This window comes from Microtus oregoni, unplaced genomic scaffold, assembly GCF_018167655.1.
Source record: "Microtus oregoni isolate MIOR12 unplaced genomic scaffold, Mior012 000002F_ref0000024, whole genome shotgun sequence".
Classification (NCBI taxonomy): Eukaryota; Metazoa; Chordata; class Mammalia; order Rodentia; family Cricetidae; genus Microtus; species Microtus oregoni.
The window spans coordinates 81410262-81554440 of record NW_024543061.1 but is presented as its reverse complement, the minus strand read 5'-3'; the positions used below and the strand labels follow the sequence as shown (position 1 = coordinate 81554440).

General features: G+C 37.3%; 1 protein-coding gene and 1 pseudogene across 1 annotated transcript; both read left to right on the top strand.

Annotated features, from left to right (window-relative positions):
- Positions 1-35104, top strand: part of LOC121437141 — a 53369-nt pseudogene extending 18265 nt beyond the window's left edge.
- A 52879-nt stretch (positions 35105-87983) lies between these two features.
- On the top strand, positions 87984-143718 carry LOC121434032 (solute carrier organic anion transporter family member 1A5-like). The gene is made up of 15 exons (XM_041632792.1): positions 87984-88062; positions 89425-89530; positions 93228-93369; positions 96426-96558; positions 102217-102323; positions 106203-106349; positions 110214-110312; positions 113105-113326; positions 119796-119960; positions 123907-124108; positions 130981-131146; positions 135939-136111; positions 139068-139132; positions 140170-140287; positions 143231-143718. Exons 2-15 carry the CDS (start codon positions 89471-89473, stop codon positions 143448-143450), a joined length of 2019 nt encoding a protein of 672 aa, XP_041488726.1. The 5' UTR covers positions 87984-88062; positions 89425-89470; the 3' UTR covers positions 143451-143718.
- Positions 143719-144179: the final 461 nt, after the last annotated feature.

Sequence of the window (144179 nt, the reverse complement as noted above, 5' to 3'; positions counted from 1 at the left end):
AAACTGAAGGCTAGTAACAAGCAAATTAAGGTATCCCCATAATCATATAAACCTTGTATGATGTAATTCATTGTATTAGTAAATATAAATTTACTATTCCATTGTATTAGTGAAAACAAAGCAGTAAAATTTGCGTTAGAAACAAAAACTGCAATATTACCTATTATCCAGCAGGTGGCGCTGTTGCAGAGTCGCGGTGAAAACATGGTCCTGTTTCAGTGCCTTAGTAGATGTTAAAAACTGGAAAATGCAAGTTTCTCAACAAAGTAAATGTAATTAAATCAATTCCTGAGACGGAACCAGAAACCCAGAATCCAGGGGTAGAGAAGAGCAATCTGGAAGCCGCTTATGCCTCCACGTGACAGAGTCACCCTGAGGGGTTGCAGCTTTCAGCAACCACGTGCTCTGGTTCGTGCCACTTAAGAGCCGTACTTGCAAGGGAGATTTAAAAATTACTCAGAAAAGAGCAAACCACGCGGCCAGAGACTATGCGGGCCTGTGGGGTTTAAATCCACGTGGGGAGTCCAAGGCCGCTGGCGGCTGAGGAAGGGGAGGGCTCCCGCCAAGCCGAACTAGAGCCTGCCAAGCCCGCGGCCGCCAAGCTGAACTTGCGCCCGCCAAGCCCGCAGCCGCCAAGCGGAACTTGGGGCCGCCAAGCCGAACTCCTGGCTGCGAGTGGGGAAAGGAGAGGTTCTAAAACCAAACGTTGGGCGCCAAAATGAAGGTGTAAGTCACAAACAATGCCACACCAATTCGGGGTTATGATTATTAGGGTGGTATTTATTTAAAGGGGAAAAAACTTACAGATCACTGTCCCAGGCAACAGCCCTCTTCGCAACCAGGAAAGGAGTCTAGTCGCAGGCGGAGCAGGAAGTGAAGAGAGCGAGGAGAGGGAAGTGGCCGCTTTTTTAAAGGGAGAGAAACCACGCCCCAGTGGGCTGGTACCTCAGCGGTGATAGGCTGGAGGAGTGGGAGGACCTCCCGCAACATTAGTCTATAACTTTGTATATAGAGATATTTTTCAATTAGTATACACAATTACTTAAAATAAATGAACAAAAAAGTGCATAAGAGAAGACAGGAATGAGGTTAGAATTAATCAAGATTAATTCAATTAAAAATAGCATCACTCTTTGGAGACTTATTAATTTGGCAATAATCTTTTCTTGTAAAAGTAGTTATTCTTTTTAGAGACCTTCACAGCTATTTAAGGAAAATAATACAGGAACTTTCATGCAATAAATTTTTAGAGTTTGGATCTCTTTCTCAAAATTCTAGAGACAAATTACATATAAATATGTAAAATATATTTATATAATAACTCTATTGATGTGACTAAGAGTCATGACTCATGTACCTTGGAACACATATATCCTAGTTCTATAAATCAATGTCTATTTAAGTATATAAATATTATATATGAATGCTTAAATATAATCAATTAAGTATAAACAAAAATTATAAATATAGATGCATTGTGACTCTGTAGCAAGATATATGGAGGCCAAATGTTAAAATTGAGAGTTGTCTATGGCAGATAATAAGTTAAATCAAGAATAAATGGCATTGCCTTAGGAAGACATGTATGTACTGAGAATTCATAGAGCAGCCACACTGGCAGATTCTTCTCCCTAGTGGGTAGAGTGAGAGGAAGAAAAAAGTCAAACAGTTTCTCCATGGGAGTTAAGTGAACAATAAAAAAGTTTGGAGAAGGTGTTAGGAGGAAGCAGACAGATGACGAGTTGGCCAACAATGTCAAATAAGTTATGAGAATAAAATCAAAACTGGAAAAAGTGATCCATGATGGAGGTCACTGATGCCAAGAAAGTATCTTAGAATCAGGAAACACCTGAGCACAATTAGAGTTGAGGAGTCGAGGAGCACGGTGAAAGGTAGGAAGGAAGAATGGAGTTTGGAGATCTTATAAAAATCATTAGCTCTAGGGCATCAAGTAGCAGGGAGTGTTTGACAGAACATAAAAAGGCAGAAGAGTTTGGTATTGAGAGGTCAGTCAAACATAGGAGGACTAACATTTAGAACCTCAAAAAAAGAAGAAAACCAAAGTGTAAAGTATGGAAATGTAGAGAAGCTAAAGTTCATATCTGTTTTTTTTTTAATTTATTTTAAATTATTAATTTATCTATTTTTAATTAAAAATTTCCACCTCCTCACCCCTCCCATTTCCCTCCTCCTCCGCCAACCCCCTCCCCCTCCCCCTCCAGTCCAAAGGGCAGTCAGGGTTCCCTGCCCTGTGGGAAGTCCAAGGTCAATACCCAGTGCCATTGTCCTTGGCTTCTCAGCCAGCCCTCCTTGCCAGCCAAGTTCAGAGTCGGGTTTGATCAAATGCTCCATCAGTCCCAGTCCAGCTGGCTTGGTGAGCTCCCATTAGATTAGCCCCACCATCTCAGTGGGTGGGCGCACCCCTCATGGTCCTGACTTCCTTGCTCATGTTCTCCCTCCTTCTGCTCCTCAATGGACCTTAGGAGCTTAGTCCAGTGTTTCAATGTGGGTCTCTGTCTCTAGCTTCATTTATTGCCAGATGAAGTTCTATGGTGATAGGCAAGATATTCATCAGTATGGCTATAGGATAGGGCCATTTCAACTCCCTCTCAAGAATCTAGCTGGGGACATCTCCATGGACACCTAAAAACACCTCTAGAGTCAAGTCTCTCGCCAACCCTAAAATGGCTCCCTTAATTAAGATATGTACTTCCCTACTCCCATATCCACCCTTCCTCCATCCCAACCATCCCATTTCCCCAAGCTCTCCCCATCTTCCCCTTCTCACTTTTTACTCCCCATCTCCCCTTACCCCCACCCTACCCCAACCCCCAAGTTTCCAATTTTTGGCTGGAAATCTTGTCTCCTTCCAATATCCAAGAGGATAACTACATGTTTTTCTTTGGGTTCACCTTCTTATTTAGCTTCTCTAGGAACATGAATTATAGGCTCAATGTCCTTTATTTATGGCTAGAATTTACTTATGAGTAAGCACATACCATATTCATCTTTTGGGGTCTGGGTTACCTCACTCAGGATAGTGTTTTCTATTTCCATCCATTTGCATGCAAAATTCAAGATGTCATTGTTTTTACCACCGAGAAGTACCCTAATGCATACATATTCAACACTTTCTTTATCCATTCTTCCATTGAGGGGCATCTAGTTTGTTTCCAGGTTCTGTCTATTACAAATAATGCTGCTTTGTACATAGTTGAACAAATGCTTTTGTAGTATGATAGAGCATCTCTTGGGTATATTCCCAAAAGTGGTATTGCTGGATCCTGGGGTAGGTTATCCCGAATTTCTAAGAAACCACCACACTGATTTTCAAAGTGGTTGCACAAGTTTGCATTCCCACCAGCAATCGATGAGTGTTCCCCGTACTCCACATCCTCTCCAGCAAAGGCTATCATTGGTGTTTTTGATTTTAGCCATTCTGACAGGTGTAAGATGGTATCTCAGAGTTGTTTTGATTTGCATTTCCCTGATAGCTAAGGAGGATGAGCATGACCTTAAGTGTCTTTTGGCCATTTGAATTTCTTCTATTGAGAACTCTCTGTTCAGTTCAGTGCCCCATTTTTTAATTGGGTTAATTAGCATTTTAAAGTCTAGTTTCTTGAGTTCTTTATATATTTTGAAGATCAGACCTTTGTCTGTGGTAGGGTTGGTGAAGATCTTCTCCCATTCAGTGGGTTGCCTTTTTGTCTTAATGACAGTGTTCTTTGCTTTACAAAAGCTTCTCAGTTTTAGGAGGTCCCATTTATTCAATGTTGCCCTTATTGTCTGTGCTACTGGGGTTATAGGTAGGAAGTGGGCTCCTGTGCCCATGTGTTGAAGACTACTTCCCACTTTCTCTTCTATCAGGTTCTGTGTATTCAGATTGATATTGAGGTCTTTAATCCATTTAGACTTGAATTTTGTACATGGTGATAAACGTGGATCTATTTTCATTCTTCTACAGGTTGACATCCAGTTATACCAGCACCATTTGTTGAAGATGCTTTCTTTCTTCCATTGTATACTTTTAGTTCCATTGTCAAAAATCAGGTGTTCATAGGTTTGTGGGTTAATATCTGGGTCATCTACTCAATTCCATTGGTCAACATCTCTGTTTTTATGCCAATTCCAAGCTGTTTTCATTACTGTAGCTCTGTAATAGAGTTTGAAGTCAGGGATGGTAATGCCTCCAGAAATTCTTTTATTGTATAAGATTGTTTTGGCGCTCCTGGGTTTTTTGTTTTTCCATATAAAGTTGATTATTGTTCTCTCAATGTCTGTGAAGAATTTCGTTGGAATTTTGATGGGGATTGCATTGGATCTATAGATTGCTTTTGGAAGAATTGCCATTTTACTATGTTGATCCTCCCAATCCAAGAGCATGGGAGATCCTTCCATTTTCTGTTATCCTCCTCAATTTCTTTCTTCAAAGACTTAAAGTTCTTGTCAAATAGATCTTTCACTTCCATGGTTAGAGTTACTCCAAGATATTTTATGCTATTTGTGGCTATCGTGAAAGGTGATGTTTCTCTAATTTCTCTATCTGCTTCTTTATCCTTTATGTATAGTAGGGCAACTAATTTTTTGGAGTTGATCTTGTATCCTTTTCCTTTAATTTATTTTTTTTGTTGAAAAAATTTCTGCCTCCTCCCCACCTCCCATTTCTTTCCCCCTCCTCTTTCTCCTCTCCCCCTCCCCCCTCTCATCTTCCCCTCTCCCCACTCCTCTTCCCCTTCCCCGATTCCATTTCCCCTCCATCTCTAGTGTGAAGAGAAGTTAGGATTCCTGCCCTGTGGGAAGTCCATCCTGCCATGTTACTAAAGGTGTTTATCAGCTGTAGGAGTTCTTTGGTAGAGTTTTTGGGGACGCTTATGTATACTATCATATCATCTACTAATAACGAAAGTTTGACTTCTTCCTTTCCAATTTGAATCCCCTTGATCTTCTTATGCTTTCTTATTGTTATTGCTAGAAAATCAAGCACTATATTGAAGAGGTATGGAGAGAGTGGACAACCTAGTCTTGTTCCTGATTTTAGTGGGATGGCTTTGAGTTTCTCTCCATTTATTTTAATGTTAGCTGTCGGTTTGCTGTTATATTGCTTTTATTTATTATATTTAGGAATGAAACTTGTATCCTTAATCTCACCAAGACCTTTATCATAAAGGGGTGTTGAATTTGTCAAATGCTTTTTCAGTGTCTAATGAAATGATCATATGGTTTTTTTCTTTCAGTTTATTTATATGATGGATTACATTATAGATTTTCATATGTTGAACTACCTCTGCCTCTCTGGGATAAAGCCTACTTTATCATAATGTATAATATTTTGGATGTGTTTTTTGATTCGGTTTGCCAGTATTTTATTGAGAATTTTTGCATCAATGTTCATGAGTGAGATTGGTCTGTATTCTCTTTCTTTGTTAAGTCTTTGTGTGGTTTTGGTATCAGGGTGGACTGTAGCTTCAAAATATGAGTTGGCAATGACTCTTCTGTAGTAATATGGGGCGGCAGGGCTGCGTCCCCCACACCCGGCCGCGCACATGGCTAGCTTATGCTCCGAAATAACAACACACAAACTGTATTCTTTTAATCACTGCTTGGCCCTTCTGCCCTAGCCCTTACTGGCTAATTCTGATATCCCGATCAACCCATCTCTAATAATCAGTGAGCACCGGTCTTACTGGGAAGATTCTAGCCTAGTCCATCCTGGGTCGAGCTTCATGGCGTGTGTCTGCCTGGGAGCTGGGAGTATGGCATCTCCCTGAGGCGCCTGCTCCCGAGAGCAGAGCGGTGGAGTCTCTGACCTCACTTCCTCTTCCTCCCAGCGTCCTGTTCTGTTTACTCCTCCCACCTATCCTCTAACCAATAAAATGGGCCAGGGCAGTGCCTTTATTAGCCAATGACCTTCCTCCATCATTTCCCCTTTTTTGGTTTAAACAAAAACAAAGGCTTAAACATAGCAAAATTACATATAACAAAACAGTTATCAAGTAAAAGTTACAATAATCTTTATCATAACTAAGGAAAACTATACCTACCTATTCATTCTTCAACTCCATCAAAGACTCCAGAAGGATATAATACTACCTAAGTAAACAAGAAATAAGAAAACTCTAGAAATGACAGAGACATCTTGCTGCCTGGACAGTCACCCAAAGTTCTTTTGTATGGTTGGGGCATCCATCTTTAGCCTTCAGGCCCATAGTATCCAGCAGACATTTTCATGAAGCAGGAAATTTCAAAGACAGTTCAGTCACTATCTGCTGTGTCCTGCAGAATGTCTCGCAGACTCTTTCATGAGTCATGAACCCCAAAAGACCGTCTCACCTTTAGGCAAGTTCAGCAGTCCTCTCTCTGAGGGTTCTCTGTGTCCATTTTATGCAACAGTCCAGGCAAGAGCAGTTTCTTGCCCAAATGGCTATCCAACTCCATAAGGATCCTCTTCGATGCCCATCTTCCTCTCGAAGTAGATTGGTGCCACCAGGAGCAGATATGTCTCATTGTCATGAAAAGTCCTAAGTTATTAAAACATTAAATGCCATATTCTGCAGTCTTTGAAAGATATGAAGAATGTCTATCTAACTGAAATGTATCTCTATATATCTAGAAAATCTAACTAACATGACTACAAGCTTGACTATTATTGATGATTAACCATTAACCTATATTTCTTAATTATACATTACATTTTAAATGAACTACACAATCACAATACCTTAATCAAGATCAGAAATACATATACATATAACAAAATTGACTGTAAAATCCACACCAATGTAAATTACTCATACCTATATCATTTCCCCCTTTAAATGTAAAAGAACATTTACAAACAATATTTTGGGAACATGGGCGCAGTTTTTTCTCTCCAAACTGCTTCCTGCTGAATGGGGGCGCTGTTAATCAGATCATTTAGGGTGTAACCTGTGTGCCAGGTTTATCTCAGTTGCCAGTTGAGTGAAGTAATTTTTTGAGGGTGTTCACAGGAACTTTTCGGGAGGTCGTGGTCTATCATACCATATCAGGATAGATGCAATCCATAGGGTCTGGTCCTCTGTGAAAACAAAAGAAGACCCTTTCCAAAGCATCATATCCTTAGACCCAAATTCTGAAGTCATACCCTCATGATATCCGTTCTGGTTACACTTGGCAGTCCATAGAATGAAATGTCTCTCTGTACTTAGCTCCTTTACAGTCAAAAATTTTAAAGAAAACACAATGTACATAATCCAGACTCTCTGTGAATTTTCCATTTTTACGTGGCTTATTTTTCTTTATTTCTTTTAATCTCTTAACTATCTGTACTCTGTCTCTTTAAAGACTTTACCTTTTTTTTTTTTAAACCATTAACTTTATTCTCTATATTCTTTTCTTCTCTCTCTCAAGCCTACGTACACTCATCCAATACCGTGGTCTTTTATGTCTGAATCTGTTTTATTGTGAATCTGTAACATTTTTTTACTATCCAGGAGCATTTCTTAAAATGTTAAGCAGTTCTTAAAAACTTAAGTTGCATCATGTACAACTGTGTCCTGCCCAGTTGAAACCTTAAATGCTCTGTTTTTATGGTAATTACGGTAGTTTCTGCCTGAGACCAGCACAGTTCAGCATGGCAGAGCTGAGCCAAGCCGCTCCTGCCTCAGAGCCATTTGGTGCCCCTGAGCCACACACAGTTCCAGGCACACAGCAGTCCACATTGCCATCAAGCAAGCCGTAGAGCTTTACTCCAAATGTTCCATTTAAAAGCTCTGTCTCCCACAGGAGCCAGATAGAGATCGTAATGGCGGCACAGCCCAGAAAGCCGGCATTTTAAAACAGCCAGTTTTTTCCTGCTGCTGAGTCAGGACAATTTCTCTCTGTGGCACGCCACCCACAAACAGCAAAAAGCTATCTCTTCCTTATTTTTAAGCCTTCTCAGGTTTTTAAGTGGATTTAGCCCATCACGTCGGGCGCCATTCTGTTGTATTACGGAGTGGCGGGCTGTGTCCCGCCACCCGGCTAGCTTTACCCAAAATAATTACACGGAAACTGTATTCTTTTAATCACTGCTTGGCCCTTCTGCCCTAGCCCTTACTGGCTAATTCTGATATCCCGATCAACCCATCTCTAATAATCAGTGAGCACCGGTCTTACCGGGAAGATTCTAGCCTAGTCCATCCTGGGTCGAGCTTCATGGCCTGTGTCTGCCTGGGAGCTGGGAGTAGGGCATCTCCCTGAGGCGCCTGCTCCCGAGAGCAGAGCGGTGGAGTCTCTGACCTCACTTCCTCTTCCTCCCAGCGTCCTGTTCTGTTTACTCCTCCCACCTATCCTCTAACCAATAAAATGGGCCAGGGCAGTGCCTTTATTAGCCAATGACCTTCCTCCATCACTCTTCTGTTTCTATTTTGTGAAACATATTAAGGAGTATAAATATCAGCTCTTCTCAGAAGTTCTGGTAGAATTCTGCACTAAAACTGTCAGGTCCAGGACTTTTTTTGGTAGGGAGGTTTCTGATGACAGCTTCTAATTCCTTGCAACTTACAGGTCTATTTAAACTTTTCACCTGTCTTGATTTAATTTTGGTATATGGTACTTATCTAAAAAAGTGTCCAATTCTTTCACATTTTCCAATTTTGTGGCATACAGGCTTTTGTAATAAGATCTAATGATTCTCTGAATTTCCTCTGTGTCTGTGGTTATGTCCCCCTTTTCATTTCTGATCTTGTTAATTTGCACGTCCTCTCTCTGCCATTTGATTAGTTTGGATAGGGGTTTTTCAATCTTGTTGATTTTCTCCAGGAACCAGCTTTTTGTTTCATTGATTCTTTGGATTGTTTTATGTGTTTTCATTTTTTGATTTCATCTCTCAGTTTTATTATTATCAGTCTTCTACTCCCCCTGGGCAAATCTGCTTCTTTTTTTTCTAGAGCTTTCAGATGTGCTGTTTAGTCTCTAATGTGTTCTTTCTCCATTTTCTTTATGTGGGCACATAGTGCTATAAACTTTCCTCTTAAAACTGCATTCATAGTGTCCCATAGGTTTGGGTATGATGTGTCTTTATTTTTATTGAATTCAAGGAAGACTTTAATTTTTTCTTTATTTCTTCCTTGACCCTGAGGTGGTTCCGTAGTTGACTGTTCAATCTCCATGAGTTTGAAGCTTTCTGGGGTTAGAATTGTTGTTGAATTCTAACTTTATTCCATGATGATCCGATAGTATACCAGTGGTTACTACAATTTCTTTGTATCTATGGATGTTTGCTTTGCTACCAATTATGAGATCAATATTTTAGAAGGTTCCATGTGATGCTGAGAAGAAGGTGTACTCTTTTCTCTTTGGGTGAAATGTTCTGTAGATGTCTATTAAGTCCATTTGGTTCATTACATCTGATAGTTCTCTTATTTTTCTGTTAAGTTTCTGTCTGGTTGACCTGTCCATTGGCGAGAGAGGAGTGTTGAAATCTCCTACTATTACAGTGTGGGGTTTGATGTATGCTTCGAGTTCTAGTAATGTTCTTTTACATATGAGGGTGCTTTTATATTAAGGCCATAGATATTCAGGATAGAGACTTCCTCCTCATGAGTATAAAGTGTTCATCTCTATCTCTTTGGATTGATTTTAATTTGAAATCAATCTTGTTAGATATTAGTATAGCCACACCCACTTGTTTCTTTTGTCCATTTGATTGGAAACCTTTTCCCATCCTTTTACTCTGAGGTAGTGTCTGTCTTTGAGTTTGAGTTGTGTTTCTTGTAAAGAACAGAATGTTGGATCCTGATTTCATATCCATTCTCTTAACCTGTGCCTTTTTATAGGTGAATTGAGTCCATTGATATTAAGTGATATTAATGACCAGTGGTTGTTAACTCCAGTTATTATTATTATTTGTTTTTTGGTGGTAGAGTTTGTGTGTTTCTCCTCTTTGAGCTGTGCTGGTGGTGCGATGTCAGATGCTTGTGTCATTATGGGTGTTGTTGGCTTCCTTGGTTTGTGATTTTCCTTCTAGTATTTTCTGTAAGGCTGGGTTTGTGGCAACGTATTGTTTAAATCTGTTTTTGTCCAGGAATATCTTGTTTTCTCCATTGATGGTGAATACAAGCTTTGCTGGGAATAGTAGTCTGGGCATGCATCCATGGTCTCTTAGTGTCTGCAGCACATCTATCCAAGACCTTCTGGCTTTCATGGTTTCCATTGAGAAGACAGGTATAATTCTGATAGGTTTCCCTTTATATGTTACTTGACCCTTTTCCTTTGCAGCTCTTAATATTTGTTCTTTATTCTGTATGTCTTGTGTTTTGATTATTATATGGTGAGGGGATGCTTTTTTTTATCCAGTCTATTTGGTGTTCTATATCCTTCTTGTACCTTCATAGGAATATCCTTTTTTAGGTACGGAAAGTTTTCTTCTATAATTTTGTTGAATATATTTTCTAGGCATTTGAGCTGTAATTCTTCTCCTTTTGCTACCCCTATTATTCTTAGGTTTTGTTTTTTCACGGTGCCCCAGATTTCCTGGATGTTTTGTGTTAAGAATTTATTGGATTTGTTTTGTTCTTTAATTAGTGAATTTATTTCCTCTTTAGTATCTTCAGTGTCTGAGATTCTTTCTTCTATCTCTTGTATTCTGTTGGTAATACTTGTCTCTGCAGTTCCTGTTTGTTTATCCAGATTTTCCATATCCAGCCTCCCTTGGTTTGTGTTTTCTTCATTACCTCCATTTCAGTTTTCAAGTCTTGAACTGTTTCCCTTACCTGTTTGATTGCTTTTTCTTGTTTTTCTTGGTTATCTTTGAGAGACTTATTCATTTCCTCTACCTTTTTGTTTGTCATCTCTATTTCTTTATGGCAGTTTTCACCTCCAGTTTAAGGTCCTCTATTATTTTCATACAGTTCCATTTAAAGTCAATTTCTTCTATTTCTTCTGGAGTAGGGTGTTCAATTCTTCTTGTTTCAGGATCCCTGGATTCTGGTGATGCCATGTTATCTTTCAGGTTGTTGAAGGAATTCTTGCATTGGCGCCTGTCCATCTCTTTCTTCAAATGGAGCTAGGAGAGTCTTGGTGTCTTGGTCCAATCTTTGCTGTGACTGACTCTCTGGGTGGATATCCTCAGTGCAGGAGCAGGAACTGTTCCTGTCTGGATGGAACTCCTCAGAACTGAAACAGGGATGCCTGGTAGCCTCCTCTGAATGGATAGCCTGAGTGCAAGAGCAGGATGCTTGCTGTTCCTGAGCCAAGGACCTTGCAGACAGTAGGGAAGGCTTGGGGGAGGCAGGGTCCTGTGTAACAAAGAAACCCCTGCAACAGGAGCTGTGGGAGGGGGCTGTGCTCTCTTCAGGGACAGGTTGCCCCGGGAGAGTACACACCTGTCTGGATGGAACTCCTCAGCACTGAAACAGGGATGCCTGGTAGCCCAAGGACACTGCACGCACTAAAGGGAGAACGTGGGGGCAGGGCAGGGTCGAGTAGAACACAGAAGACCCTGAAGCACAAGATGAAGGTGCCTGAACTCTCTTGAGGGGACCTACAGGCCTACCTGGCAGGCAGACACTCACCCTTTTGGATGGATAGCCTTAGTCCATATTTGGTTTTTCTGTGAGTTGGAATGGTTCAGAAAAGTTGGAAGATACTGTTAGTGGAATCAAAGAAACCAGGTGAAGTTGAAAGAGACAAAGAAAATGAAAATAATAATAAGAAAAGAAAGATGATCAGGAAAGCATCAAAGAGAAGTTCCATTATGAGAACACATTCTTTCTTTGGAAAGAAGTATTGAGTGAAGGTCTGTGGTGAAGACACTTTACAAGAACTCCATCACAGCACACACTGTTTTTGAGATGGTGCTAGTTTTATTCCTGTTTCTGTGAGGAAATACAACTTTGGAGAGAGGACTTGTAATATATTTGACTTATAATTCCATCTCAACAGAAAAGTCACAGTAGCAGGATTTTGAATCCACTGGTCACACCCAGAAGAGCAGAGATATTAAATCTATGCATGCTTATGTCTTTGCTTATATGGTTGTGCTCATCTCTTTTTCAACTCTTACACAGCTGTTGACTTCCTGCCTAGGGAATGCTGGTGCCCCATAGTGGGCTGGGTGTTCTCACATCAATTAACTTAATTAAGAGAGTCTTCTATGGACATGTCCACAGGTAAACCCAGTATAGACAATATCTCATTAAGACTCTCTTCTTGGGAGTTCTAAGTTGTATCAAGTTGACAATCAAAGATAACTATCAGAGTCCCTTTGAAAACAAGGCTATGGAAGCACCAAAAGGCACCTGCTAATGCCATGGCTTTGATGGGACTGTGTGTGATAGTGCAGGATTTGATCTAAACTCAGAATAAAAGAGAATTTGAAATGTGGCTTTAAGTAATAAAACTTTTGTGTCAGTCTGTTTTTATAACTTTAATAAACCCCTGATATAATTGTCGATAAATAGAAAGGATTAGTTTGTGTCTCTGGAAGTTTTTTTCTTTTTTTCTGTGCTGCTGGATTATGTGCTTTAGAAGCCTGGCATGAGGCAGCTCATTGTGACGGAAGGATGGGTGGAGTGAAACCATTCATCTTGAGGCTGAGAAACAAAAGAGAATGAAGAAAAGGTGATGATAATACTCCAGATGACCTGAAGACCCAGATCCATGCCCTGCCTCAGTAGGGTCCCATCAGACTCCAGTGCTGCGCCCTGAGAAAAAAAGTCTGTCACTCACGAGCTTCTGGGAAACATTCTATATTGAAACAATGGGAGTTTCCTTCTTAATATTATAGAAACCAGTGCATGTACATGTAACATATATGTACATATACATACAAAGCTTAATTTTTCATATGTTGAATATAAAAGAATATCTGAAGTAGTAGGGTATAACTCAGTTGTAGTACACTTATCTGTTGACAGAGGCGTCTGTCCTGCCTAGTTCTGCAGCCATTTGGTCCCAAAGAAACACACAAAGATTACATTAATTATAAACTGGTTGGCCTATTAACTCAGGCTTTTTATTAACTAACTCATACATCCTAAATTGCCCCATAATAATTCTTGTCTGTGTTAGCTATGAGGCTTGGTAAATTTTATCAGTGAGGCATTCTCATCTTGCTTCATCTTTGTTTGGGTGATTACTGCAGTCTGAACTTTTCGTCTTCTCCTATTCTGGTCAACCTACCTATATATCCTTCCTGGTCAATTCACCTTCTTGCCTAGCTACTGGCCAATCAGTGTTTTACTAAAGCAATGCAAGCGACAAATCTTTACAGGGTATAAGACCATTGTCCCACAGCACTTACAATTTTGCCAGATTTGATACCAAGCTCTAAAAAGGAAGGAAAAACATCTAATGTTAAAAATAATTCATTCTCAAGGCTTCTTTTATTGTACAAGCAAACTCTTTGTGTGGTTGTGTAACCTCCTATTTTTGTTTACTTCCAGGGATTTTAGAAGCAGAAAAGATTGTTGGCCCTTTTATTGGACTGTTGTTGGCTTCTTTTTGTGCAAACATCTATGTAGACATTTGGTCTGTGAATACAGGTAAAAATACATTTTATTTATATAGTATAGTCTGTATAGTGTAGGAGACTGCTCCAGGTTGCTATACTGCTGCCTCCTTTGATCCTTAGTTAGGCATATTATCACTGCTCACAGTCTGAAGATCTGAGAGGAGAAGAGGTAAGGATAAAATGTTACCTTCTAATCAAGAATCCACCATCCTCCCACCACATTGCAGCCACACCTTTGGTATCAGAGGATTTACTCACATAGATTTTTCTCAATGAGGCAGTCACTATGGATAATGAAAGAGATTTTCTGCTATGTCATAAGCACCAATTTAAAAGGTTTTATGTAGCAGATTCATTAACTGCTAGAAAATATATTTTACAGGGGGCCTAGCCTCCAGAAGGTTAGAGAAACTGCAGGGGAGCTATAGAGAAGGTGAACTATGGGACATATGCACAGACACCCATGGGCACTTTATATGAGGGCCAAAGCTTAGTTTTTTGTTTTTCTATCTGCTGGTTGCTCTGACTCAGTTCATGTCTGTTCAGTTCTTTTACCCTGTTTTTTACTCTTTTTTCAGTTGTTCTCCTGTTGTATCTTTCTTCCTGTTACACTTTTATTTATTCGATGATGTTTTCCTTCTCTTTCCTGATGCTTTTCCTTCTACGTGTCCCTTTCTCCTATGCCTTATGTTTTTGTTATCCATCTTATACCTCATAATAAAAAGGATATCCATGCAAGTAAAGATTACCTCACTAACCACATGTCACATATTTTCTAAAACCTAATCAAATTATTTACAGAAGAATAAATTACATTAAGATCACAAGTTACATGTTTTCATCAGAAGCACACAACTAAACAATTTCCTTTGTATTAATTTTTCTATCAGAACATGTTTGCCCCAAAGCAATGACATTTTTATTAAGGAATAACTAACATTTAAGTATGTTAAGCATATTTCAGCTAGTTCCTTTTATACTGTAAGGCTGCTGTTTGTGGTTTCAGGGTAGTGAATTTCTATTTTTAACTCTACTCTGGAGAAATTTTAAATGAGATGTCAGCTAACCGTGTGTGTGTGTGTGTGTGTGTGTGTGTGTGTGTGTGTGTATTCAAAAATCCCATCTGGCTCCCCCACTCACCTCCTCCCTCCCCCTCAAGTCTTAAGAGATGGCAGGTTACCCTGCCCTGTGGGAAGTCCAAGGCCCTCCCCGTTCCATCCAGGCCTAGGAAGGTGAGCATCCAAATAGACTGGGGTCCCAAAAAGCCAGTACATACAGTAGAAACAAGGCCTGGTGCCATTATCAATGACTTCTCAGTCAGCCCCCTGTCAACCATATTCAGATTGTCCAGTTTGATCACATACTCGTTCAGTTCCAGTCCAGCTGGATTTGGTGAGCTACCATTAGATCAGGCACACTGTCTCTGTGGGTGGACCAACCCTGTGTGGTCCTGACTTCATTGCTCATCTTCTCCCTCCTTCTGCTCTTCAACTGGACCTTGGAAGCTCAGTCCAGTGCTCTGTTGTGGGTTTCTGTCTCTATCTCCATCCATCACTGAACGAAGGTTCTATGGTGACATTTGAGATATTCATCAGTGTGACTATAGGACAAGGCCAGTTCAGACACCCTCTCCACTGTTGTCCAAGGACCTAGTCAGGGTGGACTGTAGCCATAAACAAAGGAAATTGAGCCTATAGCTCATAAGCCTAGAGAAACCAAATAATAAGGTGAACCCAAAGAAAAACATACATATATCCTCCTGGAAATTGGAAGCAGACAAGATCGCCAGGCAAAAGTCGGGAGCATGGGGGTGGGGTGGGGTGGGGTGGGGAGAAGGGGAGATAGAGAGAAGAGGGAGAATATAAGTATTGGGGAGAGGTTGGGAGAGTAGGAGGGTTGAGATGGAGGAAGGGCAGATATAGGAGCAGGGAGGAAGAAATCTTCATTAAGGAAACCATTTTAGGGTTGGCAAGAGACTTGGCTCTAGAGGGGATCCCAGGTGACCACCTATTTCTCTTTATACACAATTGGGTCAATTGATTTCTTTTCACAACTTTGTTTTTTCAATGTGCATATGGGCCATTTGATTAATTCTGTAACATATATTACCAAGAAACTCAGGCCTAACATTGGGTGCAGGGACATAATTATTTTCTTTAATTATCTGTTTTTATACAGGAGAATTCATGGGTCTATAATGCATGAAGCTTTCCTGCTCTTATTTTCCTTCTTCTGAAAATCTCTTATCTAGCAAAAAGCAAGGTAACTCCTTGACTATATTTGCTCTTTTTGTATGTTTTATTGGAGCAACTGGCAGAAAACTTAAATCATGTCCCTAATCATCTTTACTAATAGTCCTAACTAACTGCATCTTTTATGCTAACTCAGAAAGTCAATCAAATCATTGCTCCAACTAAACCATTACTCTTATGAAAATCATCTTTATTATTATCTACAAATAAATTGCCCAGTGAGGAGTGGGATTTTTTTCAATAAAGAATCACAGTATACTAGAAACTGTGAAGTCCCTTCATAACAGCAGAAACATGGCAGCAGCAAACATAATGAGGCACAGAAAATAAAATTGGCATTCTGCAAACAATCCTTAGGGGTTCTGTCTCTCCAGTATGTACCCAGGTAGCTTTGTCATCCTCTGGGCTGTATTCCATAAGATTCATTTCTGTCTGCTGCTCCTATGATGTGGCCTCTAGCAATATATCACCACGTATGTTTAGATCAAACTGGTTAAGTTTCTTAATGAATACATAATGCAAAAATAATGTATGTCATGTGATGTTTTACATTAACTTTTGTACATGTGTATATCTGTGCACTATGTGTATGGGTGCCTACTGAGTTTGGAAGAGGGTTTCTGATGTTGTAAAATGAGACTTACAGACAGTAGTAAGTTTTCATAATTGTGCTGGGAATAGAACCCTGGGCTTCTGCAAGAGCAGCACTAACTCTTAGTCACAGAACTGTCTCTCCACTTCCCTTTCTCATTCAATGTGATGCTTTGAGAGATGAACACATCAGGTTAAAACTGTTTTATAAATGTCTCAAATCATTTTTATGTCATTTTGCAGTAAAGTTTAACTACTATGCTTTATAGAAATCCAGAAACTTTCTTTCTCAGATAATTTTTGTCTCCACCCAATTGATCAAACTCAGACAGTTTTTCTACAGGTCTGAATTTGCCCAAAGAAATGTAATCATAGCATTTAGGAGTAGAGGCAGGTTTTGCAGTAAATAAACGTGAATAATTTACAAACAATACACAAATTTTGTGTTTAGATGAGATTGTGATTCTTAACAATTTTCTACAATTCGGAAAGAATGAATCAAGCTAACAAAATATCTGTGTTTCTCCACAGATGACCTGACCATAACTCCCACTGATACGCACTGGGTCGGTGCTTGGTGGCTCGGCTTTTTGATCTGTGCAGGAGTGAATGTTCTGATCTGCATCCCCTTTTTCTTTCTTCCCAAAACACTTCCAAAGGAAGGACTAGAAGATAATGCAGATGTGACTAACAGCAACAAAGAAGAGAAACATCAAGGAAAAGCCAAAAAGGAAAAACGTGGAATCACTAAAGGCAAACAGACAAACCTTAACCCCTGTATTTGGTTTAGATGGGTCTGCAGGGAGTGGAGCATGTGTCTGCTGTGCTGAGTTAAGATGGTTTGTCACTATGGGTCCCTACTCAGATGGCTTAAACTTCTTCCCAAGTTACTGCTTGAATTACAACTCACATAATTTGTAAACTTTATGGAAAATTCATCCGTCTGGACACTCAAAGAGCAAATATATTTTCTCACCTGTTTTTAAAAGTCTATTATATAGAAAATATTATTCCAAGTTAAAAAATAATCAGAAACTCAAGTTAAAGCCAATGGAAAATAATTATCTGTATTAAGGTAACTGTACAGATTGATAAGAAAAATGACAGTTTAGCTGTGAGCATGCTTGAAGTTAATGTTGGAGGAGAAATCCTGAGAGGTGGTAAAATCTTCGGTATTTGAAGGTGTGTGATAGTTTACAGGAGAACTTTTCCCTAAGGAGTTCTGTAAAACAATCAGGAATGTTAACCTCTGGTGCAGAGCAGTGGTGCATCTGTGAGAAGCTGAGTGGTCAACACTTCCCATTCCTGTATGTATGTATGTATGTATGTATGTATGTATTATGTATGTTTGCATGTATGTATGAATCAATCCATTTTTTATTTTACATACCAATCCCAGTTCCCAATCCCTCCTCTCTTCCGCCCCTGACCTCTATTCTACTCTACCCTAACCTCAATTCACTCATCAGAGAGGGTAAGGCTCCCTATGCATGACTATCATGCCTTATATTGGAAAAGTTCAACAATCATTTTCCTGTCTGTTCTGCAGAATGTCTGGCAGACATTTCTATAAAGCAGGAATCTTAAAAGACTGTCCTGCCTTGTTTTGGTCAATTTCAGTAATCTTTTCCTATGGGTCTGGCATGTCCAGTATATAGAGCATACAATCAAGGTTCAAGGCAAAAGTAGTTTCTTGCCAAAATGACTAATTTTGCCAAAAGATAACAAATACCTCAAATACCTACAGAGTTGAATTGATGCCTATTATCTTCTATGAAGTAAATTGGTGCTACCAGGAGATGTGTCTCAATGTCATGAAAAATCTTAAGTTATCAAAATATTTCATATGTCGTATTCTGTAGCTCTTTGAAGTGCTTGAAAATCATTGATCTATCTAAAATATTTCTCTACATGATCTTGAAAACATACCTAATATATCTACAAGTATGATTGTTGTAAGTGACTAACTACTAACTTATATTTGTTGATTGCCCTAAATATTTTATAATAATTTTCAAAAACTAGAACTTTAGCTTTTATTTTTTAATGAACTGCAAAGGTATAACAACTTAAACAACAGTAGAAACATATATGCCATGACACAATATTAACTTTAAATTTACATCAATATACGATATTCCCCTAATTGATAACAAACATCCATAGACCATCAAATAACAAATAGCATCCCCCACATCTCTTATTAATATAGGCATTATGTTCCTCAAATTGCTTTTTGTTGCCTGTTGGTGAAGGCATCTTTAGGGTGCCCGAGAAAATTTGAGAAAATGACCAAGTGCTAGGAAAATAAGCAGTAAACTTATAGATATCACCTGCAAGATTCATGAGGTCTCCCATGATCAAACCCGATAAATATTATTCCTGAAAGAATGCACAGATTAGTTTCCTGTGGGAACAAAGCAAATACTCTTCTCCAAAGCATTTTTGGTTTTTATTTGACAAGTATATTTTTATTTCATTTTTAAATTTAAGATAACCCTAAAGTTAAAATTTGCAGTCCTGTTCACAATTCCATGTCCCCTGGCAACTGTCTTCTGCTCATGAGCATTCAAAAAAATTCAAAATCAAAACAATAACATTCCTTATGCAGACTCCCTATGTATTCCCCATATCTTCATGGCTTATTATTTCTCATTATTGTACATCTCTCTTTAAAGACTTCATTATTTTAAACTATTCTTTCCCAGTTTATTTTTTTTCTCAAGATTGTATGTATTTTTAAACACCATAGCACATTTAGACATTATTTTTCAATCTGATTCTTTTTTTTGTGTGTGACGACACAAGTCAAACCTTAAAGTGCTAAGTGGATTTTCACTGGCAGCTCTTGTGCCTGACTCCACCTGCTTGATTCCCTGGTGATGGAGGTGGGTCTTGTATCTTATCTATTGCTTTCATTGGTTAACTAATAAAGAAAACTGCTTGGCCTAATAAGATAGAAAATTAGGTAGGCGGAGTAAACAGAACAGAATGCTGGGAGAAAGAAGCTAAGTCAGGCAGTAGCCATGATTCTCCTACTCCAGAAAGACGCAGGTTAAGATCTTTCCTGGTAATCCAGCTCGTGGTGCTACACAGAATATTAGAAATGGGTTAGATCAATATGTAAGAGCTAGCCAATAAGAGGTTAAAACTAATGGGCCAAGCAGTGTTCAAAAGAATACAGTTTCTGTGTAATTATTTCGGGTATAAAGCTAGCTGCCAGGAACGTAGCCCGCCCCACATATTACTACACCCTGGGACCTGAATCTCATGGCTGAGGTCTGTTTATCACTAGTTCTGAAAGCTATGCTACCCCCATAACTCTGGGAAGTTTCTGGGTTTACATAGCCACCAAGTAGCTCTCATCTACCATTCATATCACAACTTAAGAGTTTAGTAGCAGCTCCTTTCAAGAGAACTGCCGATTTTTTGCCATGCCAGGATGCTGTCTCCTAAAGTAGTTGACCTCTGCTTACAAGCAGAATATACCGGAGAAAAGGCAGTTACCAATAAGTTGCTCTGGAACACATTTTTGTGCTCTTAAATAAACTCAGTGAGACTTATATTAATTGTAATAGTTCAGGTTTATTACTCCCTTTTAAATTAACCTATATTCTTTATTTATGCTTTGACACATGAGGGTACCTTTATTAGCATGGCACATTCATCTCTTGCTCCCTCAGAATATTCAGGCTACTCTCCTGAGTCCACCCTTCTTCTTCCCTTCATTCCCAGTTTGGCTTTTCTGCCTATTTCTATCCTGTTCAGCTATTGGCCAGTTGACTTTTTTATTAGACCAATGAGAGTAATATATATTCACAGTGGATTATTTACAGTACGTTTAGTCCTGAAAATTTTCAATCATCGGCTTGCAGCATCCACATTATCTAGAGTTCTCTAAAAGTCCAAATTCCAATGCCTACCCTCAGATGTATAAAATTAAATGCAATGGTATGGCGTTGAAAAGGAAGCATAAATTCATCTGAGTATGATGTTACATGAATGCAACCTAGACAGGATTTTGTCTTCCTTCTCTTATTTTTCTTTGATTTTTTTAAAAAATAGTGGAATTAGAGTCAGAAAGAAAGATTTCTGGGCAACATAAGCAGTGCACAGAATGTTCTATATGTGATAAGCATGGGTTCAGTGGTGACCTTCAAAATTACAGAGTGGAAAGAAGTACCTAAAATACATAAATGTTTATATGTGTCTGTGTGTGTGAGGGTTACAATGTGTTTATAACTTGTTTCAAATAATTAGACAAATGCCAATTGTCTTTTTAAAGTGACATAATGGGGCATTTGAAATATGTGAATGAGTAGGGGGTTAGGATTACTGTATATTAGAATTAAATAATTTCCTAAGTAAGATGTTTTTTAAAATTGATAACATTTATTTTTCTGCTGTGTTTTATAAATACTATTTTATTTTCATTTGTAGGTATTTATAACATACCTCCAGCATTTTTTGGATATTTAATTGGTGGCTTTGTTATGAAAAAGTTTAAGTTTACTGTCAAGAAAGCTGCATACATAGCTTTCTGTTTATCACTGATTGAGTGGCTTCTATTTTTATTAAACTTTCTGTTGACCTGTGATAATTTCCCAGTTGCTGGCTTAACTACATCTTATGAGCATGAACAGTATGTTATTTCATAAGTAAGATCATAATATTTTCACTAATATTAATCCATTTTTCTTCAAGCACTGTATATGACCAGGTCATTTTATTAAGACAATCATCCATAATTATTCTATATTTTTCTTTCATCCATAAATCATATACAACTGAGCCTACTAAAGAGGCCTAGGGACTACCAAAGAGTAAATTTATAATTCTATGTACATATGAGTAGTTGCCATAATGATATCCTAGTCTGCTTTAAAATATAATGAAGGAAATAACTAGATATTTGTAGCCTAAATTATCCATGTATTTTATGCTCCAGATTACTTTAAAAGTTGACTATATAACAACAGATAGCTTTAAAACTCAACTGTACAGGCCAAGAAACCTTCATAGATTTCTACAATGGGTACAAATTTATCATAATTGAGTCTAATACATGCTAAGTCAATATATGTGCATATTTATTTATGTCACTAGTATGATTATATCTCATATACTTTGTAGTCTTAGACTTTGTATTTTAAGGATTACCTGGTCATATTCTGTATTAGCATAGGAATTGTAAAGCTTAGTGTAGGATAGAGTCATATAATCATCCAATCAGTTAAAATGAAATAATCATATACATGAGTATTCCTTTCAAGGTTCTAGGGAGACAACTCATTTGTAATATTTACCGAACAGGCAAAAGGACCTGAGTTCAGATCCCCAGAATGCATGTATAGCTTGACATGCTATCTGTAATCCCAGAATCCCTTCTGTGAGCTGAGAGGCATGGTGAGGAAAACCTGAAAGTCCATAGGCCTGCTAGTTTGGCATATGCATCAATGAACAACAGGTGACTCTATATCTAACAAGGTGGAAGTTTATCTTCTGCTCTTTACATGCATGGTGTTGTATGTGTGCTTATTTACACACACACACACACACACACACACACACACACACACACACACACGCACGAACCCCCCAAGAGAGAGAAGGAGAGAGAGAGAGCGACTCAGGAAGGGAGGAGAGAGAAATGGTGTGGAGGGAAAGAAACACAATTCATCTCCTCATCAAGAACAAAAAAAAAGAAAACACCCAAATATCAATTTGTGTCTCTTGACTATGTCATTGGCACACAAGTCATCTACATTGCTATTTTTTCAATTACTTTAAAAATAAACATTAATTATATACCATGTAAGAAAATGCTGTACTATTAGAGCTAAAATGAGGAGTCTAATCTCTTATTAATTTACACAATGGGAAAAATGAAAAAGGACTAGCTTGAGAAAAATCAGCAATTTACATTTATAAAATTGATGCTTTATTTAATCACTCAAAACAGTGGTTTGAGTAATCAGACATGTTCTTCTGCATAAGAAAGCCCATGTCCCAAATTTAATAATCGGTTTGAAAGAGGGTAACAAGGTCAAATTCAAAACCTGTCAGTCAAATCCAGTGTGAAGTCATCATGACTGGAGATGGAGTTATATGTATAATTCTACTTTGGTATTATTGAGAACATTTTTTGAAAATTTACTGATTCATCCTGTTTTATTTCCTATGTTTGCACACAGACAGGCTGAGATGACGAGCTTGGTGGTTCTTCACTATCTGTAACATTATCTTAAATCATTTCAGAATTCAGCAGCCATTATATGTGGAGAATAAGATTCTTGCTAACTGCAACACAAGGTGTAACTAACTGTTTAACCAACACATGGGATCCAGTGTGTGGAGACAATGGAATTGCATATATGTCAGCCTGCCTTGCAGGCTGTGAGAAATCTGTTGGAACAGGAATTAGCATGGTAAAAATCTTTTCAGTGTTGTAGGCTGATGTTTTGTTCACTGAATTAATATGTGCTATGATCTAAGCCTACATCTTTTAAAAGGAAATATTAGTTCATGCTTAATATAGATATGAATATTTTTGTGAACTGACTTTACTTTATATATGCATATTTGATCTTACGGTTCCAGATGTTATGTAAAGCCCTGACAGAGTCTGGGAATTATTTTGTAATTTAAAAGCAATTGAGAGCATTTTTCAAATTATTAGAGTTAAAATCCTCAGAATGAGAGGTAGCGCTAGCTTAGCAGTAAGACCAGTTGCTGTTCTGTCAGTGAACTTTTTTGATCCCCAGCACCAAGATAAGCTCACAAATCCATCTCCAGGAAATCTGACACTCAATCCGACCTTTCTCAGGCATCACATGCACCTGCTTTTATACACACAGATACAGAAGCACACACATAAACATTAAAACTAAAACTGTAAAATGCTTTGGACAAAGTCTGACATTTTTTTCTGATAGAGACTCATGAAGTTGAACCAAACCCAAACAAGTTGTGCAGTTGAGACAGGCAGAAATCTTATGTTTTCATACGACAAACTTATTTTATTTATTTATTTATTTATTTATTTATTTATTTATTTATTGCAGTTGTGTGTGTGTGTGTGTGTGTGTTGGATGAGTGAGGTCGTTTGTTTGTCCTGGCCATTCAGAACTAAAATAACCACACAGAAACTATATTAATTAAAATACTGCTTGGCCTATTAGGTCTAGCTTCTTATTGGCTAACACTTATATTAATTTAACCTATTTCTATTAATCTGTATATTGTTATGAGGTCGTTGCCTACCAGCAAAGTTTTTGCACGTCTATATCTGGTGGCGGCGTCATCGTGTCTCTCTCTTCACTTTCCTTCCCCCAGCACTGAGTCTAGTTTTCCTCCACCAATCTAAGTTCATCCCTATTCACAGGCCAAGGCAGTTTCTTTACTCATTTACCAATAAAAACAACACATAGGCCGGGCGGTGGTGGCGCACGCCTTTAATCCCAGCACTCGGGAGGCAGAGGCAGGCGGATCTCTGTGAGTTCGAGACCAGCCTGGTCTACAAGAGCTAGTTCCAGGACAGGCTCCAAAACCACAGAGAAACCCTGTCTCGAAAAACCAAAAAAAAAAAAAAAAAACATAAACAGAAGGACATCCCACACCATTTCTGAACAAGAAAGTCGGCTTTAACATAGTAAAATTACATATAACAAAAAAGTTATAAAGCAAGAATTACAGTTAAAATATTTATATCTATTTTCTTTTATCATGACTAAGGAAAACTATATCTATTCTTTAACCCCATCAAAGACTCCACAAAGATATATTATTACCTAAGTGAACAGGAAGTGCATTGCAAGCAACTTTTAAAACTCAAGAATTGACAGAGACATCTTGCAATCTGGACAATCACCCAAAGTTCTTTTGTATCATTGGGGCATCCATCTCCAGCCTACTGGGCCATAGTATCCAGCAGACTTTTCCATAAAGCAGAAAATTTCAAAGATTCTTCCACCTTAATAACAGTTTGTCAGTAACTTTTTTCTGTGTACTACAGAAAGTCTAGCAGATTTTTTTAATGTAGCAGGAACACCAAAGGACCATCTCACCTTTAGGCAAGTTCAGCAATCATTTCTCTGTGGGTCCTGCATAGCCAGTTCATCATTCCAGGTAGGAGTAGTTTCTTGGCCAAAAGGCTAGCCAACTCCGTAAAAAGCCTCTTTGACATCCATCATCCTATTGAAGGAGCTGGTCTTGTCAGGAGCAGATGTCTTGCACTGTCACAAAAAGTCTTAAGTTCTTAAACATTTTAAATGCCACATTCTGAAGGTCTCTGAAAGATTTGAAGAATACCTAGATAACTGAAATATACCTCATTCCATCTAGAAAATCTAACTTCCATGACTACAAGTTTGACTATTATAGATGAATACCAATTAAGTTATATTTCTTAATTTTACACTACATTTTTAAAGGAGTTACACAAATATAATACCTTAATCAAGATCAGAAATACATATACATATAACAAAATTGACATTAAACTTGTATCAATAAACCAAGACCCATACCAATGCAAATTATTCATCTCTATATCATATTCTGCTTTAAATGTAAACAAACAATTAGAAACAATATTTGGAAATATAGGTATAGTTGTGTCCATACTGCTTATAGCTGTTTCTGGTTATTCTTATTCAGGTCTTTCATAGTGCATCCTGTGTGCTAGGTTCATCTCAGTCAGCAGTTGGGGGAAGTAATTTTTTGAGGGTGTTCACTGTGGCCTTTCAGACGTTCATGCTCTTTCAAGCCATATTGATCTGGAAGCGTTCCACAGGTTCTCATCTTCTGTGACAACAGAAAAAGAACCTCATTTCCAAAATAACATATTCTTAGACTCAACTTTTGGAATCAAGATACCTTTATGTTGGTTTAACTTAGCAGGCCATACAATAAAATATCTCTCTGTACTTAGCTATTTCACAGTCAAAAATTCAAAGAAAACACAATATACATAATCCAGACTCTGTGAATTTTTCATCTTTACATGGCTTATTTTTTTTACTTCTTTTAATCTATGACTATCTGTACTCTGCCTTTTTAAAGACTATACTTTTTAAAACATTAACTTTGTTTTATGAGTCTTTATACTCTTTTTCTTCTCTCTTCCAAGCCTGCATACATTTATACAACACTATGACTTATCTGAATTTGGCTTTATTGCATATTTATAATTATTTTCTGACCAGAAGTGCTTCTAAAATTGCTAAACACTTAATATAAGCTGTGACATTACTAGGCTACATAGGGTACTTCTTGCTTGCTGTGCCTATTCCACGATGGGCACTGCTCGCTGCTTCCACCAGCCATACACACAGCCCCACTTCCAGGCACATAGCCAATCTACATTGCCATTAAGCATGCCGTACCATGTTTCTCACAAACCACACCAAATACTTGGTCTTCTGAAAGAGCCAGAGGTCATGCTGGCAGCAGGTCTCAGAAAGCCTGCACTTCAAATCAGCTTGGCCTTTCTTCTTTTGCTACTGCTGAATCAGGAAATCCTCTCTCAAAGGAGCCATGCATCTGCTTGCGTCTATCAAACAGATCCCACCCAAGAAAATGCTGCTACCAAACTATGCTTAACTCTGTTCTTCTGTGTCTATAATTCCTTTTTATGCTTTCTCAGGTTTTGCATGGATGAAGTTACCCATGTTGGTGCCAGTCTGTTGGAAAAGTGAGGCTGCTTGTTTTTCTTGGCCACACAGAACCAAAATAGGCACACAGAAACTATATTAATTAAAACACTGCTTGGCCCATTGGCTCTCACTTCTTCTTGCCTAACTCTTATATTAACTTAACCTATTTCTATTAGTCTGTATGTTATCATGAAGCCGTGGCCTGCCAGCAAAGTTTTAGCACATCTGTCTCTCGCAGCAGCTCCATGCCTTCTCTCTCTCTCCTTCTTTCTCCCAGCATCCAGTACAGTTTTCCCCACCTACCTATTTAAGTTCTTCCCTATCAACAGGCCAAGGCAGTTTCATTATTCATCAACCAATGAAAGAAACAGATAGACATAAGGACCTCCCTCATTGTGTGTGTGTGTGTGTGTGTGTGTGTGTGTGTGTGTGAGTGTGCGCGCGCGCGCGCTCAGGTGCATGTGCATATGGAGGTCAGAAGACAACCTCTGCTGTGGACTCTCAGGTCCCATTAACTTGGACTGGAATTTGCTGATTCTGTTAGGCTGCCTGGCAAGTGAGCCCCAGGGAGTCACCTCTTTTGTCCTTTAGAGCACCAGTGTTGTGAGCACTTTCTCTACACATGCATCTTTCACATGTGTGCTGGGGATCTGAACTCAGGTCCTCATGCCTGTGCAGGACTTTACAAGCTGTGCCATCTCCCCAACCCACATCATTATATCTCAGCAGATGAAGAGATAAGCATTTTCCCTTGTCTTTTACATGTTATAATTCTTACAGAGTTGGTTGGTAGTCAAAATAAAATATAAATTTTGATTCTTTTTCATACACAGAAACATAATTCAAAAAAGAATCAAGTTTATTTTTAAAATAAAATTGTTTTCTTGGGGGCTTTATTAGTAAGCATGTAACTTGCTAGTATTCTATCACCATTCTGAAACACATTTTGTTTTTGTACTTAGTACTGGTCCAAAACAAAATAAAGCAATATTTGTTTACTTTCTTAAAAAAAGTATGTGTAGGTTAGAAAGTTGGCTCAGTGGGTAAAGACATTTGTCTCCAAACAGTACCATTAGAGCTACATCTTGGGGCCCCATATGAAAGAAGAAAAGAACTAACTCCCATAACTTATCCCTGATTTCTATATGGATTCCATGGCATATTCATGTTCACCCATAAACATACACATACATGTATATATATATATATATATATATATATATATATATATACATTCATTCATACATACATACATACATACATAAAAAAACAAAGAAACAAGCAAATAGATACAAAATATTTCTTTGCATTTGGGATAATTGAATTTTTGCAAATGTACTTCATGCATTTAGAAAAAAGTTCAATACTTTTTAAAAAACTTCCCCCTTTATATTTTAAGATAAAATTCTCAGATGTAAAAAACAGAGATGGAAATAAGGGGGAAAACCCCTCCATTTTAATTATTTAGTATTTTTTTAGTGGTGCTTGTGTTCTAACACATTCATGTTAGATCAGTGCTCCTCCTCTGAGTGGTACCTTTGTCCTCAACACTTTCCAGTTTTCTCTAATTAGCTATGTAGCAAATACTGAAGATTTATATCCAGTAGTTTTCTTCTGCAAATAGGACATTGTTTTTTTTTGTTTGTTTATTTGTTTGTTTCATTTTGATTGTTTTAACAGGTGTTTCAAAATTGCAGCTGCATTCAGTCTTCAGGAAACTCATCTGCAGTTCTTGGGATGTGTAAAAAAGGCCCAGATTGTACTATAAAGCTGCAGTACTTTTTCATCAGGGCAGTATTTGGCATTTTTGCCCAGTCAATATCATCAATACCTGGGCATATGGTTCTTCTGAGGTAAAAAATAACTTGTTCATTTATGTTTGTCTCTCTTCCTCATAGCAGTGTGTGCATACATCAGTGTATGATTGTGTTTGCGTGTGTGTCTGTGTGTGGCTGGCTGGCTGGCTGGCTCCTGTGTGCCACTGAGAGCAGGGGAAGATCAAAAGACAATGTTGGGGATCAGTTCTCTCCATTTATCTTGCTTCTGAGGCAGGGTCTTTTTTTTTATTTCCGCTGCCATGCTGCCTGAGTACTCCAGCTTACCTGGCCTTCAGGTTCTAAATAATTCTGTTTTCTCCTGTTTCACTACAGGAATACTGGGTTTCCAGATGCTTATCACTGAATTGGGCTTTTGTATTTCTATTTCTTTACATACGTCTCTGGGTTCTGGTTGTTAAACTCAGGTCATCTAGCCTTGTGGCAAGCACCTTTACACAAAGAATACCCTACCAATGCCATTTAGATTTTTTTGGTCACTTATTAAAATTCCTTTTCCCAAGAAAGACCCTTGGAGTAATGGGTCCCAGAACCTAAATGTTCTGGAGTTATCTTTATCAAGACTCTTAATGCAAAAGTAACATTGTTATTTTTAAGAGTAATGTAAAGTTTGCTGGAATTTTTTCTGGTTCTTTTTATTTTCTCCCTTTATGTCTTAAGCCTAAATTAAGGGACAGCTTGTTTTGGAGGGAGATAGTATTTGTCTACAGCCATTTCCTATGCTCAGCTAAGTGACTGGCAAAATGTGAAAATCTATGTGTAAAAGTGACCAGGATCCCTTGTCATCCTGAGCTCAGTCTGTCTTTATCAAAAAGCATAAATTCAATAATGTTATCTGACCAAGAGGCACATGAATGCAGTAGTCGATACTCTCTAATGAGAAGGTATAAAAATACAATAGCAGATACTCTAATCTCTAGTAATGTGAGGAAGTTACAAAGCCAAGTTTCAAGTTATTTTCTTTTTCCACATGTTCTTTCTAGTCTTGCAAACTAAACAGACACCAACAATGGGGAGACTGTTCAACCTTTTATTGTCTAAATGGAATTCAGACGAAAAGTTGTTAATTATGTGTCATTCAAAATATTTTATCCAAAAAGACTGGACCAATGTTCTCAGTTCTCTTTTATGGGCAACTGTGCTTTTCTGTTTGCTTGTCCACATTCGCTTTTCATCCCTCCCCTTCTCTTCTTCCTTTTCAAAATCCCTTTCCCATTACTTTTCCCTCATTTCATTCCTCTCCTCTCCTCTCCTCTCCTCTCCTCTCCTCTCCTCTCCTCTCCTCTCCTCTGGTCTTCTCCTCTTCCCTGATTTTGTCCCTTGCCCCTCTTCCCTATCTTTCCATTTCTTGACCTTTGTCCTTCTTTCCTTCTACTTCTACCCACCACAGCACTCTCTGAAATGGGCTAGACATGTTCTTATATTTTCATTTTCCATGGTAAGATGTGATATTTTTATTTTCACACAAGTGAAGATGTGGTATATGCCTTGTTTTAGTTCATAGATTCACAGATGGATAAAGACACCAAATACTACTAGTTCTGCAGACTTATTTTTGCTAGTGAGTGAGATTTGGCTGTGGCATCTGTCACCCCATAATGTTTCAGGCTGATTTGGCTGATGTGGCTACACAGTGTCTCCTTTCTTCCTCAGTACTCCAGGTGCCTCTGTTCCAAAGCAGCATGCTCAGTTGATAAGGATAAATACTTCTCGTTGAGGAGGATGGTCCTAGGTAAAGGGAATATGAGTAGCTGAACTATGCTGTTGGATCCCCTAAACAATTCCATGTTCCCACTTCCATGTCCCACTCATTTTTTTCAATCACCCTAATTTCTGAATTTGACTCTTCATCTAGATGTAAAAACTGTGGCCCATTGATGTTTTAATGTGTGATTAAAAAAAAATTAGTCTCGCTCTCTCTCTGCATGTGTGTGTGTGTATGTATATATTAGTGCATGTATGTGTTTGCATACAATGGCATGCATGTTGAAATGAGAGGACACCTTGAAGGAATTGGTTCTCTTGCCACTATGTCGATTCCCATTATTGAACTGAGTTTTACAATCTTGATGGCAAGCAACTGTACCCACTGAGCTATCTTGTACACCCTAATGTGGTGGCTTCTTCATGTAATGGGGTTAAGGTCTATTCAAATAAATTTTTCATACTTCTTTGTTCTATTTTGCAATGTAAATAATAGATGGCACAGTACTAATGTTTGCACACTATTGTTATTCTTCTGTTATGTTTTCTTGAATTCTTCCATGAAACTACTTACCAAATGAAATCCAAACAGCTGCATTTCTTACACAGGGGTGTATTTGATAGGGAAAGACCACATTTTGAAAAGACTTCTGTGTTCCTAATTTATAAGAATATTTTTCATATTTTATCCTGATTGCTTTATAACCCTCCTCTTTGTATGTAATTCTCAAAACCATGTTATCTAATTTTGTGGGTGGTACAGGAGAGACAAATATCTAATGTGTTTACCTCCATATAACAAAAACCTGATCTTAATATCATAGCCTACATGATGCAGTCTTTCTCTGTTTATGTGGATCGCTCTTACTATAACTTGAAATCTTTTATAACATGTGTTAGATTTTTTTATCATCAGGACAAAATGCTACCAAACAACTTAAGAGATAAAAAGATTTATTTGGTTTGTGGTTTCAAAGGTTTGGGTCCATTGTTTTGGATATGAGGGTACTGTAAGCTAGACACCATGGTAACCTAGGTTATCTAGGTTAGCAGTCAGTGTCCAACTGTTAAAGGGTTTCACCCTGAATCAGATGTGTGGATGTCACAGGAGAGCTATCAGAAGTCATTACTCTCCTCCCTTTGTGTATCTTTAACAGAGATAGAGCTGCATTGTCTTCTCTTCATGTGTAAAAGCTTAACAATTAGGTTCATGAACTAAGACTGTCTTTGGGAGGATGCTAGGACAGATATTTGTTTGCATGATGTACTTTTATTTATGTGAGTATTGTTTTTCAGGTCTATCAAGTCTGAAGAGAAGTCACTTGGAGTTGGATTACATGCATTTTTCATGAGAGTATTTGGTATGAACGATTTTCCCAACATATCAGATCAATATCAAATGCTTAGTAAACCAATTAAATTTTTTTCTGAAGAAAAAGATGGCAACTATATTTTTAAGTCAAAACACAATACTACCCTAAAGTGAATAAAAGGCTTTAATTTGAAATTAAATAAGCATCACAATGAAGGCAACAGAGATTTAGAGCATCCAAGTACCAAGTTTCAATATGATGACTGTTAGTGATGTTTATAGTTGGCGAATAGCAGGAATCATGATTAAGGAGCTTCTCAAACATATCTACGGGGATGTCCAGTAAGTTGGTGACAGCATAGAATAGAATTTGCTGCTGAAGGCTCAGATGCTGTTTGACAGCATCCTTAGTGTTTGGGTGCATGGAGGATGGCATCCTGTTAACTCAATACATCCACAAAGGCTTCATGTGATAGATACATGGATATATGGTCAGACAAAGGGATGGGGCAATGAATGACAAAAAAACAGAGAAAATGTAATTTGTCTCAGGATCTGTACTATCCCAGCTGTCCTCATCCAGGAAGGTCCAATGATCTCATGGTATTTTTAACATAGGTGTGCTCTGCCCATGTTATTCTGAATTTCATTTTGAAGCCCCTGTGGTTAGAAATGGCTGCTGTTAATTAGTCTGAGAATGAAGTATCTTCAGAGATGAAAAATGTTTCCCCTTGTCTTTAAAGAACTTATCTGACCTTAATTACATTTTTCATCTTTTAGTAGATTCAATAATAATATGACAAGGAAACAATTTTGTTTTTTAGATGTATGTACAGAAAACTAAACAAGACATTCACAAAATAAATGAGGTTCATAATTATGAATTCAGTACATTCTTCTTTAGCATTTTATACATAATTTTAATTTGTTTTGATCTAGAAATTTTACTTAACTGATAACTCCTTAATGTAAGCATAGAGACATTTATTCATTATTTTTATAATCTTTTTAAATAGAGAAGCAGAAAAACTTCAAAATAACATTTCTCTTTGCTTTCTTCTTTTTAACGGGCTGTTTTCTTTTTCATTTTATTGCAGCGGGCATTCCAGCACCTATATACTTTGGTGCCTTGATAGACAGAACCTGTTTACACTGGGGAACTCGGAAATGTGGGAAGCCAGGGGCTTGCAGAATGTATGATATAAATAACTTCAGATAATAATAATTTTGTGACCTATGATATTAGTACAAAAAAGTTCCTATTTATATGTAACATTTGAGAGGTAAGATGTTACTTGTTTCACTTTTAGAATGCACATTTATGGTATAACTTCCTTATTTATGTATTTTAACGTATTCCAATTGTTTTTAAAGTAGTTGATACATATAAATGTGAGTGGGCTTCTTAACCTAACCCTTCTAAATACTTTCAAAAGGGAGCAGGGTGTCTACGTGAATACTGTGAAACAGTAGGGGGAGAGCTGTGTTCTGAGCTGAAAAAAAAAACAACAGTGATAAACAGGAGAGCAAGATTCAGAGACCACAGACAATTGTGCAGTAGGTGGGAACAAATCTCTCAGCTCTTACCACCCCATACCTATGGACAAAGAGGAGAACTCTTTTCTTCTGCAAGGACCAGGTTAACAGTCCCAGCACATTCAAGCAGCATGGATCCTGACATTCTAGCATTTAAAAAGTTCACAACCCTCTCATGCTTGCACCCTGATATGCTAAGAACCCCAATTCTGTGTGCTTCCTTTGGAGTTTAATAGAACATATCAGGTGCCTTAGCCAGGGGCTACCTTGAGAAGGGACCTACCTGCTACCTGAATTTGACTGATGGTCTTATCTCCGATGCACCATTGCACTTAGTTTTTGGCTCTCTCGTGAACAAAATGTGGCTCAGTAGAAGAGTGTGGTTCAAACCAGCTCTGACTGTCACAAAGTGGGAGGACGTTGCCACACATAGAAATACCTGAAACCATTACCATCAAGATCCAGCAGACCAAGAAGCCTGGCCTCTGAGAGAGATCCAGGTGCATCCAGTTGTGCTCTTTCATGCTGTGGCTTCAATCAAAAGCAATACCTGTGTGGTTCTCTTCACTCTCAGTGCTATGCAGACACCTGCCACTAACAGTATAGTGAAATAGTTGTGGGTTCACTGCTCACCTCCAGAGGTCATTCTGCGCTCATCTTAAACTAGATTTAGTTTGTTACCCTGCTGGTCCTCTAGGGCAGCAGGTCAAAGACAGCCCACAGAGAAGTTTTGCTTGCTACAGACTGCACTGGGCTCCTTCTTGCTCCAAAAATTAGCAAAAAAAAAAAAAAAAAAAAAAAAAAAAAAAAAGCTGTAGATAATATCCATTCATTTGTTTCTGGATGATAAATATACTGAAAAATCCTGGGAGAGAAAAGTGCTGGCCTGTCCTCAAAAATGCAAAAATGTCTGCTGTGATCAGCTGACATGCCATTCCAGGCTTGTGTATCCATAGTTAACAGTGTGGAAGATCTCAATTACTTCTGTCAGTTTATCTCTGTGGATTAAATTTTCACATGCCTTGATATCCCATAATACTGGCATGTAGCCTAGATTTGTGAACTAAATTGACCCCTTCTTTCTTTAATTTGATTTTTATTGGGGTCTTTTATAAAAATGAAAGAAACATAAACTGATACTTTTTAATCTATTATCCCTTTAGAAAAATATATCTGAATTGTTATATCTGAAGTCTTGGGCATTTACACATATATACTATTTTTATGTTTTAACACTTTAGAAGTAGGTAAGATTGATTTTTCTATCCTTTTGTGGTCCCGGGTATCCTGTCTAAGAAATGATCCTGTCCCATGACTCTATTCACAGGTCAGCAAAATCCATGCAGGCTTTCACTGAAACTTCCTTCTCAGGAGATTCTAGATTGTGTTAAGTTGACAACATAGTTATTTAGAAATGTACATATAAAAATACCTATTTTTTCACACACATGAAGTCCATAAATCTTAAGTCATATTTTATCAAATTTATAAAGAAAGATGTTAATGATAGTATAAAAGATATTTTCAGAAATGGTGACAAGAAAAATTACCTAATTCATTTTAGGAAGCATCCATAGTCTTCATGCTTAAACTGGACAAGTTCAGCAAATGAAAAGAATTTGTGGCTAAACTTATAGCACAGGGTTCAAGAGCACATATTGCTTTTACAGAGAACATGAGTTCAATTCCCATAACCCACATTAGCAGCTCAAAACTTGCTGTGACTCTTACTGCAAAGCATCCAGGATTCCTGGACAAATGCACAGAGAGAGACCCAAGACATACACATAGTAAAACAATAAAAAGTAAGTTGATCTTTATACATGCAAAATTATGAATAGTATTTAACAATTTAAAGCTATTAATATATAAAATGACTAATAGGTTTTATTTTAGATATACAAAAATTTGCATGGTATAACACACATACAAATCCTTAGTAGGAGAGAAATCTTGGAAAGTGACTTTATCATGTTTTATTCATGTGTGATCAAACTCTGAGCAAACAAGACAGAAGATCTCCCTTAATCTGACAGAGATATTATTCTCTCAATATTTAAGAAAAGAGGCAATAAGGGCAGGGGAAGCATAGTGACTTAGTGCGACGTAATTGCAGACAGGGTTTGGCTAGGAGGCTGGTCATGTTACTTGCTCTGACAGGAAGTGTTGAGAGCGACAAGCCCAGTGCATGGTATAAGGGACTTCATCCTCAGCTAAACATTTATGAAAACATTCTCATAATACATCAAGAAATTTCTTTCTATAGTGATCCTATATTCAGTCAATTTGGCAAAGGAAGCTAGGCATCACCAAACTTAAGAAATACATTCAAACTTTTATGCTGGATTTCATTTGATATTTTAACAAAAAGTATTAATAACTTAGCAAAGTAACTTATTTAAAGTACATGGACAAAATAGTCACCTGATGTTTTTATTTGAAGAATAAATGACCGGAAAGAGTATACAAAATTAGATTTCACTGATCATGTTAAGATTTAATGCAGATTAGTTGTTTTCTATAGGAACATTTTCTTTGGGTTCCCAGCAGCACTAAGAGGATCAAGCTTCCTCCCAGCAATCTGCATTCTGATACTTTTGAGGAAGTTCCAACTCCCTGGGAAAACTGACTCTTCAAGGACTGAATTTGCAGAGATGAAGCTCACAGAGAAGGAAAGCGAGTGCATGGACGTGCACAGGCGTCCTGAGTTTGAGAACGACAGAGAACTGAAAACAAGGCTGTAATGAGATTTCTATTGACCTACACAAGTGCATGGACAGTGTGCATTTGGTTTTTTGAAATATGGGAAGTATTATGGGAGTTCTTTTCTTATCTTTGACCCCAAAAGTTATTTTTAAACATGATAAAAATATTTACTGATATATCAGAAGCGTTAGAGTGGCACTTAAGGTTTTCCCAGGAAAGACTATGGTGACCCCACCACAATAAACTTTAGAGCCGCCTTCATTGTCAAACAGCATTTTTTCTTTTAACTCAATCAAAGCAAGTGCACCTTTCTTACATGTCTGCAAAAAGCTTTAAGACCTTTCCATGATGAAACACTATTCAATTTCATGGAATTATGCTTTGATGTTACATTTATTTAGAGTGAAACATTTTCATCTTGGTTGTGTTACATTGAAATAATTTGTTTAAATTTATCTTTTCTATATGCAAGATATTGCCATACTTCTTTGACTAGTTAGGAGTTCTTAATTCTCTTTTTTATTCTAAGTATGATGCTTCAAAATTAGACTTCTTATTAAATGTCATCTGTTGCTTTCAATCCCCTGTTTTATTACTCATGTCACACATTTCATTACTTAGAGCACTGAAAATTTTAACCATGTTTTTAAAAATCATGAATCATAGATCTTTGGACCTTTCTTTCCTTAGGAATTCAAAGCTGGCCATAAAACTCACTCTTAAAAAGAAGAATTTGAGGAAGCCTGTACTTTCATAGGCCTTCATAGAGAAGAAGTTGTATGTCATTGGTACAATGATTGTCTAGTACATGTGAGGTTCTGGATTCCACATCAAAGTAGAGCAAATGACTGAAAATAAAATCAATAAAGACTGGATGCAGTATCAGATGTTCTCAAAAGACTAGTATCTCATATTCACTTGGCCTCTTTGACCCAGAATTCATTTTACTCATGTGCCCTTAGACGCACTGCTATCTATTAGTTTTCAAAATAGTCTTAGAGTAAAACGTTTAAATAGAGATCAGTTTGATGGCTCAGTGGAAAGGAAATTTTCCACCAAACCTAAAAAGATGGGTTTGACCCCAGAGATCCACATGGTAGAAGGAGAGATCACTGTCTTGCAAGTTGTCCCTTGTCATCTACTCCTATACTGTGGTGTACATGCCCCACCTGTAAATAAATAAATTAACAAAAAGATGAAAAAATATAAATGTTTAAAGAGTGACTTATTGTATGAAACTGAAATCAATAATATTGAAAGCACACATTAAAAACAAAATCATGTTGTGGTAGTTTGAGTGAGAAATATCTGTCCTAGGCTCAAACAATTAGACATCTGCACTCCAGTTGGTAACTGTTGTGAATAATTAGGGGTCCAATTTTACTGAAGGAAGTGCAACATTGAGCTGAATGTTAAGAGTTAAAAGCATTGCCTACTTTCAGTTAAATCTCTGCTTTGTGCTTTGGTTGAGGAAGTGAGATATCAGCTTCCTGCTCCACTTATCATGTCTGTTGCTCCCTGTCATGCCTCTTTGATTTGACTGGCTTTCATCCCTCTAGAATCATAAGAACAAACATTCTCTTTCTTCTATCGTTTGTTTTATGGTATTTTATTTTAGCAGCGAAAAGTAATAAATACAGATATCATCTTATTTTGTGTTTCGTAAAAAATGAAAAGACTTTAAGGAACAACAAACCTGTCTCTCATTTTAGAAGTGAACAATTTGTTTCTGCTCATCAGATTTCTTCCCTTGGTAATGAAAATCATTAATATAAAAATCTCATAAATCCCTAAAGATAAGGAAGATGAAGGAAGGTAATATGTGAAACAATCCCATACCAGATTGGACTTATTATTAAAATTGTTATTTATTTGAGTGAAAAAAACTTACAGAAAACTGTCCTACACAACCAGGAAAGGAGTCTAGTCTTTCCGCGGTTGCCCACTGAAAGCCTGAATAAGTGTCAATGGCGTGATGTACATATTAATTTTCTAAATTCTGCAGAGTGGAACACATCCATCTTCCAGATTCCATTCCTTTGAGTACCCTTCGGGTTATTCCCTGCAGGTAGTTGTGATTGGTTATATAAAAAGCAAATAGGACACCTCTTTATAATCTCCTTAGCTTGTTGCCATGTAATGGAAAACTCTTTTTGTAAACCTTTGCTATTGATGTGATGTTTTTTATGAAATTTTGAGGCTTGTAACATGCCTTCAATCAAAAATTGATCAATTTCTGCATTCCCTTGTGCTAGAGGATCAGGCAGACCCGTATGGGATCGGATGTGTGTTAAGTACATAGGACAAATCTATTCCTGATTACATCTTGAACCTGGATAAACAATGAAGTCAATTCTGTATCATTTGGTATAAATTCAGCAGTTTCAATATGCAAGATTACTCTTTCTGCATATTGTGAATCAGTAACTGTATTAAGAGTTTCTTTAAAATCCCGTAGCTTCATAAGAATGGCATATAATTCTGCCTTCTAGACAGAATTATAAGAGCTTTGTTTCACCTTCCTCAATTTGTCTGATTTGTAACCTGCCTTCCCTGATTTATTAGCATCAGTATAAAATGTACAGGCTCCATTTATTGGAGCATCATGTACAATTCAAGGAAGAATCCAAGAGGTTCTCTTTATAAGATTAAGTCTACTGCTTTTGGGATAGTTGCTATTAATTTCTCCCCCCAAAAATAGCACAAGCCCTTTGCCATGGTTCATTGTCTCCCATAACCTTTTTATTTTATCAGTAGTGAAAGGCACTACAATTTCTGCTGGGTCTATACTTGCTAGTTGAAGAAGTCTCAGTTTACATTTTATGATTAATTCAGAGACCTTTTCTACACAAGTTTTTAATTTTTTACTTGGTTTGTGTGGTAAAAAGATCCATTCTAAAATAATATCTTTCCTCTGCATTAAAATTCTCGCAGGAGAATTCTGGAAGGAATTATGACTAGGATGCAGCTAAGATTTGGGTTCACCCTATCCACATGTGCCTCCTGTAATTTTTCTTCAAACATTAACAGTTTCTTTTCTGCTTCAGCTGTTAATTCTCTGAGACAATTCAAATATTTGTCACCAAGGTTTTCTTTAAATGAATTATTAGATCAGGTGTTATCCCAACAGCTCGTCATAGACTGGAAATGCCTCCTAACATTCTTTGAAAGTCATTAAGAGTCCATAAACCAGTCTCTCCAAATTTGTGCCTTTTGTGTCCTAATTTTCTGTAAACATATTCTGTAGCCTAAGTAATTAACAGAATCTCCTCTTTTTTTTTTTTAATTGAGAAAAGGAAAAAAAGTTTCCGCCTCCTCCCAGCCTCCCATTTCCCTCCCCCTCCTCCCACCCTTCTCCCCCTCCCCCCACTCCTCTCCCCCTCCCTCTCCAGTCCAAAGAGAAGTCAGGATCCTCTTTGAATCATTTTAGGAACAATTTGTAATCACCATTTAGGCAAAACTTTACTTTCTCAAACATTCTTTCTAAAGTATCTATGTTAGAATCAGATAGAAAAATGTCATCCATTTAATGGTAAATTATAGACTTAGGGAATTGTTTACATAATATTTCCAATTGCTGACTTACAGAGTATTTACACAGGCTGGGGCTATTGAGCATTCCCTGTGGGGTAGAACAGTCTACTGGTATCTCCTAGTAGGCTGAGAATTATTATAAGTAGGCACTGTGAAAGAAAATTTTTCTCTTTTTCTTGTAAAGGTATAATGAAGAAGCAATCCTTCAAATCAATAACTATAAGAGGCCATCCTTTTGGTAACAGAGAAGGCAGAGGAATTCCAGATTGTAGAGGGCCCATAGGTTGAATTACCTTGTTGATAGCCCTTAGATCTGTCACCATTCTCCATTTACCAGATTTCTTTTTTACAACAAACACAGGAGAATTCCAAGGGCTAGTTGACTCCCCAATATGTTGAGCATCTAATTGCTCATGTACCAATTGTTCTAAAGCCTGGAATTGATCTTCAGCTAGAGGCCATTGCTTAACCCATATTATTTTCTCAGTTATCCATGTAGGGCTGTTGATACCTCTAAAGTTTTGTTAGTTGCTTTATGTTCTTGTACAGCCTGAATGGCTGGTGATTTTTGTGCATAGTACCTTATTGCATCCTTCCCAGAATTATGAGCTCCTTGGACTGCAGGAATCTTAATCTGGGTATTTCATTGCTGTAGCAGGTCACGGCCCCACATCTTTATTGAAATATCAGCTACATATGGCCTTAGCTTTCCTCTTTGACCTTCTGGCCCAATACAGTTAAACCATCTCACGCTTTGTTTAACTTGAGGTATTGTTCCAGTTCCTAGTAACTGAACATCTGCCTCTTGACACGGCCAATTTGGATGCTAACATTCTGGAGTGATAATACTCACATCTGCTCTTGTGTCTATCAAGCCAACAGTCACAGTTCCATTTGTATACATTCTCAGCTTTGGTTTCTTATCATTTATAGAAGTTGCTTCTTATTTCCTATATGAATTTCTGACTTATCCTCCAAATCTGCATCATTTGGAACCTTATGATCTTGTACAGAAGCATCTAGAGTTTTTAATTTTCCTGGTGCAACACATCCTTCATTGTTGCTGGAAATGATTGGGCCACTTTTGGCTTAGGGGCCTGCGAGAGGCACCACAGGGAATTTCCCAATGGTGTCAGGTTGCCTTGTCTGTCTGTCGTTGATCTGCATTAATTGGTTCAATGTTGTCCTTTACCACACCTTCTACATATACCTGAGGGCTGAGGTTTCCTATTCCTGCCATTTCCAGATTAAGTGTTATACCTAGAAATTCTTTGCCTGCAATCCGTTTTCAGGTTTCCTAATTTACCACAATTAAAACATTTGACAAATTGATGTTCCCTCTTCGCTTTGGAAATCACTTCTCCTACCCAAGATTCATCATTGTAGTTAAAGGTCTGAAAACTCATGGTATGCGGAACCCACTCATCCATAAGTTCTGATCTAGACCCTAAAGGCCCAATTATCTTTTTGCAGTCTAAGTTTGCATTTTCAAAAGCCAGCAATTCAAGAATTAGTCATCTAGCTTCTGGGTCTCTTATACCTGTGTTCAGAGCCTTAATTAATCTTTGCAAAATGTCAGTATAGGGTTCTCCCTGTCCCTGCCTAACCCTGGTATATGACTCTAACTTTTTCCTTGATTCTGATATTTTAATCTAGACATTCAAGACTGCTTTGTGGCATAGGGACAATACTTCATCATAAAGAGCTTGGACCTGTGGATCAGCATATGCTCCCATACCAACAATTTGATCCTGCAAAACCTCCACACACCTTTTGCTCTTCCTTGCTGTTCCATATGTTTGGATTCTTAGTTCCGTCAAGTTGACCAAGCATTCAAATATGAGCCAGTGGGGGACATTCTCACACAAACTAGCACAGGTTAAAATGTTATCAATATATGAAGTGCCTTTTATTCTAACAAAAGCTGTTGATCACTCTTTCCTCTTTTTGATTCATCTTTTTTTCTTTCATTCCAAAGCTACATCAAAAAGCTTTGCTCTAATATTAAAATGTGACCACATTATGGAATATGAGTTTGTGTCTCCCCAAATCACCATGTTGTATCCTTAGTCATACATACTTTTGGGGCAATTAGGAGGTTGTTGGTTCTTGAGAGTTAAACTTTCACATTGGGATGACTGACTTTATAAAAAGAGAAAACAGAGTGCTTGCTTCCCTTGCTCGGTCATGCAAGGATGCTGTATGAAGTCTACCTGCACATTCAGAAACAAAGTTTTTACTACCTGGCTCTGAAGGAAGCTTGGCTTCAGTCTCCCAGCTTACAGTGAAATGAAAAATGAATTTCTGTTGTTGAAATTGCATACGCTTCCCTTTTCTCAGTTGAACATTCAGTTTAAAAAGAGGTAGAGTGATGCATTCACAGTGCTGGGGTGGGGGAAAGAAATAGAACATCTCAACTAAAATCTGTAGTTAGAAAAAATGTCCTTAAGAATTCAAAGAAAAATAATTATCTTCCTCAGATTAATAAAATATATGGGAGCTTATTTGAAACTTTTCACAGTGAGAGAGAATGGAGAGAAAGTGAAATCTGATGTTTATTCTCTTGTTTCCATTCATCATTTTCATTTTTCTTTCCCCTGCTACAAACTAGCCCCAAGGTCTATTCATTTATTTGGCCTCTGACTCATTCCTGAGACAAAGCACCAAGGTCCCACAATCAGAATTCACTAATTGGCTAATAATTTATCAACTCACCCTAGTACAGACTCCCCTCCTTTCCCTTAAAAGCCCTCTCCTGCAGAAATAACCTCTCTTTCCCATTGCTTTTCTTGCTTACTTGCTGCTGCTACTACATTTGCAGCCTCCCAATTACAACCCTACTTTTCTGCCAGGTTATAAATCCCTTTTGTGATAAGAATTCAGTGTTCGGTATCTTCTGTACTGATTACACCGTGGCAGATGACCTCCCTTCCAAGAGATTTGTTATTTGGTAATTTCTGAGAAATATTTTGAAACATATTATCTAGATTTATGACAGGACTTGTGACTACGTCTATTCCACTTAGATGATACCAACTCTAACCAACTAATTAGTTGGGTATGTCCAATGTGTAACTTCCCTGTTCCCTAAGAAGCCAAAAGAAGGTATATTTATTTCTGTAAACTTATTTTTTAAACCTGGAAGACTCTGAGATGCTTCAACACAGATTCAAGATTAAATAAATACAGGTTTGGGATATTTTTGTATCAAGATTAATGAGACATTTTCTTTTTTCCTTTAAAATTTTTGTCATTATTTTTCCCATTTATTTATTCATTGTTAATTAAAAATTTCTACCTCCTCCCCTCCCCTTCTCCCATCCCCTTCCTTCTCCAGTCCAAAGAGCAGTCAGGGTTCCCTGCCCTGTGGGAAGGCCAAGGTCCTCCCTCCTCCATCCAGGTCTAGAAAGGTGAGCATCCAAACAGACTAGGCTCCCACAAAGCCAGTACATGCAGTAGGATCAAAACCCAGTGCCATTGTCTTTGGATTCTCAGTCAGCACTCCTTGTCCAACTCGTTCAGGTAGTCCGGTTTGATCACATCCTCCATCAGTCCCAGTCCAGCTGGCCTTGGTGAGCTCCCATTAGATCAGCCCCACCGACTCAGTGGGTGGGCACACCCCTCGCAGTCCTGACTTTTTTGTTCATGTTCTCCCTCCCTCCTTCTGCTCTTCATTTGCATCTTAGGAGCTCAGTCCAGTGCTCCAATGTGGGTCTCTGTCTCTAGCTTCATCCATCGCCAGGTGAAGGATCTATGGTGATATGTAAGATATTCATCAGTATGGCTATAGGATAGGGCCATTTCAGGCTCCCTCTCCTCAGCTGCCCAAGGATCTAGCTGGGGACATCTCCAAGGACACCTGGGAACCCCTCTAGAGTGAAGTCTCTGGCCAACCCTAAAATTGCTCCCTAAATTAAGATTTAAACTTCCCTTCTATCATATCCACCCTTCCTCCATCCCAACCGTCCCATTCCCGCAAGCTCTCCCCGTCCTCCCCTTCTCACCTTTTTCCCCCTATCTCCTCTTACCACCACTCTATCCCCACCCCAAAGTTTCCAATTTTTGCCGGGCAATATTGTCTCCTTCCAATATCCAGGAGGATAACTATATGCTTTTCTTTGGGTTCACCTTTTTACTTAGCATCTCAAGGATCATGAATTATAGGCTCGATGTCATTTATTTATGGGTAGAATACACTTATGAGTGAGTACATACCATATTCATCTTTTTCGGTTTGGGTTACCTCACTCAGGATAGTGTTTTCTATTTCCATCCATGTCATTGTTTTTTACCATTGAGTAGTACTCTAATGCGTACATATTCCATACTTTCCATATCCATTCTTCCATTGAGGGGCATCTAGGTTGTTTCCAAGTTCTGGCTATTACAAATAAAGCTGCTATAAACACAATTGAACAAATACTTTTGTAGTATGATAGGACATCTCTTGGGTATATTCCCAAGAGTGGTATTGCTGGATCCTGGGGTATGTTGATCCCGAATTTCCTGAGAAACCACCACACTGCTTTCCAAAGTGGTTGCACAAGTTTGCATTCCCACCAGCAATGGAGTGTACCCCTTACTCCACAACCTTTCCAGCAAAGCCTATCATTGGTGTTTTTGATTTTAGCCATTCTGACAGGTGTAAGATGGTATCTCAAAGTTGTTTTGATTTGCATTTCCCTGATCGCTAAGGAGGTTGAGCATGACCTTAAGTGTCTTTTGGCCATTTGAATTTCTTCTATTGAGAATTCTCTGTTCAGTTCAGTGCCCCATTTTTTAATTGGGTTAATTAGCATTTTAAAGTCTGGTTTCTTGAGTTCTTTATATATTTTGAAGATCAGACCTTTGTCTGTGGTAGGGTTGGTGAAGAACTTCTCCCAGTCAGTAGGTTGCCTTTTTGTCTTAGTGACAGTGTCCTTTGCTTTACAAAAGCTTCTCAGTTTTAGGAGGTCCCATTTATTCAATGTTGCCCTTATTGTCTGTGCTACTGGGGTTATACATAGGAAGTGGTCTCCTGTGCCCATGTGTTGTAGACTACTTCCCACTTTCTCTTCTATCAGGTTCAGTGTGTTCAGATTGATATTGAGGTCTTTAATCCATTTGGACTTGAGTTTTGTGCATGGTGATAGATATGGATCTATTTTCAATCTTCTACAGGTTGACATCCAGTAATGCTAGCACCATTTGTTGAAGATGCTTTCTTTCTTCCATTGTATACTTTTAGCTCCTTTGTCAAAAATCAGGTGTTCATAGGTTTGTGGGTTAAAATCCGGGTCTTCTATTCTATTCCATTGGTCAACCTCTCTGTTTTGGTGCCAATACCAAGCTGTTTTCATTACTGTAGCTCTGTAATAGAGTTTGAAGTCAGGGATGGTAATACCTCCTGAAGTTCCTTTATTGTATAATATTGCTTTGGCTCTCCTGGGTTTTTTTTATTTTTCCATATAAAGTTGATTAATGTCTTCTCAAGGTCTGTGAAGAATTTTGTTGGGATTTTGATGGGGATTGCATTCAATCGATAGATTGTTTTTGGTAGAATTGCCATTTTTACTGTGTTGATCCTCCCAATCCAAGAGCATGGGAGATGCTTCCATTTTCTGGTATCCTCTTCAATTTCTTTCTACAAAGACTTAAAGTTCTTGTCAAATAGAACTTTCACTTCCTTGGTTAGAGTTACCCCAAGATATTTTATGCTATTTGTGGCTATCGTGAATGGTGATGCTTCTCTGATTTTCCTTTCCGCTTCTTTATCCTTTGTGTATAGTGGGCAACTGATTCTTTGGAGTTGATCTTGTATCCTGCCACATTACTAAAGCTGTTTATCAGCTGTAGCAGTTCTATGGTTGTGTGGCCAGTGAGGGTCCAACATAAATTCCCTAATTCCTCAAACCGGCTGGAACGGAGTCGCGAGGAAAAGAACTGACACAACTTACACAGTCATCATGGAAATGGCCAGCTCGCCGTTTATTCTCCAAACATTTTATATACCCACACCAAATTGAGCAGGGAGGGGGAAAACCAATTACGCCATCACCTAGGCAACCAGGTGCCTGGGCTCCAGTCACATCCACATCTAGCAGTCAGGTAGGCCCTGAATTAGCATCTCTATAAGACATCCTTCCAAATTACAAAAGGAAGGAAGCACCAAATAGCTGAGCTCTTAAGTCATCAGCTTCAGTCAAACATCTCTTCTCAGGTAATCCACATCTTAACAAAAGAAGCTAGGAGCAGGCATCCTGGCCTTTGTTAAGGGCAGAGACAGCTTGTCTGCAGAGCTAAGTGGTCAGCTCGGACCGGGCTAATGGCTTTTGTGCCATATCGAAATATGGGCCCACCTATGGTAGAGTTTTTGAGGTCTCTAATGTACACAATCATATCATCTACCAATAACAAAAGTTTGACTTCTTTCTTTCCAATTTGAATCCCCTTGATCTCCTTATGCTGTCTTATTGCTATTGTTAGAACTTCAAGCACTATATTGAAGAGGTATGGAGAGAGTGCAAGGGTTAGTGACTACATTTATTCCACTTAGATGATACCAGCTCTAATCAAATAATTAGTTGGGTATGTCTAATGTGGAACTTCCCTACTTCCTAAGAAGTCAAAAGAAGATATATTCACTTCTGTAAACTGCTAACTTTTTTTAAACCTGGAAGACTCTGAGATGCTTTAACACAGATTCAAGATTAAATAAAAATAGGTTTGGGAGAATTTTGTATCAAGATTGATGAGACATTTTCTTCATGATTCATTTGTGTTTAAAAAAGTTGGAGACCAATATCCTGTGAGCAGGAGTATCCATCTTAAACAAAGGAAACAGCTTTGTAAATAAGGTTTAAGGGTGTTGCCACTTCAATGGCCTTGTACAAGATTTGTCTTCCTTCTATAAACAAGTAGGTATTATGCTGTTTAAGAATGTAATAAAATCCCCTGTAGGAAAATTAACTACAGAGTTAAAGTATGTGGCTCCTACTACATTCTGGCCTCTTGAGATATTCACTGGGGAAGAGGCAGGGCAAATTCTTTGATAAAGGGAAAGGAAGGAATGAACATTGAAGAAAGTGAGAAATAAGCCTTTCATCTGAAATGTGGGACAAGAAATTATGCAAGAGGAGAGTAGAAAGACAGACACACATGCTGTCTAAACTGTGGGCACATTTCAGTTTGTTTTATAAGTATTTTTATTTAAAGGACACTGAAAATAATTTTTCTTAAACTTATTAATGTCCATGTAGAAAGCATTGTGGTAGTAAATATTCACCTATTTTTTTAGAACACAGGTTTTTAGACTATCAGTGGACCTACAGAGGAAATGGACAAAATGTGTTTTACGGAACTAGTAAGGTGGCTCACTGGAAAACACATTTGCTGTCAAGCTTGAAGAACAGAGTTTTAGCCTTGATGTAAAGAATCAACTGATTCCTGCAAGTTGTCTTTGGATCTCTACCTAGAAACATAAACAATGAAGGAAGAAGGGAAGGAAGGGAGGGAGGGAAGAAAGGAGGGAGGGAGGGAGAAAAGAAGGAAGGAAGGAATTTTAAAAGATCTTTGTTTATTAAAGAGATGGGAATTTTCAGTGAGAATTGAACTTTTTTGTTTTCCTTGCTCCATGTGGCAATGACAGTGTTCTTTCTCCTGAACTCAAGCCCAGTAAGCAGGACTTTAAGAAGCTTTCTCTAAGTGCCTATTTGTGTCTCATACAGTTTGAAAGACACTGGGAACTGATGTCAGACTCATGCTTAAGGAACCCTTACCAAAGCTTGGGTCTGGACACTAGCTTTGTTGGGAGAATACTTGCCTAGCATGCAGGGAGCCCTGAATTGGAATCCCAACACTGCAAAAAAGTGCTCACCTATACATAAAATAAAAATAATCAGTAAATCTTGGTTAAAGAAGTTCAAAGTCATTCTTAGCTAATGAGTTTTAAGCCATCTTATCATTAAGAAATGGATATGACTGATGCAGTCATCAGGCGAAACGAAGAGGAATAGTTTCAGTTTTAAGATTTTAATTTTTTATGTATGCATTATTTATTTATTGTTTATTTGTTTATTTTGTGACAACAAGTGTTTTACCCACATGCCATGTGTGTGCCAAAATGTTTGCATATAAAGGTCAGAAGAGAATGTTGGATCCTTTAAGACTGATGTAGGCACATGTTTCCTGTCTCAGAGCCACTTGATCCCAAATTACCACAAAGAGTCTTAATATAAATTCTAAATTCTCTACCAATAGCTCATGTTGATTATTAACTAACTCTTACATTTTAATTTAACCCACATTCTTTATTTGTACTCTACCATATGGCAGTATGGCGTGTTCATCTTTGATGACAGCCCACGTTGGGCATCATTTTCTGTAATCCATGTCAACTGTCTGGTTTATTCGCTCATGCTTGGTGAGAAGCATGAGGATTGAGAAAGAAATAGAAAGAGGCAACTGATAGAGTCAGGAGAGAATCTAGTAAATACTGAGATTCACCTTGTGTTTACTTTTCATAGGCTTTCTATACCCCAATCCAGAAAGGAGGGGGAAGGCAAAAGGCTTCTTTACCAAGATACAAAGAACAAATGAAGTATTTGCCTTCTTAATAACCAAAAGCTCAAGTAACCACACTATGTAAAAGCACCCTGTTAGTTGCCATACTATATATCAAACCTCCTGTCATATAACCTTGAGGGAGCAAGAAGAGTTCTGAAGTCTCTGACTATAGTCAAAGTGAAATGGATCCACTTCTGTGAGTTCTAACACATCTTGCTCTCTCTGGCTCCATCTGTCCAGAGTTTTCTGACTCCACCCTTCTTCTTCCCATCATCCTTAGTTTGGTTGGCCCACCTATACAGTTGATCAGTCACTCAAGTTTCCTCTGTAATGTTGGGGCACCAATATTTAGTTTGCATTCTTAAAATATCTGACAGACTTTTCTGTGAAGCAGGAACTTTGTAGTTATATTTTATTTGCATTTTAATAAATAACGCTATCCAGAAGTTCAGAGAGTAAATCAGCTACAGTTATCAGCCTTCCAGATCAGGCAGGCAGTGGTGACACACACCTTTCACACTGTTTTTCCATATCATATATTCTGGGTGGAAGTGGTTCAAGCCTTTAATCCCAGCACTAGAGAGAAATATAAGATGGAAGGAGACAGATATCACATACAGTCTTATTCTGAGATTCCTTGATGCAGGACCATCATTTTGGACTGAGGTAGAGGTAAGTGCCAGTGATTGGTTGTTTTGCTTTTCTGATCATCAGGTTGAGACCCAATTTCGATGTTTTTATTAATCATGCCACATATTGTACCTTGTCATGTCAAATTTCTGCAATCATGTTTTTGTGTGTCGTGCTTGTCCAATTTGGACAGCACATTTTCAGTCACATGGCAAGGGAAGCTTCTTACCTAGTGGCTAACTTTTGCCACCAAGAAAGTAAATTCCATAAGGAGTTTCTTCGATGCCCATCATCTACTCTGAGGAATATTGGTTCTGCCAGGATGAGACATTTCTCACTCTCATAATAAAACCTTATATTTTTAAAACATCTTAAATGTTTCTGTAGATCTCTGAAGTGTTTGAAAACCATCTCTCTCTTGAAAATATAGCTCTATTTGACCTTGAAAACATTCATAATATGACTACAAATTTGATTGTAAAAGGTAACTTTTAACTTGCATTACTATATTATCATAAATAGTTTGTAATAATAACATTTAAGGTCTAGAAATTTACATTACAATGTCAATTGAGCTGTATAGGTATAATGCCTTGAAAAAGAGTAAAAACATATGTACAGTATATTCTAACAGAAATAGTCTTCAATATTCATGAATATACAGAAATATCTTAAATAAGAGTAAAAGTATATATACACTATAACAAAATAACTTCAATGATATATACAAAAATATATATCATTGTAAAATATTTAAAACTAGTAGTTGCTTTATTGATTTAAAAACAGATTCAATAATCTACTTCTTTGTCCTATTATTTTTATAGCCCCCTTTTCTTTTTTGAACCAGAACTCTGACTCTAATCTTCTTTTTTCCTATTTTTTCTTACCCTTATCAACAATAAACTGTAACCAATCCCTCTAAAAAATAACAAATATCCATAACCTACTGAACAACCTAAAACTGCCCACCACATCTCTTGTTAGTATGGGTGTTATATTCTTTAAACTATTTCATGTTGCTTGGGTGTGATGCCCACTTTAATGAACCCTGAAAAAAAAATGGGATAATTGTCAAGTCTTGGGAGAGATACCTGTATCATTTGTTGTCTATTCTCTGTGTAATAGGAAAGTGCAGGGCTTATCTCAAGTCCTGGATAAAGTAGTCTGTGAGGTTGGACCACAACTAGCTACCTTGAAATCATCCTGAGCAATTTAAAATCTTAAGCTGATATGTGAGTGTTGTTTTTCTGCTTAGTGACAATACTGCATCCAGATGAAACTGTAGTTGTGGGGCTCCATTCTTCTTTCAGATACTTCAAAAAAGTCTCTGTTAGGAATGGTCATGGTTTGCTGCAGAAAACCTATACATTTTAAATGTCATATACAGCAGATATCAAAGAAGTTAAAGGGCCATAATATGGTATGTTCATCTAGAGTACAAAAACTTTAATTCTAGTACACAATAGACATTAAAACCCAAAATTATGTACAGGATGGGAGATGAAGCCTTTTTCTAGAATTAGTATTCTCTATGACCATTAATATGACAAAAGTTTTATATATATATATATATATATATTTACAAATAATATTCATACCTAAGAAAAATTGTAAGGAGTCTAAATAAAACCAAGGGCTTATGATATTAGTGGCAATAAAATAGCCTTTAATTTTGTTTTTTCTTCAGTCTCATATCAGGTGGCTCTTATGATATGAAACAGAGATTTTGGATTTTCTTTAACAAGCATGCTTGGCTTTAGAGAAGGAGACAGCCATGCTCCAACTTCAGTGTCAGCTTTAATTCTAATTGAACTGGAACTACAATAAAATGCATTTTATGTCTGTAAAGAACAACAGAAACAAACTCTTGGATTTTTATATAAAAAAATATCAGTGGGTTATGTGAGAAGTTCACATGTCAATCTGTTGATTTCATTGTACAATTAAGAAACTGCCTTGGCCCATTTGATAGGCCAGCCCTTAGGTGGGTGGAGTAGACAGAACAGGATGCTGGGTAGAATGAAGTGAGGTCAGAGGCTATAGCTCTGCCCTCTGAGGCAGATGCGATGAAGCTCCGACCCAGGATGGACATAGGCTAGAATCTTCCTGGTAAGTGCACCTTGTGGTGCTACACATATTAATAGAAATGGGCCAAGCAGTGTTTTTTTGAATTCAGTTTGTGTATCATTATTTTGGGGCATAAGCTAGCTAGACAGCCAGGAGCTGGGTGGCAGGAACACAGCCCGAACCTCCTTTCAACAAGTGGGTGGGTACCCCCTTCGCAGTCTTGACATCCTTGCTCATGTTCTCCTTCCTTCTGTTCCTCATTTGGACCTTGGGAGCTCAGTCCATTGCTCCAATGTGGGTCTCTGTCTCTATCTCCATCCATTGCCAGATGAAGGTTCTATGGTGATATGCAAGATATTCATTAGTATGGCTATAGGATTGGGCCATTTCAGGCTCTCTCTCCTCAGCTGCCCAAGGACCTATTACACACATCTTTTAATGTTTGATTAGATATTTCTATAATTCTTTGCCCTGTAGGATAGTGTGGTGTACCTATAATATGCTTTGATGGAGGAAGGTCATTGGTTAATTAATAAAGAAACTGCTTGGTCCTGATAGGTTAGAACATAGGAGGGTGGAGTAAACAGAACAGAATGCTGGGAGGAAGAGGAAGTGAGGTAAGATGCCTCAGAGAGACGTGATGCCTCGCTCTCCAGGGAGATGCGATGCAGCCAGCCGCCAGGTCAGACATGCTGAATCTTTCCTGGTAAGACTGGTGCTACACAGATTATTAAATATGGGTTAGGCAAGATTTTGAGAATTAGCCATTAAGAGGATAGAACTAATGGGCCAAGCAGTGTTTATATGAATACAGTTTGCGTGTCGTTATTTTGGGGCATAAGCTAGCCAGGCGGCCGGGAGCTGGGTGGCAGGAACACAGCCCACAGCTCCTTCAACAATGCTTTACATTGTAATATGCAAAAACCTGTTTCACTTTACTTCAAACATGCATTGTCAGTCTTAGTTTTTATAGGTATCCCATGATGGACATAAATGCTAATGTATGTATAATTAGAAAATCAGCCATTTTAGAACTCAAAGCATCTGACCTTTGAAATCCTGAATGTGTATCTATGGTATGTTGTATACTAATTTTCCAAACTTTACCAAATAAAACACTCCCATTTGCCAAATTTCATTTCTTTGAGTAGCCTTTGGGTTACTTCTTCCAGGGAGACGTGCTTGATTATAAAAAGAACAGTAAGACATTACCTTCTAAATTTCTTGACTTGTTTCCAAGTGATGGGAAAAGTATTTTTTAAAACCCTTGCTTCATTATCTTGCATAATTATCAGGCCCCTCAAAGGCCTGGTAGACCTGTATGGGACCTGATATGCATTATACACAAGGGTTTGTGAAAGGAAAACTGTTCATTCATTTCCCAGACACACAGACTTGAATAATCACACAGAAACTGTTGAAATAAGGAGCGGCGGGCTGCTTCCCGGCACCTCGGCTGCCCACATGGCTAGCTTAGCTTATGCCCCGAAATAATTACACGGAAACTGTATTCTTTTACACACCGCTTGGCCCATTTCTATCTAGCCTCTTCTAGGCTAGCTCTCGCACCTGGACTAGCCCATTTCTAATAATCTGCTGTAGCCCACGAGCTGGCTTACCAGGAATGATCTTAACCTGCATCTGTCTGGAGTGTGAGAATCATGGTGACTCACTGACTCAGCTTCTTTCTCCCAGCCTTCTGTGATGTTTACTCCACCTACCTAAGGGTGGGCCTATCAAATGGGCCTAGCAATTTCTTTATTGCTTAACCAATGAAATCAACAGATTGATATATGACACTCCCACATCAAGAAACTATATTAGTTACAACCTGGCTAATGGTTCAGAAGTATGTCTTAGCTAGTTATTATATCTTAACCCATTTCTATTAATCTGTGTATCGCCATGAGGCCATGGGTTTGCCTCATTTTCTACATGGCTTGTTTCCTTGGTGGTTGGTTGGCATCTTTCTCCTTTGGCAACTACATGGTGTCCTCAAGTGAATATAATTAATATTAAGCCTCAGACTTGTTATTTCATAAGTGACTTTGGGAATGGGTGGGCAGAGCAAACCTGGTCTAGGGGAAGAGTGGAATGGAGAATATTTGTAGCTACAAGGATGATTTCTATTTCTTGTAAGTAAATAAATAACAAAGTCAATTCTGAATTATACAGAATAAATTCAGCAGTTTCAATATGTAAAACAACTCTTTTTGCCTATTGAGAGTCAGTATCTATATTAAAAGGTTCTGAAAAAATCCAATTATCTTGAAAACAGGATATGATTCTGACTTTTGAGTAGAATCATAAAGATTTGAGCCACTCTGCTTAAATTTTCTGACTTGTAAATTGTCTTTCCTGATTTTTTTGTAGTGGTTCCAGAAATTGTCTTCCCATACATTGTAAAGAAGGGTCCAATTATATCTTTTTTTAAACTGAGTTCTCCTGCTTTTGTAATACTTGTTACTAATCTCTACCAAAAATCACTGCAAGCTCTTTGTCAAGGTCTATTTTCTACTCCCAAAGAGGAAATTTCTGCATTAGTAAAAGATCCTACAATTTCTGTTTGGTCTATTCCTGCTAATTGACAAAGCCTTAATTTTCCCTTCAGAATCAACTCAGAAGCATTTTCTATACAGTTCTTTAATTCTTTGGCTCTTTTGTGTGGTTAAATATCCATTCTAAGATATGACCTTCTCTCTGAATTAAAATTCCCAAAGGACAAAACATAGAAGGTAAAATAATCAGAATACAATCAAGCTCCAGATCCAAATGATCCACATGAGCATCTTTTAATTTCTTTTCTACCAGAGCTAATTATCCCTCAGCTTCATCTGATAATTTTCTTAGACTATTTAAGTCCTTGTCGCATTGGAAAGTTTAAAATAAATTACTTAATTACTTAATATATACCAATTGTTGATCACAACTAGTTGATGTCTCCTAACAAATTTAAAAGTTATTAAGAATTTACAATTGATCCTTCCTAATTTGTACCTTTTGGGGTTGAATTTTTTTTGCAAACCTATCTTATGTCCTGCTAATAGAATACCATTTTTTTTTTATTTTTATGGACCAATTTGTAATACCCCAATAAGGCAAAATTTTCTTTACTTATTCAAACATATACCCTAAGTTATTTTTATTGAATCATGTAGTTAGATAATGTCCATATAATGGAAAATTATAGATTGAGTAAACCGTTTACAAATTGTTTCCAATGGTTGTTGTGCAAAATGCTGGCACAGGGTTTGGCAGTTTAATATCTCTTGTGGGAGAACATTCTCCTGACATCTTTTAACAGGGTGCAGATTATTTTAAGTAGGCACTGTAATGACAGACTTTTGTTTTTCATGTTCTTGTAAAGAAATAATGAAGAAACAGTTTTTTAAATTAATCACTCTAATAGACCATCCTTTCAGTAACAGAGAAGGCAGGAGAAGTTCCAGGCTAGAGAGAGCTCATTAGCTGAATTATGTTATTTATGGCTCTCAAATCTGTTAATATTCTTCATTTCCCCAGATTTCATTTTAGTGACAAATATAGGAGAATTCCAAGGGTGAGTCAATTCTTTAATATGTCGAGCCTTTAGTTGTACTTGTACCCAATGCTCTAAAGCCTGTAATTTTTCTGATGTCAAAGTCCATTGTTCCAGCTAGAGATGGTTGTCAGTTAACCATTTTAAAGGAAGGGATGTTGGTACATTTGATAAATCAATAACTTTGTTTTATGTACAATCTGAATGGCCAGTTGAAGGACAATTAATAAAAACTCAGAGACAGAAATTAGGGTTCAACCTGAAGGTCAGAAAAGCAAAACAGTCAACCACGGTCTCTTACCTCTACCCCAGTCCTGGAATCCTCAGAATGAGACTGTGTCTGAGAACTTTCTCCTCCAGTTTATAATCATCTAGTGCTGGGATTAAAGTCATGAACCACTGAGATTACAAACTGCAACATTATACAGTAATTGCTCAACCATCTTTTCATGAGTGACTTATCAAGGCCAAGGGTTTTGATAAAGATTTTTTTAAACCAAAAGGCAAGACTTTGATCGCTATTGCTTTGTAAATCAATAACTGTCTTATGCTATAAATTTTTCTTTGTAGCTGACTTCCATTTTTATTACATATTTGGGAAATAGTTACCTAGTTCAGAACAGTTTCCCACTGCCAGGCCTTGTTCCTCTCTTCTAGGTAAATTCAGAGATCTGCCTTTCTGAAATTATCTTTATCAGTAGGTATTTGGTCAGTGTTTATGGTCCAGTCATAGAGCACTTCATTAAAGATATTCACAGATCTCCAAAGACACAGAATTACTACCTGTCCTAGTTGATATTACCCTACTTAAAAGATTCTTAACTCCTTACACTCACTTTCATCTCAGTTTACTGACAATTTTACTTCAGGAAATTTATGGAATGTGTTTTACTCTCAAGGACAGCAGAGTAGACCTGGGCCACAGACCCACAACATGGACACTCAGCATGGCTAATAATAATGTACCCCAGAACTGATAATTTAGAGGCCTAAGTACCCTTTTTGTTTATACCACCTAGAGCAAAACTCTAGACCTAGGCCAGTAGAACCTGTAACATCTGTGTGTGCTATCTGATCAAGAACAGGCAGCTTTTCTCTCTGTTTACATAGGTTGCTTCTATGTTTGCTGGGAGAAAAGAAGCATCACACCCATTTCAACAATCCATGTCCTATTCATAATTGTACTAAAAATAAACATATTAGTTCTTTTATCTACCACCTAAAGATATAGTCTAGTGCACTAACTTTCCTCTCTAGAATTCCATGCTGATTTATTTATTTCCTTTCTTAACTAACTTTCCCAATTAAGGAGTTCACTAGGCATGTACTAGCCACTCCCATGGTTCTCTCTCTCTCTCTCTCTCTCTCTCTCTCTCTCTCTCTCTCTCTGTGTGTGTGTGTGTGTGTGTGAAAACCCTTATCTGATTTCCTATGGGGCAACAAGAATCCCAGCCCTGGAACCTGATAGTGTTGGGGAATTGCTGATTTAAGGGTATATATGACTGGGAATATTCGTAATAAGTAGGACAAGGAAGAACAGGAAGGGACAATGAGAAATGATGAAGAGAGAAGAATAAAGAAACATGGCTAGACAGAACCTGTTGTGAGTAGACTTCTTTATCCTCAGATTTCCCCCCACCCAGCTCATCATGGTGCCTTCAATTGGGTTCTGAAAGATTAAAGGCATGAACTGTCTGGTTTCTATGGCAGACTTGTGTGGCTGCTTGTATGTGTTATCACTCTCTGATCTGTAACACTGATCAGTAGGTCTGTCTTACTGTCTGATCTTCAGGCAAGATTTATTTGTTGAAATGCAGATGAAATGCCACTACATTTCTCCTTTCTGTCTAAAATAAAGATGAAGGCAATAACAAATATAAGAAAAACTATATACAATAAGTAAATAACTATATACAATAGGCAACAAATACATCAACAATGCCAAGCCCACATGCCTTTGACAAATTCAGTTAAAATTCATATCTATCCTATCTTGGTGAGTAAAAGTCTTGTACCTAATTTACTTTATATCATAACATGTTTTCTGTGTCACGTAAACAAGGAAAACTATAACTATAACTAACTAGTCTTTAACTCCCTCAATGATCCAAAAAGAAAATAGTATTAACTGAGTAAGCAGGAAGTGCAAGCAAGCGATTTCAAAAAATTATGAGTAATGACAGAAACAACTGGATGCCTGGACAATCACCCAAAGTTCCTCTGCAACATTGGGGCACCCATCTTTGGCCTACAGGCACAGCATACCCATGAGATTTTTCTGTGAAGCAGGACATTCTGAAGAGTTGTCCCTACTTGTCTTGACAATATTTGACAGTTACTTTCTTTAGTGTCCAGCTTGTCCAATTAGGACAACATATTTTCAGTAGTCAAGGCAAGGGCATTTTCTTGTCCAGTGGATTTCTTTTGCCATAAAGAAAGTAAACTACATTTGGTATTTCTTTGATGCCCATTATCTTCTCTGAAGCAGATTGGTACTGACAGGAGCAAATGTGTCTCATTGCCATAAATATTTTATTAAGGCATCTTAAATGTCATATTCTGTAGCTCTCAGACATCTTTGAAGATGGCATCTCTATCAAAAATATATCTGTTTGACCTTGAAAGCATACCTAATGTGACTCTAAATTCAATTATAATATGTGACTAATTACTAAAATACATTTCCTTATTATGCTTAGCAGTTGATAATAATAATTTTCAAAGACAAGTAATTTGTATTACATTGTTAGATGACCTGTAGAGGTACAAGCTCATTTGAACAAGATAGAAACATAAATACAATATGTTTTAACAAAATTTATCTCAAATATGTATCAATATACAAAGTTTGCATACAATATACAAAAGTCCGATTCAATGTAAAACATTTAAAACCAGCCACTGCTTTTTAAATATAAATTCGTTAATCTACCTTTTTATCTTATCATATTATCCTCCCCTTTTTCTTTTTTCTTTTTTTTTTTTGATGCACTTGCTATTTATTTTCTTGCAAAATTAAATGTATTTCTATCAGGATCATTGGTGCTATTGGGTTTAAAGTATGAAGTGGAAGATCTAAAATCATACAGAAATTTTAAGTGAAGATCCTTCCTCATTTGCCATAGTCTTTCTTAGCATTGTGTGGAAGCGTCGAGGAAAGATGAACAATCATGATTGATGGGAAAGCCAAAAAGAAGTAATTCGATAGCATCCTCTTACAAATTTTCTTACATAGTAAATTCAGTAATCTACCCATTTATCCTATCATACCTATGTCCCCCCTTTTTGTTTTCAAAACAAGAACCTTGAATCTAATTTTTTTCTTTAGTTTGTTTTCTGACCATTATCCATAACAACTTGTAACCAACACTCTAAATAAAGACAAACACCCATAATCCATTTTTTTTTTGAATGTGGGCATAGTTTTCTAGACTATTTCCTCCTCCTGATTGGGGATGTTGATAATCATATGGGGACTCAAAGAAAATTCAGGATTATGGTCAAGTTCTGACTAGAGTATTCAGTGAGCCTGGGTCATCTCAGCTAGAAGTCTTAAAGTTGTTCTGAATGTAGACCTCAGAGGAAACTGCACCAGGGGTGCTCTAAAATGGATCACCTGTGCCATCTAGTCCTATTGAAAATTAATCAGGGGGGTCTTCCTCAATCAAGCTTTATTTTTCTTACTCCAGAGTGAGTCCACAACCTCTCACTTCCTGTGGAAGGAAAAGCAATCCCTCTCCTACAAAGTAACATATCTTTTGACTTAAATTATGAAGTCAGGGCATTTTAAAAAATACATTTGGATTTATCCAGCAGCATTTATAATCAAATGCCTGTTAGCAGCTGCTGCTCCTTCTTCAGCCATCAAAAAGTTTAAAGGCAACACAATATTATTCAGCATCCAGATTCTCTGTGTGGTTTTTATCTTTACATGTAAGCTAAACTGGGGCAGATAGGAACTGGGAGTGCGAGTTTTCTTCCCAAACACAGGTGACTAGGTTTGGATTCAGATCTGGCCTGTGTCAATGCCTAAATGACTCAGACATACAAGGGATTATGAATTGTAGGCTTGTTTTTCTTTGTTTTATGTGTTAACGCCACTTATGAGTGAGTACATATTATACTTGTCTTTCTGGACATGGGTTAACTCACTGAGAATAAAGTTTTTAGATCCATCCATTTTCCTACAAATTTCAATATATCATTATATATTTTTTTTCTGCTATGTAGTACTCAAGAATGTAAATGTACTACATTTTCTTTATTCATTTTTAACTGAGGGTCATTTAGATTGTTTTCAGTTTCTGGCTATTACAAACAATGCTGGTATGAACATAGTTGAACACATGTCCTACAGAATGGGTAAAGATCTTCACCAATCTCACATTAAAGAAAGGGCTTATCTTCAAAATATAAAAAGAACTCAAGGAACTGAGCATTAAAATCCAAATAATTCAATAAAAATGGGGTACAGAGAACTCTCAACAGATGAATGAAAAATAACTATAAGACACTTAAGAAAATGCTCAACATCCTTAGCCATCAGAGAAATGAAAATCAAAACAACTCTGAGATTCCATCTTACACCTGTAAGAATGGCCAAGACCAAAAACACTAATATCAACTAATGCTGGAGAGGTTGTGGGGTAGAGGGAACACTCCTACATTGTTGGTGAGGGTACAAGCTGATACAGCTTCTTTGGAAATCAGTATGGTGATTTCTCAGAAAATTAGGCAACAATCTACCTCAAGACAGAGCAAAACTACTTTTGGGTAAGGATGCTCAATCATTCTACAAAGACATGTGCTCAACTATGTTCATAGCAGCATTGTTTGTTTCCCATTTTTAACGTGGGAAGAAACTCTCACCTTTTACTTTTTAAAGTAATTCTCCCCTTTCAGAATTCCCTGTTGTCTCACAATAAATGCTGATAATGATGGTAAGTATGAGGCTGGGTGTAGACAGATAACACAGTTGGTGTACAGCTTGGCTGAGAGCAGCTGCAGCTGTTCAAGTGTAACTTAGCTGAGAGAGGGTTGCAACAATAACCCTGAACAGCTGTCAATGCTGCTACCTAGTATGGCAGCATCCTGTGCATGGGGCCCAGGGGAAGCCCACAATCCACAGGGAGAATGAGTTATTTATTTGAAAAAATGGACACAAAGGATAGTAGGGAAATAGCACATGTGGTGGGAGATTCCTTAAGGCACTGTCAGCTAATCATGGGCAGGTAAATCTGGAGACATTTGTAGCCCAGGTGCCTCTGGAAACTGTGGAGTTTGGGAAGCAGCTAAGCATTGTTGTTGAGAGGCTGTAACTGGAGGTTTCTAAACTTCTTCAGAGGGCTTTGAGAAAGAAAGGAAAAAAAAAAAAAACAGCCAGTTTTATGATGACCAGGTGTAACTCCTATGTGTAGCTCTAATGGGTGCCTGTGACTGCAAAATCATGGACAAGCAGTTATCTTGTGAATTCATGCCCTAAAAGATAGATGTCAGATGAAGTGTTTATCGGATTTATCTTTATTAATAAAAATTCAAAAGTCAAATATCTGCGTAAGAGCCTGAAAGATGAGAAAAGCTGGATGTAGCCACCAGAGACCTCCTACTTCTTTCATTCGTCCACCCCAAAGAACTGAGATCCTGTCTTAGCTCCACCTTACTACTTCCTATCTCCTACTGCATTGCCTAAAGTCCTCCAAAATTCTATTGTTAATTTTAGACAATTAGTGGCTGGATCTGTCCTCTGACTTGAAGTCAAAAATATTTGTCTGTTAGTGGAGGTCAGTTTTCATTCCGAGCTGCCCAGAACTGAAATAACCACAGAGGAACTATGTTATTTTTAATTGTTTGGCTAATAGCTTAAATATATTTCTAGCTTGCTCTTATATCATAAATTAATACATTCATATTAATATGTGTATCACCATGTGACTGTGGCTTACTGGCAAGGTTCCAGCACATTTTTCTCCTGTGGTGGCTACATGGCTTCTTGTAACTCCTCCCTTTTTATCGCAGCATTAAGTTTAATTACTCCACCTAACTATATTTTGCCCTATCACGGGCCAAAGCACCTTCTTTATTCATTTATCAATAAAAGCAACACATATACAGAAGGACACCCCACACCATTTTCCCTTTTCTCTTAAATAAAAAGGGAGGTTTTAACTTTAACATAGTAAAATTACATATAACAAAACAGGTATCAAGAATTACAGTTACAATATTTTACCCACTTTATCTTTTATCATAAGGAAAACTATAAATATAACTATTCTTTAACTCCATCAAAGATTACAGAAGGATATAATATTAGCTAAGTAAAGAGCAAATGCATTGTAAGCAACTTCCAAAACTCTAGAATTGACAGAAACATCTTGCTGCCTGCTCAGTCACCCAAAGTTCTTCTGTACCATTGGCGCACCCATATTCAGCCTACCCACCCATACTATCCAGCAAATTTTCCATGAAGCATGAAATTTCACCATTTGTCAGGACACAATCAAAATATCACACAACAGGACATATTGTATGTATATATTTAAGTACATATGTATGTATGTGTGATTATTCCATACTCCTTATCCTGGAATGTTTCTTTATGTGATTAAAATGTTCTATAAAACTCTTAAACAATATCTGAGGTAACATTATGAAAAACATAGTGGAAGACTCTTATCTCTGTGTGGGATATCCTTTTTATGTCCTAGTGGCAAATCATTTCTTTGTGTGTGCCTGGTCTCTAGTCTGTAAATATTGGTGTTAGATAAAAATAATTGCTATGGCTACTTAATATCTGAATTCATCATTTATTATAGTGTCTGGAATGTGTGCTTCCATTAATATAGCTTTGATTCTGTCAAAAGTGCTTTTTTCTATATTTGCATAAAAGAATAACATATATGCATTAAGGAAGGGCTCAGATATTAGGCCATTTTCCATTTTTTAGGCAGTACACTGACCATTCACCAGCATTAATAAGATATCTCTGAGTCTACAGTGGCAGTTCAGTTGGCAATGTGCTCACTTTCAAACAGGAAGACCACAGTTTGGTCCTCACAGTCTGTGTAGAAAAGATTCAAATGTGGTGGAATAGATTTGTCATCACAGGGGTGGAGTGGTGAAGTTGTATGCATCCTGAAATGACCTAGCCAGCCTTCCTTGTCTCTTTGTGAGCTTAGGTCAAAGAGATACTGATGTGGGATTTCCCTCTGTATGCTATGAATACCATTGGTTAATAAACTGCTAGGTCTGATAGGGTAGAGTAGAGCCAGGTGAAAAAACTAAACTGAATGCTGGGAGAAAGGAGGCAGCATCAAGGAGAAGCTATGGAGCCACTGCTGGAGACAGACATGTTGATACTTGGCTGGTGGGCTATGATCTCATGGTGATGCACAGATTTAATAGAGATGGGTTAAATTAAAATGTAAGAGTTAGCAAATGAGAAGCTAGAGCTAATGGGCCAAGCAATGATTTAAATAATATGATTTCTGTGTGAATATTTTGGGAGTCTGTGTTGCTGGGAAATGAACAAGCAGCTTCCTTACTACAAATTGGTACACCAATGTGGTTGACAAATCCACGTGAAACCTAAGAAAGCTTGGAAAGGAATTCTAGCCACTAAAAAACAAATGTTAGACACATTATTTTCCTGGATGGGCTCTTCTTGATGGTAGCATGCTTCAGCTCCTTTAAAGGAAATCTTCCTGATTCAGAGGTAGCAGAGAAATGCCATGCTGTTTTGAAATGGCAGCTTTCTGGTCCATGCTGCTAGCATAAAGTCTGGTTTTTTTGAGGGGGAGGGGTGATGCCTACCACCCACTTCAGTTCAGGATGCTTATGTGACCAGTCAGGGTTGGGAGAAAAGTAGCTGAGTCCATACCTAGGCTCAGCATTACCCACCTGGGCAGTTCGCAGGATCGAGTCTGCTAGGAGTACACAGGCAGAAAAGCATGGCAGATTCCTGCTGCCATACACAGAGATATATCCAGGCTGTTCACTGTGATACATGGCAAATTTAGCTTTTACTGAGATAAAAATTATTTATATGCTGCACAATGATACCAGGAGTTGAGGTAGTGAGGATGGCTCCTACCCAGTGGTTCTAGAACCTGTGGTGAACTACTTCCACCATATTTGAAGCCTGAGAGATGCAAAGCCAGCACCCAGGGAAGCTGATACCATGATGCTTAGCATTTTATAAAGTACTCTTGGACAGAAAATGATTTCAGATACAAAACAGGCCATATTTAGGCGTAAAAGACCTATAAATGAGAACAGTGTGTTTAAAAACTATACATAGGCTTGGGAAAGAGAAGAAAAAGAGTAAAGAGACAATAAATGTAATATAAAGGAGTACAGACAGTCATAGATTAAAGAAATAAAAATAATAAAATAAATATTAAACTTGTAGAAAGAGTAATAGAATAAAAATAATAAGCCATGTAAATATAGAATATACACAGAGAGTCTCAATTATGTATATTTTTTCTTTGAATTTTTGGACTGTTAAAGAGTTATATGAAAAGATACATTTTGTTGTGTGGGCTGCTAAGCTAAACCAACATATATATTTTAAAAGTATCTTGATTTCAGAATTTGGGTCTAAGGATATGTTACTTTGGAAAAGAGTTTCTTCTTTTGTTTCCACAGAGGATGAGAACCTGTGGAATCAGTCCAGACTAATGTGGTTTGATGGACCACGAGCCCCTGAAAGAGCTTTGTAAACATCCCCCAAAATTACTTCACCCAACAAAAAGCAGGAAGAAATTTGGAGAGAACTATACCCAAATTTCCTAAAGGATTATTTATAAATGTTTGTTTACATTTAAAGGGAGATATGCCATAGAGATTTGCATTGGTATGGATCTTACTTTGTTGATACAAATTCAAGTTCAATTTTGTTGTATGTATATTTCTGCTCTTGATTAAGTTATGGTGTTTGTTCAGCTGATTTAAAAATACAATGTATAATGAAGAAATATGGGTTAGTATATAATAATCTATAATAGTCAAGCTTGTAGTCATGCTAGTTAGGTTTTCTGAATATATAGAAATATATTTCAGTTAGATAGGTATTCTTAAATGTTTCAGAGACCTTCATCATATGACAATTAAAGTGTTTAAGGACTTAGGACTTTTCATTGCAGTGAGACACATATACTCCTGGCAACACCAATCTACTTCAAGAGTATGAACTGCATCAAACAGGCTCCTCATGGAGTTTGCTACCCGTTTTACAAGAATCTGCTTTTTCCTGGAGTGCTTGAAGGTATGCTGTGTATGCATACCATCTGGGCATGCAGGACCCATGGAAAATGAGTGCTGAACTTGTCTAAAGGTGAGATGATCTTCCAGGATTCCTGCTTCAAGAAAGAATCTGCCAGCATTCTGCAGGATACAGAAGAAAGTGACTGGCAAACTGCCAATACAGGCAGAAATGTCTTTAATATTTCCAGATTCATGGAAAAGTCTGATGGATACTATGGGGCTGTAGGCTGAAGATGGATTCTTCAATGGTACAGAAGAACTGTGGGTGACTCTCCAGGCAGTGAGATGTCTATATCATTTCTAGAGTTTTGGAAGTTGTCTACCATGTACTTCCTGTTTACTTAGGTAATATTATATCATTTTGGAGCCTTTGATGGAGTTGAAGAATTTATATAGTTCTCCTTAGTTATGGTAAAAGACAAAATAGATATATAGTATAACTGTAATTCTTGCTTGATAACTGTTTCATGTAATTTTACTATGTTAAAGTTAAAACCTTCCTTTTTATTTAAACAGAAAATGGGAGATATGTGGAATTTCCCTCTGAATGCTATGAACACCATTGGTTAATAATGAAACTGGCTTGGCCTGGTAGGATAGAGTAGAGCTAGGCAGGGAAAACTAAACTTAATGCTGTAAGAAAGGAGGCAGAGTCAGGAAGAACCCATGGAGCTGCTGCTGGAGACAGACATACTGAAACTTTGCTGGTAGGCTGAGACCTCATAGTGATGCACAGAATAATGGAGATCAGTTAAATTAAGATGTAAGAGTTAGCAAATAAGAAGCTAGAGCTAATGGGCCAAACAGTGATTTAAATAGTATGGTTTCTGTGTGATTATTTTGGGAGTCTGGGTGACTGCAAAATGAATAAGTGACCTCCTTACAACAAGATATCCTGTTTGTTTTTTTTTTTTATAGTGGATAGTTATAAAATACTAGAAATAAAAGTGTAAAGCTGGTCAAAAAAGAGAGGAAAGGCTCTAAAGCTTTTCTGTAAGCAGAACAATGAGGATGAATTTTTAAATAAGTCAACTTCATATCCTGTTACCTTCTGTTCTCATAGGTAGAAAAATGATTGCATCAGGTTACTGATCACATTGACCAACCTCTTTTTGGAGGCAACACAGTTATTATCTATCTTATATGATTTAGTTCCTACAGTTATATTTATTGTAAAAAAGAACCTGAACTGAAGATGAGCACAATCTCAAACATTAAGGAAGCTCACTACATCGTGTCTAAAAGCAACCATCCAGTATAGCCATTGAACTGCAGTGTATGTATGCTTAAAGTTGTGAGGTATAGAGAGGTTGCATCTGCATCCAGATATATTCCAAAAACTAGGTTTGTAGCATTTTTACCTGATGTAACTATGAGATCTCGCAAACATTTTGGCCTATGAATGTTCTTTTTTTCTTGCTGTTTTGCTCAAACAACTTGGAAGTAAGCTGGGTCCAAGTTTGGAAAGTATTGATTGATATTTTTTGTAAATAGCCCATGATTTGGACAATTTCATAATAGTCTAGGGAACAAAGTGTGCTATTATCCCACAAAGTGTTGCTATTTACTGAAGGTCCCTGTTGTATTGTGTCCTTTTTTCTCATTTCTTTATATGTATGTGTACCCATTACTATTTAATGTACAAATGATGAAATTGAAGCTAAAATATGTTAGAAATGTACACCAATGTTTGAAAACACACCCAGGATGCTGGGAGAGCTCTGCCTTGTTCCCAAATTTGACACTGATTATTGTGGCATTTGCTCAGTGTGCCAGTCACACAAATATTATTATTTTAAATATTCTTTTGGTATTTGACTATTTGCCTGCAATCTAATGGGAAAGTCCTTAAAGAACTGACCATGTTGGGATTAAACACTCATCAAAATTTTCATTGAATCAAAAAAAGAAGTTTTTCTAGTTTTATATCAAGCACAGAATAAACAAGCTCAATAGGAAAATGTATACAATGCTGGCTAGAGGGCTCAATGGTTAAAAGACTTTCCACACCAGCTTGAAGGTCTGAGTTTGAGTCCTCAGGGTCCATGTAGAAATGGACAGTAGCTTCCATACTCCAAGAACTTCTGTGGCTAGATGTGAAAAGGAGTGAAGAGCATCTCTGCAAGCTTTCTATCTGCAGGGAGGGAACTAGCAAACTGCGGAACCAGCCTCAAGCAAGGCAGAAGGTGGAGACTGACACCAACATTATTCTCTGACCCCACACATGTACTGTAGCACATGTGTGCCCAAACTCTCTCACATATATATGTCCACCAAACACATCACACAAACATGTAAATGGAGACTGTGCATTCATTCCCTAACTGCCCACACCTGCATAATCACACCAAAACCTGTATTAATTGAAACACTGTTTGGTTAGTCTAACTAACTCTAAGATCTTAACCAATTTCTAAAGCTGTGGCCTACTGATAAGGTTCTGGTGTCTTTCTCCTTCAGCAGCTGCATGATGTCTAACTCTGCCTACTCTCTCTATATAATTCTGTTTGAATTTTTGCCTCTCTTTATTCTGCTCTGCCATAGCTAAAGCTTGTTCTTTATTAACAAATGGTTAATAAAACATACTCATAGCATACAGAGGTGTATTGAACATCATCAATACAACACACAAGCACACATACACACACTCAAATGGGAATATACCATTAAAATCATTGACATTTTGGAAGGAAAATATATACTATGAACAAACTTTTCAAAATTGGGAATATATGTTTTTTAGGTTTAGTGCTTACCACCCTTTTTTCCAGTTTTGATTTGAAAAATACAAGATTGAAGAAAATCATTGCATACTGTTGAAGCAAAGACCAGTTTCTCAATACCCAGTTCTTCACAGTTTGCTTTAGGCAATATTTCTCATCAGAAGAGTAGGAAAATTCTCATTTTTCAGTCATATGATACTGGCACATACCTTTAATCCCAGCACTCAATAAGCAGAGGCAGGGAGATCACTATGTGTTCAATAAACAGCTGGTCTATGCTTTATTAATGAAGTTTCTGAACTACCCAGTTCCACAGCCATTTAGTCCCAAATAAACATAAATGGACTCTTATTAATTATAAACTGTTTGACTTGTTAGCTCAGGCTTATTATTAGCTAGCTTTTATAGCTTAAATTAACCCTTCATTCTTTTCTATGTTTAGTCACATGGCTTGGCACGTTTCTCAGTGAGGCATTCTCATCTTGCTTCCTCTGTGTCTGGAATGTGACTGACTCTCTGCCTTTTTTATTCCCTGAATTCTCTTAGTCTGATTGTCCCACCTACACTTTTTGACTTTCTACTGGTCAATCAGCATTTTATTAAACCAATGAGTGACAATTCTTTACAATGTACCAAAGCATTATTCCACAGCAGTTCCCCTCTTTTTTTTTTTTCAAAATAAATCCCTGAATCTAACCTCCTTTGTTTAGGTTTTTCCTTATCATTGTCCATAAGAACTTGTAATTAATACACTAAACAAAGAGAAACATCTATACTCTATTTTGAGAGAATATGGGCATAGTTTTCTAGCCTTCTTCCTACTGATTGGAGGTGATAGTAATGTTACGAGGACATAAAGAAAATTTAGAATTATGGTCAAGTCCTGACTGGATCATTCTCTGAGACTGGATCATCTCAGCCAGAAATCTTGAGGCTGTTTTGAATGTAGAATTCAGAGAACACTGAAACGGAGGTGCTCTGAAATATTGGATCATTTTGACCACCTGTTTTCATTGGAGAATTTTCAGGAGGATTTCCTTGATCAAATCTTATTTTTCTTAACCCAGAATGAATCCACATCCTGTCATTTCCTGAGGAAACAAAAGTAAAGCCTCTTCCCCAGAGTAACATATCTTAAATTGTCTTAAATTTTGAATTAAAGGAATTTCTTTTATAATCAAATGTCTTGTTGCAGATGTTTTGACTTGCTCAGCAAACAAACAATTCAAAAATAGCACAATAACATACAGTATCCAGATTCTCTGTGTTTCCATCTTTAAGTATTTGTTTTTTAACTCTACTTTATTTTTATTCTTTAATTTTTGGTATTTTGAGGCAGGGTTTCATTGTGTATCTTTGCTGTTCTGGAGCTCACTCTGTAGGCCAGACTTACCTCAAACTCACAGAGATTCACCTGCCTCTGCCTCCCAAGTGCTGGGATTTAAGGCTTGTGCCATCATGCTTTTCTACTCTATTTCTTCTTAAGGACTTTTTTAAATTCTTTTTTTTTCTCTTCTCTCCAAAGCCTTAATTTATTTTTAAACATACTGTAAACCATTTAAAATTTTGTTGTGTTTTGTGTCTGAATATGTCTTTAGTGTATATATCAAACTTTTTCTTTGCACATGAGTATTTAATCTGATAAGTGATATAACTAGGATTAAAGCTGTAGTTTGATGGCTGGATCCACCCCATTCCTTAGATTTTTGAGAGTCTAGCTTTATGGCAGAGGTACTGGCAGGTGTTCCTTTATTGCCACAACTCTGTGGAGTATCTAGGTCCATGCTACCACCAAAAATCAAATGCTAACTTCTCACAAGCACTATTTAAGTGTTTGGTGTCAGGACTTCTTAAAAGAGATGTTAGGCCGGGCGATGGTGGCGCACGCCTTTAATCCCAGCACTCGGGAGGCAGAGGCAGGCGGATCTCTGTGAGTTCGAGGCCAGCCTGGTCTACAAGAGCTAGTTCCAGGACAGGAACCAAAAGCTACAGAGAAACCCTGTCTCGAAAAATCAAAAAAAAAAAAAAAAAAAAAAAAAAGAGATGTTAGTTATTTACTGCTAATATGGAGTCAGGAAGTCACTCTTAAAGGAGCTGTGCCTCTACTTGCCTCTAGAAAACAGAGTTTACCTGAGAAAATTATGCTACCAAGAAGCCATGTTTCACTCTGTTCTTTTGTGTCTAGAATCACTTCCCAAGCTCTCTCAAGTTTTATGTGGATGTAGTTGCTGAATGTTGGACATCATTTGTTGATGGAAGTTTCTGTCCCACCCAGTCCAACAGCCATTCAGTACCAAATAAACATATATTAATAAGCTTATATTAATTATGAACAGTTTGGCCTATTAGCTCACACTTATTATTAACTACATATTACATCCTAAATTATTCCATAATTCTTGACTATGTTTAATCACAAAGCTTGGTTTCTTTTCTTCATGAGACATTTTTGTCTTGCATCTTCTGTATCTTGTTGATGATTAATACTCTATCTTTCCTCTTCCCAGAATTATCATAGCCTGGTTGTCCTGCCCACACTTCCTATCTAGCTATTGGCCAATGAATGTTTTATTAAGCCAATATGGGTGACAAATCTTTACAGTATACAATAGTGTTATCCCTCAGCAATGGAGAAAATTTCAAGACAGTCAAATCTACACAGAGAAGCCATTTCTGGATAAGCCAAATATATATTTAAACTTGAGCTTTCCCATTCTGGGATTGAATATCAGGCTCTCGCACACTAGGCAGCACTCCTTCCCTGAGTGTTAGTCCTAGCCCTAGAATCTGTTTTCTTCCATATACTGAGCTGCACAGATGTATTTCATTGGTTACTACGCTTGGCAATTTATGTTTCATTACATAATAAGCTACAAGAAAATGTTGAATTCTTAGTTGGTTGGCTACTTAAGATGATATTTACCAGCAATTCTGAAAATTATTACCTGTATATCATATGCTAGAGTAGATAGCATATAGAATGCAGATAATGGGTATATATTTACAATGATGAAAATGAAGCCTACAAGTACAGAAAGAAAGACCACTACTTGATCAGAACTGAAAACATCAGTGTGTCCTCACTTTTATTATTTTTATATTTATGTAAATATATATGAACACATACATCTATTTTCTATCTATGTATGACCATTTCTATATCTCTGTTTATGTCTTGGTTCCTATATCTTATTTTTTTCGTGATGAAAATCAATTTTCTACAGGAAAGTTTGAGTTGAGAGCTCTGCTGGGGAAAGTAAGAATTAATAAATAAACAAACCTAGATCTGTTGCAGGAGCCACTTGTTTGTTCCTAGTTGCTCAACCCCAAAATAATCACACAGAAACTGTATTAATTAAATCACTGCTTGGCCCATTAGCTCTAGTTTCTTATTGGCTAACACTTACATATTAACTTAACCCATCTCCATTAATCTGTGTATCACCACATGGCTGTGGCTTGCCAGCAAAGTTTTGCCATGCCTGACTCCAGTGGCGGCTCCATTGCTTCTCTATTTCCACCTGTCTTCTCTAAATATTCAGTCCAGTTTTCCCCACCAATCTAAGGTCTGTCCTATCAACAGGCGAAGACAGTTTCTTTATTCATTAACCGATAAAAGCAACACAGACAGAAGGACCTCTCACCCCATAGATTATCTAATGATATGAAGAAGCTGCCAGTAATGGGGACAGAAAATAAAAAAGTAGCCATCAATAGGAACAAAAAATAAACAAGTGGACTGTAATAGCAACTTTCAAATTAATATAAGAGTATTTGAAGGGGTAGCTTCAATTACAAGGGCTCCATTACATGCAGGAATTAAATTGAAATAACTTCTACTAGACAAAATTGAACATGACTTTGACATAGTAGTGGTTAATTTTTATTGTCAACTTGACTGGATTTGAAATTCCCATGGAAACATGTACCTATGGGATAATATGCGGAATGTTTAACTGAGGTGGGAAAAGTGTAGGTGGCAACCTTATTAGCTAGGGTCTCCCAGTCTAAGTCAAAAAGAGAAAGTGTGCTAACACTAGCTTCCCAACAGTGGCTGCAATAAGACACCTCTCAACGCTGTTACCCTTCCCTCTCTGCCATGATGGACTGCACCCTCAAGCTGTGTGACCAAATAATTTCTTCTTTATATATATTATATCTGTCATAGCAGTATCTTGAACTACTCACCATCGTACCATCACACAGAGACTTTAAAATTAATTATGAATGTTCAGTCTTATCTTAGTTTTTCCCCCTAGCTCTTATAACTTACATTAATATCTTCTTTTTTCATCTATGTTTTGCTTCAGGGCTTTTTACATTTCTTTTATTGGGGATGTCCTACCTTTCCTGCTTTTTCTGTGGCTGTTGGTTTATCTGGACCCAGGTGTCTCCCTCACTTTCTTCCATTGTCTCTCTTCTCTTTAAGTCTATATTCTTCCTCCTATTTATTCTCTCTGTCCACCAATCATGGATATCCCTCCATTCTCTTGCTATTGACCATTTAACTTTTTACTAGACTGATAAGATACTTTAGGCAGGCAAAGCAACACATATTTACATCATTAAACAAATGAAGCACCAACAAATGTAACACATCTTTCCATAGTTAAACAACTTCAATACACCTTTACATAGGTAAAGTAACAATCCACAACATAAACAAATGCAACATATCTTTGTATAGTTAAATATTCCATATTTTCTCCTTATTGTCTAAATAAAAAGAAAGGTTTTAGCTTTAACATAGATAGACAATAGACAATAAAAACAATCATCAAGAATTACATTTAGAATATCTAGACAATTTGTATCTGACAATTTCAGAAAGAAAACACTCCCTTCTTTATCCTATATTGATTAGTACTGTACCTAATTTATCACCTATTATTACTAAGGGAAGCTGTTTAGAAAACTATCTAGTTTTGAACTTCATAAAATATCCCAAGGAGATTTATATTACTTGAGTAAATAAAAAGTACAGAGCCATCCACTTCCATTTCCAAAACTGTAGAAATGACAGAGACAACTGGCTGCCTGGAGTTCCACTCAAATTTGCTTTGTAATATTGGGACATCCAGCTTGACACAATACAGGCCAAGCACATATGGCAGAATTTTCTATGAAGCAGGAATTTTAAATGACTGTCCCACCTGTCTTGGTAAAGTTCTGCTGCCTTTTTCATTTGTATCTTGCTTGTCCAGTTTGGATGGAATAATGTCACCAGTTGAAGCAAGGACAGATTCTTGCCCAAATGGATAGATTTGCCACAATGAATGCAAACTCCATATGCAGTTTCTTTGATGTCTTTCATCCTTTTATGAAGTAGATTGGTGCTTCCAGGAGCAGATATTTCTCACCATCATGAAAAGCCTTAGGTTATTAAACATCTTAAATGTTATAGTCTCTAGGTCTCTGAAGCATTTGACCATCACCTATTTATTTAAAATATATTTTTTTAACTTTGAAAACATACCTAATATGACTATAAGTCTAATTATTATATAGTCAAATTATATAGCTAACGTACTAATAATCTGTATTTCTGAATTATACTTTACATTTTTAAATGAACCTAATAAACACAAACAACAGTAGAAATACATACAGTATAACAAAATAGCTTTAAATTTGTATGAAAATACAAAACCCTTACCAATGTAAAATATTTGTCATTAATAGTTATCTTTATATACTATATCCATATACCTCCAAATGATGACAAATATTTAAAACCCATCAAATGACCAAAAACCACCCACCTTCCCTCTTGGGAATGTGAGTCCTATGTTCTCTATACTGCTTCCTGTTGTCTGTGGGTGACAGCATCTCCAGGGGACCATGAGAAAATGGGGACAATGGTCAAGTACTAGGAAAACTAGTTGTAACATTTGTTGTCCAGTCTGAAAAGTCTTCACTTCTTGAGGGATAAGTATATATGCCACCTTTTTGTAGATTTTGTTTTTTTATTTCTTGATGTCTGTAGTCGAGATTTTCAGCAGGTCTCCTCTCATCAAACCTGATCTTTATCAATCTTGAAGGAATCCACAGGCTTTTGTTTCCACAGGAAAAAAAGCATAACCTCTCTCCCAAAGGAATTACATTTCTTGAATTCCATTTTAAAGTTAAGACAGCCGTAAGGTATCTAGGTTGGTTTAATTCAGCAGTCCCTTTTACAATTCCATGTCTTTCAACAACTGATGTTTACTTAGCATTCAAAAAATCAAAGTCAACACAACAGACTATCTGTGTATTTTCCATCTTTATGTGTCTTTTTTACCTTATATTACTTTACTCTTTCTTTAAAGACTTTATTATCTCTAAACTATATATTTTCCCTATGAATGTCTATATCCATTTTCTTTTCTTTCTTAAACCTATATACATTTTAAACACACCGTGTTGTTAGAATTCATTCATTTTCCTTTTGGAATACCAGCCCTTTGGGCATAGTCTGAGGGGCTATGTATGCACTATAAGCTCAAAGAAGAAGTATGCTCACTTTCTTGCTAAGCATGAGGAGAGACATAATATGGCAGAGAGACAACAAAGAATCAGCCCTTTCCCTGTATTTGTGAGTTCATTTCTTTCCATTGGAACTCCCTAGCAAATATGATTCATTTACCTCTTTGTGATTTTGCAATAACACTGTAACTTGTTACTGCATGTCTAAATCCTTTTCTGACTGCATGAGACAAACCTTAGCAGCACAGTTTCATGTTGGTGACGTGTTTCTCCTTGATAAAGAGGTGCATTTGAATGAGCACTGCTTCTCACCAGGAGCTCCATTCAACTGCCCCAGCTCTAGGAAGTTGGTGCTCATTTGTGAGCATTTTTAATTAGTTCACTGTTTCTATCTAATATATAAGCGGCTCAAGTACCTGTTGTTTGGCAGAGTCTTTTAAAGGAACTGTATCCATTTTCTTTCTTTTTTAAGCTTTCTCAGACTCTATGTAGAAATTAGTTCCCCGTGTTGGGCATCAAGTGTAGCAGGCTTTCTAGGACTGCCAGCCCCCACATCTTGACATGAAGATTTATTATTATTTATGAATGTACCGCCTTAACTTATGTTTGCTTTGTTAAGAGTAGCCTGTTTCTCTTTATTTGCATTTTTCCCAGGGACATTTTGCCTTTCTTTCATTCTATATGTCCTACTTCTCTCCATCCTCTGGATCTATCTGTCTGGTTGCTGCATGTCTTTCTGTCTGGCCCAGGGCTTCTCCCTCATTATCTCCCCTTATGCTTAAATTCATTTTCTTACTTAGTTGTTTTGTCTACCAGCCTCACCTATGGTTCTACTGCTTAGCTAAACAATTTTTTATTAAGCCAACTAAGTGCTTTAGGCAGGTGAAGAAACACAATTTTACATCATTAAAATTGTAGCATAAACAAATATAATACTTTTCATAGTTAAATGCAGCATAAAAATTCAACACACCTTTACATAGTTGAGGTAATATTCTGGAACATAAACAAATGTAACATAATTTTACATAGTTAAATGTAGTCTGAGTTTTCTCTCCTGCCCGGTTCTCACATTTGTGAAGTCGCAAAGAAATCACACACACTTCTACATTAGTCATAAACTGATTGGCCCATTGGTTCAGGCTTTTTATTACCTCATAACTTTTATTAACTCATTATTCTTATCTATCTGAGCCACATGGCTCAGTACGTTTTCCAGTGAGGCAATCACATCTTCTTTCTCCTGTGGTTGGGCAAGGACTGTGTTATCTTTCCAAAATTCTCCTATTCTTCTGGACCCAACTCTACCTCCTGTTTGGTTGTCCTGTTTATACTTCCTACACAGCTACTGGCCAATCAGCGTGTATTTAAAATATAATTGACAGAATACAGACCATTCTTCCACACCACTCCCCCTCTTTTTTTTTGAAACAAAGGAAAATATCCATAGTCCATTTTTTTGGGAATGTGGGCATAGTTTTCTAGGTTACTTACTGCTAATTGGGGGTACTGATAATCTTATGGGGACCTAAAGAAAATTTAGAATTATGATCAAGTCCTAACTGGAGTATCCTGTGAGACTTGATCATCTCAGGCAGCATCTTGAACCTGTTCTGGATGTAGAACTCTTACATCTGGGCCATCTCTTCCTACTGGAGATTTCTCAGGTGGTCTTCATTGATCAAACCTGATTTTTCTCAACTCTGAGTAAATTCATAGCCTCTCATTTTCTGTGGAAACAAAAGCAAAACCTCTTCTCCAAAGTAACATATCTTTTGAATTTAATTTTGAAGTCAAGGTATTTTCAAAATATCTTTCTTGGATGAATTCAGCAGCATTTATAATCAAATATCTTTCAGCAGCTGTTGTTCCTTCCTCAGCATTTCAAACAATTCAAAGAGAACATAAAAACATACAGTATCCAGACTCTGTGTATTTTTCATCTTTACGTAGCTGTATATTAACCTCTATTTTATTTTTACTTGTAATTTTTGGCTTTTTGAAACAGGTTTTCTGTGTCTCTTTGTCTGTCTTGAAACTCCCTCTGTAGACCAGGCTGTATTTGAACTCACAGAGATCCACCTGCTCCTGCCTTCCAAGTGCTGGGATTAAAGGTGTTTGCCACCACACCTTGAACTCACAGAGGTCTGCCTGTTTCTGTCTCCCAAGTGTTGGAATTAAAGGCATGTGCCTCCACATCTTGAACTCACAGAGGTATACTTGCCTGTCTCTCTCAAGTGTTGAGAGAGACATGAACCACTATGTCTTGAACTCACAGACTTCTGCCTGCCTCTGTCTTCCAAGTGTTGGGATTAAAGGTGTGCACCACGACACTCAACTATTCTCTTTTCTTTTTTTAAGGACTTTAACCTTTTTCTTTTCTAACCCAAGCCTACATATATTTTTAAAACACTGTAAAACATTTAGAAGTTTTCTTTATCTTTGCATCTCTCTTTACTCTATATCTCTTTTTTTCTGACCACATGACTCTTTAATTTGCTAAGCAATATGGCTAGATTTAAAGCCCTGGCTTTGATAGCTGAATCTAGCCCATTCCTTAGCTTTCTGAAATTCCAGCTTCATGGCTGAGAAATAAGGGAGCCAGTCTTTTAGAACAGAATATCAGCTGCTACATTTAACACAAGTAATGGTATTTTAAATTGTCACTGAGTGCTAAAACTAGTGAATTAATGATATACAAGAGACTGTGTGATCTATAGAACTCCACACAAACATCCTATGATTAAAATGGGGAAAATATCTTGATACTAAGAGAATTGGAAGATACACATGGACCACATAACCAAAGCTCCCTTTACCAATATTGGGACAAATGAGCATTATGTGCCTGAGCACATTGGAAAGGTATCAAATCATTCCCATAATATTCCCACACTAGTGGTGTAATGACAGCCTTATCATGAAGGGATTTTAGATAGATTAGTATTGGCAGGTATTTTGAACAGCTGGTATTCTTAGAAATTTTAATAAAAAATGATTTGTGTGAGTATGTGTGTCTGTCACATGGGTTTTTGTCAAAGGAGGCTAGATAAGGGTGTTGAATCCCCTTGAGCTGGAGTTACAGGTAGTTCTGAACCACCTAATGTGTGCTTTGGGAAGAACAGAGAGTGCTCTTAACCAACAAATCATCTCTCAGTCCCTTGATGTTCTCTGTAAATGGTTGAGAATCCCCTTTTTGCCAAGAAAAGTCCAAAGCATTGGTTCTTATCCTTAAACTACAGATAATCACCTAAGCACAATGTCTGAGATTGGATTTGTGCTGTGGGAATTCCTTCTGTATATGTGTTGCTTTTGTTGGTTAATGAATAAAGATTCTGGCCTGGCCTATGATAGGGCAGAGTACAGTTAGGCAGGGAAAACTAAATTGAATAGTGAGAGAAAGGCAGAGTTGTGAGAAGCCATTGAGCCATCAGAGGAGAAAGACACGAGCTGCTAACTGGAATCTTGCTGGTAGGTCACAAGCCTCATGGTAAAATATGAAATAATGGAAATGGGTAAATTTGAGATATATGAGTAAGCCAGACATATGCTTAAGCTATTGACCAAACAGTATTGCAAATAATATAGTTTCTGTGTGATTATTTCAAGTCAGGGCAATCTAGAAATGAACAAGTGGCCTCCAACAACAGATTGGGACAGTGCTAGAAAACCTATTAAGAAGCTTTTTACAATGGTTCAGTGGGTAAAATCAGTTGTTGCCTTGGACATATACCTGAATCACATCCCCAAAACCCATGTGGTGGAATGAGAGTCGTGACTCCTGCAAGATTTCTTTGGACCTACGCATATATGCCATAGCACAAATTCAACACACACACATACACACACAAAAAGTAAATAAATGCGATAATTTATTTATTTATTTTTACTATTGAAAAGTTATTTATTAAAAAGTGAGCAGGGATTCATATTTGGTAATCAAATAATATTAACGTTGTTAAGTTGGATTTTGATTACTTGGACATTATTTGAAGTAAGTTGCATGATTTAAGGCCAAGTACTACAGAAGTATTGGATTATTATATACAAATAAAATTTTACAATAGTTAGAGAACCAAAGCAAACCTCGATAGTATCATTGTCTCAGAGGACAAAGTGCAAAATTACCTTTCCTATCACCTTTGCGTGTTCCTTGACTTTCTGCTTATTTTCCATTTCTTTCTTTATAGATGTAGCTATTATCACCACAGGTGCACAGACAAGCAAATTATTTGATTTGCAATGTGACAAGTTGACTAAACTAGAACCAGGCAGTATCTGACTACCATAAATCCAACTCTAGTGAGAAAAACTTATCTTTTTTTATTAAAAATTTCCACCTTCTCCCCACCTCCCATTTCCTTCCCCCCATCCCCTTTCCCCTCCCTCTCCATTCCAAAGAGCAGTCAGGGTTCCCTGCCCTGTGGGAAGTCCAAGTTCCTCTCCCCTCCATCCAAGTCTAGGAAGGTGAGCATCCAAACAGACTAGGCTCCCATAAAGCCAAAACATGAAGTAGGATCAAAATCCAGTGCCATTGTCCTTGGCCTCTCAGTCAGCCCTCATTGTCCGCCATGTTCAGAGAGTCCGATTTTATCCATGCTTTTTCATTCCCAGTCCAGCTGGCCTTGGTGAGCTCCAATTAGACCAGCCCCACCATCTCAGTGGATGGGCGCACCCCTCCCAGTCCTGACTTCCTTGCTCATGTTCTCCCTCCTACTGCCCCTCATTTGGACCTTAGGAACTCAGACCGGTGCTCCAGTGTGGGTCTCTGTCTCTACCTCCATCCATCGCCAGATGAAGGTTCTATGGTGATATGCAAGATATTCATCATTGTGGCTATAGGATCGGGCCATTTCAGGCTCCCTCTCCTCAGCTGCCCAAGAAACTAGCTGAGGACATCTCCATGAATACCCAGGAACTGGTGTGGGATTGTTTGTGACTTATGCCTTCGCCTTCACAACAGTCCTCACATACACATCATGCCTTCATGATATGCAATGCATTTATCACATGAACTCAGATGCATTAGAGTCTACTTATTATGTTAACAACAGAGAAATACATTACCAGGAATACCCGAGTACAAATGCCCCCAAATTAGTAATGTATTAGAAAATTTCAAAACTGTGGCAATTGCAAAATGGAGAGGGACAGAGATATTTTTCCTGGGTGTGATCCACAGTGGAGCTCTGGAGGCTGGGTACCCGTTGGTAATGATTTTCTAGCAACAGAACATATTTTCCAGAAGAAAAGCAGCTCTGGTGATGGAGTTTACAATACAGCACATGATCCTATGCTGCAAGAAACTCTAAGATGGGAAGCTGGGGCAAATGCTTAGAGATCAGTATGCTTGCCATGAAAGTATAAGGATCTGAGTTCAGATCCCCAGAACCCAAGTATAGCTGGAAGTGTCTGAAATCCTAGCATTCCCACAGAGAGATGGGAGGCATAACCAGAAGAAACCTGGGAAGCTCCCAGGCCAGTGAACCTCAGAAGGGATCAGCAAAGAGAAGGATCCCTGTCTCAATCAAGTAAAAGATGAGGAGCAATGCCTGAAGCTTTCCTTCATCCTCTACATGTGTATCTGTTTAACTGGGTATGTGCTTTTACATGCATGCATATTTGTGTGCAAACACACACATGTGCATGAACCCCCACATCACACATGCCCATACACTACACATATATGCACCCACACATGTACATGTACACATCCATGTATACACACACAAACACAAAACCAAAAATGAAGAAAAGGCATTAGCATAAAATCATATGAACATTTCTGATCAAGTTACTGCCACTTCTTGGTATTTTGGCATCCCTTGCTCAACTTCCAGGGATTTGATGTCTGTCTACTCTGGGTGCTAGGTACAATGTACCCAATGTCCTTTACTCAATGAACAAGTGCTCCTAACAGTAGGTCTCTAGTTCATTTATCCATTTTTAACTAGAAAAAGACCTCTAATGTTACTTATAGAAACAGTATAGAAATTAACATAGGATTTTAAAAATAAACTCTGTTGTAAACTCATTCAGAAGATTTTGGCATAGTTCTTACACAGAGACACATGCACCTAAAAGGGACAACTGACTGCAATTGGCAAGTGTCAACAAGGATTAATAGCAACTTTACCACTTATGACCTCTCTGACATTAGATAGTTGTTTGATTCCCCATTACTTTAAATCCTGTACCTCTAAAGTTGGGGTGACAGTATTTATGTCACAGGATTTTTATCAGAACTGAATACACTATTGTGACAGGTTTCCAGGAACAATGCTTAAAATCTGTGAAGAGTACTTCAGGTGGATGTTTATTATTTATTGTCTGTAGTCTCCCATGATATTCAATTTTCTCAGGATAACATGTTATCTAAATTTTACCAGAGCCGTATCTTCCATTGTAGTAGCAGTTCTTCAGGAACGAAGAGTCTTTGAAACTTTTCTTATATACTGTCACTCAACTAAACAACACACATCACACATGGAGTCCAAAATACCACTGAGAACTAAATAAGCAGATATTTCAGAATGTGGTGGCTTGTCTCAGTTGGCAAATGGACTTTTTGTCAGTAAGCCTCAAAATAGCTGGTCATCTCCTCGTGGGCACACCATACTCTGTGAAGACCTAGTGATTATTGCTCTTTTCCAGTGATGGAGAAGAAATAAGCCCATGCATTTGAGTCAATAAAGAAATCAGTTGACTTGATGGCAACCCTTGTGTTTACTGTGGCTCAGAGATGTGAGTATAGGAAGTGAGTACTGCTGAAATATTCAAGGAACTGTCTCCTGACCCTGTTGAAAAAGCACGGTAGACTGTAAATCTATTCTGCAGCAGCAAACAACTACCCTTAACTGACTCTTGCATGTGTGGTCATTTTATAATATGTGTTAAGATACTGAATTTGGCAGTGATGATTATGGTGGTTTTGGTTAGTGTTCATCTGTTTTCACATCCGTTAACCCCCATGCTCTATTTATTCTGTATCCCAGACTGAAGACTAAGGTTTCTTGCCTATCAGACTCTGTTAGTATATGTTACTGGTAAATATTTGTGTGGCATTGTGATTGTGGAGAAGGGGGAAATGCCAGGGCTTTCCTAGTTTCCAGTGGTAGATTTCTGACATTGAGGACTCCAGCTTGTGCATCTCAGCTCTTTCTTTTCCTAATTTAACCTGCTTCCCAGTTTTACTTTCTAACTCTTCTTGAGCTTTTGTGACTGTTTTCTCACATTAAATTCTTTTGGTTTCAGTCACAAATTCTGTTTTCTTCTCTGTACTTTGAGGACAATAGATGCTGTTGTTATTTGTGGTTAGAGAAACTTAGTGGTCTGTCCCAAAGCATGCAGACAGTTTGCAAACAGATTTTCAAACTTATACTATTTCAAAGCACAACAGCTAAGCTATTATACTGCACTCGGATGACACAGGCATAAGAATGGTTCTCATTAATCTTTTCCCTCTGACACTGACTTCATCATGGCAATAGCTACCCATTACTAGTTAATTATCTGTCTCTCATAGCTTCTGAGACCTCTTGAGAGTAAGCACAATCTTCCTCTTCTTCATCTTCAATACCTAACATCTACAACCGTGCTGGAAATTTAGTAAAGTCACAAACTGGCAAGATTGCTGGTCAAGGGTTTGTCCATGTACCAGACTTGTTTTGCATGGTAGAATCACATGAATGGGTAATGTGCTTGATGTCTGGTTAAGGTTTCTCTAGAGAAGTACATTCCAGATACCTTGAGTGTAGGATATAAAAGTGTACCTGTATTTGTCAGGCTAAATAATTGGAATTCAGTATTATTTTATTTTACTCCTGACTAGAAAAGATGACCAAGGTAAAATAATTTTTTGGACTCAAATAAGTCACTGTTGATTCTCCATGCCCTTTCTTGGTTGAAAGCATTTCAGCTGGACAACATCCAATAGGCTGTCTCTAGCAGTTAGATGCAATTTGAGGATTTCAGGGAAAGGTGGTTTCATAAGATTTTGGCTGCTGTGACTTTTTTATTTTCATCATCAGAGAAAGGACCATCTCCTAAGGTTTCTTCATGTATGTATTATTTGCTTTGCCATAGTAAAGCAAATCCTTTGACTCATTAATTTAATAGTACAGATTAAGGTATAATGAATGATATGTATGTATGTACTAATAACTACAAACTTCATGGATATGAACATGAGTTACTGTGTTTATTCACCTTTAGAGAGTTGTTGTCCCCTGGGTTTTGGTTAATGACCATTAAACCCTACTAGGGTTTCTGTTCAGTGAGTATACAGTGTCAGTACTGCAAGGTAGTTACTGTTCTAGAGATATGCTTTGTAGTATGCTCACCCACTGACTTAGCAATTCTCCACTGTGCTCTTAAAATATTTGAGAGAGAGAGAGAGAGCAGGCATTATGTCATACCCTTTAGCATGAAACAAACAATGCAAAATGGTTCAGAGCTGTAGAATCTTTTGCTCAGGAAAAACGTGGTGTGTTCCCATGCCTCATTTGGGTGCTAAAGAAGGGAGACTTGACAGTGTTGTCTGCTCAATAAAAGTGGAACATTCTGTTTTCATGAGCACTGATGAGTTATACATATTTGCTGTGGTACTGTGTGATCTTGGGATCAGAAACATTGTTTAAACAATGTTGACCTAACAAAGGCACACTGTTCATGTGACTGCCACTTACTTGGTGCATGTTTCTCATTTAGGTTCAATGTGCAAAACTTGGGCCTGTGACCTGATTCAATGTTGGGTTACACAGATTTTATTGAATAAATGAAACATGTTTGCTTTGCCTCATTTCCTCTATAGACATGTTTAAAATGCATCTGAAAAGATATAATGTTTATCACAAAAGCATTGGCACAGTAGAGGAAGGTGGGTGTTAGTCTATTTACATTAAATCTGTTTTCAAGAGGTTGGTTTTGTACACTTTATTTACAGTCAAGACACTTGTTCGTAAAACTTCTCTGACAGAGCAAAAGCGTTTGGAAAGGAATCTCAAGGTGGTGATAAAAACTACTGCAATGATGACTTAGTATGTACAGGAAAAGCCATCCAAAGATGTGGATGACACCTCCAGTTCCTCTTGGCTAAAATAATGAAAAGTACATATAGAGAATGGTTACATTTTAAGACACTAAGGAAAGAGAAGTCAGCTTTGATTTGGGAGAGGAGTAAGCTTTTTTGGCAATGTTTAGGGAGACCATCCTGGACTCAGGACAGGCAAGAAGGGTGAGAAACTAGAAAAGACTGATGAAAGATTGCACTATGGATGAGGAGAAGAAGCAGGGAGGAGAGTCCAGAAGTTGATGTTTCATCTATATTTGGTATAGATTTAAATCATGAGTCTCATCTCTACTGAATATTACCACTTTCTGCAATTTATTTCTTAATCAGTATCAGGTCCTGACAAGAAGTTAAGTGGACCTGAAGGTTTTTTATCTCACTCTGGCATATTTTTTCTTTTTTTGTATTTATTTATTAAAAATTTCCACCTCCTCTCATCCCCAAATTTCCTTTCCACTCCCCCCACTCCCCATCCCCCTCTATCTCCAGTCCTAAGAGAAGTCAGGGTGCCCTGCCCTGTGAAAAGTACAAGGCCCTCCCTCTCCATCCAGATCTATGAAGGTGTGCATTGAAACATACTAGGCTCCAAAAAGCCAGTACATGCAGTAGAATCAAAACCCGGTGTCATTATCATTAGCTTCTCAGTCCACCCTCAGTGTCAGCCACAATCAGAGAGTCCGGTTTGATCACATTATCGTTCAGTTCCATTCCATCTGGCCTTGATGAGCTCCCATTAGATCAGACACACCGTCTTTGGGGCGGAAGCACCCCTTGCGGTCCTGACTTCCTTGCTCTTCATCTGGACCTTAGGAGCTCAGTCCAGAGCTCCAATGTGAGTCTCTGTCTCTATCTCCATCCATCACCAGAAGAAGGTTCTATGGTGATATGCAAGATATTCATCTGTGTGGCTATGGGAGAAGGCCAGTTCAGGCACCCTAACCTCTGCTGCCTAAGGCCTAGCTGGGGAAATCCCCTTGGACAACTGGGAACCCCCCAAGAGCCAAGTCTCTTGCCAACCCTAAAATGGCTCCCTTAGTTAAGGTATCTTCTTCCCTGCTCCCATATCGACCTTCCTCCATCTCAACCATCCCTTTCCTCTAAGCTCTCCCCAATCCCCCCCTTCTCCATTTTCTCTCCCCGTATCCCCTTCTACCCCACAGCCCCATCCCTGTGCTCCCAACTTTTGCCCAATGATCTTGTCTACTTCTGTAAGACTTGAAGACAATCCTGAAGCCATTTTTGAGAATTCTGAATCCTCTCAGGCTCTGTGCCATAGTGCTTCCCCTCCTCCCCTGGGAACCAAGGACCTAACAGCGACACTTGCACATACTCAGTTCCTGAACAATTACCCATGTACGTATGCTTTGGTTCGGTCCCCTGGGAAATGGGGTCAAAATGACCTCTTACCTCATCTGATCTGGCAACAGCTCTCCAGTCAATTATTGGTAATAGCCCTTTCAAATAAGCCAATCAGAATAGTCAAAGAACAATCCCCCTTGCTTCTGTGGCCCCTTTAAAAGTAGACTGTACCCGCTATTCGAGGTCCCTCAGCTTCCCGAATGCTGGGGGACCCTGTCATGACAGAATTAATAAAATCCTCATGCTTTTGCATCAGCTGTGGTGTATGAGATGGTCTCTGGGGGTGACTCCTTCTCGGTGTTTGGACGCTAGAGTCCAACACTTCTAATATCCAGGAGGATAAATATGTTTTTCTTATACTTATTACTTATATACAAGCTGCTGGGGATTATTAAAGGTATATCTACATAAACTTTAAATTGTTCTCCAAGTTCTTCTACTACAGAATGGCGCCCAGACGTGTGTACAACTGAATCCACTGAAAGCCTGAGAAAGCTTGGGAAAGAATAAAGCATGTTTTCTTGGTAGCAACAATTTCTCGGGTCTACTCTGCTTGCTAGAGTCAAGCAAGCACTCTCATCTTAGAGAGGCTTCCTGACTCAGCTTTAGCTGCAAAACCCTGCAGCTCATTAAGAGGTCCTGCCACGAAATACTTAAATGGTGTTGACGAAAAGCTGAACGCATGCTTTTCGGTTTTCAGCCATAGCAGGAAAAAAGCTGCACTGTTTAAAAATGCCAGCTTTCTGGGCTGTCCTGCCAGGGCAATCTCTGACTCTTTTATGCAGGCGGTTTGTGTGGTTTGCAAGCACAGGCTGTTGAAGCTTGCTTGCTGGCAGGGACCTTGAAATGCCATAGAGTTGTGGCAGTAAACATGGCTACATCCAGTACCTCAGCCATGAGGCTGGAAAGCTAAGGAATGGGCTACATCTAGCAGGCAAAGCCACACCTTTAGTCCTACTGAGATTGCTTGGTAAATTAAAGACTCATGTGGTCAGAAACAGAGAGAGATACAGTAAAGAGAGCATCAAAGACAAAGAAAAATTTTAAATGATTTACAGCATGTTAAAAATATATGCAGACTAAAAGTCAAAATTCATAAAGTAAAAAAAAAAGGAAGAGAGTTGTTGTGTGTGGTAGTAAACACCTTTAATCCCAACACTTGGGAGGCAGTGGGAGATTGACCTCTGTGACTTCAAGGTGTGGTAGCACACGCCTTTAATCCCAGTGCCCAGAAGGCAGAGACAAACAGATCTCTGTGAGTTCAAGGTGTAGTATCATACACCTTTAATCCCAATGCCTGGGAGGCAGAGACAGGCAGATCTCTGAGAGTTCAAGGACAGCCTGGTCTACAGAGTTATTCCAGGACAAAGATATACAGAGAATATAAAATAAAAGTAAAAATAAACAAAATAGAGTTAAAATAAAGCGCACAAAGATGGAAAATAAACAGAAAATTTTGATACTGTATCCTATTATGCTTTCTTTGAATTGTTTGAATGCTGAGGAAGGAACAACAGCTGCTAAAAGATATTTGTTTATAAATGCTGCTGAACTAATTCAACATAGATATTTTGAAAATGCCTTGACTTTGAAATTTGGATCTAAGGACATGATGCTTTGGAAAGGAGTTTCTTATTTTGTTTTCACAGAGGGTGAGAGTCTGTGGATTGCTTCTATCCCAATATGGTATGATGGACCACGCCCTCCTGAAGGGTTGGTGTGAACACCTTCAGAAAATTGCTTCGCTCAACTGCCAACTGAGATGAAACTAGCACACAGTTTATACCATGAAAGACCTAATTAACGACACCCCCATTTAGCAGGAAGCAGTTTGGAGAGAAAAAACTGTGCCCATGTTCCCAAATATTGTTTTTAAATGTTCTTTTACATTTAAAGGGGGATATGATATAGATATGAATAATTTGCATTAGTATAGATTTTGCTTTATTGATAGAGATTTAAGGTCAATTTTGTTATATGTATATGTGTTTCTGATCTTGATAAGGTATTGTGACTGTGTAGTTCATTTAAAAATGTAATGTATATAGGTTGTTAATAGATAATCATCTATAATAGTCAAGTTTGTAGTCATGTTAGTTAAGATTTTCTAGATGTACATAGATATATTTTAGATAGGCATTCTTCATATCTTTCAAAGATTATAGAATATGGCATTTTAAATGTTTTAATAACTTAGGGTTTTTCTGACAATGAGACATGTCTTCTCCAGGCAGCACCAATCTACTTCAAGAGGAAAATGGGCATCGAAGAGGATCCTTATGGAGTTTGATAGCCATTTGGGCAAGAAACTGCTCTTGCCTGGACTATTGTGTAAACTGGACACAGAGAACCCACAGAGAGAGGACTACTGAACTTGCCTAAAGGTGAGATGATCTTTTGGGGTTCCTGATTCATGAAGGAGTCTGTGAGACATTCTGCAGGACACAGCAGATAGTGATTGAGCTGACTTTGAAATTTCCTGCTTCATGGAAATGTCTCTGGATCCTATGGGCCTGTAGGCTGAAGATGGATGCCCCAACGGTACAGAGAAACTTTGGGTGACTGTCCAGGCAGCGAGATGTCTGTCATTTCTAGAGTTTGAAAGTTGCTTATTTCTTGTTTGCTTAGGCAATATTGTATCTTTTTGGAGTCTTTGATGGAGTTAAAGAATAGATAGATAGTTATAGTTATAGTTTTCCTTAGTTATGATAAAGATAAAATAGATGTAAATATTGTAATTTTTACTTGATAACTGTTTTGTTATATGTAATTTTGCTATGTTAAAGTTAAAGCCTTCCTTTTTTGTTGTTTAAACAGAAAAAGGGGAAATGATGGAGGAAGGTCATTGGCTAATAAAGAAACTGCCTTGGCCCATTTTATTGGTCTGAACATAGGTGGGTGGAGTAAACAGAACAGAATGCTGAGAGAAAGAGGAAGTGAGCTCAGACTCCACAGATCTGCTCTCTGGAGCAGAGGCCATGCTCCCCTCTCCTGGGCACACTCGATTCAGCTCCGACCCAGGATGGACGTAGGCTAGAATCTTCCCGGTAAGCGCACCTTGGAGTGCTATACACATTAACAGAAATGGGCTAGTCCAGGTGCGAGACTTAGCCAAGAAGAGGCTAGATATAATGGGCCAAGCAGTGTTTAAAAGAATACAGTGTCCGTGTAATTATTTCGGGGCATAAGCTAGCAGGCAGCCGGGGTGCTGGGGACACAGCCTCACCGCTCCTACTACTATAATAAGCTACTTATTTAGCTTCTCTAGGATCACGAATTTTAGTAGTGTCTGTCTTTGAGGTTGAGGTGTGTTTCTTGTAAACAGCAGAATGATGGATCCTGTTTTCGTATTCATTCTCTTAACCTGTGCCTTTTCATAGGTGAATTGAGACCATTGATATTAAGTGATATTAATGACCAGTGGTTATTAACTTCAGTTATTTTTTCTGGTGGTAGTGTTTGTGTGTTTCCCTTCTTTGAGTTGTGTGGTGGAGGGTTGTCAGATGCTTGTGTTATTATGGGTATTTTTGGCTTCCTTGGTTCGTGATTTTCCTTCTAGTATTTTCTGTAAGGTTGGGTTTGTGGCTATGTATTGTTTAATCCTGTTTTTGTCCTTGAATGTCTTGTTTTCTCCATAGATAGTAAATGCAAGCTTTGCTGGGTATAGTAGTCTGGACTTGCATCCATGGTCTCTTAGTGTCTGTAGCACATCTATCCAAGACCTTCTCGCTTTCATGGTTTCCATTGAGAAGTCAGGTGTAATTCTTATAGGTTTCCCGTTATATGTTACTTGACCTTTTTCCCTTGCAGCTCTTAATATTTGTTCTTTATTCTTTATGTTCTGTGTTTTGATTATTATATGGCACAGGGATGCTTTCTTTTGATCCAGTCTATTTGGTGTTCTGTATGCTTCTTGTACCTTCATAGGAATATCCTTGTTTAGTTTTGTTGAATATATTTTCTGGGCCTTTTAGATGTAATTCTTCTCTTTCTTCTACCCCTATTATTCTTAGGTTTGGTCTTTTCACATTGTCCCAGATTTCCTAGATGTTTTGTGTTAAGGTTTTATTGGATTTGCTGTGTTCTTTAATCAATTTCCTCTATAGTATCTTTAGTGTCTTAGATTCTTTCTTCTAGCACTTATATTCTGTTGGTTATACTTATCTCTGTAGTTCCTGTTTATTTACCCAGATTTTCCATATCCAGCCTTCCCTCAGTTTGTGCTTTATTCATTGCCTCCATTTCATTTTTCCTGGAATAGGTGTTCAAGTCTTCTTGTTGCATGATCCCTGACCTCTGGTGATGTCATGTTGCCTTTCAGGTTGTTGGAGAAGTTGCATTGGCACCTGCTCACCTCTTCCTTCAATGCAGCCAGGGTAGTCTTGGTGTCTTGGTCCAATCTTTGTGGTGACTGACTCTCTGAGTGGATCTCCTCAATGCAGGAGCAGGAACTGTTCCTGGGCCAAGGACCTCACAGACAATATGGCAGGCTTGGGGGAGGCAGGGTCATGTGGAACAAAGAAACCCCTGCAGTAAAGGTGGAGGGGCCCTGTGCTCCTTCCTGGACCATCCACCCCACCCCATGCTGGCACCCCCTCACCAGTCTGGAAGGTTGTCCTCAGCACAGGGACAGGGACTCCTGGAACTCCAAGGACCCCACAGACAAAAGGGCAAACTTAGGGGAAGTGGAGGGTTGTGTGTAACAAAGAAGCCCCTGCAGCAGGAGCTGAAGGTGCCCTGCACTCCCTCTGGACCTGAAGATTTATGCGGTAGCCTTGAGTCTGGGATTCCTATGTCTGTTCCTAACTGCCAAGACAGTCGCTATAATTTTCATATAGATCCTATGAATTTTCTTTCTTATTTGTACAATAAAGAAGTTGTACCTCAGCCTTGTAACCCCATTCTATGCTAGTGTACCTCTAAATTTTTAAGAAAAATAATTGTATCTTCTTCAGAAGAAGCCTATGTTCCTACAAATTTGAAAGAAACAACTTACCCTGGTGACTGAGGTGTCTCAAACAACTTCACTCCTCTATAAAATAGCAAGTTTGTCTTATTCTTTGTTCAGTCTTGATGCTTCATGAACAAAGTATATGTTCAGTAAGTGTTATAAATTCAAGGCAGTAAAGAGAACTAGTGTCATACTTAATTATTCAGTTGTGAATGGGATTTGAAACTATGGTAAATGTTTTATAAACTTAGAACCATTCTGAATTGCATGCTGAATAAATGCTGTTCAGAGGATTTTCATAAATTAGTTTTGTCGATATGGGTGAAAAATAATACTTGCGTGTTGAAATGGACTGTCTAGAATAAGTATAAAATTAAAATGGTGATGAAAACATCCTACTTTCAAGACACAAAATAGTTTGATGAGGCTGATACTGTTAAATAGACATCAAGTCACACTTATGCATTGCATATTAATAGTCACACCTGCATAAAACCTATACAGAGAGGTGCATGTTTGTCCATACATAAGATGTAGTGATAAACAACCATGCCAGATCCCTCTTTGGGTTTCTAGTATTTTCATATCCCTACATTTTAAAACTTTGAAGCTTTAAATTTGTCCCTAGATCATAAATGTATCTGTTGCTTACATTTATATTGTTTTCTTGATTAAAATTTTATGTCTTTCTAGGTTTCTGTGAATCAAAAGTGCCACAGAAAGTTTTTCTCATATTGAGACTCCCAAGAAGGAAGCCTGGAAAGCAGTATTTGTGAACTCAGTTAGGCAGAGGTTGAGAACAAACCAAGAGATATCACTGAGTTCTTAAAGGCAGCAGCCTTCAAGTAAGTTCAAAGAGCATCATCTAGGTTTCTTTTGCTTTGCTAAATAATCGAAAAGCTTTATTTTAACCACATTGTCATTAGCTTAATGTCAAAGCCTAACAAGCTCTGAGTCATGATTTAATAACACCAAAGTCTAAGTATAGCAATTTGCATTGGCTTTTTCAGTAGAAATCAACAAACCAATGTATACTGAAGCTATAAAGTAGCTCAGAGTTGAATATAATAAAGAATTTTTTATTTAGGTATATTTTCACAGATCACAGTTCTCTGCACAAAAAGGGAACAGGAACCAAATTCAGCCGCAGCAGCAGGAGAGATAGATAGATAGATAGATAGATAGATAGATAGATAGATATTGAAAAAGAAAGAGAGAGAGAGAGAGATTTATGGCTGCATTTATAGTATAAGAGACCAAACCCAAGTGGGCCGGTATCTTAAAGGCTATTGACTGAAGGAGTTCCCATAGCAAACCAAACCTTCTCTTGTTGCATTATTTTCACGATCAGTCAGAATAAAAAACTTCCTAGAAAATTTTATAATATTCAAGGTATTAGATAAATTGTTCCTATTCAAGTGGTTATGTGTACATATATGTGAATGCAGTGAATATGTACATATGGATACGTATGTACATGTATGTGTGCAGGTACAGGTGCACATATGCAGATGTGCATATTATATATGCACACAGGTCAATACTGAATGTCTTCCTATAGAATGCTCTAACTTAGGTCTTATAATGGAGTCTTTTCACCAATTTGTCAGTTGTTCATTTGGCTAGAGTGCCAAGTTGGCACACTATAGTGATCTTGCTGTCCTCCCAGTGTTGGGGTTACAGGCAGATGCAGAGAAGTCCAGGTCTTCACTTGATTGCCAAGAATTCAAACTGATGTCCTCAATCATAAGAGTCAAACATGTTATCAACTAAACCACCTCCACAGCTGTGCTGAACAGTTTAATATCAACTGGACACAGGCTAGGGACATTTGGGAAGGGAGACTATTAACTGAGAAAATGTCCCAGGGAGACATGGTCTTTTCTATGGTACATTTTCTTCATTGAAGATTAATGTGGAAGGGCCTGGCTCACTGTGGGTTTAACACACCTGGGCAGACAGTCCTGGGTTGTCTAAGAAAGCAGGCAGTGCAAGCCATGAGGAACAAAGCAGGGAACAATATTTGTGAGTTAAAATAAAACCTTTCCACTTAAGTTGATTTTTGTCCTGGTATTTTATCACAATAATGGTAATCATGAATAAGAGACCTATCATAGCTTTTTTTTTCATTTTTAGAATGATTCATTATAGTTCAGTAAATAATTTAATTAACAACTATTTGCTTTTTTTTTTTTTTGAAAAAGCAGCAGTAAGACATTTAAAACATAAACATCTGGAAACCATCAGAAGAACATGGGAGAATCTGGGAAAAGGGCTACAACCCATGGGGTGACATGCTTTTCAAAAATTAAGGTATGAATTGTTTAGATATATGTGCACATATAGAGGCGTGACTGTCTTTTAAAGTAAACATTGAAAATACTTGTAACGTTGCTCAGTTTATATGAAATTTTAAACATTAAAAACTATTTTGCTTAATGTGTTCTTAATTTATTGCCTTAAAGAAGTTGACTTATTTAATATGGTTGTCTAACTAAAATTATTTAACTAAAAAGATTTTTCAGACTAACTTTGAGGACAAATTCTCAACCTATGATTTCACTTCCCTTGAAATGGTTGAAGACCATTTCAGAGGGGTCACCTAGGATCATTGGGAAGCACACTTATTTACTTTCCAATTCATAACAGTAGGAAAATTAGAGCTATGAAGTATCAAATAAAAATAATTTTATGGTTGGGCCAACAGAACCTGAGGAACTGTATTAAAGGGTGCATCAACAGGAAGGTTGAGAATCACTACTTTAGGGGTGTGAAGGCATAAGTCACAAAACATTCTCACACCAGTTTGGAATTATAATTAATAAAAGCGTTTTTTATTTAAGTGGAAAAATTATAGATCACCATCTTAGACAACAGTCCTCTTCGTGACAGGAATGGAGTCTAGCAGCCAGAAGCAGAGACAAAAGCAAGAGAGAGAGAGTGCACAGCTACTGCTGATTTTTAAAGCAAAAGAGAACATGCCCAAGTGGGCTGGTAACTTAAAGGCTATTGGCTGAAGGAGTAGAAGGAGCTCCCTCAGCAGGGAGTCTTAAAGGAGCATGAGGCTTAAAATGTTTTATATGTGTATTATACCGTGCTGGAACTTGGCCTGAGGTCAGAGGTCGAGCCAGTGCTCACTTCTCAGGGGTTTTTGACAAAAGATCAGGGGTCAGAGCTAGGAAGCAGTTCCTGAATATAAGTGCTGTGTTGATTAATATGCAGAGATGAGCTCATGATCTAGTTAGATGAATATAGTCTATGAGTTTTGACAATATTACAATTATTTTGTAAGAAAATTATCCATTCTCTTTACTGTTTGTGTGGTTTTCAGTAGTTTTAAGATAGTTGTCCATCTCACAGTTCTAAAGACATCTTTGTGTGATCACCAAATGTGAACGTGCTTTAACTCAGGGAATCTGAGCATTGCCCTAGTCTCTGCAGAGCCCCTCCCAGGCTCCTCTCTATGCTGCTGCCTCCTGAGTCATCCTATCACAAGCTCATCTACCTTATTCACCTGCAGTGGACTCCATACACTAATGTAAATGAGAGGAGGCCTCAGACTCAGCCCTGGGAAGTGTTTTTACATGCAGTGATGTGTGAATTATTGAAACCCAGCCCCTCAAGTTATCCGTCAGTTCTCACATTCTGAGGAGCCCAGGGCCCCTGGATCTGAACCTTTGAAAGATGTTTACTCGATGTGTCACTTTGGACAGTTGGTGCAATGTGTCTGTACTTCATCTGAAAAGGATAGTGGTCGTCCTACATTTTAAGACAAAACCATCATTATGAGACCTCTGTGTATGTGTATCCCTCTCTGTGTCTCTCTCTGTATGTGTGTGAGTTCACCATTCAGTGACATCCTATTCAAGTAGTATGGGGAATTAGACCCAGATGCTAAACACAATGGGCAATTCTTCTGTCCCTGACCTATACCTTCCTCTCCACTGTTAAATATGTCAATTACTTTCAGTTTATGTTTTTTATGTTTATGGTTGCTTTGCCCCCATGTATGTTGGTGTACCACTTGTGTGTCTGGGATCCTTGGGGGACAGAAGAAGTTGTTGAATTCCTAGAACTGATGATACAGGTAGTTTTAAAACACAATGTGGGTGCTAAGGACTGGATCCAAGTCCTCAGAAAGAGCAGCCAGTGGTTTTAACTGCTGAGCCACATCTCCAACTTCAAAGCTAAGGGTAATGATGGGTATTCTGATTATCAGGTGCTAACATTAGTAGCATTTATAGAGAAATATCATCAGGTATCATAAACATTTCCCAACACTTATCTTTGATTACTGTCTTAGGGTTTCGATTGCTGTGAAGAGACACTATAACTACTGTAACTCCTATAAAGGAAAACATTTATTTGGGGCTGGGTTACAACTTCTGAGACTTAGTCCATAACTATCATGGTGGGAAGCATGGAAATCCAAGGAAGATATAGTTCTCGAGAAGGATCCAAAAGTTCTACACCCAGATCAACAGGCAACAGGAATAAAGTGGTACTGGGCCCACTTGAAGCTTCTGAAACTTCAGAGCCACCCTCATTGACACTTCCTCTAACAAGGCCACAGCTCCTAATAATGCCACTACATGGTTGCCAGGCATTCAAATCGACGAGTTTATGGGGCCATTCCCAATCAAGTCACCACTGTTACTTTGGAGTTCACCAAAGTAGTCATTGGTGTGGAGGTCATGGGAAGATGTTAAAACCATGAGTTTACAAGTCAAAATTTAAAGGTGATTGTTTAAAAATTAATTGGACTTCTCTGACTTTAGAACTGTCTAGAATGTTAAGGTGGTCAAACAGTCTACAGTGCCAGACAAGTTTAGAAAACAATCATTAAGTATAGTGTTCCAGGACAGGAGAAAATGATGGCCTTAATGACCTTCAATCATGCACACACTGAAGACCTACTAGACACCAATGTTTAGTTTTAAACCAGTGTCTACATAGATAGCCCTTTTTTAGCTACTTGTAACAAAACCTAAACCAAAACTTATGAAACTTGAAAAGGGAAAGCTAGGAATGAGTGTATTGATTGAAACATCAAGGGGAGAAGAGAAAGAAAGTAATAATCACATGATCCTACATATGTATGAAATCACCAAATCATATATTTGTTCAATAAAATTCATTAGAGAAAAGAATGGGAAATTTCTCAAGGCTGTGGGGCAATCTCTCAAATAGTGAAATAGTTACCTTGGAAGTAGGATGATCTGAGTTCAGTCTCTAAGCCTCCAGAACTCCTGTCTCCTGCCTTATACTTTTTTTTTCACCCAACCATATCACTCCTGTCTCTGCCCCCCTAGTGCTGGGATTAAAGACATGTGATCCCAACTGATGGGATAACCTTTGTGTAAGCTCTCATTTTCTTTTGGATAGATACAATCTGATATAACTCAGATAGCCTTGAACTCACAGAGATCTGTCTGCCTCTGTCTCCCAAGTGCTGGGATTAAAGGTGTGTGCCATATTTGCCTGGTCTCCATGACTGACTTAATTCTGCACTCTGATCTTCAGGCAAACTTTATTTATTATGTTATATACAAAATATCACTATAGTCAAGGACATCCAGAAACTAGTCATTCCTGAATACGTGAACAGAAATATGCTTCGGTTTAATTCTGTGTTCTGCGTCTTACCTTCCTAAAAGTGGACAGCATTTGTCTTGGAGATAACCATATAATACAGAAGACCCATCTGTGTATTACATTGAATAGCTCCATGTCTTTCTATATGAATAAGGTACACTGATTTTTTTTTTAAAAAAAAAAAAGCAGACATACCCTTTTACAAAACTCACCGCTGCAAACCTACTTTTCTAACTGCATTTCCAGAGTGTGGACACTATTGTAGAGGAGAGATTACATTTTAAAGTTTCTTGAATGTTCATTGACTGTTTAATTGGGAAAGAAACCTCATGGTAGAGACTGTTTTGTCAACAGATGGCAGATATATAATTGGAAAACAAAGTTCTCACTTTTTCTTAAACGTTTTTCTTCCTAGATTTTTCTGTTGTCATTAACAGTGGCATATGTAGTCAAATCAATATCAGCAAATTATATGGTTTCCATGCTCATACAAATAGAGAGGCAATTCAATATCCCCACATCTGTAGTTGGAGTTATCAATGGGAGTTTTGAGATTGGTGAGTTACATTTACTTATTATTCTGTATTTATATTCTCTTCTAATTTCTTGCATAAAATTATCTAATCTGACTGAATTACATGCTTTCTGAATGTGATTCAATGGCCTGGTCTGGGTGTGGAGTAACCATTTATTTAAATGTCCCCGTGATAATATATATTCTTTAACATATACCCTCATATGGCCTCTTTTTCTGATTATTGAAATGGATTTAGAGTATTAATATCTAATTCCATCACTAGATCACTGAGACCGACAATAAGTCCTTTTTCACGGCATTTTAGAAGGTTGCTGTGGGAGCCTGGAGGAACTGGTGTTCTGAAGGAAAGAGCAAATGCTTCTCTGTCCTCACTGTGCCTGTGAAGGTGGCAGCTCTCCACTCATAGACACTGAGGAAGATGAGGATGCTTTCCTGTGTCTGAATTGTGTCAGACACAATTCCAAAGATTTGGGTAGTGAGGGTAATGAACTGGAATATGACAGTACAAAGGGTGAAGGAGGGAAAGATGCCTTCTCAAACAAAGTGACCTGGAAACCTTTTGTTCTTAGTTTTTATTTCCTTCAAAGTGAAATAGTTTTGAATGTATTCAACCAAAACAGCCATGAAAATCAGGACTGTGAAGTAACTAATCCACATTGAGGTTGTTCCATCTTGTCTCCCAGGATAAAACGTCTTACATGTGTCCTAGGTTTACCCAGTGCTGTCAGGATGAATGTCTTACATAGACTTTTTATAGATTCAGTCATGTTCTAGTGTGTTAGATGCAGCACGTGCTGTCCATTCACTATCCAATGTCCTATGGAAGACACTGAGCTAGGGAAGACAATATCCAGAAGGGGAAAGGTTATCTGGGAGGAGAAATGGACAGGTAAATGTGATGGAGAGATGTGTACAGGGGTGAACCATCAAATAGTTTGTGTTTGGATCAAGTCAGCCCTGAGGTATTGGAAGATGTAAGTTGTTAGAACATGAACCTGGAGAAGTGTGCAGAGATGAAAAATGGGTAGAGACTATGGCCTGCTCTGGAATGTGTCTTTTATCCTTCTGGTGCCAGAGAGCCATTATGGGGTTGGAAGAGGGTCATGATCTTTCTATGCTAAGGACTCCTATTGAAAACCCAATACTACCTGATTTTAGGATATTTTAATTGCACAAAATGAAACTATATAGGTAAAAAGGAATGCAGTTACACTGAACTATAATTATCAGAACATTTAAACATCCTGCCAAGAAGGAATATTCATGCATTTTAACAAGGCAAAGATTATCTACATCTGATTTTCTACTAATTATTGGCTACATGGCATTTTGCAGTATTTACAACAACCACAAGGTTATAAGCCTTTTGGAGACAGAATGATGTCTTCTCAAGTCACTATTGCTTTCTACACTACCACAAACATAAATGCTAATGTCTACATAATGATTATTGAAAACAATTCTTATCCAACTTCATGGAAAACTCTTATTTCTGTGAAATTAGTGGTTTTTAAACGAAAGGTAAAAAAGTCCTAATTAAAGGAGATAATGATGATACCAAAACAGACTGGCAGGTGACTTAAGGGAAGTCTTAAATGCAATCATTAACCAGTGAATGCAGCAGTTGGTAGGCTTTTCCCTACCAAATGGTAGCTTTGGTAGTTTTGCCAGCAACTTTCCCTGGGCCTAGACAGTGCCTTACCTTTTCCCACACACCTTCCCACAAATTATTTGAGGGAGATAGCAAGGCAATGTAAAGGCTATCTAAGCCTAATATGAAGAAGGGAGGCTTTTCCTTTCAAACAATAGAGATTTCAGACAAGATTCTGTGCATTCATGGTTGTTCATCAATAGACTAGAAAGATTCTCAGAGTTCAAACAGTTGGTGTTCTGGGACATTACCTTCTGAATGATGATCTCAATAACTGGTCTCAGAGAAAGACAGCATAATAAATAGACATACGTAGGTCATATACCATTCAAAATAATGCACCATCTCTTCTATGTAGATAGCAGACTAGAGAAAAATAGAATTGAAAGAAAAAGTCTTCAAATATCTTTGATATATTTAACATCACTAAAATATTTTCTACGCCATTAAAAAGTTTGAGTTTTTTTATCCTTACTTTATATATAGTATGAGCACAGTAAATATTCACCAAACTAAAATTATGAGATTTTTAGAGTGCTTATTTATATATTTGTTTCTTTTAAATTCTCCTTTCTTCTGTGAATAATACTAATTTAATGAACCTAAGTATCACATATATTAGACAGATTTCGACTAATTGATGGCTAGTCCTTTTATTTACTTTTTATTTTTTGGAAGTTCACAGTATGATTCCAAGGCTGGTCTTGAACTCACTCTGTTGCCCAGGCCATCTTTGATCTTTCAGACTTACTGTCTTACAACCCTCATGACTAGGGATGGCAAGTCTGTGCCACCAGGCTGTACTTTTTCTTTCATTCCTTAAGCACGTTTATCAAAGGCCCTTAAGTCAGAATGTGATTTCCAACTGAGTTTTAAACCTAAGCTATCTACTAAACCACAGATATGAATTTTTCCATTTGAAGTTTTGACTCCTGCAATCTAGATCTACGATGCAGTTGGAAGTTAGGATTTTGACATTTCTGTTAACAGTATTGTCTGCTCTAAGGAAGGATGTGACAGTATAAGCAGACATCATGATTGGCAATATTGAACAATTAAGGAGCTGAATACTAAGTTAAAAATTATGAATCCATTTGATTCTGCATAGAGTTAGAGTAGACATGAGAAAAGAGGTCAGAGGTGATGTGTAGGCTGACACTGCTTTTTAATGCTTTACCAAGAGCTGGATACTCCTGAATAGAGCATTTAATATTCTTCAGAATGGAAGAGAAGTTTTCATCAGGGTCACAACTGATATATATATATATATATATATATATATATATATATATATATATTTATATATATATATATATACATAATTATATAGTGAATTCTTAAGGTGGTTATTTGAACAATGGAGCGGCTGTTGATTATGATCTGCTAATACTTTACTGAAACAGCATTCTCATTCCCCTCTCTAGGAAACCTTTTGTTGATTGTATTCGTGAGTTATTTTGGAACAAAACTGCACAGGCCTATCATGATTGGTGCTGGTTGTGTGCTTATGGGCCTAGGGTGTTTCTTAATATCACTACCTCATTTCCTAATGGGACGGTGAGTATTCCAGCCTTTGATTAAATTTTAGGTTCCACTCTTCCCTACATGAAATGAGGCTCAGAATTTCCTCCCGGGAAAGAGCAATGCTCCCCCAAAGTATGGAATGCTAAAATGGAAATTAGAAGATATGGTCTGTACTCTACCAATATTCTGTGTGAATCTTTTGACCTTTGATCTCCTTAAGGTCCAATCCAGTTCACTATGAAGTGGGGATTTGCAACACTGCTTTCAGGAAGTTGAGACACCTCAATGGATTCTCTGAATTTGTCTAAATTTGTGCTGCATCATTCATCAGGACTCTTTAGACACTCCAGTTACAAGGGGTATACTGTTTGATATAAGCACAGATGAGTGAGAGATAGAGTAATGTAAATATTAATTTTTATTTTCATGTTTAGCAAAGTGTCTTACACAGAAAATTTTAAAATTTAAATTATGTTTAACTATTTCTGCTTTCTAGGGATAGTTTTAAGTTTTTTCTTTTGTTTGCCTGGGTGTCAGAATGAATTTGTTTGGCCTCCTTACCTCATCTTCTTTTTCCTCCTGCCTCCTCTCTATTCTTTTTTGTTGTCAGCATTTCTGTCCTGTTTGGTTCCTGCAATCATTAAGTCCCAAAGAAATCACACAAAGGGCTACATTAGTTATAAACTGATTGGCCCATTAGCTCATGTGTCTTCTTAACTCTTATAGTTTATATTTGCCCATTATTCTTATCTTCATTAGCCACATGGCTCAGTACTTTTTTCAGCAAGGCAGTCACATCTTGCTTCTGTGGTCTGAGGACTGCAGAGAATAAGCTTCCTTCTTCCCAGAATTCTCCTGTTCTCATTGACCCACCTCTATTTCCTGTCTGGTTATCCCACCTATACGTCCTTCCTGGCTACTGGCCAATCAGCATTTATTTGAAATACAATTGACAGAATATAGACTATTCTCCCACACCACTTTCCCCTCTTTTTTTAAAAAAAAATAAGAACATATATAGTCCATTTTTTTGAGAATGAGGGAGTATTTTTCCAGGCTATATTTGCTGGTTGGAGGCATTGATAACCTTATGAGAACCTAATGAACATTTAGAATTATCAAGTCCTGACTGGAGTATCATGTGAGTCTTGATCATCTTAGGCAGCAGTCTTGAGGCTGTTCTGGTTATAGAACTCTGACATCTGGGCTATTTGTTCCTACTGGAGATTTCTCAGGTGCTATTTCTTGATCAAACCTGATTTTTTTTAACTCAGAATGAATCCACAGCTTCTCATTTTCTGTGAAAACAAACGCAAATCCCCTTCTCCAAAGTAACATACCTTATGAGTACAATTTTGAAATCAAGGTAGTTTTAAAATACCTAGGTCTTCCCAACCTCCTGCCTTAGACCAGAAGTCCAGGCTTCCCACAGTGTCCCTTGCTCAGCCAGCATGATAACAAATGCTCGGGTTCCCAGATGGCTTGCTCAGCTATGTGGGCACCATGGTCTGTACCAAGATGGCTTTCTGCAAGCAGTGCTGGGCCAGCACATTGTTGGCCCGAGTGATGCGCTGTTCCAGGGAATATGGGGCATGCTAACGGCCCTCGGACACTCAGGGGCTGAGATGTGCGTGGGTTGGGAGGGTCACATGCCCTTGCTGCTCAACCTTGTCGGTATTTGGAAATGTTTTTCATCCAACATGGATAATTATCCAAAGAAACCCATGACTTCATCTCTTTGACTCTCTACAGAATAGCTACCCAGATTTAAAGTTAAACACTCAGATGCAAAACTTTCAGAACTCGTTAGAAAAATTGTGGCATCATGGAGGGAACTACCAGATGCAGGAAAAAAAAAAGTGTATGAAGCTAATTTTAAGGCTGAATGGAAAGTGTACAAAGAAGCTATGAGCCAGTTTAAAGACCAGCTAACGCCAACTCATTTGATATCTTTTGAGAAAGAAGTCAGGCAAAAATATTTAAAAAGAAGGCTTCGATTAGAAGGAGAATTAACTTTGCTTGGAAAACATAAAAGAACTTGATCAGTATAAAATATTTACATATCTGAAAGCTTCCAGTGGCTAAAGATGAGTCTGCTCAGGGAAAACTGAAGACTATGAATCAGGTTTGAAAAATCTATCTAATGATGAAAGGCAAATATACATTCAGCTTACTAAAGATAATAGAAATCCTTATGATAATGAAATAAAGTCTTCGGAAGAGCAAATGGCTGAGGTTGGAAGAAGTGACCTCATCCTTTGCACAGTGAAACAATCCCTGAGAATTAAAAGATAGAAGATGGAGATGTCTTTATGTGTAGGCACAAGAAACCAATTAAGTCTCATTGCCTTAAGCTGCCAAATTAGAAGGAATAAAGATGGTTAACATTTGATATCCATTTTCTTTTTCTTTAGCCCATGGACTTTTGCCTGTTGAATACATTTCTGTTATAACCCCAAGCCCCGACAGTGAAAGATTCTGCAGAATTCTGCTTTTTGCTCAGAACTAGGAATGAGACTGCCCATGAATATGCATGTAGTGGTGGATGAATCATTCTGGGTTTGGTAGAGACCTGAAACATTCCCTATTGTTTCCTGAAGCCTGATAGTTATTTTTCCCTTGCCTTCTGATTGAGGAGCTATTCTTACATCCATATCCAAATCTCAAAATTTTATTGGGCTTAAGTGACCACATTTTAAATTCCTCATTCAGACTTTTTTATTTTTTGTTTGTTTGTTTTCACCTATTTTGTTCTAGTAGGGGAGTGTGTGTGCTTTCACAAGAGGTCAGGAAACAATTCCCAGGAGTAGTGTCTCTCTGCCTACTCTGTTGGACCTGACATGCAATCTAGATTGTCAGGCTTGCACACAGGCATCTCTACCCATGGAGGCATCTGGTATTTCAAAAGTCATATATATATATATATATATATATATATATATATATATATATATAAATTTTGAAAGACAATCTCATGTAGCTCATGCTGGCCTTGAATTTTAGTGTAGGAGGGTCATCTGTCTATGTGTTACTTTTATTGCTTAATAAAGAAACTGCAAAAAAAGAAGAAACTGCCTTGGCTTTTTGATAGAGCAGAATTTAGATAGGTGGAGTAGCTTGAACATAATGCTGGGAAAAGAAGCAGAGTCAGGCAGACACCATGGCTCTCCTTTCCAAGATGAATGCTGGTTAGATTCATGTCAGTAAGCCACAGTCAAGTGGCAATATACATTAATAGAAATGGGTTAATTAAGATGTGAGAGTTATACAATATGAGGCTAGAAATAATGGGTCAGGCAGTGTTTAAATGAATAAAGTTTCTGTAATTATTTCGGGTAAAGCTAGCTAGGCAGCTGGGTAGGACAAAAGGCAGATGGCTCCACTAATACAACAGAATTTATTCTGTATTTAAGGACAATCATGAACTTCTTATCTTTTTGTCTCCATCTCCTGAGTGCTAGAATTTTAGGCCTGATCCATCATGCTTGGTTTTATTGAGTGCTTAGGGTCAAACCCAGGATTGGTGTTTGCCAGGCACTAATGTACCAATTGAACTACATCCTCATCTCTAGATTTCTCTAACTGTGAATAAATGGCCATTTCCCTTTTTCATTTTAACCTTTTTCTGCCATTTTATTGTCAGTTTGGAATAAATAGATGCTGAATGCACAACCGCATGTTGAGTGGATAATGAGTGAAATAATGGATATTTTTGCCTCTCAGTGTTTTTGCATAGAATTGAAAGTATGTACATGGAATTAAAGTTATTTTTTACTTTCTAAGTTATTCAAATTAATGTCAAGAAATATTTGAGTATTATTAAGTTTTCCCACCTTCTGACAAAGGTGGTAATTCTTTGAAGATGACTGGTCCTCACTGGGTCGTGAGAAGGGAGACACAGGCTCCTGTCCACGCTTCACTAGAAAGCACTGTGGGGACATCCAGGCAGCAGTTCTGGGGGTAGCAGTCCTGACTTCTGTGCCATAGTATGCAGCTTAAAAGTTAGAATGTTGAACAGTTATATCTAAATAAATAAAAAGAAACAAAGGAAATCCAGCATGCATACAATCAGAAGAGTCTTAGCTGGACACGTTCTCCTCTACTCTTGCAGTCTGTCATTTTCTGACCAAAGTTCATTAGCACGTTTTTTTTTTTTTCTAGTGACAGCGACTTGTCAGGAGATGGATTCTGTCACCTCTTGTCATGACACATGATCTCTTTTTCCTGTTGAAATTAATGAGTAAATTGTGATAACTGTTGTTTGAATTCTCAGAAAGGGCGGATATGACCATAGCTCAGTAAATGCAGAGCAGCTGTCTTGATTTGTTGTGTTGTTTTGTGTCTCTCTAAAGCTTTTATCTTCTCAATGATACTTTAGTGAGTCTCTTTCTCTTTCTTGCTTTTGTTCTTTATCTCTCGGATAAAGAACAAATTTCTAGGAAATAGTCATTTCCTAAACTAGAAATAGGGTTGGTATTAGAGAATACGAAAGCTACATCACCTACATGTAGAGGCTTGAGAGCTAGCTATAAAGAAGGGGCACTTAGGGCTGGAGAGATGGCTCAGAGGTTAGGAGCACTGGCTGCTCTTACAGAGGTCCTGAGTTCAATTCCCAGCAACCACATGGTAGCTCATAACCATCTATAATGAGATCTGGTGCCCTCTTCTGGTGTGTGTGCGCAGGCATGCAGGCTAAATAAATAAATAATTAAAAAAAGAAATTACTGTGCCTCTTGATAAAATGCAGGTTAATTATTTGGGGCTGGAGAGATGGCTCAGTGGTAAAGAGCATTGCCTGCTCTTCCAAAGGTCCTGAATTCAATTCCCAGCAACTACATGGTTGGTCACAACCATCTGTAAGGAGGTCTGGTGCTCTCTTATGGCCTTCAGGCATACACGCAGAAAGAATATTGTATACATCAGGAAGAGAAAGAAAGAAAGGAAGAAAGAAAGAAAGAAAGTGCACTTTTTTGGTGATAAGCAATTTCTTTTGATCATATTTATTGTTTAAATATTTATTAATATTTATTTAAATATACAATTATATAAAATTATTTAAAATTAATAATTAGTAAATATTTATTATTTTTATTAATTCAAGTTTTTAAAACTAGGTTGTGCTTTTTGTTTGCTTGTTTGTTTTTACTGAGTTTTGTTTTTAATTCAGATAGACACTTATGAAGCACAGTCTCACCTCAAACTAGCTGCATAGCTGAGGGGAACCTTAGCTTAATCCTTTCCAGTGCTAGAATGGCAGGCAAGGACCACCACACCCTGATAATGCATTATGGAGTTCAGCACAACAATTACATGTTGAGCTTCATGATACAGATTTCTGTTTCTATTTAATTATGTGTGTGTTTGGGGGGGGTGTATGTGTCAAGGATGCCTGGTGTGTGTAAGTATTCACATGTAGAGATCAGAGGACCACTTCATGGAGTCACTCCTCTTCTTTCACCTTTATGTTATTTTCAGGAATGAGCTCAGGTCATCACGCTGTGCAGAGAGTTCTTTACCTGCTGAGTCATCTCTCTGGCCCAGCAATGGGATTCATGATGGTCAGAATAACTGCTGTGAACACATCTGTGTGGCCTCTGGGTACTGTGTTTTTAAGGAAACAGGAGTCAGTGATTTGTAGATGTTTTCATTGCCCTCAGGTCCTCATGGTGAATGTTTCCTGTGTCCACACAGATACGAATATGAGAAAATGATCTCACCTTCAAGTAACTTGTCTTCAAACAGCTTCTTGTGTTCAGGAAACAGAAGTCAGACCTTGACACCAACACCAGACCCAGAAGGTGACTAGTACTTCTTATTGCTTTCTTCTCAGAGACTCAGGCACTGTACACTCTTTTATGAAGGACTTTGAATGTGACACTGGGTTTAGTAGGCACCTAGGACAAATGAACAATATTTTTCCCTTCATGGAAGGGAGCTGTGCAATAACATGAAGTACTCTGCTCCCTGAATTTGAATCTATTCAATAAGACTCCTTTGTTTCTTAATGTGGGTATTTTAAAAATAAGCAGAGATACCTACTCAATCACCATTGTAGAATTAGTCTCACAAGGGAAAATGACTTATAAGATCTAGACTTATGATGTGATCTACATGATTCGTCTAATATGGATTTATGTTGCTGTAATAAAACATGGACTAAAATCAACCCAGGTAGGAAAGAGGTTGTCTAGCTTACAAATTGTAGCCAATCATGAGGGAAGCCAAGACAGGAACCTGGAGGGAGAGTACAAAGCAGAGAGCACTAAGGAGTGACTCATACTAGCTAGGTCCTCTGGGTTGCTCAGCTCCCTCTCTCATACAGCCTAGACCCAGCTGCCCAAGGATAGTACCACCCACAGTGTTCTGTGAAATCTTACTTCAATTAGCCAGGAAGAAAATATCTCATACATAGGCACACAGGCCAATGGAGGCAGTTCCTCAATTGAGATAATTCTTTCAAATATATCTAGATTTGTGTCAAGTTGATAAAAAGTAGCCATCACAGTGATTATACAATAAGATATACAAACAGAAACTTTCCCAGATCTGTACTGTGTGCCTGAAGCACCATGGAAAAGCAGGTGCATTATTACTGTTCACAACTCATTGATTACACAGTAACTTGTCTTTTAGTCTCCTTTTCCCTCTTTAAGAGAAGCATGGCTTTACAGTTCAACCAAACAGTAGTGGTTCCCTTACTTCCTATGGACTCATGCACTGTGGTCCTGGATACTTCCATTTGGTTTTTTTTTTTTTTTTTTTTTTTTTTTTTTTTTTGGTTTTTCAAGACATTCAAGACAGGGTTTCTCTGTGGTTTTGGAACCTGTCCTGGAACTAGCTCTTGTACATCTAAGCTGTTTTAGTAACTTTCACATCACTGTGATCAAAATTCCAAACAACAAAAGGGAGGACAAGTTTGTTTTTATTTACTGTTTTGGAGGGTTCATTTTATGGTCACTTTCCCCATGTTTATGAGCAGAATTTCATGGTGTGATGAGCTTTGGTTTATGCTGTTCTTCACTTCTTGGTGGGCAGGAAGAATGGTAAACAAGATACAGGAATTGATGAGATATAATGTCTGTAGACATACCAACATGATGACCAACTTCCTTCAGTTGACAGCACCTCTTACCTGTCATTACTTCTCCATACTGCCAATCTTATGATTCCATCAACAGATATTGTGACTCTTTTAACAGATCAATTCAATGATTATGTCAGATCCACTACCTACTTTTCTTTTAGTTTGATAGACTTCCATGGGCAATGGTTTTCAATATTCCTGATGCTTCAACCCGTTAAAATTTTTACTCCTTCACAGCTGTAATGTTGCTACATTTATGAACCATATATATACATATTGTCAAGTAGTCTTCACCCCTGTGAAAGGGTCACCACCAAAAGAGTCACAACCCACATGTGTAGAATCTAGTGTGTAGGAGGAAGGCTGCTTGTTTGTCCTGGTTGTCCAGAACGGAAATAATCACACAGAAACCATATTCATTAAAACACTGCTTGGACCACTAACTCTAGCATCTTATTGGCTAACACTTATATTAATTTAACCCATTTCTATTAAGCTGTATATTGCCACATGGCAGTGGCTTACCAGCAAAGATTCAGCATGTCTGACTCTGGTAGTTCCATAGTGTCTCTCTGACTCTACCCTTCTTTCTCCCAGCATTCAGTCCAGTCCTCCCCACCTACCTAAGTTCTGTCCTAGCAACAGGTCAAGGCAGTTTCTTTATTCATTAATAGTAATGACAGCACACAGAGGGGACTCCCACATCAACAGAGGAATGAGAATCAATCAATGCAGGGAAAGTGGTAGTGGGAGCATGAAATCAGGATTTCACATCTCAACTATAAATATAAGGAAGAGGGAACAAACTAGAGTAGAGTGAGGCTCCAAACTCTTTAAGGCTATCTCCAGCTACATTCTTCCTCTACCTCCCTAAATACCACTTACTAGAGACTAAGTATTTAATACCTAAGTCTCTGGGGGGAGCATTTCCTATCAGAGGACCACACCATGCTTACAGAGGGCCTGATTTGTTACTAGCACTGTCATCAGATTTTTCTCAAACCCCTGTCATTCCAATTCTGTGGAATTGGGTGCCTTCTGTCCTTCTTGGGCATCTGCACATACTTGGTGCACATATGCTCTTTAAGGTAACATATTTTAAAGAGTATTTTTAAAGTCACATATGCTAAAAGTCCCAACATGTCTAGTGGACACATAGTCTGATACTGTCTCAGCAGGATTGCCTCAGGCCAAAACTTCTCCCTCTTCTGCTAGATCCATGCCACAGAATTTGCAGCAGTCTCCAAAGCTTGGAATGTTGTAACATGAGGGCCTGCTTGTTGGGGTTTCTGTCTTGCCTGGTTTCTGTCCTCCCACCAGGTCCCATAGCCATTAACCCCAAAGAAAATCACACAGAGGTCATGGCACTGTTCCCAGGGATTATGCCAAGATCAAAATAACTTGAGAGTCAAAGAGCAGCCATCTCTGAAGCTCTGAGCTACAGAAATCTTCTAAGCAAAGCAAGGTGAAATAGTGACGCCAATGCTAGCTTATTTTCATCTTCTGAACTGACTTTTGAAAATCCACCCATTGTGTTCCTTGCATTTTGGTGGATAAGTTAAAAACTTCCATGTGGAGTGCCCCAGGAGATCACTTGAGCCTTCAATGTCTGATACTTTAGTTCTGCCCTATAAGAGGGTTGAGAGTCATGCTGTGGTCTGTAGACAGAAATCATCATGTTTATCAAAGATAAGAATTTGAATGCATAGAGATGGAAATGGATTTTACTTTAATCAGGAATAAATGACAGTTAGACCTCAGGACCCAATTGTGCTTAGGACATTTATGGGTATCCACTGATCAATCCAAAGGAGAGAGTACTTTGTCTAATTCCCTGAAAACAAAAAGTCAAGCTTCCCTACAGAGTGTCAATTCATTTAGCTTAAAACAAATGTAGAAGGTGCATACAATTTCTCAATGATTTCACCTTTGACTTTTCCAGTCCATTTGGTCTTGTTTATGTTTTTCCAGTGCTCATCAATTGTTGGATCATTATGTTGATAGTAAAAGATAAGATCTATAGGAAAATGTGTTTACTATTAAGGTAAATATTTATTTTCTACAAAGTAATTGAAGCTGTAGGGAATTCAAACTTCTGTCAATATTCTCTCTGTATCATATCACTACATCATGAATTGTTACAGACATAAGCACATGTGTACTTCTTTTTCCATCCTCAAAGCTGTATGTTAATTATGCAATGTACATATTAACTAACTGGGTCTACTAGTTGGTGGAAAACAGAGTCCCTAGATGTGAACAAAATTCTGTTTTTTACTGCTTACTTTTTTGGGTGGTGTAAATTTTTTTTTGTTTGTTTTTTTGTAAATTCTTATAATCATTGTGTTGTTACTAAACACAGAATTGGGAAGAGATGTAAAGTCATCTCTCCTGTAAAGTGGTAATTAGCATAGCTAAGTATTTCAAAATATGAAATAGAGGTGACTCAATGATTCATAGCTAACATAGTTATGTAAGTTACTTGATGGTCATCATAGGCTTTTGGCCTCAAGAAACAAAGACAAATTTGAATTAACTGTCAGTAACACTTGACTGTCAAAATGTTCATGTGATTTTCTGTTGTTTTATGTAGATTGTGAAAAAGAAATTAAATCCTTAATGTGGATATATGTAATGGTGGGAAATCTTATTCGAGGAATTGGTGAAACTCCCATCATGCCCTTGGGTGTTTCCTACATAGAAGATTTTGTCAAATCTGAAAACTCTCCTTTATATATTGGTAAGTTTGAAAATCAGACTTGGGATCGTTTTTAACAAACCAAGTTCTAGGATGGTTGAAAACAGTTATTTGAACACCTGTTGTTTCCACAACCATGAACAGAGTGCTTTGGCACCATTGGCTGTAAAATTGTTCAGTAAGGGAATTAAGCAGCAGTTCCAGACAAGCAGGTTCAGCAAGCAGCTTCTCACATTGGAGATCGTTCTTACCTGCTGTTCCTACAATCCTCTGATTCTGCCACACTATCTCTAAACCCTTAGAGATTCACCAATATTTCCTGGAAAATGTTCTAGGATACATTTTTTTCCATTTTTCTGCATAGTTCATTATTCTTTCACCTATAAGTTATTACTAATTCATTAGTTCCTATTTTATGTCTGTAGTACTTTAAATAGCTTTACTTTCTCTTCTCTGTGTCTCTCTGTCTCTCTGTCTCTCTGTCTCTCTCTCTCTCTCTCTCTCTGTATGTGTGTATGTGTGTGTGTGTGTGTGTGTGTGTGTGTGTGTGCATTTTCTTGACAGTGTGGTGGTCATAATACAGTTATCGAGAGTTGGGCTTGAGATTGAACTCTGGTCCTTGGGCAAGGTTTAGTGAACGAATGCTTTTACCTGTTGAGTCTCCTGTCTAACTTTAGTGTTTTCTTTTGTTGCCTTTTTGTAAAGGACAAGCCTTACCAAACCCTGTTTCAATCATGTCTACCGTGTTCACCAAATGTTTTTTTTTTTTTATTTACTGTCTGCTCTCTTTTACTCCTTGATGTTCTGTACCCTGCCTCTCTATGAAATAAATGATACCATTAAGAGTCAGTTTAGTGTATACCTTCTTACATTTTCTCATAAATTATCTTAGTTTATTGGGAATAATTTGCTTATGATCTTAAGTCAATCCATCTGTAGTTGATTATTTGTCGATAACTTTGTATATAAAGCTATGACTCAATTAGTGTACACATATTACTTAAAATTAACAAATGAACAAAAATAAAAATGCATAAGAAAAGACAGGAATGGGGTTAAAATTAATCAAGATTAATTCAATTAAAAATAACATTACTCTTTGGAGACTTATTAATTTGGCAATACTCATTTCCAGTAAAACTAGTTATTATTTTCAGATACCCACACAGCTATCTAAGAAAAATAATACAGGAACTTTTGTGCAATAAATTTTTAGAATATGGATCTCTTTCTCAAAATTCTAGAGACAAATTACATGTAAATATGTAAAATGTATTCATATAATAACTATATTATTGTGACTAAGAGTCATGACTCATGTATCTTGGAACACACATATCCTAGTTTTATAAATCAATATCTAATTAAGTATATAAAGATTATATATGAATGCTTAAGCATAATCAATTATTTATAAAATGAAAAATATAAATATAGATGCATTGTGATTCTGTAGCAAAGAGAAATAGAAGCCAAATGTTAAATTTGAGAGTTATCTATGATAGACAATAAGTTAAAAAAGAATAAATGGCATTGCCTTAGGAAGACATGTATGTACTGAGAATCCATTTAGCAGCACACTGGCAGATTCTTCTCCCTAGTGGGTAGAGTGAGAGGAAGAAAAGTCAAACAGTTTCTCCATGGGAGTTAAGTGAACAATAAACAAAGTTTGGAGAAGGTGTTAGGAGGAAGCAGACAGATGACGAGTTGGCCAACAATGTCAAATAAGTTATGACAATAAAGTCAGAACTGGAAAAAGTGATCCATGATGGAGGTCAGTGGTGCCAAGAAAGTATCTTAGAATCAGGAAACACCTGAGCACAATGAGAGTTGAGGAGTCGTGGAGCACGGTGAAATGTAGGAAGGAAGAATGGAGGTTGAAGATCTTGTAGGAATCATTAGCTACAGGTCATCAAGTAGCAGGGAGTGTTTAACAGAACGTAAAAGGCAGAAGAGTTTGGCATTGAGAGGTCAGTCAAACATAGGAGGACTAACCCATGGAACCACAGAGAAAGAGGAAAACCAAAGTGTAAAGTATAGAAACATAAGGAAGCTAAAGTTCATATCTGGTTTTTCTGTGAGTAGGGATGGGTCAGAAAAGTTGGAAGATGCTGTTGGTGGAATCAAAGAAACTAGGTGAGATTGAAATAGACGAAGAAAATGAAAATAATAATAAGAAAAGAAAGATGATCAGGAAAGCACCAAAGAGAAGTTCCATTATAAGGACACATTCTTTCTTTGGAAGGAAGTTCCGAGTGAAGGCCTGTGATGAAGACACTTTACAAGAAATCCATCACAGCACACAGTTTTTTGAGATGGTGGTAGTTTCATTTCTGTTTCTGTAAGGAAATGCAACCTTGGAGAGAAGACTAATAATTTATTTGTCTTATAATTCCATCTCAACAGAAAAGTCACAGTAGCAGGATTTTGAATCCACTGGTCACACCCAGAAGAGCAGAGATAGTAAATCTATGCATGCTTATTTATTTGCTTGTATGGTTGTACTCAGCTCTTTTTCTACTCTTACACAGTTGATGACTTCCTGCCTAGGGAATGGTAGTGCCCACAGTGGGCTGGGTCTTCTCACATCAATTAACTTAATTAAGACAGTCTTCTATGGACATGTCCACAAAAACCATTATGGACAATATCTCATTAATACTTTCTTCTGGGAGTTCTAGGTTGTATCAAGTTGACAATCAAAGATAATCAACATAGAAAACATGGCTATGGAAGCATCAAAAGGCACTTGCTAACACCATGGCTTTGATGGGGCTGAGTGTGATAGGGCAGCCTTTGACCTTAACTCAGAATAAAAGAGAATTTGGAATGTGGCTTTAAGCAATAAAACTTCTTTGTCAGTCTGTTTTTTATAACTTTAATAAATACCTGATATAATAATTGATAATTAGAAAGGATTCATTTGGTTCACAGCTCTGGAAGTTTTGGTCTATGTTGCTGGATTGTGTGTTTTAGAAGCCTGTCATGAGGCAGTTCATTATGATGGAAGGACAGGTGGAGTGAAACCATTCATCTTGAGACTAGGAAGCAAAGTAGAATGAGGAAAAGGTGATGGTTATACTCCAGATGACCTGAAGACCCAGATCCATTCCCTGCCTCAGTAGGGTCCCATCAGACTCCAGTGGTGCCTCCTGAGAAACAAGTCTGTCACACATCAGCTTCTGGGAAACATTTTATATTGAAACAATTGTAACTTCCATCTTAATATTACAGAAACCAGTGCCTGTACATGCAACTTACATATGTACATGCAAATATATGTACACATACATACAAAGTTTAATTTTTCATATGTTGTATATATAAGAATATCTGAAGTAGTATGGTATAACTCAATTGTAGAGCACTTATTTGTTGACAGAGGCTTCTGCTCTGCCTAGTTTTACAGCCACATAAAGGCTTACCTTAATTATAAACTGGTTGGCCTATTAATTCAGGCTTTTCTTTAACTAACTTGTACATCTTAAATTACCCCATAATTCTTGTCTGTGTTAGCCATGAGGCCTGGTAAATTTTATCAGTGAGTCATTCTCATCTTGCTTCCTCTTTGTTTGGATGATGAGTGCAAACTGAAACTTTCCTCTTCTCACAATTCTCCTATTCTGGTCAACCTGCCTATATATCATGCCTGGTCACCCCACTTATAATTCTTGATTAGTTACTGGCCAATCCATGTTTTATTAAGGCAATACAAGTGACAAATCTTTATAGGGTGCAAGTTGATTTGCCACAACACTTATCAATTTTGCCAGATTTGATACCAAGCTCTACAAAGGAAGGAAAAGTAATCTAATGTTAAAAATAATTCATTCTCCAGGCTTCTTTTTATTATGTGAGCAAAATCTTTATGTGGTTGTGTAACTTCCTATTTTTGTTTACTTCCAGGGATTTTAGAAGCAGGAAACATTGTTGGCCCTTTTCTTGGACTTTTGTTGGCATCTTTCTTTGCAAGCATCTATGTAGACATTGGGTCTGTGAATACAGGTAAAATACATTTTATTAATATAGTATAGTCTCTGGAGTGTAAAAGACTGCTCCAGGTTGCTATACCGCTGCCTCCTTTGATCCTTAGTTAGGCATATTATCACTGCTTACAGTCTGCAGACCTAAGAGGAGCAGATGTAAGGATAAAATGTCACCTTCTAATCAAGAATCCACTATTCTCCCACCACATGACAGCTGCACCTTTGGTATCAGAGGATTTACTCACATAGATTTTTCTCAATGAGGCAGTCATTGTGGATAATGAAAGATATATTTCTGTTATATTATAAGCACCAATTAAAAAGGTTTTACATAGCAGATTCAGTAACTGCTAGTAAATATATTTCTGCAAGGGGCCTAGCCCCCAGAAGATCAGAGAAACTGCCAGAAAGCTATAGAGGAGGTGAACTATGGGACATATGCACAGACACCACTTTATATGAGGGCCAAAGCTTAGTTTTTTTTTTCTATCTTATGGTTGCTCTGACTCAGTTATATGTTTGTTAAGTTCTTTTACCCTATTATATTTTTTTACTTACTCTTTCAGTTGTTCTCCAGCTGTATTACACGTTTATTTATTCCCTAATGTTTTTTTCTCTTTCCTGATGCTTTTCGTTCTACGTGTCCCTTTCTCCTATGTCTTATGTTTTTGTTATCCACTTATATCTCATAATAAAAAGGATATCCATGCAAGAAAAGATTACCTCACTAACCACATGTCACATATTTTCCAAAAACTAATTAAAATTTTTACAATAGAAGAAATTACATTAGTATCACAAGTTACATGTTTTCATCAGAAGCCCACAACTAAACAATTTTCTTTGAATTAATTTTCGTATCAGAAAGAACATCTTCACCCCAAAGCAATGACATTTTTTATTATGGAATAACAAACATTTAAGCAAGTTAAGCATATTTCAGCTAGTTCCTTTTATACTGTCAGGCTCCTATTAGTGGTTTCAGTGTAATGAATTTCTATTTTTAACTATACTCTGAAGAAACTTTAAATGAGATATCAGCTAACCATCTATTTTTCTTTACACAATTGGGTCAATTTATTTCTTTTCATAACTTTGTGTTTTCAAGGTGCAATGGGGCCTATGATTAATTCTGTAACTTAATTACCAAGAACCTAGGCCTAACTTTGGGTTCAGGGACATAATTATTTTATTTAATCATCTGGTTTTACACAGGAACAAGTTGTTGTAGAGATTGGAGTGGTGGGCTGTGTTCCCGCCCGACTCCCGCAGAACTGGCTAGCTTATGCCCTGAAATAACAACACACAAATTGTATTCTTTTAAACATTGCTTGGCCCATTAGCTCTAGCCTCTTACAGGCTAATTCTCACATCTTGATTCACCCATTTCTAATAATCTGTGCAGCACCATGAGGTGGTGGCTTACTAGGAAGGATCTTAACCTGCATCCATCTTGGAGAGTTATCGAGTGTGCCTCACTTCCCTTCTTCCCAGAATTCTGTTCTGTTTACTCTGCCAACCTAATTTTCTGTCCTATCAAAGGGCCAAGGCAGTTTCATTATTAACCAATGAAAGTAACAGATAGATAGAAGACCCACCTACAACAATTCGTGGGTCTATAATTCATGAAGATTTCCTGCTCTTATTTTCTGTCTTCTGAAAATCTCTTATCTAACAAAAAGCAAGGTAACTCCTAGACTATATTTGCTTTTTTTTATGTCTTATTGGAGCAGAATAACTTAAATCATGTCCCTAATCATCTTTACTAATAGTCATAACTACCTGCATCTTTTATGTTAACTCAGAAAGTCAATCAAATCATTGATTCAACTAAGCACCATTACTCTTAGGAAAATCATCTTTATTATTATCTACAAATAAATTGACCAGTTAGGAGTGGGATTTTTTTCTTTCAAGAAACAATCACAGTATATTAGTTACAGTGAAGTCTCTTTATACAAATTATACTGTGCCAAATACAGCAGAAATATGGCAGCAGCAATATAAGTGGCATTCTGGAAAAAATACTCTAGGAGCTCTGCCTCTCTAGTATGTACCCAGGTAGCTTTGTCATACTCTGGGCTGTATTCCATAAGATTCATTTCTGTCTGCTCCTCCTATGACATGGCCTCTGGCAATATATCACCACGTATGTCTAGATCAGTCTGGTTAATTTTCTTAATGAATACACAAAACAAAAATAATTGCATATCATATGATGTTTTATTACCTTAATTTTCATACATGTGTATATCTGTGCACTATGTGTATGTGCACCTACTGAGTTTGAAGCAGGGTTTCAGATGTTGTAAAATCAGAGTTACAGACTATAACAAGTTTCTATGAGTGTGCTGGGAATAGAACCCAGGGCCTCTTTTAGTCACTGAACTGTCTTTCTACTCCCCTTTCTCACTCAATGTGATGCTTTGATATATGAACACATCTGGTTAAAACTGTTTTTTTATGTCTAAAATCATTTTATGTCATTTTGAAATAAAGTTTTAACTACTACACTTTATAGAAATTCAGAACCTTTTTTTCTTAAATAATTTTATCTCCACCCAATTGATCAAACTCAGACAGTTTTTCTACAGGTCTGAATTTACCCAAAGGGGTGGAAGATATTTGTAATCATATTATTTAGGAGTAAAGTCAGGTTTCGCAGGAAAAAACTCAACAAGAATAAATGTGAATAATTTACGAACAATACACAAATGTTGTGTTATATGAGATTATGATCCTTAACAATTTTCTACAATTTACACTGGAAATAATGAATCAAACTAACAAAATATCTATATTTCTCCACAGATGACTTGACCATAACTCCCACTGATACGCGCTGGGTCGGTGCTTGGTGGCTCGGCTTTTTGATCTTTGCAGGACTGAATGTTCTGATCAGCATCCCCTTTTTCTTTCTTCCCAACACTCTCCCAAAGGAAGAACTAGAGGATAATGCAGATGTGACTAACAGCAACAAAGAAGAGAAACACCAAGGAAAAGCCAAAAAGGAAAAACGTGGAATCACTAAAGGCAAACAGACAAACCTTAACCCCTGTATTTGGTTTAGATGGGTCTGCAGGTAGTGGAGCATGTGTCTGCTATGCTGAGTTAAGATGGTTTGTCACTACGGGTCCCTACTTAGATGCGTTAAACTTCTTCCCAAGTTATTGCTTGGAAACAACTCACATAATTTGTAAACAGCACATCTTAGATTAGACTTAATTGAAAATTCATCAATCTGTACACTCAATGAACAAATATATTTTCCCACCTGTTTTGAAAAGTCTATTTTATAGAAAATATTGTTCCAAGTTCAAATAAAACAACAAGAAATTCAAGTTAAATACAATGGGAGAGAATTACCTGTACTGAGGTAACTGCATAGATTGATAAGAAAAATGCCAGTTTAGCTGCGACCATGCTTGAAGTTAATGTTGGAGGATAATTCCTGAGAGGTGTAATAATCTTCTGTATTTGAAGGTGTGTGATAATTTACATGAGAACTTTTCCCTAAGGAGTTCTGTAAAACAAGCAGGAATGTTATTAACCTCTGGTGCAGAGCAGTGGTGCATCTGTGAGAAGCTGAGTGGTCAAGACTGCCCAACTCTTTATGTATGTCTGTATGTTTGTTTGTTTGTATGTATGTATGAATCAATCTTTTTTTAATTTACATACCAATCTCAGTTCCCAATGCCTCCTGTCCTCCTCCACCCCTGACCTCCTTTCTACTCTACTCCCATTCACACCTCAGAGAGGGTGAGGCTACCTATGCAGAATCAACAAAGGTCATCACTTTGAGGCAGAAAAAGGCCTTTCATCTTATATCTAGGCCATCCAAGGTATCCCTCCATAAAGAATAGGTTCCAAAAATTCAGTGCAAACACTCGGAATAAATCCTGGTCCCACTACCAGTGGCCTCACAGACTGCCCAACCCACACAATTGTTATCCACATTCAGAGGGCTTACTTTGCTGCTATACAGGTTCCTCCACTGCCAGTACAGAGTCAGTGAGTTTCCACTAGCTCAGCTGGGCTGTTTCAGGTCCTGATCTCTTTGCTCATGTTATAGCTCATTTCTCTATTCAACTGGACTCTCAGAGCTCAGCCCAGTACTTCACTGTAAATCTTTGCATCTGCTTCCATCAGTTGATGGATGAGGGTCCTATGATGACAATTAAGGTAGTCATCAAGCTAATTCCAGGGAAAGCCAGTTCAGGCACCTCTCCACTATTGCTTAGGGTCTAAGCTGAGGTCAACCATATGAATTCCTGGGAATTTCTCTACTGCTAGGTTTCTTGCTAGTGGCTCCATCAATCAAGACATCTCTCCTTGCTTTACCTCTCTTTCTTGACTATTCTGTTCCCTCATGTTCTCCTCTTCCTCTTCATCCTTCCACCTCCCCATCCACTTTCATTTCTCTTCCTTTCCATCCTTCCCCCAACTCAACCATCCCCTTCCTGTATGTTCTTATCCCTCATCTGCTCTCCTCTACTGTCCCCTTCCAGTTTACCCAGGAGATCTCATCTATGTACACAGGAGAACCTGTCTATTTTTCCTTCCTAGGGAGTTTCATGTTTCTTTCTCTTAGGGTTCTTTTTGTTACCTAGTTTCTCTGGGGTAGTGGACTATAAATTCAGTTTCCTTTTCTCTACATCTAATATCCACTAATGGGTGAGAACATACCATGTTTGTCTTTTGGGGTCTGAATTACCTGAGTGAGGTAACCAGTTTTGACTTTTTTCCTAGTTTAATCCATTTGCCTGAAAATTTCAAGATGATATTGTTTTATATTACTTTTTTATTGCTGAGTAGTATTCCATTTGTAAATGTAACAAATTTTCTTTATCCATTCTTTGTTGGAGGTACATCTAGGTTGTTTCCAGTTTCTGCCTAATTAGGAATATGCTACTGTGAACACAGTTGAACAAATGTCCTTGTGGTATGAGTGTGAATCCTTTGTGTATACGCCCAAGAGTAGTATGAGTAGGTCTTGACTTAGATTGATTCCCAATTTTCTGAGAAACTGCCATAATGATTTCCAAAGTAGTTGTATAAGTTTGCATTCACAGGAGCAATGGAAAAGTGTTCCCCTTACTCCATTTTCTCTCCAGCATTAGCTATCATCAATGTTTATGATCTTATCCCCTTTGACTTGTATAAGGTGGTATCACAAGAGAAGTTTTGGTTTGTATTTTTCTGATGGCTACAGATGTTGAGTAATTCCTTGATGAAGATCTTTTCCCATTCTGTAGGCTGCTGTTTTGTCTTTTTGACTGTGTCTTTTGCCTTTGAGAAACTTCTGTTTCAGGAGGTCTTATTTATTAATTGTTGCTCTCAGTGTCTGCACTACTAATGTTGTATTAGTAAGTGGTCTCCTGTGCCCATGCATTCAAAGCTACTTCCCTGTTTCTATTATGTGAAGTTCAGTGGGGCTGGATTTATGTTGAGGCCTTTGATCCATTTAGACTTGAATTTTGTTCATTGGGTAAATATGGATTTATTTGCATCCTAAATGTCAACATCCAGTTGTGCCAGCATCATATGTTGAAGATGATTTCTTTTTTCCATTGTATAAATTTAGCTTTTTTGTTCAAAAGTCAGATGTTAATAAGTGTATGGATTAATATCCAGGTCTTCAATTCAATTCCATCAGTACACATGCCTGTTTTTATGCCAATACTAAGCTATTACTATAGCGTTATAGCAGATCTTGAACTCAGGAATGATGATACCTCCAGAAGTTTTTTTCTTTTTTTTTTTGTTAAGGATTGTTTTGGCTATCCCTGGTTTGTTGTTTTTCCATATGAAGTTGAATATTGGTCTTTCAAGTTCTATGAAGTGTGTTGGGATTTTGATGGGGATTGCATTGAATCTGTAGATTTATTTTATTAAGATCATCATTTTTATTAGGTTGATCCTACCTATTCAATAGCATAGGAGATCTTTCCATTTTCTGATATTTTTTCAGCTTCTTTCTTTAGATATTTAAAGTTCTTTTCATACAGATCTTTCTGTTCTTTGTTAGCATTACCCCAAGATATTTTTTGTTACTTGTGGCTAATGTAAAGGATGATGTTTCTCTGGTTTCTTTCTCAGTTCATTTCATTTGTCATTTGTATATAGGAGCAATACTGATTATTTTGAGTTTACCTGTATTCTGCCACATTACTGATGGCATTTATCAGTTGTAGGAGGTATAGGTTGAATTTTTGGGATGATATATGTTTACTATCCTATCATCTGCATATAATGGTATTTTGACTTTTTCCTTTCTAATTTGTATTTCCTTGATCTCTTTTTGCTGTCTAATTGCTCTAGCTAGACCTTCTAGTAGTATATTGAATAGATATGGAGGGAATGGATTGCCTTGTCTTATTCCTCATTTTAGTGTAATCACTTTGAGTTTCTTTCTATTTAATTTTATGTTGGCTGTCGACTTGCTGTATATTGCTTTTATTATGTGAGGTAAGTTCCTTGTATCCCTGATTTCTCCAAGGCCTTTATCATGAAGGGGTGTTGGATTTTGTCAAATGATTTTTCAGTATCTAATGAGATGTTCATATTCTTTTATTTCAATTTATTTATGTGATAGATTACATTGATAGATCTTTGTATGTTGAACCATACCTCAACTCTAGGATGAAGCCAACTTGATCCTGGGCATGATTTCTTGATGTATTTTAGGGTTCAGTTTGCCAGCATTTTTTGAGCATTTTGCATCAATGTTCATGAGGGAGATTGGTATGTAATTCTCTTTCTTATTGAGTGTGGCTTGAATATCAGGGTACCCATAGCTTGTATAAAAGTGTTTGGTAAAGTTCCTTTTTTTTTCTATTGTGTGGAACAATTTGAGGAGTATAGGTATTAGCTCTTCTTTGAAGTTCTGACAGAATTCTACATTGAAACCCACCAGCCCTGTGCTTTTTTGAGGGGGAGGGCTGAGGAGAGACTTTTGATGACAGATTCTATTTCTTAGGGTTTATAGGTCTATTTAAATAAACTGTTTGTGTATTTTTGATTTGTAGCTTCTATACAGAAATTTGTCCATTTCTTTTATATTTTTTTTTCAAATTTTGTGGAATATATGTTTTCAAATTATAAGCTAATGGTTTTCTGGAATTCCTCAGTGTCTGTTGTTATATCACCCTTTTATTTCTGATTTTTTAAATTTTAATATTCTTTCTCTGCTTTTGGTTCGTTTAGATAAAGGTTTGTCTATTTTGTTGATTTTTTGAACCAGTTCTTTGTTTCATTGATTTCTTGTATTGTTTCATTTGTTTCTATTTTATTGATTTCAGCTCTCATTTTTTTTTTTTTTTGATTTTTTGAGACATGGTTTCTCCATAGCTTTTTGGTTCCTGTCCTGGAACTAGCTCTTTTAGACCAGGCTGGCCTCGAACTCACAGAGATCCACCTGCCTCTGCCTTCTGAGTGCTGGGATTAAAGGCATGTGCCACTACCGCCCAGCTTCAGCTCTCAATTTTATTATTTGTTGTCATCTATTTCTCCTGGGTGAGACTGCTTTTTTTTGTTACATAGCAATCAGGTGTGGTGTTAAGTCACTAGTATGAGATTCCTTCTCTTTCTTTATGTAGCACTTAGTGCGATGTACTTTCCCCTGAGCACTGCTTTCATAGTGTCCCATGGGTTTGGGTATGTTGTGCATTCATTTTTGTTGAATTCTAAGAAGTCTTTAATTTCTTTCTTTCTTTCTTTCTTTCTTTCTTTCTTTCTTTCTTTGTTACTTAGGGTTGATTTAGTTGAGCATTGTTCAATTTCAATGAATCTGTAGGGTTTCTGCAATTAGTGTTGTTTTTAATTCTGACTTTAAGCCATAGTGGTCTGATAAGATATAGGAGGTTATTCCAATTATTTTATATCTGTTGAGGTTTGCTTTGTTTCTGACCATGTGGTCAATTTTAGAGAAGGCTCCATAAGGTATTGAAAAGAAAGTATATTCTTTTGTGTTTGGGTTAAATGTTCTGTAGATGTCTGTTAGATCCATTTGTATAATGGCATCTATTAGTTCTCTTATGATCTGTTAAGTTTCCATCTGGCAGACATGTCCATTGGTGAGAGTGGAATGGTGAAGTCCTCTACTATTAGTGTGTGGAGTTTGATGTGAAATTTAAGCTTTAGTAATTTTTTTTACATATGTGGGTGCTCTTGTAATTGGTGCATAGTTGAGATTTCATCTTGATGGATTTCCTGTGATGAATATCAAGTATCTTTTGGCATCTCTTTTGATTGCTTTTAGTTACAAGTCTATTTTTTAGATATTAGGATAGCTACACCAGCTTGTTTCTTAGGTCCATTTCATTAGAAATTCTTTCCCAACCCTCACTCTAACGTAATATCTGTTTTTGAAGTTGAGGTATGTTTCTTGTATGCAGAAGAAGGATGGGTCCTGTTTTCTATTCATTCTGTTAGCCTATGTCTTTTTATGCGTGAATAGAGTCCATTGATATTAAGAGATATTAATGAACAGCGATTGTTAATTTTTGTTACTTTTCAATGGTAGTATTTGTGTGTTTCCCTTCTTAGGGATTTTCTGGTGTGAGGAGGTTATTTGTTGCCTGTGTTTTTGTGGGTAAAGATAATTTCCTTTTGTTGAAGTTTTTCTTATAGTATTTTCCTTAAGGCTGGATTTGTGGATTGGTGTTGTTTAAATCTGGTTTTGTCATAGAATATCTTTTTTCTTCCATCAACGGTGATTGAAAGCTTTGCCAAGAATGACAGCCTGGGCTTGAATACATGGTTTTATAGTGTCTTCAGCATATCTGTCCAGGTTATACTGGCTTTCATAGTTTCCATTAAGAATTGGGTTTAATTTTGATAGTTCAGCTTTTATATGGTACTTGGCCTTTTCCCTTGCAGCTCTTAATATTCTTGCTTTTTCTGTTTTCCTTATTGCCTCAGTTTCATTATTTGAGTCTTGAACTCTTCACTATACCTGTTTAATTGGTTTTTTTTCTTGATTTTCTTTATGACATTTATTGATTTTAGGGATTTTTTTTCATTTTCTCGTTAAGAGTCTCTATCATGTTCATAAGTTATATTTTTCTGTGTTAGGATGCTAAGTTTTGTTGTTGCCATATTGCTGTTTAGGTTTTTGAATGTATTCTTTCATTGGTGCCTATCCAAGTCTTCCTGAAATTGATTAAGGCAGTATCTTTGTAACTTGGTCCAATCTTTGTAGGTGGTATCTGTGTCTCTGGGATCCTGTCTTGGACTGGTTGTTGCAATTGTTTTCTGTGTCAAGAGTTTGCTCATGATCTGCTTTATGCAGTCCATGTCTGTGTCTCAGGGAGTCACTGAGGTCATGGCTGCTAACTTTTAAAAACTCCTTAAGTGTTGATATAGAACTTTAGCCCAGAGGGGTAATGATTTATCAAATGCATTTCTGTAACACTACAAAATCTGTGAGAAGATTTCAGTTTACCAGACACAAAATGCAAGACTGGGTTATCTTGATGGTATTGATACTCTCTTGTTTCAGATTTCTTGCCATTCATGAAGAGCCTCTTCTGCAACCCGATTTATATGCTTTTTGTCCTTGTATCTGTGCTTCAGATCAGTTCATATAGCATAACATTTGTCTTCATGCCTAAATACCTGGAACAACAATTTGGAAAATCAACTGCAGAGATAGTATTTCTCATGGGTATGTAATTTCATTATTTCATTATTTGAACTCTCCCTTTCCTCAAGAACATAATAAAAACTGTCTCCAAAGACATGCCAAACAACATGACTCAGAAACAAGGAAATTGAGGTCTGTTCGCAATTTTGTAAATTTCTTCTTTCTAGTCTCCAGGAAAATAAATAGGTAGGTGGGAAAGTGAAACTAAGAATGAGGAAAAGAAGAAGGGTGGAGTCAGAGGAATCACCAGCAGAAGCTGAAGGAGCAGGAGACTAATGTGCCATGCTAATAAAGATTCTATATTTTACTCCCAGAGTTTACTTCTGAGCTTCAAGAATTGCCTTTCACATTACTCCTAATTCAGTTGCTTTGTCCTCTGTGGGTTTTTTTTTTTTTTTTTTTTTTTTTTTTTTTTTTTTTTTTTTGTGGAGTCTGTGCAGTCATATCTACTTTTCTTGTTAGTACACTAAACCTAGGGATCATACCTCACTTTGAATTTTTCCTGAGTTCTAATATATAGATGGAAGTTTTAGTCCTTCCAGAAACTCCCAAGTAAACACAACAAGGCTTATATTAATTACAAATCCTCAGTCAATAGCTCAGGTTAATTGCTAACCAGCTCAAACATTTTAAATTAACACGTAATCCTTATTACATTCTGCCAGATAGTTGCATCTTTATTAGCATGGCACATTAGTCTCCTGCTCCCTCAGCTTCTGCTGGTGACTCCTCTTACTCCACCCTTCTTCTTTTCCTCATTCTTGGTTTCACTGTTCCACTTACCTCTGTATTTTTAAGCTATTATTCAGTCAACTTCCTTATTAAATCAATGAGAGTAATACATGTTTACAGCATACAAAAGGATTATTCCACAGCATTTCCCAATTTTGTCTAATTAAAACAGGTTTTACCTTTTGCATATTAAGATTATAAACAACAAAAACAGTTATTAAGAATTACTCGTACAATATCTTGTCAATTTGATAGATAAAATATTCTATCATCTATCTTATCTTGGTGATTCTAAAATTTTATCCTTAATTTATTCATTGTAACTGAGGAAAGTTATAATTATGACTATCTAATCTACAACTCCATTAAAGACCTAAGAATGATGAAATATTACTAATGATAGGACATCTTGCTGCTTGGACAGTCAGTCAAAGTTTCTCTTTAACATTGGGGAATCCATCTTCAGTCTACCATCTTAGAGTATCTAGCAGACTTTTCTGTGATGCAAGAAATTTGAAGGACTTTCCTGTCTTGTATTAACAAAGTTCATCAATTGTTTGTTTGTTTGTGTGTGTGTGTGTGTGTGTCCTGCAGAATGTCTGACAGATTCTTTCATGAAGGAGGAATCTCAAAGGACTATCATGCCTTGTATTGGAAAAGTCCAACAATCATTTTCCTATCTGTTCTGTAGAATTTCTGGCAGACATTTCTATGAAGCAGGAATCTTAAAAGTCTGTCCTCCCTTGTTTTATCCAAGTTCAGCAATCTTTTCCTATGGGTCTGGCATGTCCAGTATATAGAGCATGCAGTCAAGGTTCAAGACAAAAGTAGTTTCTTGCCAAAATGACTATACTTGCCACAAAGAAAACAAATGCCTACAGAGTTGAATTGATGCATATTATCTTCTCTGAAGTAAATTAGTGCTATTGGGAGAAGATGTGTCTCATTGTCATGAAAAACCTTATGTTAAGAAAACATTTCATATGTCATATCCTATAGATCTTTGATCACTTGAAAATCATTTATCTAAAATATATTTCTACATGATCTTGAAAACATACCTAATATATCTACAAATATGTTGTACTAAAGAGTAACTTGTATTTGTTGATTACCCTAAATATTTTATAATAACTTTCAAAAACTAGAACTTTAGCTTTTATTTTTTTTTAATGAACTGCAAAGGTATAACAACTTAAACAACATTAGAAACATATATTCAATGACACAAAATTAACTTTAAATTTACATCAATATACTATATTCCCCTAATTGATTGCAAACATCCATTGGCCAACAAATAACTAAAAGCCTCCCCCACATCTCTTGGGAATATAGGCATTATGTTCCCCAAACTGCTTTTTGATGTCTGTTGGTGAAGGCATCTTTAGGGTGCCTGAGAAAATTTGAGATAATGACCAAGTGTTAGGAAGATAAGCAATAAACTTATAGATATTATCTGCAAGATCCATGACGTCTTCCATGATCAAACCTGATAAATATTACTCCTGAAAGAATGCACAGATTCTTGTTTTCTGTGGGAACAAAAGCAAATACTCTTCTCCAAAACGTTTTTGATTTTTATTTGACAAGTACATTTTTATTTCATTCTTAAATTTAAGATGACCCTAAAGTTAAAATTTGCAGACCTGTTAACAATTCCATGTCCCCTAGCAACTGTCTTTTGCTCATTGGAATTCAAAATTTTCAAAATCAATAAAATAACATTCTTTATTTAGACTCCTTATGTATTCCCCATATCTGCACGTTTTATTATTTGTTGTTATTGTGCTTCTCTCTTTAAAGACTTTATTATTTTAAACTATTCTTTCTCAGTTCACTTTTTCTTAAGTTTATATATAAATATATATTTAAACACCATAGCACATTTAGACATTATTTTTCATTTTGGTTCTCTTTATATTGTGTATATCTATCCTTTTCTGACCACACAAGTCAAACTTTAAACTGCTAAGTGGCTTTTCACTGGCAGGACTCATGGGTGAATATACCTGCTTGGTTCCCTGAGACCCTTGTCTCATGGCTGAGGTCTGTTTATCACCAGCTCTGGAAGCTATGCTACCCACCATAACTATGGGAAGTTTCTCGGTTTACATAACCACCAAGTAACTCTCATCCACCATTCATATACACCACTTACGTGTTTAGTAGCAGCACCTCTGAAGAGACATGGCCATTTTTTTGCCATGCCAAGAAGCTGTCTCCTAAAGTAGTTGTACCTCTGCTTACTGCCAGCAAACAGAACATACCAGAGTAAAGGCAATTATCAATAAGTTGTTCCTGACTGCATTTTTGTGGTCTTAAATAAACTCAGTGAAACTTATATTAAATCTAAATGCTCAGCCAATAGCTCAGGCTTATTATTGCCTTATAAATTAACCCATATTCTTTATTTATGCGTTGACAAAAGAGGGTACCTTTATTAGCATGGCACATTCATCTCTTGCTCCCTCAGAATATGCAGGCTATTCTTCCCACTCTACGCTTCTTCTTCCCTTCATTCCTAATTTGGTTTTTCTGTCTATTTCTATCCTGTTCAGCTACTGGCCAGTCGGCATTTTTATTAGATCAATGAGAGTAGTACATATTCACTGTGCATTATTCAAATTACATTTAGTCTTTAAAAATTTCAATCATAATCTGTCAGGATCTACATTATGTAGAAATTTCTAAAAGTTCAAATCCCAGTGCCTACCCTCAGATGAATAAAATTAAATGTAATGGTATGGAGTTGAAAAGGAAGCATAAATTCATCTGAGATTGGAGCTGATGTTACATGAATGCAACCTAGACAGTATTTTATTGTCCTTTTCTTATATTTCTTTGTTTTTTTTTTAAGCAGTGGAATTAGAGTCAGGAAGAAAGATTTCTGGGCAACTTAAGTAGTACACAGAATGTTCTATATGTGATAAGCATGGGTTCAGTGGTGACATTCAAAATTACAGAGTTGAAAGAAGTACCTAAAATACATAAATGTGTGTATGTGTCTCTGTGTGAGAGGGTTACAATGTGTTTATAACTTGTTTTAAATAATTAGACAAATGCCAATTGTTTCTTAAAGTGACATTATGGGGCATTTGAAATATGTGAATGAGTAGGAGTTAGGATGACTTTATATTAGAGTTAACTAATTTCCTAAGTAAGATATCTTTAAAAATTGATACCATTTATTTTTCTGCTGTGTTTATAAATACTATTCTATTTTCATTTATAGGTATTTATAACTTACCTCCAACAGTTTTTGGATATTTAATTGGCGGTTTTGTTATGAAAAAGTTCAAGTTTACTGTCAAGAAAGCTGCATACGTAGCTTTCTGCTTATCGCTGACTGAGTGGCTTTTATTTTTCTTAAACTTTCTGTGGACCTGTGATAATATCCCAGTTGCTGGCTTAACTACATCTTATGAGCATGAACGGTATGTTATTTCCTAAGTAAGATCATAATATTTTCACTAATGTTAATCCATTTTTCTTCAAGCACCGTATATGACCAGGCCATTTTATTACAACATGAAGACAATCATTCATATTTACTTCCCTGCTCCCACATCCAACCCTCCTCCATTCCCTCAAGCTCTCCCCATCTTCCCCTGCTCCCTCCTCTCTCCCCATTTCCCCTCATACCCGCCCCACTCCCACCTCCATGTTCCTAACCCCTGTCCGGCAATGTTGTACACTTCCAATATCCAGGAAGATAACTTTATGTTTTTCTTTGGGTCCACCTTCTTATTTAGCTTCTCTATGATCACGAATTTTGGGCTCAATATCTTTTGTTTATGGCTAGCATCCACTTATGTGGGAGGACATACCATGTTCATCTTTTTGGGTCTGAATTACCTCACTAAGGATAGTTTTCTATTTCCATCCATTTGCATGCAAAATTCAAGATGTCGTTTTTTACTGCTGAGTAGAACTCTAAAGTGTATATGTGCCACACCTTCTTTATCCATTCTTCAATTAAAGGGCACCTAGGTTATTTCCAGCTTCTGACTATTACAAATAATGCTGCTATGAACATAGTTGAACAAATGCTTTTGTAGTATGATTGGGCATCTCTTGGTTATATTACCAAGAGTGGAATTGCTGGGTCCTGAGGTAGGTTGACTCCCAGTTTTCTGAGAAACCACCACACTGATTTCCAAAGTGGTTGCACAAGTTTGCATTCCCATCAGTAATGGATGAGTGTTCCCCTTACTCCACATCCTCTCCAGCATAGGCTCTCATTGGTATTTATTATTTTAGCTCTTCTGACAGGTGTAAGATGGTATCTCAGAGTTGTTTTGATTTGCATTTCCCTGATGGCTAAGGAGATTGAGCATGACCTTAAGTGTTTTTTGGCCATTTGAACTTCTTCTGTCAAGAATTCTCTGTTCAGTTCAGTACCCCATTTTTTAATTGAGTTAATCAGAGTTTTAATGTCTTTTTTCTTGAGTTCTTTATATATTTTGGAGATCAGACCTTTGTATGATGTGGGGTTGGTGAAGATCTTCTCCCAATCAGTAGGGTGCCTTTTTGTCTTAATGACAATGTCCTTTGCTTTAAGAAAGCTTCTCAGTTTCAGGAGGTTCCATTTATTCATTGTTGCTCTTATTGTCTGTGCTACTGGGGTTCTATGTAGGAAGTGGTCTCCTGTGCCCATGTGTTGTAGAGTACTTCCCACTTTCTCTTCTATCAGATTAAGTGTGGTCAGATTACTATTGAGGTTTTTAATCTATTTGGACTTGAGTTTTGTGCATGGTGATAGATATGGATCTATTTTCATTCTTCTACAGGTTGACATCCAGTTATGCAAGCACCATTTGTTAAAGATGCTTTATTTTTTCCATCATATAATTTTAGCTCCTTTGTCGAAAATCAGGTGTTCATTGGTTTGTGGATTAATATCTGGGTCTTCAATTTGATTCCATTGGTCAACTTCTCTGTTTTTAAGCCAATATCAAGCTGTTTTCCATACTGTAGCTCTGTAATAGAGTTGAAATCAGGGATGGTAATGCCTCCAGAAGTTCCTGTATTGTATAAGATTGTTTTGGATATCCTGGGGTTTATGTTTTTGCATATAAAGTTGATTATTGTCCTCTCAATATCTGTGAAGAATTTTGATGGGACCTTGATGGGGATTACATTGAATCTATAGATTGCCTTTGGTAGAATTGCCATTTTTACTATGTTGACCTTCCCAATCCAAGAGCATGGGAGATCCTTCCATTTTCTGGTATACTCCTCAATTTCTTTCTTCAAACTCTTAAAGTTCTTATCAAATAGATCTTTCACTTACTTGGTTAGAGTTACTCCAAGATATTTTATGCTATTTGTGGCTATCGTGAAAGGTGATGCTTCTCTGATTTCTCTCTCTGCTTCTTTATCATTTGTGTATAAGAGGGCAACTGATTTTTTGTAGTTGATCTTGTATCCTGCCACGTTACTAAAGCTGTTTATCAGCTGTAGAAGTTCTTTGGTGTAGTTTTTGGGGTCACTCATGTACACTATCATATCATCTGCAAATAACGAAAGTTTGACTTCTTCCTTTCCAATTCGAATCCCCATGACCTCCTTATGTTGTCTTATTGCTATTGCTAAAACTTCAAGCACTATATTGAAGAGGTGTGGAGAGAGTGGGCAGCCTTGTCTTGTTCCTGATTTTAGTGGAATGGCTTTGAGTTTCTCTCCATTTAATTTAATGTTAGCTGTTGGCTTGCAGTATCTTGCTTTAGTTATATTTAGGAATGAACCTTGTATTTCTAATCTCTCCAAGACCTTTATCATAAAGGGATGTTGAATTTTGTCAAATGCTTTTTCAGCATCTAATGAAATGATCATATTTTTTTTCCTTCAGTTTATTTATATGATGGTTTACATTGATTGATTTTCATATGTTGAACCAGCCCTGCCTCTCTGGGATGAAGCCTACTTGATCATAGTGTATAATTTTTGGATGTATTCTTGGATTTGGTTTGCCAGCATTTTATTGAGAATTTTTGAATTGATATTCATGAATGAGATTGGTCTGTAATTCTCTTTCTTGGTTAAATCTTTGTGTGGTTTTGGAATCAGTGTGACTGTGGCTTCATAAAAGGAATTTGGCAATGACTCTTCTGTTTCTATTATGTGAAACACATTAAGGAGTATAGGTATTAGCTCCTCTTGGAAGTTCTGGTAGAATTCTGCATTGAAACCATCTGGTCCATGACTTTTTTGGTAGGGAGGTTTCTGATGACAGCTTCTAATTCCTCATGACTTACAGGTCTATTTAAACTGTTCACCTGGTCTTGATTTAATTTTGCTATATGGTATTTATCTAAAAAAGTGTCCATTTCTTTCACATTTTCTAATTTTGTGGCATATAGGCTTTTGTAGTAAGATCTAATGATTCTCTGAATTTCTTCTGTGTCTGTGGTTATGTCCCCCTTTTCATTTCTGATCTTGTTAATTTGCATGTTCTCTCTCTGCCATTTGATTATTTGGATAGGGATTTGTCAATATTGTTGATTTTCTCCAGGAACCAGCTTTTTGTTTCATTGATTCTTTGGATTGTTTTCTGTGTTTCTATTTTGTTGATTTCAGCCCTCAGTTTGATTATTTCCAGTCTTCTACTCCTCCTAGGTACGTCTGCTGGATTGTTTTCTGTGTTTCTATTTTGTAGATTGCAGCCCTCAGTTTGATTATTTCCAGTCTTCTATTCCTCCTGGGTAAATCTGCTTTTTTTTCTAGAGTTTTCAGATGTGCTGTTAAGTCTCTAATGTGTGCTTTCTCTGTTTTCGTTATGTGAGCACTTAGTCCTATGAACTTTCCTCTTAGCACTGCTTTCATAGTGTCCCATGGGTTTGGGAATGTTGTGTCTTTATTTTCATTGAATTCAAGGAAGACTTTAATTTCTTTTTTTTTTTATTTCTTCCTTGACCCAGGGGTGGTTCAGTAGTTCACTGTTCAGTTTCCATGAGTTTGTAGGCTTTCTGGGGTTAGAATTGTTGTTGACTTCTAACTTTATTCCATGGTGATCCGATAGTACACAGGTGGTTACTACAATTTTTTTTGTATATATGAATGTTTGTTTTGTTGCCAATTATGTGATCAATTCTTGAGAAGGTTCCATGAGATGCTGAGAAGAAGGTATATTCTTTTCTGTTTGGGTGGAATGATCTATACATATTTGTTAACTCCATTTGGCTCATTACATCTGATAGTTCTCTTATTTCTCTGTTAAGTTTCTGTCTAGTTGATCTGTCCATTGGTGAGAGTGGAGTATTGAAATCTCCTATTATTAGAATTTGGAGTTTGATGTATGCTTTCAGTTCTAGTGAAGTTTCTTTCAGATATGTGGGCGCTTTTATATTAAACGCATAGCTATTCAGTATTGAGAATTCCTCCTGACGAATTGTTCCTGTTATGAATATAAAGTGTCCATCTCTTCTGATTGATATTAGTTTGAAATCAATATTGTTAGGTATGAGTATAGCCACACCCACTTGTTTCTTTGGACCATTTGATTGGAAAAAATTTTTCTCAACCCTTTACTCTGAGTAGCTGTCTGTCTTTGAGTTTGAAGTGTGTTTCTTGTAAACAGCAGAATGTTGGATCCTGATTTCATATCCGTTGTCTTAACCTGTGTTTTTTATAGGTGAATTGAGTCCATTGATATTATGAGATATTAACTATGGTTATTTTTCTGGTGGTAGAGTTTGTATGTTTCCCTTCTTTGAGTTGTGCTGGTGGAGGTTGTCAGATGCTTGTGTTATTATGGGTGTTTTTGGCTTCGTTGGTTCGTGATTTTCCTTCTAGTATTTTCTGTAAGGCTGGGTTTGTGGCTATGTATTGTTTAAACCTGTTTTTGTCCTTGAATGTCTTGTTTTCTCCATAGATAGTAAATGCAAGCTTTGCTGGGTATAGTAGTCTGGTCTTGCATCCATGGTCTCTTAGTGTCTGTAGCACATCTATCTTAGACTTTCTAGCTTTCATGGTTTCCATTGAGAAGTCAGGTATAATTATGATAGGTTTCCCTTTATATGTTACTTGACCTTTTTCCCTTGCAGCTCTTAATATTTGTTCTTTATTCTATATGTTTTGTGTTTTGATTATTATATGGTGAGGGGATGCTTTTTTTTTATCCAGTCTATTTGGTGTTCTATAAGCTTCTTGTACCTTCATAGGAATATCCTTTTTTAGGTTGGGAAAGTTTCTTTCTATAATTTTGTTGAATATATTTTCTAGGCCTTTGAGCTGTAATTCTTCTCTTTCTTCTACCCCTATTATTCTTAGATTTGGTCTTTTCACTGTGTCCCAGATTTCCTGGATGTTTTGTGTTAAGAATTCATTGGATTTGTTTTGTTCTTTAATCAGTGAGTTTATTTCCTCTATAGTATCGTCATTGTCTGAGATTCTTTCTTCTATCTCTTGTATTCTGTTGGTAATACTTGTCTCTGTAGTTCCTGTTCATTTACCCAGATTTTCCACACCCAACCTTCCCTCGGTTTGTGTTTTCTTCATTACCTCCATTTTATTTCTCAAGTCTTGAACCGTTTCCTTTACCTTTTTGATTGCTTTTTCTTGGAAATCTTTGAGAGACTTATTCATTTCCTCTACCTTTTTGTTTTTCGTCTCCATTTCTTAATGGCAGTTTTTCACCTCCTGTTTAAGTTTCTCTATTATTTTCATTATGTTCCATTTACAGTCGATTTCTTCTGAAGTATGGTGTTCAATTCTCTTTGTTTCATGATCCCTGGATTCTGGTGATGTCATGTTGCTTTTCAAGTTGTTGGAGGAATTTTTGCATTGGTGCCTGCCCATCTCTTCTTTCAAATGGAGCCAGGAGAGTCATGGTGTCTTGGTCCAGTCTTTGCTGTGACTGACTCTCTGGTTGGATCTCCTCAGTGCAGGAGCAGGAACTGTTCCTGTCTGGATGGAACTCCTCAGCACAGACACAGGGTCTCCTGGTAGTCCAAAGACAATGCAGACAAAAGGGCAAATGTGAGGGTAGGGCAGGGTCGAGTAGAACACAGGAGACCCTGCAGCACAAGCTGAAGGTACCCATGCTCCTTTGCAGGGACCCTCTGGCCTGCCTGGCCAGCAGGCACTCACCCCTCTGTGTGAATAGCCTTAATGCAGAAGCAGAAACTGTTCCTGGGCCAAGGACCTTGAAGACAATAGGGCAGGTTTGGGGGAGGCAGGGTTGTCTTGATTTTGTATTTTAAGGATTATCTGGTCAACTTCTGTATTAGCATAGGAATTGTAAATCTTAGTTTAGGGCAGAGTTATATAATCATCCAATTGGTTAAAATGAAATGAATTATATATATGAGGATTCCTTTCAAGGTTCTGGGGAGACAACTCATTGGTAAGCATTTACCAAACAGGCAGAAGGACCTAAGTTCAGATCCCCAGAATGCATGTACAGCTTGACATAGTATCTTTAATCCCAGCATTCCTAATGGGATCTGAGAGGCATGGTCAGGAAAAGCTGAAAGTCCATAGGCCTGCTAGTTTGGCATATACATCAGTGAAAAACAGGGGACTATTTATCTAAAAAGGTGGAAGTTTATCTTCTGCTCTTCACATGCATGCTGTTGTACATGTGCTTACATACATACATACACACACACACCAAACACACACACAAACCCAAGAGAGAGAGAGGGGGAGAGAGTCAGGAAGGGAGGAGAAAGAAATGGGGTGGGGGGAAAGAAATACAATTCATCTCCTCCTCCAGAACAAAAACAGAACACACCCAAATATCAATTTGTAATCTCTGGACCATGACATTGGCGCACAAATCATCTACATAGCTGTTTTTTAATTACGTTAAAAATAAACATTGATTATTTACCATGTAAGAAAATGCTGTACTATTAGAGAAAAAAATTAGGAGTCTAATCTCTTATTGATTTTCACAATGGAAAAAAATAAAAAAGGACTAGCTGGAGCAAAATCAGCAATTTCCATTTATAAAATCAATGCTCATTAAACCCCCCCAAACAGTGGTTTGAGTTATCAGACTTGCTCTTCTACAATAGAAAGCACATGTGCCAAATTTTATCATGGGTTTGAAAGAGAGTAATATGGGATTCTTGAGGCTGAATTTAAATCCTGTCACTCAAACCCAGTGTGAGGTCATCATGACTGGAGATGGAGTTATATGTATAATTCTACTTTGGTATTATTAAGAACATGTTTTGAAAGTTTACTGATTCAACCTGTTTCATTTTCTGTTTGCACACACACAGGCTGAGATGAAGAGGAGAAAATAAATATCTTGGTGGTTCTTCACTCTCTGTAACATTATCTTAAATCATTTCAGAATTCAGCAGCCATTATATGTGGAGAATAAGATTTTTGCTAAGTGCAACATGAGGTGTAACTGTGTAACCAACACATGGGATCCAGTGTGTGGAGACAATGGAATAGCATACATGTCAGCTTGCCTTGCAGGCTGTGAGAAATCTGTTGGAAGAGGAATTAACATGGTAAACATCTTTTCTATGTTGGAGGCTGATGTTTTGTTCACTGTATTAATATGTGCTATGATCTAACGGTACATCTTCTAAAAGGCGAAAATTAGTACATGATTAATATAGATATGAATATTTTTGTGAACAACTAAATTTCCTTTGTATATGCATATTTGACCTCAAAGTTCCAGATGTTATGTAAAGCCCTGACAGAGTCTGAAACTTATTTTGTAATTTAAGAGCAATTGATACCATTTTTCAAATCATTAGACTTAAAATACTAAGAATGGGTGGTAGAGCTAGCTTATCAGTAAGAGCACTTGCTGCCAATTCAGTAAACTTGTTTGGTTCCCAGCACCAATAAGATCAGCTCACAACTCCAGCTCCAGGCAATCTGACACTCAATATGACCTTCCTCAGGCATCACATGCACCTGCTTTAATACACACAGAGAAACACACACATAAACATTAAAACTAAAACTGTAAAATGTAAACTGATCTTTTTTGTGATAGAGACTCATGAAGTTGAGCCAGACTCAAACAAGTTGTGAAATTGAGAAAGGCAGAAATCTTATCTTTTCAATTACAAACTTGTTTCATTTATTTATTTATTTATTTATTGCAATTGTGGGGTTTTTTTGTGTGTGTATATGTGCTGGAGGAGTGAGATTGTTTGTCCTGGCCATCCAGACATAAAATAACCACACAGAAATTGTATTAATTAAAACACTGCTTGGCCCATTATCTCTAGCTTCTTATTGTCTAACTCTTATATTAATTTAACCCATTTCTCTTAATCTATATATTGTCATGAGGTTGTGGCCTACCAACAAAGTTTCAGCACATCTATATCTGGTGGTGCCTCGATGGAGTGTCTCTCTCTCCTCCTTCCTTCTCCCAGCACTGAGTCCAGCTTTTCCTCACCAACCTAAGTTCTGCCCTGTCAACAGGCCAAGACAATTCTTTATTCATTTACCAATAAAAGTAACACATAAACAGAAGGACCTCTTACACCATTTCCCCTTTTCTGTTTAAACAAAATGGAATGCTTTAAAATAGTAAGATTGCATATAACAAAAAGTATGAAACAAGAATTATAGTTAAAATATTTATATCTATTTTATCTTTTATCAGAACTAAGGGAAACTATCTATTCTTTAACTCCATCAAAGACTCCAGAAAGATATATAATTACCTAAGTAAACAAGAAGTGCATTGCAAGCAACTTTCAAATCTCAAGTATTGACAGAGACATCTTGCAACCTGGACAGTCACCCAAAGTTCTTTTGTATCGTTGGGGAATTCATCTTCAGCCTACTGGGCCATATTATCCAGCAGACTTTTCCCTAAAGCAGGGAATTTCAAAGACAGTTCCACCTATAATGGCAGTTTGTCAGTAACTTTTTTCTGTGTCCTGCGGAATGTCTCTCAGATATTTGTCATGTAGCAGGAACCCTGAAGGACCATCTCACCCTTAGGCAAGTTCAGTAGTCATTTCTCTGTGGGTCCTGTATATCCACTTCATTATTCTAGGCAGGAGTAGTTTCTTGCCCAAATGGCTATCCAACTCTATAAGGAGCCTCTTCAATGCCCATCATCCTCTTGAAGTAGCTGGTGTTGCCAGAAACAGATGTGTCTCACAGTCATGGAAAGTCTTAAGTTCTTAAACATTTTAAATGCCACATTCTGAAGGTCTCTGAAAGATTTGAAGAATACCTAGGTAACTGAAATATATCTTTATCCACCTAGAAAATCTCACTTAAATAACTACAAGTTTGACTATTATAGATGAGTATCTATTAACTTATATTTCTTAATTATACACTACATTTTTAAAGGAGCTACACAAACACAGTACCTTAATCAAGATCAGAAATACGTATACATATAACAAAATTGACATTAAATTTGTATCAATAAACCAAGATCCATACCAATGCAAATTATTCATTGCTATAGCATATCCTGCTTTAAATGTAAACAATTAGAAACAATATTTTGGAATAAAGATTTTGCTCTGTCTATACTACTTACAGCTGTTTCTGGGTCCTGTTATTCAGGTCTTTCATAGTCTATCCTGTGTGCTAGGTTCATCTCAGTCAGCAGTTGGGGGAAGTAATTTTTTGAGGGTGTTCACAGCGGCCTTTCAGAGGCTCATGTTCTTTCAAGCCATATTGATCGGGAAGTGATCCACAGATTCTCATATTCTGTGACAACAAGAAAAGAACCTCTTTTCTAAAACAACATATCTTTGACTCAACTTTTGAAATCAAGATACCTTTATCTTGGTTTAATTTAGCAGTCCATACAATGAAATATCTCTCTGTACTTAGCTATTTCACAGTCAAAATTTCAAAGAAAACACAATAATATACATAATCCAGACTCTCTGTGAATTTTTCATCTTTACATGGCTTATTTTTTTACTTCTTTTAATCTATGACTATCTATACTCTGCCTCTTTAAAGACTTTACACTTTTTAAAGCATTAACTTTATTTTATGACTCTTACTACTCTTTTTCTTCTCTCTTCCAAGCCTATATACATTTATACTCTATGACTTATCTGCATTTGTCTTTAATGCATATTTGTAATTATTTTCTGACCAGAAGTGCTTCTAAAAATGCTAAGTGCCTAAGAATATAAGCTGTGACATTACTAGGCTACATAGGGTACTTCCTGCTTGCTGTGTCCATTCCAACATGGACACTGCTCACTGCTTCCAACAGCCACACACAGCCCCACTTCAGGCACATAGCCAGTCCACATTGCCATTAAGCAAGCCATAGTACATTTCTCACAAACCACATCCAAATACTTTGTCTTCTGAAAAGCCAGAGGTCATACTGGCAGCAGGTCTCAGAAAGCCTGCATTTCAAAACGGCATGACCTCTCTTCTTTTGCTACTGCTAAATCAGGAAATCCTCTCCAAAGGAGCCATGCCTCTGCTTGCTTCTATCAAACAGAGCCCCAAGAAAATGCTGCTACCAAACTATGCTTAGCTCCATTCTTTTGTGTCTAGGATTCCTTTTTATGCTTTCTTAAGTTTGCATGGATGAAGTTACCCATGTTGGCACCAATCTGTTGGAGGAGTGAGGCCACTTGTTTTTCCTGGCCACCCAGAACCAAAATACCACTCAGAAACTATATTAATTAAAATACTGCTTGGCCCATTAGCTCTAGTTTCTTATTACTGTACTTAGCTATTTCACAGTCAAAAATTCAAAGAAAACACAATAATATACATAATCCAGACTCTCTGTGAATTTTTCATCTTTACGTGGCTTATTTTTTTTAACTTCCTTTTCTTATTGCCTAACTCTTATATTAACTTAACCCATTTCTATTAGTCTGTACATTGTCATGAGGCTGTGGCCTACCCGCAAAGTTTTAGCAGATCTATCTCCCACAGCAGCTCCATGGCTTCTCTCTCTATCTGCCTTACTTTTCCCAGCATCCAGACCAGTTTTCCCCACCTACCTATGTAATGTTTTCCCTGTCAACAAGGCAGTTTCATTATTTGTTAATTAATAAAAACAACAGATAGACAGAAGGACCTCCCTCACTGTGTGTGTGTGTGTGTGTGTGTGTGTGTGTGTGCGCGCGCGCGCGCTCAGGTGCATGTGCATATGGAGGTCAGAAGACAACCTCTGCTGTGGACTCTCAGGTCCCATTAACTTGGACTGGAATTTGCTGATTCTGTTAGGCTGCCTGGCAAGTGAGCCCCAGGGAGTCACCTCTTTTGTCCTTTAGAGCATCAGTGTTGTGAGCACTTTCTCTACACATGCATGTTTCACATGTGTGCTGAGGATCTGAACTCAGGTCCTCCAGCCTGTGCAGGACTTTACAGACTGTGCCTTCTCCCCAGCCCACATAATGATAGCTCAGCTGATGAAGAGTTAAGCATTTTCCCCTGTCTTTTACATGTTATAATACTTATAGAATTGATTGGTATTCAAAATAAAATATAAATTTTAATTCTTAATCATACCCAGAAACATAATAAAAAAATCAACTTTTTTTCTTAAAATAAACTTGTTTTCTTGGGAACTTCATTAGTAATCATGTAACTTGTTAGTTTTCTATTACCATTGTGAAACACATTTTGTTTTTGTACTTAGTACTGGGCCAAAACAAAACAATATTTGTTTACTTTTTTAAAAAAGTATGTGAGGGTTAGAAAGTTGGCTCAGTGGGTAAAGACATTTGTTCCTAAATAGTACCACCAGAGCCACATCTTTGGGCCCCATATAAAAGAAGAAGAGAAATAACTCCCATAACTTATCCCTGACTTCTATTTCAATGCCATGGCATATTCATGTCCACCATAAACACACAACCCATACATAGGCATGCACACACATAAATGGATATATATGGATATATATATATATATCAAATAAACAAACAAATAGATACAAAAAATATTAAGTGTGCATATATGCATTCAGGATAATTGAAATTTTGCATATGTACTTCATGCATTTAGAATAAAATTCAATACTTTTTAAAATTTGTCCCTTTATATTTTAAAATAAATTCTCAGATGCAAAAAACAGATAGGGAAATAAGGGGAAAAACCTCCATTTTAATTATTTAGTAATTTCTTAATGGTGCCTGTGTTCCAACAGATTCTTGATAGATCAGTGTTTCTCCTCTGAGTCGGACCTTGTCCTCAACACTTTCCATTTTTCTCTAATTGGCTATGTTGCAAATACTAAACATTTATACCCAATAGTTTTTTTCTGCAAATAGGACATTGTTTTTTGTTTATTTGTTTGTTTCATTTTGATTGTTTTTACAGGTGTATCAAAATTGCAGCTGCATTCAGTCTTCAGGAAACTCATCTGCAGTTCTTGGGCTTTGTCAAAAAGGCCCTGATTGTACGATAAAGCTGCAGTACTTTTTCATCAGGGCAGTATTTGGCAGTTTCTTCTATGCACTAGCAGCAATTCCTGGGTATATGGTTCTTCTGAGGTAATAAATAACTTGCTCATTTATCTTCTCTCTCTTCCTCATAGCAGTGTGTGCATACATGAGTGTATGATTGTGTTTGTGTGTGTGTCTGTGTGTGGCTGGCTGGCTGGATGGCTCCTGTGTGCCACTGAGAGCAGGGGAAGATCAAAAGACAATGTTGGGGATCAGTTCTCTCCATTTATCTTGCTTCTGAGGCAGGGTCTTTTCTATTTCCACTGCCATGCTGGCTTAGTACTCCAGCTTACCTTGCTATCAAGTTCTAAATAATTCTGTTTTCTGCTGTTTCACTACAGGAATACTGTGTTTACAGATGCATGTCACTAAATTGGGCTTTTATATTTTTATTTCTTTACATATGTCTCTGGGTTCTGGTTGTTGAACTCAGGTCATCTAGCCTTGTGGCAAGCATTTTTACACAAAGAATACCCTACCAATGCCATTTAGATTTTTTTTGGTCACTTATTAAAATTCCTTTTCCAAAGAAAGACTCTGGGAGTAATGGTTCCCAGAACCTCAATGTTCTGAGTTACCTTTATCAAGATTATTAATACATAAACAGCATTGCTACATTTAAGAGTAATGTAAAGTTTGTTGGAATTTCTCTTCTGGTTCTTTTGTATTTTCTCCCTTTATGTCTTATGCCTAAATTAAGGAACATTTTGTTTTGGAGGGAGATAGTATTTGCCTACACCCATTTCCGATGCTCAGCTAAGTGACTGACAAAATGTGAAACTCTATGTGTAAAAGTGACCAGGCTCACTTGACATCCTGAGCTCAATCTGTCTTCATTAAAAGCATAACTTCAATAATATTATCTGACCAGAAGCACATGAATGCAGTAGTGGATGCTCCCTAATGAGAAGGAATAAGAATACAATAGTAGATACTCTAATCTCTAATATAAAGTGAGGAAGTTACAGAGCCAAGTTTCAAGTTATTTTCTTCTTCCACATATTCTTTCTAGTCTCACAAACTTAACAGACACCAACAATGGGGATACTGTTCAACCCTATTCTCATCTCAATGGAATTCAGAAGCAAAGTTGTTAATATCAATGTGTCATTCAAAATATTTTATCCCAATAGACTGGACCAATGTTCTCAGTTCTCCCTTATGGGTAACTGCTTTTCTCTGTTTTGCCCACATTCCCTTTTCACATCTTCCCCTCCCCCTTCTCCTTTTCCAAATCTCTTTCCCATTACTTTTCCCTCACTTTGTTCCTCTTCTGTCATGATGCCTCTCCTTTCCTGTCTTCTCCTCTTTTTTCCATTCCTTTCCTCTTGTCTTCTCTTTTCTCCTCTTCCCTGGTTTTCTTCCTTTGCCCTCTCCCCTACATTTCCATTCCTTGACTTTGGTCCTTCTTTCCCTCTACTTCTACCCACCATAGCACTCACTGAAACAAGCTAGATATATGTTTTTATATATTCATTTTCAAAGGTAAGATGTGATATTTTTATTTTCACACAAGTGGAGATGTAGTATTTTCCTTGTTTTAGTTTATAGACAGATAAACACACAAAATACTACTAGTTCTGCAGATTTATTTTTGCTAGTGAGTGAGATTTGGCTGTGGCATCTGTCACCCCATCATGTTTCAGGCTGATTCGGCTGATGTGGCTACACAGTGTCTCCTTTCTTCCTCAATATTCCAGGTGCCTCTGTTCCAAAACAGCATGCTCAGTTGATAAGGATAAGTACTTCTCATAGAGGAGGATGTTCCTAGGTAAAGGGAATATGAGCAGCTGATCCTTTAAACACATTCCCTGTTCCCACTTCTATGTCCCAATCAGTTTTTCAATTACCCTCATTTCTAAAGTTGACTCTTCAACTGGATGTAAAGTCTGTGTCCCATAGATGATTTAATATGTGATTTTTAAAAAATTTAGTCTATCTCTCTCTCTCTGCATGTGTGTATATGTATATATTTTCTATGTTTGTGTTTGCATGCTGTGGCATGCATGTTGAATACACCTTGTAGGAGTTGGTTCTATTGCCACTGTGTCGATACCCATTATGGAACTCAGTTTTACAGTCTTGATGGCAAGGAACTGTACCCACTGAGCAATCTTGTATATCCTAATCTGTGGCTTCTTGATGTAATGAGGTTAAGGTCTATTCAAATAAAAATTTTCATACTTCTTTGCTCTATTTTGCAATGTAAATAATAGATGGCATAGTACTAATGTTTGCACACATTGTTACTCTTCTGTTATTATTTCTCGAATTCTTCCATGGAATCACTTCCAAAATGAAATCCCAGCAGCTGCATTTCTTACAAGGGGTGTATTTAATAAGGAAAGATCACATTTTAAAAGGATTTTCATGCTCATAATTTATAAGAATATTTTTCAGATATTATCCTCATTGCTTTATAAGCCTCCTCTTTGTATGCAATTCTCAAATCCATCTTATCTAATTTTGTAGGTACTAGAGGAAAAACAAATATCTAACGTTTTTACCCCCATATAACAAAAGCCTGATCTTAATGTCATAGCCTACATGATTCATTCTTTCTCTGTTTATGTGGGATCACATTTAATTTAACTTGAATTTTTATATAATATGTGTTAGATTTTTATCATCAGAACAAATGCTTCCAAACAAATTTAAAAGATTTATTTGGTTTGTGGTTTCAAAGGTTTTGGTCCATTGTTTTGGGTATAAGAGTACTGTATCGTGGTCACCATGGTAACCTAGGTTATCTAGATTAGCAGTCAGTGTCCAACTGTTAAAGGGTTTCATCCTGAATCAGATGCGTGGATGTCACAGTAAAGCTATCATAAGTCATTATTCTCTTTATTTGTGTATGTTTAACAGAGATAGAGCTGCATTGTCTTCTCTTCATGCTTAACAGCTTAACCATTAGGTTCATGAACTAAGATTGTCATTGGGAGGATGCTAGGACAGATATTTGTTTGCATGATGTACTTTTATTTATGTGAGTATTGTTTTTTAGGTGTATCAAGTCTGAAGAGAAGTCTCTTGGAGTTGGATTACATGCATTTTTCATAAGAGTATTTGGTATAACAATTTTCCCAACATATCAGATCAATATCAAATGCTTGGTAAACCAATAAAATTTTCCTGAAGAGAAAGACAGCAACTATATTTTTAAGACAAAGCACAACACTCACCAGAAAGGGAATAAAAGACTTTAATTTGAAATCAAAGAAGAATCATCAAGTATGCAACAGAGATTTAGACCATCCAAGTATCAAGTTTCAACATGTTGACTGTTAGGGATGTTTATAGTTGAAGCATAGCAGGAGTCATGAATAAGGAGCTTATCAAACATATCTATGGGGCTGTCCAGTAGTTTGGAGACAGCATAGAATGTAATTCTCTACTGCAGGCTCAGATGCTGTTTGACAGCATCCTTAGTGTTTGACTGTAAGATAGCATACTGTTAGGATAACCCACCCATGTGATAGATGCATGGATATATGGTCAGAAACAGGGATGTAGCAATAAATGACAAAAAAGGGAGAGAAAAAGGTAATTTGTCTCTGGATCTGTACTATCCCAGCTGTCCACATCCAGGAAGCTCATTTTACCTCATGGTATCTTTAACATAGGTGTCCTCTGCCCATGTTACTTTGAATTTCATTTTGAAACCCCTATGGTTAGAAATAGCTACTGTTACATAGTCTGAGAATGAAGTAACTGCAGAGATGAAAAATGTTTTCCCTTGTCTTTAAAGAACTTATCTCACTTTAATTAAATTTTACATCTTTTAGTAGATTCAATAATAATATGAGAAGGAAACAGTTTTGATTTTTAGATGTATGTACAGAAAACTTACCAAGACATTTCAGAAAATAAATGAGGTTCATAATTATGAATTCAGTGCATACTTCTTTAGCATTTTATACATAATTTTAATTTGTTTTGATCTAGGAATTTTACACTAACTGATAATTCCTTAACATAAGCATAGAGACATTTATTCATTATTTTTATATTCTTTTTAAATAGGGAAACAGAAAAACTTCCAAATAACATATTCTCTTTGCTTTCTTCTTTTCAACGGGCTGTTTTTCTTTCTCATTTTATTGCAGCCACCATTCCAGTACCTATTTACTTTGGTGCCTTGATAGACAGAACCTGTTTAAACTGGGGATCTTGGAAATGTGGGAAGCCAGGGGCTTGCAGGATGTATGATACAAATAACTTCAGGTAATAATAATTTTGTGACATATGATTTTAGGAGAAAAAATTTCCTATTCATATGTAACATTTTGATTGGTAAGATGATATTTGATTCATTTTTAGAATGCACTTGAATAGTATAACTTCCTTATTTATGTATTTTAATATATGTGTTAGATTTTTTATCATCAGAACAAATGCTGCCAAACAAATTTAAAAGATTTATTTGGTTTGTGGATTGGTGCCTATAAATGTGAGTGGGCTTCTTAACCTAACCCTTCTAAATACTTTCAAAAGGAAACAGGCTGTAGACATGGACACTCTGAAGCAGTAGGGGGAAAGCTGCATCTTCAGGTGTGCCAGCATGGCAAAATACCAGTGATAAACAGGAGAGCAATATCTAGAGACCAGGGACAATGAAACAGTAAGTTGGAACAAATCTCTCAGCTCCTACCAGCCTATACCTATGGACAAAGAAGAGAACTATTCCCTTTTGCAAGGGACAGGATGACATTCCCAGCACATTCAAGCATCAGGGATCCTGACATTCTAGCCTCTGGAAAATTTACAAACCTCTCATGCTTGCACCCTGATATACTAAGAACCCCATATCTGTGTGCTGGCCTTGCAGTTAAATAGAGCGTGTCAGGTCCCTTAGCCAGGGGCTACCTTGAGAAGGGACCTACCTGCTACCTGAATTTGACTGATGGTCTCATGTCTGAAAACTTAGAGATGCTCCACTGCACTTAGTGGTTGGCTGTCTCATGAACAAAATGTAGCTCAGTAGAAGAGTGTGGTTCAAACCAGCAGAGAGTGTCACAAAGAAGGAGGATGTTGTCACATATAGAAATAACTAAAACCATTATCATCAAGAAGTAGCAGACTAGGGAGCCTGGTCTCCGAGATCCAGGTGCATCCAGTTGAAGCTATGGCTTCAACCAAAAGCAATACCTGCATGGTTCTCATAACTCTCAGTGCTATGCAGGCACCTTCCTCTAAGAGTATAGTGGAACAGTTGTGGGTTCATTGCTGCCTCACTTACAGAGGTCATTCTAGGCTGATCTTGAACCAGACTTAACTTGTTACCTTACTGGTCCTCGAGGGCAGTAGGTCTAAGAACGCCCCTAGAGAAGCTTTTCTTGCTACAGACTGCACTGGGTACCTTCTTGCTCCCAAAATTAGGGGAAAAAAAGGCTGTAGACAATATCCATTCTATCCATTCATTTGTGTCTGGGTGAGCAATATACTGAAATTCTGGGAAAGAAAAGTGTTGACCTGTCCTCAAGCATGTCTGCTGTGATCAGCTGTCATGCCATTCCCAGACTGGTGTATCCACCCTAAGAGTGTGTAAGATCTCAGTTACTTCTGTCAGTGTATCTGTGTGGATTACAGTTCAATTTGCCTTGGTATCCCAATATAGTGGCATGTAACCTAGATTTGTGAACTAAATTGACTCCTTCTTCCTTTAAGTTGATTTTTATTAGGGTCTTTAATAAAAGTGAAAGAAACATAAACTGATACTTTTAAATCAACTATCCCTTTAGAAAAATATTTCTGAATTGTTATATCTGAAGTCTTAGGCATTTGCACATATATACTATTCTTATGTTTTAACACTATAAAAGTAAGTAAGATTAATTTCTCTATCCTTTCATGGTCTTGGGTGTCCTGTGTAAGAAATGATCCTGTCCCATGACTCTCTTCACAGGTCAACAAAATCCATACAGGCTTTCACCGAAACTTCCTTCTCAGGAGATTCTAGATTGTGTTAAGTTGACAACACTAACCATCACACCAGATTTTCCTACAAATATGTTGATAACATGAAAGAATGCTTTCATAGTTATTTAGAAATGTACATATAAAAATACCTATTTTCCATACACATGAAGTCCATAAATCTTAAGGCATATTTTATCAAATTTATAAAGAGAAATACTTATGATAGTATAAAAGATATTCTCTGAAATGTTGAAAAGAAAAATTACCTAATTCATTTTAGCCTTTATTGTCTTCATACTTAAACTGCACAAGTTCAGCAAATTAATAGAATTTTTGGCTAAACAGATAGCTCAGGAATTAAGATCACATATTGCTCTAGCAGAGAACATGAATTCAATTCCCATTACCGACATTAGCAGCTCAAAACTTCCTGTTACTCCAATTGCAAGACATCCAGGATTCCTGGAATAATGTACACAGGGAGACCCAACACATACATATGGTAAAAACAAAAAAGTAAATTGATATTTATACATGCAAAATTATGCATGAAAATTAACTATTTAAAGCTATTACTATATAAAGTAACTATTAGGCTTTATTTTGGATATACAAAAATTTGCATGTCACAAAAATCTATTGGTATAACACACAAATTCTTAGTAGGAGAGAAATCTTGAAAAGTGAATTTATTGTGTTTTATTCATGTGTGATCAAACTCAGAGCAAACAAGACAGAAGATCTCCCTTAAACTGGCAGGGATATTATTGTCTCAGTATTTAAGAAAACAGGCAATAATGGCAGGGGAAGCATAGTGACTTAGTGTGACGTAATTGCAGAAAGGGTTTGGCTAAGAGGCTGGTCATGTTACTTGCTCTGACAGGAAATGTTGAGAGCTTCAATCCAAGTGCAAGGTATAAGGGACTTCATCCTTAGCTAACCATTTAAAAAAACATTCTCATAGCACACCAAGAGATGTCTTTCTATAATGATCCTAAATCAAGTCAAGTTGACAAAGGAAACTAGGCATCACCAAACTTAGGAAATATATTCAAACTTCTATGTTGGATTTTTTTTTTACATTTTAACAAAAAGTATTAATAACTTAGCAAAGTAACTTATATTAAGTACATGTACAACATAATCACCTGATATTTTTATTTGAAGAATAAATGATCGGAAAGAGTATACAAAATTAGATTTCACTGATCATGTTAAGATTTAATGCAGATTAATTGTTTTCTACAGGAACATTTTTCTTGGGTTCTCAGCAGCATTAAGAGGATCAGGCTTGCTAACAGCAATCTGCATTCTGATACTTTTGAGGAAGTTCCAACTCCCTGAGGAAACTGACACTTCAGAGACTGAATTTGCAGAGATGAAGCTCACAGAGAAGGAAAGCGAGTGCATGGATGTGCACAGGAGTCCTGAGTCTGAGAACGACAAAGAACTGAAAACAAGGCTGTAATAGGATTTCTGTTGACCTCCACAAGCGCATGGACAGTGTGCATTTGGTTCTTTTGAATTATGGGAATTACTAAGGGAGTTATTTTCTTATGCTTGAAGAACCCAAAAGTTATTTTTAATCATGATAAAAATATTTACTGATATTTCAGAAGCATTAGAGTGACACTTAAGGTTTTCCCAGGAAAGACTATGGTGACCCTACCACAATAAACTTTAGAGCTGCCTTCATTGTCAAACAGCATTTTTTCTTTTAACTCAATCAAAGCAAGTGCACCTTTCTTACATGTCTTCAAAAAGCTTTAAGACTTTTCCATGATAAAACACTATTCAATTTCATGGAATTATGCTTTGATGTTACATTTTTTAGAGTGAAACATTTTCATCTCGGTTGTGTTACATGGAAATCATTTGTTCAAATTTATCCTTTCTATATGCAAGATATTGCCATACTTCTTTGACTAGTTAGGAGTTCTTAATTCTCTTTTTTATTCTAAGTATGATGCTTCAAAATTAGACTTCTTATTAAATGTCATCTATTGCTTTCAATCCCCTGTTTCATTACTCATGTCACACATTTCGTTACTTAGAGCACTGAAAATTTTAATCATGTTTTTAAAAATCATGAAGCATAGGTCTTTGGACCTGTTTTTCCTTAGGAATTCAAAGATGGTCATAAAACTCACTCTTATAAGCAAGAATTTGAGGAAGCCTGTACTTTCATAGGCCTTCA

Excerpts from the sequence above, each read along its gene's own strand:
- LOC121434032 (XM_041632792.1), top strand. The coding sequence starts at position 89,471 with ATGGGAGAATCTGGGAAAAGGGCTACAACCCATGGGGTGACATGCTTT. Across the intron at positions 102,324-106,202 it reads ACCAACACCAGACCCAGAAG|ATTGTGAAAAAGAAATTAAA; the intron begins GTGACTAGTACT and ends TGTTTTATGTAG. Across the intron at positions 119,961-123,906 it reads AGAGATAGTATTTCTCATGG|GTATTTATAACTTACCTCCA; the intron begins GTATGTAATTTC and ends TTTCATTTATAG.